The sequence below is a fragment of the Anguilla anguilla genome, chromosome 11 (assembly GCF_013347855.1).
Source record: "Anguilla anguilla isolate fAngAng1 chromosome 11, fAngAng1.pri, whole genome shotgun sequence".
In the NCBI taxonomy this organism is placed as follows: Eukaryota; Metazoa; Chordata; class Actinopteri; order Anguilliformes; family Anguillidae; genus Anguilla; species Anguilla anguilla.
The window spans coordinates 27859343-27969342 of record NC_049211.1 but is presented as its reverse complement, the minus strand read 5'-3'; the positions used below and the strand labels follow the sequence as shown (position 1 = coordinate 27969342).

General features: G+C 47.5%; 2 protein-coding genes across 6 annotated transcripts; one reads left to right on the top strand and one right to left on the bottom strand.

Moving 5' to 3' along the window:
• Positions 1-9029: 9029 nt before the first annotated feature.
• On the bottom strand, positions 9030-98995 carry znf385a (zinc finger protein 385A). 5 transcript variants are annotated; one of them, XM_035382720.1, is made up of 8 exons: positions 98691-98995; positions 54275-54420; positions 40898-41008; positions 32338-32509; positions 21067-21408; positions 15960-16144; positions 15651-15743; positions 9030-13980 (listed from the first exon to the last, which is right to left on the bottom strand). In XM_035382720.1, the coding sequence occupies exons 1-8, from the start codon at positions 98701-98703 to the stop codon at positions 13732-13734; spliced, it is 1311 nt and encodes a 436-aa protein (XP_035238611.1). In that variant the 5' UTR covers positions 98704-98995; the 3' UTR covers positions 9030-13731. The 5 variants fall into 5 exon arrangements, with proteins under 5 accessions (XP_035238611.1, XP_035238614.1, XP_035238613.1 ...); XM_035382723.1 differs by having other exon boundaries at positions 9030-13959; XM_035382722.1 differs by lacking the exon at positions 98691-98995 and adding an exon at positions 89001-89839.
• Positions 98996-105090: 6095 nt separating this feature from the next.
• On the top strand, positions 105091-109933 carry birc5b (baculoviral IAP repeat containing 5b). Its single transcript, XM_035381205.1, has 4 exons — positions 105091-105714; positions 107382-107491; positions 107989-108106; positions 109669-109933. Exons 1-4 carry the CDS (start codon positions 105580-105582, stop codon positions 109777-109779), a joined length of 474 nt encoding a protein of 157 aa, XP_035237096.1. The 5' UTR covers positions 105091-105579; the 3' UTR covers positions 109780-109933.
• The last annotated feature ends 67 nt before the right edge of the window (positions 109934-110000 follow it).

Below are 110000 nucleotides of genomic sequence, written 5' to 3'. Positions count from 1 at the left end.
GAGATTTTATGAGATTCTTTCTTTAAACGGATCCTCAAGTTGGCCTACAAATTCCAATATCAGCTCTAGCATAAATGCAGTTATTAACCACTCGGTCGTGACAAAACAAAACACAAAAAAAAGAAAAACAGTGGCCAGATGTTCATGAGGTTCCAGTTAAACAAACAGTGAGGAGTGCATCAGCGGAAACTCAAAACACACCCTCGGTGCGCCGAAGACAGCGGCCGTACCGCGGGGCTAGCCCCTTGATTATAATCAGTGTAATGAGTGTCATTACGGGCGTGTGACGATGTCTCCTGTCGCGCTCGCGTTAGATAGCGCAGCCACTTCTCAACGCGCGGCGTAATTGCAGGAGTCGGTGAAGAGGGCGCTGCCAGCTGCCAGAGCCAGGATGTGTGTGGTTCTCACCCCTTTGACATCAAACGCTTTTGGCAGCTCTGGTCTCCATCCATTGGAAGTAATGTATGGAACAGACCCAGTGACTACGTATTTCATTTTTTTATTTTTATTTTTTTGCATTTTTAGCTGTTCATAAGTTGATCCTGTTTCTAAGGCAAGTTATATAAAAAAAAGATTAATGCTGTGGCGTGCCATAACCATCTCTGGCCCAAAGTTTATTTTAATGTCAGTGGAGTTACCCAATTTATTTTGTGTCTTGCTTTAAATCACATTCAGCTCAAGGGCTTAATGCCGTTGGTGTGCAGATCGTAAACTGTAAACTCTGCTGGTTAAACTCCAAGTATTGATTGATTCTTCTGTTGTGTTTTGTCAGCTTATCCACACTGAGGGGTGATAAAACAACAGTCAAAGCAATTAAGACAAAGAAATGGACCCATAATCTAATTCAGACTGATTTGCAAATCTCACCTCAAAATGACCCATTTTTTAATTGCAAAAAGGGGTCATGATGAGTCCATTGATCCACTTGTAAATGATTTCAACTGCAGTTCCAAAAAGCAATGCCCCCAGTGTGTTCAATATGGGCAGGACCATAGTAATGTGGGTTGCAGTTGTAGGGTCAGGTTTTGGTGGGTGGGATTTATATAGAGTGGGGTCGTTTGCAGAATGAAGGCCTCAAACATACCCTATGTAAGTATGCAAACGCAAGCACTTCAAGCTACGCAAAGTCAATTTCATGCGTTGTTGCGTTCTAAAATGTGCCATCTGAAATTTTTAACACAGTACAAGTCACGTGTTGCAGCGAGGGGGCGCTATAGCACTTTGCGCGTTGCGTAGGGCATGTTTCAGGCCTAATGCACGTATGCAGCCTGTGTGGGCTTACACTGGAAACAAACTTGATTTAAATTACCCAAACGCGTAAACAAGATTTCTGTCACGTGTATTCTGCAGTCGTTCAGAGCTTTGTGTACATCCTCAAAATGAACGCTCCGTGTCTGCTAAGGGCAATACCCGCGTAAACCGAGGGGCCAGTACACATGCCTAGTGACGTAACAGATGTCAGGAAGCCAAGAAGGACTAGCAGAATCATTTGCAGAGAAGGCCCCCTCCTGTGTAAATACCTTTTAAACCTTCTGTCAGACAAAAAGCAAGCAGACAAGTATGTAAACAATGTCAATCAATCAATGTGAAGCTGGTTTAACTCATTACTCGTGTCGCCTATAAGGGGCAAGTCAATCAATACTTCTTCCAGTGGTCTGAGCAGATTTATCTCAGTTAAGAGCACAGTTGACACCAGACTTGTTTTTGGTTAAGAGTCTTGTGTAAACATACATGAACACACACATACAGGTACACATACAGATACGTACAGATGTGGGCACACACATTCACAGGTATACACAAACACATGTACATTCACACACACGCTCATGGACATGGGAAAGCGAGGTAGGGAATGATGGGTAAGATCATTTCATCCGCTGCTCAGAACTGTGTCGATAAGGGACACGCATCCTTCCACATAAGAGAGTGAAAAACATGCTGCCACACGCTGACTTTGAGCACCGAGATGGTAAATTGCACCAATGGGGGAGGGGGGGGTGGGGTTTAAGGGAGGCTGAGTGCCATGTTCAGCCCATGAGGTGGGGGTGTGGGGCTGCCGTGGGAGTCACAGTCACAGAAGAAGTGGGCGGGGCCTCGGCAGGTCCATGATGTGCCCTCTTACAGGTTGCTTGCGTCAGGCTCCATGGGCAGGGGGGCTGTATATGTGGGGCTCTTATGGAGGAGAGCGGAGATCAAATGGCAACAGATGAGGGAAGAAGTCAGTGTGGGGGTGTGGGGGGGTTTGCGGGTGCTGCGACTCAACAGTTGAGGCCTGGATGACCTGCAGCGGGGCTGTGTTTACTTACAGCGAACCCGCTGTGTGGGGGCGGGGTATCTATATGGCGTGGGGCTCTGGGTTTTGTTCTGCTCCGGCATGTTCCGGCATGCCACGGATCGCTCCATTTGCCAGTTCCCCCGTCTCCTCCCCTCTCTGCGGGAATTTGGGGAGACGGGCTGTTCTGCAGCCTCTCTGTGGGCAGCGTGCCGGACATCTGCGTCCATGTGCATCTCTGCCCCCCCCCCCACAGCTGAAGGAGTAGTGATTAATATTCATCTCTCGGTGGGTGTTGTCTGAGCTGCTGTGTCAGGCCGCTGATGCTGTGAGGAAGTTTCTCTGAGCTCCTCGGGCAATCCTGCAGTTAGCTTGGTAGCCCAGCAGCACTGAAAGCAGGTTTACGCATGTACCGCGGTGCTCAACATCTGAAACGCATTAGCATCATCTCCATGGCAATCCCAGCTAATTGCACAAAATCTTCTGTAAGTGCGCGCAGCCCATGCAGCGTGTGTGTGTGTGTGTGTATGTGTGTGTGCACACGCACACACCTAGACATCTGTGAGTGTAAGAGAAAAAAATCTGTGTTAGTGTGAGTCCGTTTGTATGAGTACGCATGCAACTATGTGTCTGTGAGTGAGGGCATGTATATGTGTGTATGTGTGTGTGCATGAGAGAGTGAGAGAGAGATTGTGTGTGTGTGTGTGTGTGTGTGTGTGCATGAGAGAGTGAGAGAGAGAGTGCGTGTGTATGTGTGTATGCATGAGAGAGTGAGAGAGAGTGTGTGTGTGTGTATGTGTGTGTGTGTGCGTATCTGTGCGTGCCTGAGTGTGTCTGTGTGACCACTTGCTGGTGCAGGGTATACTGACAGGCCTGATGATCAAGTATCCAGCCTGCTTTACAGGGATTCACTCATTTCCTAAGGGAGCCATTTTCTCCTCTTCCGGCAGTAGTTCATTTGAGAGATTCAGGCAATGAGCTGCACAGAGACACAAACAGGAAGTTACACACTCACCTCTCACATTCCTAAAAGAATCCCCCAGGACGGCCAACTTCCTGTGCCCTCCCACTACCTTGATTAAATCTCAAACTACTTACTGTACATTTAGAAGACCAGCCGCCATGGCAAATACAAAAAAAGACAAAAACGTAGATTTAAAGCCCTGCCAAAATAATAATACAGCACCAAAAGGTAAAACAGTAAAATCGAAGGAACCAAAAAATGACTATTTTTAAGAATAACAAAGTCCTCTGATGGGGGTGGTAGAGAGGCTGGGAGGCGCAGTGGCGAGATGGTAATTCTGGGAGTGCGTGGCGTTTCTTCTGCGCGGCGATCGGGCGTCGGTTGGAGAGGTCCCCCGAGACTCTCCGGCAGTGTGACGCACTCCGCCGGCTCCCGCGGGAGGGAGATCGTCCCCATTCTTCGACAAATTGACTCTCTAACGGTTCCATTCGCGCCGCGGCGAAATTGCCGAGATTGCCGCAAGGGCCCTTCTCCCGGCAGCGCCACTGGTGGTCTGCAAAAGGCTGGAGAGAAAAGAATAAGATTTGAGTTGTTTTCTTTTCACCGGTATACCATCCCTTTCGCTCTAAAGAAGTTTCTAGAGAGAAGTGTGATTGTAAGGTACATACAAAGCCCTTCAAAATGAATCATAGCCATGATAGCAAAATAGACAAAAAATAACAGAAATACCTGGCTATGATTTAATTCTCAAAAATGTGGAGATAATCCTACCTTAATAAGGATTCAATAGAAGAATGCATATTTCTGCGCAATTTTTTAACTTTAAATCATTGGATATAATCATGACATCATTTTTTGCAACAACAAAAAAAATTTTTAAACAAAATATTTTCAGCATACAAATCCATAAACCCATATTGTTTATTTTATTCACCCCTCTTTGCTCATCTTTATCAAGGGCGTGAATAATTCAGAAGGATGATGTATTTACACCACTCAGGAGAAATAATACTCACGGCAGACGGAAGTGAAGTTGAAGCTGGAAAGAATGTTTAGTAGCTTTGGGGGATTCTTTCAACTTCACACAGTCTACCAGATAATTGAACTACTAGTTTCAAAATGTGTCACGTATCAATTTGTCACGCATCAGTCATTTATTTTTGGTGCAAGTTGCGCATTTTCAATTAATAAAATTAGCAATATGCATACCTGTTGTGTCCCAGACAGACAGGATATAAAAGATAGCATGTTTTTTTGAAGAACAACATGCAAGTTCATTTAAGAAAAGGTACCTTTAATTTAAAAAGCAAAATCTCCACATTGGGCAGCCAAAGGGCAGCAGGTGCCCATGTACTGGGCAACATGTGTTCAGGAAAGCTCGGGACCTCACACATGGGCTCAGCAGGGCAACATATCACTTCTCGCAAAGCGAGCAGCCTGGTTCTTTGCACAGGTGACAGGGGCGGTTGCCAATGGCGCAATTTGTCTCAGGGAGTACAAAATGAAGGGCAAAAAAAAATCCAACTCCAGCTGTTCTACTGTACCTTACAGTTCCTAGTAGGGTACCACTCCAGTGATGGTTCTTTGTACGTGTTTGGCAGGGAACATACTGCTCTCATGTGCATAGTAAAAAGTCTTACCTCATCAGTACGTCTGTATGATCTCGGTGGGTTTGGGAGAGGAAGCGATGATTTGATCAGGTGGTAGCATTGTAATTTTACCCACACTGGGTGCATCCCAGTACTCTTCACTCCCACTTCCTTTCCTTTCTCCCCCACCACCACTCGTCTCCTACATGGAGGTATGTGGAGGAAAGGAGGGGAGGAGTCGAGTTTGAAGCCGCTCCGCCAATACAGTTCTGAGCACTTCGCTCATCTCCTCTAATATTGGGATGTTGGGAGGACACAAAGATCAGTTTCCAGGGCATGGAGGAGAAGAGGTGGTAATGGAGGAAAGGAGGATACATTTTATGAACATTGGGGCATACCCACTGTGACTCCACAGCCCCGCCATGACGGTCAGCCATTTTGGCTTCATCTTCAGCCTTGGGCTCTCTCAGTCGCAACCTGTCTGTGATGTGCAAACAGCTGCGTGAACGTCTCATTCCGAGGGAGGGGGTCTTATTCTCTGCCTCTGGAGCACGTGTCAAAGGTACAGCCTTCGATTAGATGCGTTTTGTTTCCCTTCAAATTCATCCCTTTCTTCCCACTCGATCCTTTTATTAACACAATACATCTACGGGCCCAGGGCTCCACCACATAAAGCACGGTCCTCCGATGCACGAGTAATCATCGCAACAACAGTGGTGAAAGCACAGGCGGTGAAGAGATGAGTGCGCTGGGGCCACAGATGGGGCCGTTTGTGAGTCCACCCCCCTCCCACCCCCCCAGTACTCCCCCCCCCCCCCCCCCCCCCCCCCCCCCCGCCAAGCGCTGGTGCCTCCGCCCCTCCGCTTTGCCTCGCTCTCCGGACTCCAGGCGGGCCATGTGATGGGCCTAATTACACTTTGCGCCTGGGAAGCACCTGAACCAGCCGCCGCCGATTGTTTCTGATGGGAGAATGAAGAGTAAGACTGGGGCCGTAATTAAAGTCAGGCAGGAGAGAGAGGGATAGAGAGAGAGAGAGAGAGAGAGAGAGAGAGAGAGAGAGAGAGAGAGAGAGACATAAAAAAGGGGGGGGACCTTTCATGCCCTTTCATTAAAATGCTATGAGAAGAACAAAACAAAACCCATTTCATACAGCGCATCAAATAATTCAATCGGAATTTTCTTTCTGAAAGGAAAGGAAAAATACAATAAAGTTGTATAATTGAGAGTGAGAGAGAGAAAGAGAGAGAGAGAAAGATTATCATCTAATTTAATATGATTCCATTTCTCACTCTGGTTTTGTCAGTTATATATGTTTGTACAATTTCATGGAAATGACTGAATTTATTATGGCTGCCACAGTCTGAGGCACTGTGATTGACTGCTTCACACAAGGCGTCTTAAATGCCTCAGGTCTGAAGCAATATTTATTTCCTATATTTGCAATGAAACACAGTAAGTAAGTGTATTGCGGAATTACCACCTCATCATGATGCAAAGCATTTTGTTTTTAAGGAGTTGGTGGCTGTTGCATTGTGGGGCTTCTGCCAGGAGCCTGCTTATTTGGGTTGTTTGTTGTTCTTTTTTGTTTTTATTGAAGTTCTATTGCAATGGCTCGCTGTATTCATAAGTATGGATGCACGTTTTCATTCTGTCATTTGAGAAGTGATGCCTCGCTTTCTCACACTCTCTCTCTTTCTCCTCTCTCACGTAATTACAGTTTTGGTGAATTGTGTTTGTCCAAGCGCAAAATTGTCCCTGTGTTGTTTGTGGCTTCAAACGGGCAAGAAAAAATTAATAAAATAGAATTATGAACCTGTGTGTTGATAAGGAAACATGCCGCTATTTTTCTCTAGCAAACTGCTACTGTAATCTACCGTGGAAACACACAGATATAGCTGGAGGTTCTGACCTCAGGATAGAGGAAAGTGTTAACCCCTCCCCCATGCTGCCAAACCCCAAATAGGGGGGGGTGACCTCAGGGACCGAGGGCCTTTTATTAAAACATCCATGGCGGCAAAACAGTCACTGTTACGTGTCTCTTACGAAACAGTCACTGTTACGTGTCTCTTACGAAACAGTCATTGTGCTGTTTTTTCCCCCATTTACGAACTGTCCACCGTGCTGTGTCCCTCGTTAAACAGCCACAGCAGCGCGCCTGCTAAGTCTCATGAAGCGTGTTCATACAGTCAGCTGCTTAACCACATGTGAAGCGTGTTCATACAGTCAGCTGCTTAACCACATGTGAAGCGTGTTCATACAGTGAGCTGCGTAACCACACGTGAATTGTTCGATTACAGATCTAAAATGGTGGAGTACAGAGCCAAATCATGAAGAAATATGTCTTTGTCCCAAACATTATGGAGCTCCCTCCTTCATGAAATGTGGTTATAAGGCCCAGTGCTGCTGGAGGAGTTATTCAGTGGACCAGCAGACAGCTGCTTGGTGAGGTTAAATGATGGGCGAGATGGAAAGGGTTGGATGTGGAAGATGGTGGCAAGGCGCATATATGTGGAGTCGGGGTGTGAAACCATCCCAGCTATCAAGCACCTACTGGGCCACTGTCAGGAGCCGAGGTGGCATGCCAGCATTTCTCGATTCGGCCCAGCGGCGGCCCTCTATCAGCAGGGCCTTCACCAAATATTTTGCCTTCACTTCACAGCTGATTTCTCTCACACTCTGACAGGTCACCCCTCCTATTTGGGGTTTGGCAGCATGGGGGAGGGGTTAACACTTTCCTCTATCCGGAGGTCAGAACCTCCAGCTATATCTGTGTCTTTCCACGGTAGGTTACAGTAGCAGTTTGCTAGAGAAAAATAGCAGCGTGTTTCCTAAATTTATTTAAGATATATTGGGGGGGGGGGGGGGGCTCCCAATATATTTTGTCCCGGACCTGAGAATTTGTAGCTGCAACCCTAGAACAATGTGTGCTTGCTTGCTGGGACAATTAACACAAAGGTCTGTGATAAACACATTGAATGGATACAGGTACGATAAAGTTTTTATTAACCTGCACCAAACTCTCACAACAGAGATGTGGTTTTCAGACTCCTCTGTTATTAAAGGCTATGGGGTTGGTCTGCCAAGTGCAGCTCAGGAGTTTGAGAAAGGCACTTAGCTCTCAGGAAAAGATTGTTTTTGTAATGGAAAAATGGAAACAAGTGCAATTCACTCGACAGAAACCTAGATACATCAATGACACTAGACCTTATAGCTGGTGTGAGTCCTGCAACGTGCTTTCTTGGGTTGGAGTGCTCTTCCACTTCCATTTGATAATCATGAATTGTTATTTAGGCAGACGTAAATTATGCCCTTGTTTTCCTGGAGTGTGAATTTTAGTTCCTGCACTTGCTCTAATGTGGGCATGTGTATCTCTGAGAATGCGAAGCATTCCATTCCGTATCGGAAAGCACGTTAACGCGCTCTGTTCTTACCACAACTGCTGAGAATTGCTCTTACGCAGCAAACAGGAAGATCCTGCAGAGAAGGGGACGCCAATCTTGTGAATGTGAACAATCAGCATCAAGTTTATTGGTTCTGGATCAAAGCTATGGCACGGGGGGTTCTGTAAGAGTGAGACCCAGGGCGGTGCACAGGTGCTCTTAACACGGTGCTGACGTGTCGCCCACGCCAAATGAGGCTTCACTCTCTCATGTGTCCGCTGAACAGTTTCTTTCTCTCTGTGATCCTGTTACAGTCTTTATAGTGGAGCGCTAGAGACAAGGTTGCAGAGCACCATCTAGTGCGCAGTCAAGGGTATGTGCCTGCATTGCTCTCTCTCCCTCTCTCATACACACACACACACACACACATATATATGTATATATGTTCTGAAATGCAACCACTTTCTACCTCAGGGAAAGTGGTTGCAAAACTGGCCTTGAAGCAGTAACCATACAGTATATCTTCAGGAAGGATATAAAGGGATCTCAGAACATTATGACACACTTTTGTGTTTCCTACCACTGCTTGACCACCACTGTGATTGCTGTGTTCACCCTAAGAAGATCAAAGATCAAAGATCAAAGGTTGCACAAAAAGGGAATGAAAGGCATTTAGCCTGTAGTGGTAGTAACTTGTGGTATTGTTGCTGCTGACCTTCATGTGGTGAAGAAGCATTCAGCCACATTCAGAAGCAACACAAGCTGAATTGAAATCAGATTCTACATAAAGCAATAAAACACAACCTTCCCCCCAAACAGTCATTCCATTTTAAAATTCTTTATTTTCTTTTTTAAATCATCAAGAACAAAGCTCTAGAGGTTTCATATTCTTATAGACATTTACAGATTTGTTTTGTATTCAGTTCCATTATGGTCTCAAGTTGCTCTTGGTAACAACATTTTTAATATTTAAATTACATCTCTTAATTTTTTTAATTCATTTATGTATTTATTGATTGATTTACTTATTGCAATAAACGAGAGTAGCCAGTAGGGGTAAAGTATTGCTACAATTCAGCAAACGTAAGTTACACTTTATTTTTCCAAAATAAAAAATAAAAACAACATCAACAAAAATAAAACACATTAATTGGCATGAGAATTTTGTTGCCAAAGCACTTTCATCTCTCTATGTCCCAGGAGACGTGGGAGGAAGGGGTTAACCCCTGACGGACTACGACTGAGATTCACAAGCACCTCAGGACAAATAAGACAACTGTCCTGGAAATGTGTCTTTTTAATTTTTTGCATTATTTTTATACAATTTCTACTTTTTTCAAGACAAGTCAGCTGCGCATGTATTATCTTTCGGAAGGCTCTGTAACAAACAGATACTTTTAAAATCATGTTTACTATGGTGGAAAACAGCCATGCTAAAGGAACTGCCATCTCTCTCTCTCTCTCTCTATCTCTCTCTCTCTCGAGGACGGAGGGAAATGGTCAGGAAAAGCAGGTGCCTGGGTTTTTGTTTTTTGATGTCAGAACACTCCACACAACCTCACTAATCCTGGGTCCAGCGTGGTTCTGCTGCAGACCTGGGCTAGCTAGAAGCTTACAAGTTCCATCACCACTTACACCACACCAATTAATGACAAAGCGCGTGGCTAAAGTGTTGATGTTACCAGAGTCCCTGTTGCCTGCTGCGATTTGTTTCTTGCTGTGGATTTCCTTGATCCCTCACCCCCAACCCCAACCCCAACCAGCCCTTCCAGTTTCCACCAGCCCACTAGGCTCCTGTCTAAAAGAGAGGTAAGTGATTGGCTGTCTTCGGGCAGATATGATCTTCAGATCCGGTTTCCGATAGGCAAGGTCCCAGAAAGGGTGGGGTCTACAGTACTGTGAAGCCAGTATGTCCAAGAATGATACACGTTTTAAGTATAAATACAGATGTGTACATACATGTATACAGTGAGCTCCATAATGTTTGGGACAAAGACATATTTTATCTTCACTTGGCTCTGTATGCTACAATTTTAGATTTGTAATCTAACAATTGACATGGTTAAAGTTTTGTAGAATTATATGTACACAGATTCTCAGCTTTCATTAAAGGGTATTTTTAATACTGTACATTTTGGTTTCACCATGTAGAAATTACAGAATTTTTTATACTTAGTCCCCTCATTTCAGGGCACCATAATTATTTGGACAAATGACTTCACAAGTCCTTATGATTAGTCAGGTGTGTTCAATTGATTCCTAGTGCAGGTAGAGAGCTTTTAGAATCTAGTCTTGATGCTAAGCTTTTGATTAAGTCTGTTATTGGCAACTGTCAACATGAGGATCAGAGTTGTGCCATAAAAAGTACTGTAATTAATACATGATGAAACCAAAATGTATAAAGATAGCCTTAAATAAAAGCTGAGATTGTTCACTTTAGCCACATTGTAATAGATCAAACTTTAAAATTGTGGAGTGCAGTGCCAAATCAAGAAAAAAAAAATCTTTGTCCCAAAAACTATGGAGTTCACTGTACATACACACACAAGACTTTCCTGATCAAAACAAAGATGAAGGTTCACCATCTTCAGCCTCAATTCATTTCAAATGCCATCAGTCAGCACAGATAAATCAAAACTGAACACAGGATACCATAACTTTTCTGTTCTTACTAATATGTTTTACTAATTTTGTGTTAAGCCTGAACAGATCTCTTCAGCATCACTTCTGACTATGATTACCTCACCCGCTTTATCTGCAGGGCCAGTCCACTTGACCTTTGAACCTGTCCCATCACCTCACACTGGCTGACTAGCCTCAGGAAGGTAGGCTTTGCTTGACCATATACGCTCCTCAGTTAATTTAATTTATTTAACCCTGTACAACACATTTAAACTCAGACAATGATGGTCGATATATAACTTATAACTTACACATCCAAACAGACGTAAGACACTGTAGCACGATGCCCTTCGGCGACACTGATGCATGTAGACCCCCTGTGAGCCGACCCTCTCCCTCAACCACGGTGTGTAACATGTTGTGCGTAACACACAGCAGGCATGCACAGAAACGCACACAACCTGGTCATTCCATCCCAAAAGAGATCAGGCATTCCCCCCAGCCGGTAAGTTATTAAAAAAAGTCAATTTCTTTTATAGCTTGCTGCTTTTATGATTTTCAAATTTGCTAGCTGCTCATAACAATTATTCTAAGTTTTCTAAGGAAATATAAACAGAAAGAAAAAGATAGGCTAACCTGTGATTCTTCTTAAAGGAAAAAAAATAGAAACTATTTTTAAAAAATAAGATGCATTGCATGGCTTTAGACTGGAGAGAGAGGAAGTCCACAACAAACAGGAACAACAACGATTGACCACATTGGTGGGTTAGCGAGGCGGCAACCTGTAGCGGGGGTGGATAAACTGCCTATTTATCCATCATCCACTTGTGTGTGCATATCAGCGATTGGAAAGTGAGGCTTTCGGAACCATGAAAGTGGGCATAGCTACTGTCTGCTGTCAATCATTTGCGTAAACCAATCAGATCATTTTGCTCATTTTGTTTCCTTAATGTGATGAACTTGGTGAGCCATCTGTCTCTCTCTCTCTCACAGTGCAGGGTTGTTTGGCGGTAGACGGTGCTGGAAGGAGTCAGTGGCCTGAGCGCTGCATAACCGCCTCACTGGCCGAGAGGAAGAGGGAATAAAAGGCTGTTGAGGTTGGGTATGGTCGGCTGTGCTTCTGATTTGTTTCAGGACTGCATATATGGACACACAAAATCGCCAAGCCAATCTGTCCCTGTGTCTGACTCACAGTGTAATTACCAGCACGGGCTAATCTCTTCCTGTGTCTCACTCACAGTGTAATTACCAGCACAGGCTAATCTCTCCCTGTGTCTGACTCACAGTGTGTTTAAAAGCACAGACTAATCTCTTCCTGCATTAAACTCACAGTGAGATTAACCGAGTGAACGGGAAAATGAGACTCCCAGTACAGGGAAGTTAGATCCACTCTGGGTTTTTACCAGCATGGCTGTCTCACCAGGGCTACACAGTGTGAAAACTGCTCCTGTAACCAGACTGTTGTTTGTTTAAATCCCAGGCAGAGGCCCTGCCCATTTCTAAAAAGCTCCAGATGCAAAAGGTCTGAAAGCACATGAACCATATCAATGCCATTTTGAAGGACTGAAATCACTGTTCTGCTATGAGACGGGAATCTAATGTTGACCCATTCACTCAGCTCTGGAAGGGAATATTTTCCCCTTTCATTAGACTGTTGGCTTTGCTTACAGCGCCCTCTATTGGCCATGGTACCAAACTGAGGCGAGGAAACTAACCAATTTCCAGCCTTCCCTGGATCTCCCCACCTTTTTCACTAGCCAACATTCCTTTCTCCCTGTCTCAGGCTTCATTTATCATGAATGAAAGACGAGAGTTCTCCTAAGTGGCTCACAGGTCACAAAAAATATAACAGATTATTTACTATCTCTGCTGTTGTCTTCTCTTTCAGGAACATGCTTAATCCGTTGTGTCCGTCTATCCTGCTCTCGCCTCCCCCCTGGTGGCGGGGTGGACATGAGTCCCTTGGGTTAATGATTCAAACAGGCTGCAGGTGTGCAGTTCCGTAGTTCAGCCTCCAGTCTCTAGTGCGTCCCATCACAACTATATTCAGAAAAAGGACTTATTGCTTGTCTATCTGACCCCAGAAACAGGAAGTTAATGTTTTTCTTATATTTAATACAGTGTTTTTTGAGGCCAAAGCTACACAGGGCACAAGTTTTTTACAGCAAAGATCACTTGAAGCGGCTACCCTACAGAAGTAACGTTGTGTCTTAGTGTTGAAGTGCATAGGGGTGTGCGCAAAGACACTGAACCAGGAACAAGGGGGTGCTCTGCTGCGGCCTGCAGTCTGTGTGAGTGTGTGCACCACTGTGTGTGTGTATGTGCGTGTGTCTGTGTACGTGGGTATATGTGTGTGTGTGTTATCACCATGTGTGTGCTGGTGTATGGGAGTGTGTATGTGTATACTGCATCCATAAAGGTGCAGGTTTGCTGACTGATATGACTGTGGTTTGGAAATACAGGCTCCTGTAATGGTCTCACAGTGTAAGGGAGGAGGGGGCTGTGGAAATGTGGGAGGGGTCAGTGTAAATGTAGGAGGGGCCTGGCCAAACAGCTCCACCCGTTTCACCCTGCTGTTCAGACACATAGGAGAGAGTCCTCCAGAGTGTGGGAGTCTGGGAGAAGGGAGGGAAACAGCTGTGAGCTCTCTTCCCTCAGACGTCCTCTCCCCCTCTTTCTCTTCTTCTCCCATTCAGTCGTTCATTGAACTTCTCAGAATTGCTTTGTTTATGGACGACGTTCCAAATTCTTGACGTTCATTTTGTTTATTCCCTTGATTGTTTCTAGGCTGAAACTCTTCACAGTGTGCTTATTCGGAGGTGCTCCTGATTGGCTGAAGCTGGGTGGTGGGAGGGGTGAGATGGGAAGTAGCTGGGGGAAGGGTGGGGGTGTGCTGGTGTGTCAGTACGGGGAGAAGAGGATTGGCCCGTGGGATGTGCGGATGGGCCCCGGAGCAGGCCTCAGGAGGGCGTGGCTGAGGGGCGGGCCCTGCAATAGATGCGCGTGAGGGTGGTGGGCAGGGCCTGCCGCGCGTAGAGCCAGCGGGCTGGAGGAGGCGGCAGCTGCCATCGCCGCGGCGACAGCCAGGGGGCTGGGCAGGAGGCCGGCGCCGAGAGCCTTGGTGAGGTCCTTAGAGAAGGGGAGAGTGGACTGGGGGGTCAAAAAGAAGGCAGGGGACCAAAGAGATGGAGAGGGGTATAGACAAAGAGAAAAACATAAAATAAAATCTAATATTGAGTCATTTTGAAATACAAATGCATACTATATGAGTGCCACTCATTAAGCATGGTCGTCATGGTAACTTAAGGCCATGATACACAGCAGGGTTTGAAAGCAAAAACGTATTTTTGCAGGAGCAAAAACAAAAACCGAAACAAAATCAACATTGCTGTTCATGCGCAAAAACTTAAAGTGGAAAAATAAGGTAACCGATATTAACGTTTCTTTTTCGTTCTGTGCAATTTCTCACATGGTTAAGACAGCACAGCACTGATAAAAGCGATACAGGGTCAGCGTAGGCGCTCTGTCGCTTTTCGTCTGTGAGAGATAGACATGACGTAGAATGATAGTCTGCCCACTGGAAAAACATCCGGCTACGTTGCTTACCGGTGCTCTGCTATAGAACCAGATTTGTGTCAAAAGTATCAACCTAAACTTTGTATCAAGTATTAAAAAAACAGCTTGCACGGACATTGAAAAAATTACTTGCAATATTTTCCCTTTTTCTTTCAAACTGAAAAGTCTTAAGTTTTACTGTTGAAATCAATATTTTTCTGTGCAACATTTATTTATTTGCTCTCAATCAGAAATGCTTTGCTTTAAAATTTTGACACAAATCTTTCCGAATACATACAATTAATTTTTTGAACCAAATGACCGTCACGTGACTACCGATTACAACAAACAATCCTACCAGCGGGGTCCTTTGTTATGATGAAACGGTTTCCTTTGCAATCAATCTGTACCTTTCACATTTCTGACGTCGAGTTAAATAAACATCGTCAATAGCTGATAGAGCGGTAGACCATTCTGTACAAAATAGGGCTATTGTAATTTCATTTCCCAAGTTGAACTTCAAGATTGGAAAACAGTAACAGTTTGATTTGGCAAGATTAACTTTCTGGCTTGCAGGACACAATGAACCGCTATCATCTAAACGAGTATCCAAAGCGAAAATTGAAGAAACATAGGGAGGTTTCACTTGGCGGAAGTTCTGTTGAACACTAACGTAATCCTGCATCAGCTGTTCTATTTTTATTTTTTAAGTCGCTGCTACTACCTGTTGACGCTACTACCAGGAACACTACTTCTGTTAGTAGCTTGGCAACTAGGCCTACACTCCACAATGAGACAGCAACGCCTGAGTGTGCTTTAGCCTACTGATAGCCCCGTGGCTTCTGCTAGTTTGAAGTCGAGGAAGAAGACGTTCAAGGGTAAGACATTTTATCTATATAATGGTGGTGGTGGTATTTTGCATAGCCTAAGACACTATATGACTAAAGGTGTCTAGACACCCCTATGTCTGGGGCTGTTTTTCATGGTTTGGGCTAGGCCCCTTAGTTCCAGCGTGAGTAAATCTTTATGCTACAGCATACAACGAAATTCTAGAAAATGGCTGCCGTACAACTAAAACAACTCTTCACTTTATCCGTGTGTATTATTAATTTTGGAAACAGGGCCACAAAGGTAATCAGTTTTGAGACATTTTTCTAGGCTGGTTTCAATGTTTGGAAGGTGGGAGAAAAGGAACAAAATGAACAGTTTTTTTTATTTGATTCCACCTGGTTCAGGAACATTAAGTTGCAAGGATCAGTCAGTACCGTCAGGTCCGGGGTCCTGTGCTTCTTGTGCCGGCTAAGAAGAGGGTTCGGCTTTCCGGCCACCCCATCCCTGTGCCTCCGACTCGATATGTGCTACAGACAGACAGACAGACAAAAGGCAGGCAGACAAACAGACAGAGAGACAGTCAGAGAAACAAAAAGCAATTTTACAAATCAAATCCAGATGCAGAAGGTCATATACTTGGATTTAGTACTGAGAAAACTACATAGAGATAAAAGTGCTGGGAGGGGCCAGGTGGTGCTGGGCAAAAACAGTGATGGGCAGGGCTTGGCCCCGCCCTTCCTCACCTGTTTGAGCTGCAGCTCAGAGTTGACCCTCACGTTGCAGATCTCACAGTGGAAGGTGCGTTCCTGAGTGTTGGGGTCCCCCGCACCCCCTCCCGGCTCCCCGCTCAGGCTGAGGCCCAGGCGGGGGTACGCCTTAATGGGGCCCAGCCCGCTGCGGGCCTCCAGAATTGTCTTGTGTTTGGTGCCTGGAGAGGGGTAGAGAGGGGTAGAGAGGGGTAAAGAGGGATAGAAAGGGGTAGAGATGGGTAAAGAGGGATAGAGAGGGGTGGAGAGGGGTAAAGAGGGAGCGAAGGAGGGAGAGGGAGGGAGAGAAAGGGGTAAAGAGGGATAGAGAGGGAGAGAAGGTGGGAGAATGAGAAAGGGAGAGGGGTAGAGAGGGAGAGAAGGAGGGAGAGGGAGAGAGAGGGATTGCAACATTAAAATTAGTTCAATCAAGTTTTTTTTAAATAAGTTGAATAATTTTTATTAATTTCTTCATATATGAATTAAAATTATATATACGTGTGCCTTGAACTTGAAATAAGCCCCATTTTATACCCTTGTACTGTGGTATTCTTCTGTGCTAGTCTTTCTAGGGTTAAGCAGATTGCCTGTAATTAGAGGAAACTAGCACCAATGTCCTTCACTCACTCACTCACTCATTCACCCATGAACATGTTTACCAAAGTGACTGAGTGGAGCTTTATCACAAAGTCATGAAACTACTCTGGCCTTACCACTAGATAGAGAAAAAGGACATGAAGGTATGATATATTATTTGGCAGATACTATTATCCAGAGTGATTTACACAGATGTAATTTTTTTCCCACATACAATCCATTTATACAGCTACACATTTTCACTGATGTATTTCAGGATAAGCACTTTGCTCAAGGGCACAATGACAGCACCCCAGCTGTAAACTGAGCCCACAAATTTTGAATTATTAGTCCAGCTGCCTAACCATTACACTAGACTGCCACCCAGCAGTTTTGGTAGCTGTGTAGCTGGATTTCAGTCACAGCAAATCAGATGCAAAACTAGTTCAGTACTGATTTTAAGCTACACTGCTTCTATCACATGGTCACATGGTACAAGCTATAAACATACTTGGTAATGCTTGCACTCCAGACAGTACATTTTGGTAATTAACCGCTTACCAAAGGACAATAATAACAAAAGACACAATAAGCGCTGCATGCTCAAAATGAGGTTTGCAGGTTGACTGATGGTTTCGTTTTGCATTCTTCCTCGGTGTAGCAGGCGCAGTACTGACTGTTGACCACTAGATGGATGCCGTGACATGTCTTAAATCACGGTCTTCAAACCAGCTTGCCCTCTGAGCTGCCTGATGTAACACAGTACCAATGACTCACTGTCCTTGAGGTTTGATAAAACTGAAAAAAAATACAATTCCTTCTCATCCTCTTTTTTCTCTTCCAGCAGTATATTACATTAACGTTTTGCAGGGCTCTTAATAAATTCACTTATTCATTTTATAGAGTCAGTTGGAATGCTCTGTTAATGAAAGTGTGCGTAATAAAGCCAAATGCTCCTTGGTCGTGTGGTGAATTTAAGTATCCGATAATTAGCTGCAGTTGGTCCACACCTGCTGCCTTCTGTCTATAAATACCCTGTTCATAATATTCAGATTGGAGATAATTCATTGATGTCGGTTTCAATGTCTGCTGCTTACTGGAGCCGACAAGCGGGGACTTAATTCTGAGCCCCTACGGCCAAATTCTGAAACAAAGCAGAGCAAATGCCAACGGCTTAAACGACTGGTTAAATGACTAATACCGGTGTGGTGCCCAAAACAGACTGTTGCACATTAACGCACATTATTGTTTTTCTCCTCTCTTTCCTCCCAATGTGGAAAGTTGTTTTGAGTAACAAATAGCCCCTTACACCTGCACACTGAGAGCACTGAAGCTCAATTTTATTTTATTTTTATAGCCAATTTTACAAAAAAATAGTTGTGGCAAAATGCTTCCCAGTATATCGTGGCCTAAACCCCTAAAGTACATGTAATTCTCTAATGCACTTTTTGTGGTCACATGGCGCGAGGAAGAGAGCTGTGAGCCGATTGGAGGACACACCTATCTCTCGGTGAAGCCAGCTGGTAGCCTGCAGGCACCTGGTGTCTCGTTGGGAGGGTCTAATCTAGCGGGAACGTGAGGAACTCAAACTTGCACCCACTGTGCCCATGGTGGGAAAGGGCAAAACGCGATCGTATGACTCCCGGTCAGTTGGCTGGACGTAGCCCGGGGCCGAGACTCAGACCCGCGTGACCCGCTCTGACGCGCCTTTGTTAACAAAGCCACACAAGACCCGCTTCATGTCTTCCAGAACTGTTAACCGCCGTGTTTTGATGGCGGTGCAAATACCTCGTTAGCCACGAGCCGTGACTCAGACGAACACGATGCCGGTGTTTGCGTTGCAGTAATTAAAAACCTGCGCCAAATTCTTCCTTTGCAAGCGATTACATGTTATGCTCTCGGCTGAAAAATTCCAGCATTTTTTTTTTCGGGAAAAAAAGAGAAGAGAAGAAAAGGAGAGGGCAGAAAGCAGGGCTCGCGCTCCCCAGCGCGCCGGCTGTTTTGTTTTGGCAAGCCCGTGGCGACGAGCCGGGCTCGGGCTCCCAGCGGGGGCGGCGAGCGCCTGGCGTCCCGCCGCATCGTGTGGAAGTGATTTAAAAGAACATGCACGCAATCCAAATGTTTTTCGGGTGGTTATTTTGCTGTTATTTTTGTCCTGTTTTGAAAGAAATGAAGCGTGACCTTGGGCTTTCCATCTGGTTCGGGGTTTCGCCTTTCAAGCCTGCATGTTCTAAACTCAGACAAAAGAAAAGTTTAAAAAAAGTTTAAAAGCACAGACACTGGGCACAAGAGAGTGAGACCACCCCGTTACCTCAGCGGATAATGCTTTCACTTCTCTTTGTTTTCTCTCCCTCTCCCTCATTTCTGATTGTCTTTCTGTCTATCCTTCCCTATTCCTATTCTCCCCTTTCCTTTCCATTTTTGTTGTTTCTCTCTTTCATTCTCTCTCACTCTGTCTGTCTCTTCCTCTGTCTCTCCCAGTCACTTTTAATTTGTTTTAATTTAATTCTGTTCGTTCCAAGATGTTTTACTGGCAAGATGTGTAACTAGTACACGTTGCCAAAGCCCAAACAGTCATTAATAAGCATGCGCTGTCTCTCCCTCGCGTCTGGTTTAACTGTACACATGCTTTTGATTTTTGGATCTTAGTTAATTCATATTTTTAATTCTTTTCCCCCCTGTTTTTCCAGGAGGGGTGGGGTGTATGTAGGGGGGGTATTAATTTGTTCCATACGTCCAGAGTTTCCCCTGGCTGGCAGTCTGATAAGGCATCCACATGGCAAAGGTTTCAGAACTGATGGTGTCAATCAAAAGCGAGACAGATCTCGCTGACTGCATATCTGTCTGCGTGTGCAGCGTTTGTGTATGTGTGTGGAGCAAACACACGGGGTCTGTCTACGTTTACGTGGTATGTGTGTGAGCATATGTATGTGTACGTGATGTGCGTGTCTATGTATGTATATGTGTGTGTAAGGCACGCACACAGAGTATATGCACATGGAGTGTGTGTACATGTGTATGTGTGTAGCACACACGTGAGCTCTGTGTATATGGTGCTTTGGGGCATTTGTACGTAATGTGCGTGTTTGTAAATGTGCGTGCACACGTGTAAATGTGTCAGGCCGTCATTGTTGTGATTGGACCCAGATCACTGGGTAATCATGGTTATTTCTCAGTAATCTGTGACTATTATAGCTCCCTAAATACATGTTCAGGCTAGATCTGCAGGAGCTGATTTTTGGAACACGTGGAATGCCATTAAAGAAGCATTTGCACTAAGTACACCATCGCCGAACCCAGTCACCGTTAAGCCTAATTTATACTTCTTCGCACGACACGACTTTTGAAGTGTTGCTTGACAAAAATGATGTATTTTTAACTGAAAGTGTCACAATTTTGTTATGTCCCAAACGCCATCGTACTTTACAAATGTAAACAAATGATCAGGAGTTTGGCATCTCGTTACTGTAGAGACAACAGAACAATCTGCAGGCCTTTGCTGACGTGTAAATGGCAAACGTTGTGCGGCCTTATGTCGAGCAACACTTTTTGAAAGAATAAATGAGCCTTTCCAGTCTGTTCCTGTGACGGAATCTAGCCCTCAAGATTAAGGGAGCCTCCCCAGAACTGTGGAAACGTTAAAAACAATTTGGTGGTCCTGATGACATCACTTCACGTGGGAGTGGCCAGGGCCAACGTCCTGGATTGTTTTTTAGCACGTTAGCGCTACGGCTTGAGAGGACCCTGCAGGGGGTGGGGGGGTTGTGGGGGCGGTCGGGGGTCGATCGGGGTCCGCATGCTCCAGCTGCCCAGGTGCATTCCAGAGGGAGGTGAAGCGGTGGCTGGCCACGCCCGTTTCAGAGGGGCTGCGCACGCTGGGCTGCGCTCTCCCAAACTGACACAGGACGTTACAGTGATCAGACGGTGCCCAAAACCACAGCTTGGCTTTCAGAATCAGGGGAACGAAACCGAGTTTTTGCGCTTTTTAAAAATGGAAAGTATGAAAAACAATGTTTGCAGGTTTATAGTAGCATTCACAGGTCAGTGGAATGGTAAATTAATTCCTCTGTATAGCTGTGAGGGATGAAATTTGGTGCCCGTGTCACTGTAACACGAAGTCATGTGGCAGGAAAGAGAGAGGGAGACCCCTTACCCTCACTATGAAATAAGCCACTCTGCTTTGGCTGATTTAGCACAGAGCTCTGTGGTAGATTTACCCATATTGCACTGGGAGGTGTGCAGCCCAGGGTCATAAATCTTTGAGGGGCGGGTTTCTTTAAATACTTCTTGCCCCTGGTCCACTGCACAGAGGAGCCTGTGGGCTAGTTACAGCAGTCATGCAGAAGAGGGAGGCTCAGTGAGTTTGAATGGGTCTATGTGAGTGTGTGTGCACAAATGTGACTATGTGTCTGTGTGTGTGTGAGTGTGAGTGTATAGTATGAGTGTGAATGTGAGTGTGTGCGCGTGTGAGTGTGTGAGTGTATGTGTGTGTGTGAGTGTATGTGTTTATGCGCACTCGGTAGATTACCTTTGTTGTGAGCCTCCAGCTGTGACAGAGAGTTGACGGCCACTTTGCACAGTGAACAGTACAGCAGCTTCTTGGCTTTGTCCTCCTCAGACTCCGGGGGACTGGGGGCGGGGCTGGAGGTGGGGCCTCCAGCGGGCCCAGGGGTGGGGCCTCCCTGATCAGGGCGGGGGGTAACGCAGCCGGGGGAGGAGGAAGAGGAAGGCAGGATGGGGGCAGTGGGTGGGGCTAGGGCTTGACAAACAGGAAGGAGGGTGGAGTCTGGAATGGGAGGGGCCGCCAGAGGGAGGGATCCAGGGGCCAACTGGGGGCCATTCAGTTGTGGGAGGGGTTGTGACGTTTCATCTGTAATTGAAAAAAGAAAAAAGAAACAGTCAAAAAGCTGACTTTTGGAAGACTGCCGTTTTTTGTTTTGTATACATTTCATAAAGCTTCTCCGACGCTTCTGAAATCCCCGTTTTTCATTGCTGATGGATTTTACGACAGGGAGGAGTTTACATCTCCAGCGTCTCAGCCTGAGGGAGGGTCGCGTCCCCACCTGCTCCTCCTCACCGCAGCTGGAGGAGACGCCCGACGCCCCGCCCGCCGTCTCTGAGTTCCAGACTCTGGAGACGGGCCCGCCTCTCCCGGGGGTAGCGGCTTCAGTCGGCTTTGACGAGGCTGCGGTCTTTCGCGCCGCGCACCCCCAAATTACAACGTGCCCTTTTTAAATTTCAGAAGGGAAGGCGATTAAAAAGAGGGGGCGGAGCCGTCCCACCGGGCGGGTTCGGCGGCTTGGCGCCCTGGCTCTGTGTCTCCTGTGGTTTCTGCGTGTCGGGGAGTTTCTGAGAGCGGGGAACGGAAGTCATCCACCCACTCCTGCAGCCTGCAACATGCACCATAGAATTACGCCGTATACCCCACGCTCTACGCTCTCACCCTCTGACCTTCACTCTGTACCCCATGCACGCACACTAAAGCCATGTCTTGCAACTGACACCCTAAAAATGCAACCCACATCCTGCATCCAAACAATTACTTCCTGCTGTAACATCTGAAATCAAATTTGTTTGTAATAAATACGAATCTTACGAATACTGGTTGAACTCCAAATTTTACACTCCATACCCACAGCCCGTATGCCACTCTCTAATACCTTCTTGGGTAGGAAAGAATTTGTTAAAAATGATAATTTATGAATCTAGGAGTTTTAAAAGTTAACATCGTCCTTTATTGTTTTTTGATTTGATATATTAGTTATTATCAAAGATACAGTACCAAATATCAGTTAAATTGCCTAATTTACTGACAGGCAGAGCAACCTAGTGGATCAAACTTAGTGAATATGTATAACTCAGTCTGATTAAAATTAAGAAAAGGTTTACTAAATAATACAACATATGGACAAAAAGCATTCAGCCACTAATCTAAAGCTGGAGGTTTAACTACTTAAGGAACAATTAATAAACATGAGAACTAAGCGCAGTAAAATCATTCATTAATATTAATGAAAGAAGATACCAGACCACAGCTTGTCTCTCCCATGGCACTCCAACATGCGCAAAGATCAAAGGCCAAGGGTCATAAACAGAAAGCAAAATCAGAGCTTTAGGTTAGGGCCTGGAGCCCCAACAGGCCAAATAGCGTCTCCTCGGACAGGGCAAGCAAATGCATAGCTAAGACAAACACCCTATACCCTACACCCTGTACCTCACAAAACACTTTAAACCCACGTCCTGCAGCCTACCCTATAATGCACCCTTAGGCTTTATACCTGCAGCCTATAGCCAATAATCTACACCTTGTATGCCACCCCCCAATACTTAACCCACACCATGTGCCTCCATAGTACATATACCACAGCCATGCCCAGGCACACCCTATTATATCCAGCACTAAGTACCCTGAAACCCTGTACCACACACTATATGCCCCATGCCCTCTCACACGACACCTACCCTCGTCCGAAGCCTACCGCCCCTCACACCTACTGTGCCACTCAAACCTCAGCCCCCACCCCCTGTCACTCAACCAGGGAATCTGCCTTTGTTTTTCTTTTTGGGGTTATTCTTATCCCAAGGGAAGGAGGGAGGTGGAGAGAGAGAGAGAGAGAGAGAGAGAGGAAGGAGAGAGATGTCACCAGCTTCTAAGAGCTAAGATGACAGATAATAGGTTGTTGCTTTCAAAATTGGAACCTTTAAACCAGAGAAATACCGGGGGGGGGGGGGGGGGGGGGGGGGGGGGGGGGGGGGTGGGGGGGGGGGGTGTAGGCGGCACGCCAATTTGAGTGGGGAGGGTATTATAGGGCTCTGCCTGTTACGGTCAGTGCATCCAGCACAGCTTCCTGAGTGTCTGTGGGATCTGACGGCTGGGGGGGGTGGGGGGTTGGTGGTAGGGGGTGGGGGGTGCTGGGGTCAGGAATATATCCCGGCCGGATTGAAGGTATTAAAGGGATATAGGGGAGTATTTCTGGGAAGAACATAAATATTGACTTTAACTGTTCAATTTCCTTTTTAGGATTACGTTCGCTGTTATCATTTATAGAGTCATGTGGGCAGCTCTTCGTCTTTGTTTTCTGGGTGGAGGGGGGAATCACATGCCTGGAGCCCGATCAGCAAATGAGACTTCCCTGCTTTTCGAGCGCATTTGCAGACGGTCCCCAGCGATGACAGCCGCCCACGGAGGCTCCCCACCGCTCGCGCCTTTCACGCGGCAGGTCTCGGGCCCCAGCTCAGAACGTTGGGTCCCTGGGGCCCCCGCTCTGCACGGGGGCCCACTGGACTCTCAGCCCGACACCCCGGAATTACCGCTTGGCGCCTCTCTCCTCGGCCCCACCACGAACGGAGGGAACGTCTATTGAAAGAGACTGAAAACCACCGCGGTCCATTGCAAAACCGCCCCCACCCTGCAATCACTTATCGTAAACAGGTTTTTAAAATGTGTCTGCAGCTGAGACAGTTTTTCACGTTGTCATGCTCCTGTTTCCTGTTTGCGGTCCCGCATTACTTATCATTATGAGTGGTGCGCTGTACAGATGACTGTGGGGGGAGGGGGGGGGGGGCTTTGAGGCTGAGATTTGGGGAGGGGGGTGGTCAGACCTCTGACTCCCCTGTGCATTTACCAGACACCCCCACTCCATCATGGCCTGTCACGGGACCAAGGCCTCTGCCCCCACTGTCTCCTGTACACACGTCAATCCAACGCGGGCCATGTGGTGTGTGTTAAGCTTCGACGGGTGACAACAGAAGGGGCGGGGCAGAAATGGGGGTGAAGCAGCAAAACAGAGGAAGGTTTGTTTTTGTGTCTGAACATTGCAGGGTGTAAGATATATTGCGTAAGTATAGAGTGTGGGGTACAGGGTGTAGTTTGTACGATATTGTTAAAAAGTGTTGGTATAGTACGTGAACGTTGCAGAGTGAGTTTGTAGTATGTAGTTTGCAGGGCGTGAGTATCTAGTGAGGGGTACAGGGTGTAGTTTGTATGGTGTGAGTATAGAATTTTTGGTACAGGATGTAGTTTGTAGGGTGCCAGTACAGAGTGTGGAGCACAGTGTGTAAATTGTATGGTACAGGGCGTGAGGTTGGTAATAAACAAGCATTACCAAGTAAGACACTCCGCAGACAACAAAAAGCATGACTGAACTCTCCCTGCCTCGATAGTAATTATGCTGTCAACAAATAATCACTGAGCAACTGTGGAATTGCTTTTCATTTTGCATGCTTTGCATCTGGATATCTGACCCCCCCCCCCCCCCCCCCCCCCAAAGAGCATCTAATATCAAAAGAAATTCCTTCCTTATTGGAGCTGAGACCGTCCAGCTGTTCGTTGCATCTGAGGACAGTTTTCCAAATGAAGCCGTGTCTAAATTGGAGGGTGCCATGGGGCCACTGTCCACAATCCAGCTCTTTTAGCGCTGAGCGACCGCTTTCCGGAGCCTCTGGCACCGGGATCGAAGTCATGTCCTTCCGGGGTAGGCCCGGACACGGTAGATAAACATGAGAACATTCAAGACAGCTGCACAGTGACTGCAAAATATCACATGCAAGGGACCATAACATTGAAAAAGGCAGGTCAGTCATCATCGCACAATGCACATACTTTATCTGTGCATCTGCATGTATTCGGTTTCTAAAATTGGATTGCCTGCCATGTCATTCCCATGAAACCCAAGCCAGGTTACGACACACAATCCGATCCGTGTGTGTCACACGAGCTAAACGAGCAGTCCTTTCCTGTGTTCCCCATGGTAAAGCAGAACTTTCCACCTGTAGCTGTAGCTTTTCATCTTACCATCTCGGGGGAATGTGGCTATTTCCAAAGCTAGGTGTCTGATCCAACATATGAAAAGTTGGTGTGTGGTATATTACGCTGTTCGCTTTAAACATTGTTAAGTGGACTCTGTCTCTGCTGAATTTTTCAGGTGACTGTATGTGTTAAAGGATATGGGCAACTGCCAAATAAAGCAATAAGGAGACTCAGTTGGCCATCCAAAAAGTAGCAACTGAATCAACGAATCAACCAGACAAAACTAATCAACCCACTAAACTTCCAGCCAACAAGCAAGCAGCCAAATCAAGGACCAAATCAGGTATGATTGGAACAAATTCATTTTCTTTGATGTGTGTTTCTCGCTGCAGCGCCCCCCGGTGGTTTGGAGTTAATGGTAGCACTGCACCACTCAGAACATATCATTACACCACATTCATACACCCTTATCCGGAGCCACTTACAATGCAGGACCCCAGAACAGCCCTGAGTAAAGCTGAATAAAAAAAAAAGACATTTATAATTTATATCTCATTCATTAAGAGTGCGGGCTCCCGTCTTTCCTTTCTGAAGCTGAATAAAAGCCAGATGCCAGACAGGAGCACCGCCACACGGAGGAAAAATGCAGACAAACTGAAAGCCGCTACGAAGTAAAATGGCAGTTTAATGCAAATGCTACAAACGTCCATTTGACCCCTGAGGCTATAGCGTGACTCTCGAGGCTGATATGGAACAGATACGGACGGGAAATGAGAAAATGCACGGCGCAGGGCAGGCTGTCACTGAACGCTTGAAAGCTGGCTCATTCGATGTGACGCTAATGAAAGACAGCACAGAGGCAAAATCATAAGTGTGCTACACCCGGAGCACTGGGACTGTAGCCTTCAGGGTGACCAGACTGAGCGTACACCGGGATGGCGACCCCATCAACGCTGAGGACATCCGGTGCCTGCTGCCCCTCCGCCTGGCCCGGCACATCGTTAATGATTAACGAGCGGCGAAACGCTACTCCTCCGAGCTCTGGCCCCGAGGAGCAGCTGATTAATAATGGAGAGGAAGGGCGTCGTCTGTCCCGGACCGCGGAATCGCGAATGGCGGATGGCGGACAAAGCTGGCGACTGCAGGCTTTCGTCCAGCAAGCGGACACGTCCAAACCCGGAGGGCCAAAAGTGCAGTGGGCTGCTGCAAAGTCACCCCGCCCATGGGGACAGAGGGAGCAAAAATGTTTCCTTCTTTTCGTACTATCTGAGAAGCCGGGATGGGTCTGATTAGGTCTGAATGCGGATCATTTGGAGCGAGTAAGCACTCAGGAAAACAGATGACTTTAATCTCTCCGTCGCGGGTATTTTGAGCCAGTCCAACGCGCGGAGTGACGCAACGCAAGTTTACCTCATGCTTGACATCACGGCCACTCCACCCTGGCGGGTCACTGTGCCAGCACGCGCCAGCCAATCAGCTTTCAGCAGGGCTCTCAGCAACCCGTTCCGGCTAATAGCAGTCTCCGGTGAGGCCGGCTGGCTCCCGTTCCCCAGCTCTGAGAGAGTGGGTGGGAAGCTTATTGGATCGCAGCCTTGCAGGTGTCAGGGCTGAGCTGTGCATGAAGCGAATGTGAATTCCCTCTGTGCATTCTGTTAGGAAGCAGCAGCCGAACGGCTAGCGGCACTCGCCATGTGCAGGCCGAGCCCTGCAGCCACAGGTTCTAGTGCGCCGCGCCGCCGCCCGCGGTGCTCTTTATGAAGCCGACAGCCGCACCGTGCTCAAAGGCAAAAACAGCGGTTCCAAATGTGTGCAGAAGAAACTGTCAAAAAATGAACAAGGTTCCCGAGCGGAGGGTGTGGTCAACCTATATGCATTCCAGTATTATCTGGCTCAAGCACAACAGGACCACCCACATCTCCCCCTTTAAAAAACAAAATAATACTAACCAGTGTGAAAATAAAAGAAAAGCACTGGATGCAGTATGTGCTGTGTGTGCACGTGTGTGAGAAAGAGAGACAGAGAGAAACAAAGAAAGATAGAGAGCGAAAAAGATAGTGAGAGTGACATACCCATGAGCATTTTTGCAGATGTCTGCGTGTGGTTTGTGCGGGACGCTTCATTACAGGGAGAGAGAGGGCCGAGGCGGGGTTCGGGTTAGGGCCCCGCTGCCCTCAGCCTCACCCCCGAATCGCCCAGCACACCCTGCCAAACCCGCAGCCAGTGAGGGGCCTCAGTCCACAAAGGCAACCAGCCACACCGCAAGTCCACCCCTTCCCGTCAACTGCCCCCGTCAAAACACTTCATCCCCTCCCCTCCAGGAATAACCCTCATTTGGGGGTTCATGAGGCCTCGTTATAAAGGGGTTAGTGAAAAGCAGGCTGAAATAGTATGCAGTGTGTCGGACCAAACCCAGAATCCCGGTTCTGTTTTTGAATCCCAAATTACATGCTGTATGTGCCGTTAAACAGGACCTTCCCTTTGCTACAGCTGGCGGAACGTATTAAAAACAAATTTCAATTTAGATTTTAAAGTCTGCAAAGCAAATAAACTACTATAATTGAGTACTCTGCTTATTCACCATTCCTGTTCAACTCACAAATTCATTAACACAGAGGTAGCTGTTAACTCACATAGTTAGTTACTGTTCACATATTACTAACTACTGCACATTACCTCAGCAAACTACTCAGTGGAGGTTGTGGAGGGGACACACTGTGTATGTTCTGGAAGAGAGCTGTTGTGATTGTTCCGGAAAGGAGACAGATGTCTTGTTTTGTTTCTGAGGAAGCTGACAGCCCCTTGGGGCTGTCCCCGCGTGGTGTCTCTCCGATTCTTCAGAGCGCAATCCCCGACAAACTCGGGGAGCAGAAGGCCTCGGCATCTTTAAACAAACGCGATGGGAGCCGGAAAACAAACAAAGGGCGGGAGAGTGCTCTGCCGCCTCATGTAGAGAATCGTGGGAAATGCTCGGCCCTCTTTCCGCCGCGACGCAGGCCCCTGGACAGCAGCGCAGGAGCTCGTAGGGGGCTAAGCGAGCGACCCACCCTCCTGCACCGACCCAGACTCAGAACCCCCTCCCCCCCCCCCCAAGACGAACCCCTTCCCGCCAGATGGAACCACAGCTGGTCCAACCCAGTCATATCCGCGGCGAGCCTGTTTTGGAATTGGAGCTACAGAATGACATCGTAAAAATAAAGGCCTGTTCCAGCTCACAAACCAACAGCCGAGATATACCGAGGGAGAGAGGGGAGTCGGGGAGGGTGATGGGGGCGGGTAGGGCAGGGTCACGAGAGAAGCTTTTGGACAGGAAAAAGCATTATTTTTCAAGTATCTGGTTTCAGATTTAGATCAACAGCGGCCGGCAAATTTGGCTCTCCCCTTCGGAATTTCTTCAGACTCCCCTGTTGGCGAAGAGGGGCCCTGGGGGTTGGGGCGGAGCTACAGGCGAAGAAGGTCACTGCACATGTGAGAGAGACGTCCCGATACTGACTGGCTACAATAGCACCCTGTGGCCTTCTCCAGCCTGGTAACTAAACCAATCAGGGCTGGGCTTGATTAACGCTGATTAGCACGTGGATGGGAGACTTCGAAGGCAATAGAAGTGATGTTGGTGGGCCAGTAGGAGGCGGTCTTCTCTCAAGAGGAAAACCCATGTCCTAATGCAGCCAGGGGGACACTGTGATGTGGGTAGGAGAGGGGTCTTTCCGAAGAAGCATTAAACCATGGTCCTGACTCAGTAACACTAAAACTGCAGTCATTAAAGATCTAGTTGCGCTTATTGGAAAGAATAGGGTTCCTCGCTAAATTCCCAACTGACCTCTCTTGATTTGTCCATGTAAAGTAATGATTCCGCCTATGCTGGCATGTCTCTTCATCACATAAATCAGGATTCAGTCAGAAACACCAAGCAATCTGAAGGGGAAGTACTACTCCAAAAGAAAAAAAAAACACCCCAAACCCAACCAGACTTGCTGTGTTACAACAAAGTGACTCCTGGATTTTGTCAAAACTAAAGCAGCCTGTCTTAAGAGGGAAAAAACATTCTTATCTACAGTTACACCATGGCAGATTAATCTGATACTTCTGTGCTCTTTCTGAAGAGCACTTTCCCTCAAGATGACTTGATTGAATCCAGAGACCCTCTTTTTCTGCCTCATGGAAGCCTTAACCCTTAACTCTCTGTAACTTATGGATATTGACCCAGGAACCTGTTCTCGTTTCTAGTACTGTGTTGAGACACCCCCTTCCCCCACACCTCCAAATGCCTAGCCCAAATTTGGATTATTTCTGATTCAATTAAGACCGGCTGTGCTGTTTCAATACGAATACGCCCTGGTTTCACTTCCCATTTGCCCTCTCCCCATGAAAAGATTGGTTTCAGCTGGAGTGGTGATAGAGTTTATGTTCTTTAACAAAATTGTCCACATGGAGCTGGAATATAAAAACATTCTTATCATCTTGATCTGTATTGATTTTTTTTACCGTGACAATACAGACAACATCAAAAGTAATCAAAGTCAATCTCCCTCCCTCTCTCTCTAAGGATGGGTCGGTGCAAAGCTCAAAGCACTATGTGGAAGGCTCTGTTTCTACTTTAAGATGCTGTTCAACTCGAACATGCTGGAGTCTGTCTCAAATCAGAATTCAAATTCAAATGAGCTCTCCTCGCAACAAGTACAGGGTATAGTGTTGCCAAACATAAATAATGAAAACCGCAAAATCAATAAAAGGACACACACTAAACGAACTCACTCTCTGTCTGTCCATCTCCTTCTGCCTCACCCTTGCTTGTGATTCTACATTCACTTAATTTCAGTTGGCTTTACAAGCAACGCATTTCCTGCAATAACAAAACAACAAGAGACAGTCAACAAAGAGACCCTGAATATAGCCTGGAAAAGTTACTAAAATAAAATTAAGTCTTCATTTTGCCTCTGAATCATCACTTGCTGTCTCTCAGGCTTTGGTAAGTGGCAATATACTGCTATGCCAAAAGCCACAAATTCCTCTCAAAAACAATAGCAGCCTCTCTCTCTCTGTCTCTTTTGCCCTGTCTCTCTGTCTCTTTGTCTCTCTGGGGTTTTCACCTCATTCAGTCTCTCAACCTGGCAGGTCTGCTGGTCTCCACAGCGAAGCTGTGCTCACTTTCTTGGCGATGTTTTCCCGTGTTTAGAACTGTTCATTACATCGGTCTGCCATGTTTTATCCTTTTTTCCCGGAGTCGGACGGCCTGCAGTTTCCCTTTGTGTGTTTGTTTGGGTGTCGCAGGAAAAGCTTGCGTTGCCTTCAGATCTTCTGTGATTTTCTGAGGCTGTCTGATGTCTGTGTGTTGGGGCTATCAGTCTCAGGACCAGCTGGCAGAGGGAGTTTTCTGGGGAATGATGGACTTTTATTGCTGTTCTTTTGATGCATAAATGAAGGGTAAATATTGCCTTAGATATCTGCCCTGTGTTCTTTATTCGTTATTTTTCTTTGAACTTCTATTATATTTTTCGGAACTTTGAATGCGTTGGTCTCTGTTCTCTTCTTATGTGCTCTCTCCCTCCATCTCTCTATCTTTCACTTAGTACAATTATATTGAGAGAGAGAGAGCAGTATATTTTAATGATTTCTGTCAGAATCTTCCTTTAACAGGCAACTTGTCAGAGATCACGACTGAGTACCCATTTTCTGCTGATCTTATGAGGTCTTTATGAGCACTCAAAAAAGGATGAAAGCTTGATTATGTTCCAATAAAACTTCTTCAGTCCCGGCAATTCATTTTTGTCCTCAGTAGGGGACATGAGTCTTAATCTCAATAACCATATTTTATTATGTTGAAACTGATGGTTTTCACCATCTCTGACAAAGCCCCTCCCTCTGACAGCTCTGTAACCGTGACCACAGGGCGAGCATAAAACTTCAACCAGCCACACCTCTTTTATACCCCGAAATGCACCGCTGCTCGCATCCATGACTATGTCAGGTTAATACTGAATAACGATCATCTAAGACAAGGCTGGGACCTCGTAGTAGTCACCAATCACACTTCACAAGCATTTAAGACCTCCTCCCAAAAAACATAAAAAGGACCAATAAATGTGTGCTTCTGTGCTGTAGATGACCGTGGCAGCACTGTGGAAATTCCCTGGCAGAAGGCTTTGCTATTGTACCTTTGAGAGAGGTACAGTATGCACTCTGAACCTCTTCACTAAATATACTGGGCTATATAAACAGATAAAATGTAAAACAATACAAGCCCTGGCCTCTGGATAAGCTCTCGGTGGGGGGTTTGTTGACCAGAGCCCTGGCCCCTGATCTGGCCACCCATAGCGAGACGGCAGACACAGTGAACTTCAGAATGTTCCAGGCCTTTTCATCCGATCTGACAAGGCTCTGTTATCACGCAGCTGTGTGTTTGTTCACCTATTCCGGTCACAGGAGTATCCGAGTCGCTGCTGTGTGTTTCTGACAATGATGCCAAACTGCCAAAATACAACTGCCACCACCACATCACCTGCTCCAGCCCCGCTCTCCAGGATTCAGGTTTTATGGTGTGTTTCAGGTCACCCCAGACGTGGTGGAACATTCTGGAAAAGCTCTTGCACGTCTGGCAAGAGGAGTTGAACCGACAAGATCTGGGCCCCTCTCTGAGTTCTGAGCCACCAGTAGGCACTCCCACCAAGTACTCAAGCTTCAGGAGTTACCCTAAGACCCCAGAACCACCAGAACATTCTTGAATGACACATCTTTGAGACCGGGTAGGACCTTTGAAGTCTATAGACTGAAAAATGTGTGATATTGTATGCCTGACAAATATCTGTACAGGCTAATATCCAGAGATCCACTGTAGTTGATCAGAGTGACCAGCAGTAGTGGAGAACATCAGTCTTATTCTGAGTAAAGCAGAAATGTGCCATCACCACTGAGAAAGGCCATTTATAGTCTTTAGCTCCTTACAACAGCTGACTACCTGTCCAGCCTTCATACCCTCTGTTTATGTGGAGTGTAGGTGGGGTGTAGATGCAGGAGTGGGGGGGTGAGGGGGGTGTTGGGTGGTGGGAGACTCACCTGGCTTCCCAGGCTCAGCCTCTGGGGCAGATGAGGGGGGTCTGGGCGGGGAGGGCGAGGCGGTGGGGACGGGCGGGGCCTTGTCGCCGTCCTGCGGGCGGCTCTTGGAGGTCTCGATGCCCTTGACCCGCCTGGCGTGTCTGTTTCCCTTGTAGTGCGCCTCGGCCTGGCTCTGCCGGAGAGAGAGGGAGGGCGTGACCTTCAGCCTCGCGGGGTCACGCTCGGCGCGGGGAAGACGGGCACGTTCGATTTGTGGAAAACACACACGGGCTACCGCAGACGCCGTGACGCACGGGGCGCCGAAATACTACACCTGCTGTCTGGCGCGTTGACGCACACACACACACACACACACACAGACGCACGCACACATACACACAGAGACACATACACACCAGAGCAAAGTCAAGCTGTCCAAATAAGGGAGTGTTACTGGAACCAGATATCTGCTGCAGATAGTCTGACTGCGACGAAAAATGTGAGACCAAGACCGCTGAGAAAACAGACCACCTTCAGTTTTACCCTCCATTATGACCTCACTGCCACCATGACAACAGGGCAGTGGAACAAGAGCCCCCGCCACTGATCTGAGATCAGCGCGGAAGCTACTCTTTTTCCGCTGTCCTCCTGGCTGAGGTTGCCCAGCCACTGATCTGGGAACAGCAGGGAAGCACCCTGTCGCGTTCCTCCCTCCCGACACAGCCGGCCTCTGCATTATTAACAGGGGCTGAAAGACACACCAGGCCAGTTGAGCCGGGGCCAGTGGAATGACACTGCATCTGCTGATGTCCCCAGTGCTTAAGCCTTCGCCCCTGGGGACCCCTATATCTCAAGCCTCTCATTGTAAATTTACTATCTGCGAAGTGTCGGGAGGGGGGGGTGGTGGTTTGGGGGATTGGGTAGATGGGTAGGAGATGTGACAGAAATACAGGGGTTACCTTACAGCTGCCGCTTTGAGAGAGAGACCCCAGAGAGCATCATCCAGGACAAACAAGCACTCAATCATTTATACAGTGCACTGTAAACACTGTGCATCCATGAAATGCGTTATAGTTACAAACTACTCTAGAGCATATAGCTCCCTAGCATTATGTGTGCACATAGACAAACAAAAAATATTAAATTATAAGTCCATATGTGTGTACACAGACTATTCCGTACTTACTATTTTGTGTTTGTGCTATCTTTTCGTATTACTTATTTTTGTTGATTTAGATTTTTGATCTTCATTTATGTTAATTAGGATTGTAACAGTTTTCAGTGTTATTATTTCTTGTTTTTATTTAATTTTTTATACATTTTTTCATTTCCTCAGCACCATTGGAAAACCCCGGTGCGCTGAAACGGCAGCTGTCTGCGGTATCGGCGGCGGTTAGCTGGCCGTAGCGGTGACGCCCGGCGCGGTCGGTTTGGTCCCATGAATAATGCACCTGGCTCGCCGACGGTTCACTTGCGGCAGACGAGCAGGAGGATCGGTTTACACCGGCGACAGCCGCTCCCCGAGCTGCGTGCTGAAATTACCGTCATTACGGCTCGTCGCCGCGGCGCTGACCGTAACCACGTAACCACGCACTTAATGCCACGATGAGAAATTTATCTAAATAATTTTGGTCAAATTCTGAAAATTTTGTACGTAATTTTAAAATGATGTTCTTTTCCAGACAGAAAGTTGCTAAGGTGTAGAACAGCTTGCCAAGAAGCAGAGGCCCTTGGGCTGTGTGAGATTAGGCTCGACACCGTTCTGAACACTCTCTGCTCAACAGAAACGGGGACAAGCTGAGATGAGCTGAACGGTTTGTTCTCCTCAGCAAATATTCATGTCTGAATGTTCATTTTCCCTCAGGCAGTGTCCTCCTGCACCCAGGGCTCATAGCTGAGATTCTATGGGGGGGGGGGGGGAACAGCTCTTTGGACGAGGGCGCTGTGAGTTTGTATTCAAAGGGTCTGAGGGGCATAGGGGGCGTGATGGGGGCACGGGGGGGGGGGGGGGGGGGGGGGGGGTGGGTGTTGACACTGGTATTGTGCCGCCGCTTTAATCAGACCCTTGCCTCGCCACACAGACGAGCCAGTCCGCCGGACCGCTCCTTATTGTGTTATTATTGTATTAGGACAACGACCGCAATTAAGTGACTGGATTATCATCTCTCGCTCCTCCTTTTAAATTAGTCTGGTGTGTGGTGGTGGTGGGGGGGGGGAGTGTACTGGTGCTTTGGGGGGGTTGGCTAACAGCTGCTGCGAGCGGGTGGATGGGCGGTTGGCCAGGCAGACGCAATAAAGGAAGAATTCGAGTGCCATCGAACCAAGCTGGCACCGGTGTGGAGGGGGTGGCGGGTGAGGTGCTGGCACACGGACGCTCAGCTTGGCAGGACGTGGGACGGCTTTTAAGTTAGACGGGGGGGGGGGGGTATGGCTGTAATTGGCGATGAGTGACAGAGGCGCGTATAGCCTCCCTTCGGGGTAATTGTACCCGTCTCGAGGCCTAAAGAGGTCGCAGTTCTAAAGCCCGCAGATTAAGGAAAGACAGCAGGGGCGTAGCTTAAAAGGCTGGATGGGGGACAGAGGACAAGGCGGACGGAGGGATCTGTCGGCCGCTGGTTCAGACCGGGGGGGCTTCTTAACCTTGAGCACAACCTCTGTGGAAATCAGAGATAGCAGTGGGCTCATGGCAAGGATTTAGCGGGAAAGGGTAGACGAAGGAGGGGTTGGACTTTGGGAATTAGTCGGAGGAAAGTGGGATGGAGGGAGGAGCAAAGAGAGAGGGATGAACTGTAATAATGTAAAAGAGGCCTGGGGTGCCTCGTGAATACACTGTGGGTCATGGGCTCCACCAGCATGGTGTGTTACACTGACATTGTCAGCACTGACCACGGCCTGGCAGGTCGGCACAGTGGGTGGGCTGCCCAGGTTGGGAGCGGTTCAGACAGCCTAAGTTCTAGCCTCTGCCTGCACTACCTGGACATGGAGCAAATTCCTCTGAACGACGGGTGCATCGTTGGCGGACCATGAAGTAAAAGAACAGATCAGCTGCTTGGTGGATCATTTGGTGAAGGCTCCACGCTGCTGTGCATGGAGGAGCTCCATAGTCTCGGATCGAATCCAGACTGCACCTGTGCCAACTGTGTCCTGCACCTCCACAGGGCGACGTGCATTTGCCCAGGGTACGAGAGGGTTCAGTCGGTTCGGGGTCTGTGTTTCATTATTCTCTAGGAAGCCCCACTGGTCAAACGGGCCCCCATGGACTGCATGCTAAAAAGCTGCATATGAATGGTCTTCCTCCGACCCCACTCTATGCAAGCTTAGCTGTAGTCAAATCGACAGTGGGATTTGCGCATGAATGCAACTGCGGTTGCTGACAATTGGACTTTCCAAATTAGGGTGTTAATTGGATATATACAGCCCTACCAAAATTTCATGTAAACTAATAATAATATAAAGAACCAATGACTGGTTTTTTGGCTGACAGCCTGCAATATTTCAGTCTGCTGCTCTCCCGGATCATGAGATGAGACCGGCTCGGTGATACAATCAGGCATCCCAAGTTGGGAGAAAAAGAATGAACTGGGGATGAGAAATTTTTTTAAGAAATGGAGAGAGCAGTGGGAAGAGAGGTAGAGAAAAGACGGATGCGGGTGGTGTGAGTGCCAAGCGGCGGAAAGAAACGGCTCCGGATTTTTCTCGGAAAAAGTGGGAATCTCAAACAGGATTATACTCCCGCAGAAACTTCATGGTACTGAGTGAGGGATTAGTGGGTGGGGAGACTGAGAGAGAGCGAGAAGAGCAAGAGGTGAGGTGAAGGGGGGAAGGAGGATGGGAAGAGAAGAAAGAGAAGGGTGCATACAGAGAGAGAGGGAAAGAGCCTGCCCCTTCCCCACCCCCACCCCCAGGGGAAAAAAACTGAATCCAGAGAGAACTGGTCAGAGAAAAGAACAGCTGCAGCATCCCAGTGATAGACAGGGATCGGGAAGTAGATAGAGGATAGAGGGAGAGAAGGATGAGAGGGGAGAGAACAAGAGGAAGGAGGAACGAGTGACTGACAGTACGAAAAGAGGAAGAAATGGGAAAATGAGACAACAAAAATGATGATATAGAGAAAGGGAAATAGGGAGCTTTACAGAAAGAGAGGGATGGAGAAGGGGAGAGAGAGGGGGGGAAAGTAACAGAAAGAGGGATGGAGAAGGAGAGAGAGGGGGGGAAAGTAACAGAAAGAGAGAGAGGGGGAAAGAGAGAGAGAGGCTTAGAGGGAGGGAGGCAGCTTGCTTGTGCTGCGGCAATTACGTTGGCTAATGCAGTGGAGAACTGGCTGTGATGTCACCCTCTGCAGAACAACAAGGTCACTTGAACCCCCAAAGGCAGAGTCCCTCCGCCTCCTCACACCCCCCCACCCCCACCCTACTCCCACTCCACCACTCTCCTCAGTCCTGCGGAGAGACCTCGGTTTTGGGCTTAAATGAACCAACCACTTTTAAACCACTGTATAATTCAAAACATGGGAGCCTAGCCACTCATCGACAGAGCGCATGACCCTTCGCTGTGTGTTGTGCAGGGAGATCAGCTGTATCCAATTTGGGGGGGGTCAAACATTATCTCGATTTCTTTATGAGGTAATTCAATCTGTAGGTTCACCCTCCAAGCGCAGTGCCGGGCAGGGTACTTAATCCCAGCGGGGGCTCCAGTAATGAGGAGTGCCCGGCACGGGGGAAGCGGAATCTCCTGGTACTGAACTAACAGCCTTCCGGGAATGGGACCCGCCACTTCGCTTGAACCACAGAGCCACAGATCCTCCTCCAAACAAGGCCTTGCTGCGGTGCGCAGTAACAGAACAAGACCCAGACAGCAATTAAATGGAGATGGAAGTTTAACTGGTTGTTAAATGAGAAATCCCCCCCCCCACCCCAGATGCAAGCTAACATGCTTTCAATGTGCTTTCAGAAAGGCCCTTCATCCTTGATGAACAGCTGCTGATGCAGTACTGTCACATGCACCTAAACCCCCCCCCCCCCACCCCCCTCATGGATGTTACTGGATTTGAAGAGTCAGAATTCCTAGGAAACTTGCATAAAATGTGAAAAACCCTCCATCTAAACAACCTTGAAGTGTGTTTACACGTGCAGCTCCCTTCAGCAGCCCATCTGGGCGAGAACAGCGTTTGATCCCCTGCAATGAAGGAACGCTTTACTTCATAATCCGCAGCTTGCCGCAAAACGCACTTCTGGGAAACAGAAAACTTTTCGGGCTTTACGCTGCCAGATTTTTCCCACACTGGAGGAAATAAAAACACAGGACTCGGTGCAAAACGTTCCTTGTTGAGTTGTACTGGTACTTCCAGGAAGGAAACAAGCTGAGTCTGAGTGCCAGACATGTGCGGAGCAGCATGTCCACAGGTTAAATCAGGCCAGACCCAGGCTTGCATCATCACAACAGTATACCAAAGGCAGACACGAGAAAGAGGAGGTTCGACAGCAGAAACCCCGATGCACTGTGTGGACACTTTCACCTTTCTTTTCAATAATCAATGGGCCTCATTCACAAAATATGCGTACGATCACATTTGATCGTAAACTGTATGTAAGAACGTTTCCACGAACATTTCGGCATTCAGTCATTTTTTTCTCATCTATACTTGTTCTGTACTTGGCTGTTTCATTATGCTAATCACACGAACAGGATTCCAGAACAAAAAGAGTCTACCTTAACAAGTGTTGGTCTCTAATATCGTTATCTCAAGTAGAAAATATGTGTGGCCAAGCCTGCACTATGGGACTCGACCTGCGCTGTGAGGCTCGACCTTCGCTGTGGGGCCCACCCTGTGCTGTGGGGCTCGCCCTGCACTGTGGGGCCCAGCCTGTGCTGTGGGGCTCAGCCTGCACTGTGGGGCCCAGCCTGTGCTATGGGGCCCAGCGTGTGCTGTGGGGCTCAGCCTGCTCTGTGGGGCCCAGCCTGTGCTATGGGGCCCAGCGTGTGCTGTGGGGCTCAGCCTGCTCTGTGGGGCCCAGCGTGTGCTGTGGGGCTCAGCCTGCTCTGTGGGATGGGTGAGGGGGGGTACTGGATTGGGGCTGTGTGGTAGGAAGATAGATGTTTGAGGAGGTGGTGATTTGGGGGTGTGTGGTGGGCAGGTGGGGGGAGGGGTTTGGATCGGGGGTCCGGTTTCAGCAGCTGAGTCGGGCTCTGCTGTCGGGTGAAACCCCAAACCTGGCACGTGCCCCGTCCTCTGGCATGACCCCCCAGGAGAGGCGAGGTTGGGGGGGCGAAGGGAGGAGCGTTGGCGAAATCATTTGGAAACCCAATAAAGCCAACAGCTGTTAAGAGTCATAGAACTCCCTCACCCCTCCACCAGGAGTTAAAGTGCTTAATGGTTTATTGGGTGACCTGCGTCAGTGTTTACAGACATGCTTATGTGTCAAACTTTGCATGGCTTAGGAACGATACTGCAAAAAAAGGTCTGTCTTAACAAGTGGTCTCTAATGTCATTCTCTCAAGTAGAAAATATCTGCTTGTTTTAACTTGACAAGTGAAATTTTCTTACCCTACTGACAAATCCTGAAATGCGTCAAACTGTCACACCTCATTGGCGATCCTTTTGCCTTATTTAGCAAAAAATTTTGGCTTATTTTTTGGCGAGTTGCAGTGGACAACCATGAGCTGTCAAACGAGCTTTGCCACCACCGGATGGGCCCCCGACACGCCTGCAGCGTTCCAGCACGTCCACTCTGCACGTGCGCTCGCTCAGGGTGCGTGCTTCTGCTGAACAGGGCACAAGGACTCCCTTCCAGCATCTCAGCGTGGGGGAGCTGTCCGCGGTTATGATTGATGTTTACTCAGGAAATACTCGCCCTGATATTTTTGGTAAACACCAGTGCGTTTGGATGGTGTGTCGTTTAAAACAGCGGCGACAGATGGTATGTTCCTCTATAAACCAGTGCGTTACACCGTGCATAATTTCAAATGGCCGCGACAAACGGTATGTTCCTCTATAAACTATTAAAACTGCGACGCCGCGGTGAGAAAGAAAATACGCTTTGTTTAACCTGCTTCGCCAAGAAAGAGATTTAGAGAGAAAGGGTTCGAGGCAACAGAACAGCACACCTCAAATTCTGGGAATTATGAATATGGTACCAATGATGCAAATTCTGGAAGGAAACCCAAGAACAGCCTCACAAGCCTCTTGTTTCCGACTGTAACACACTATATTTACCGCAGTATGACATGGTGCTAGGCCGGGGCTCACAGATATCGGGAGCAGCAGCGAATGTCTCTCCGTCTGCAGCTTCCTCTAATCCATCTCATCTTCCTCCTCCTCTCTCTCTGACATGGCTTCTCCCGTCAACGTTAGCATTTGCGTTTATTCCTCTTGGAAGACGGACCAGGCCTGTCCTCTCTACAAGCTCTTCTCCTCTATCTTATCCCTCTTTCTCCCCCTCCATCATTCTCAATATTTTATTTTTCCATTCCTCCTCCTGTTAATTTTTTCCCCCGCTGGTACGAATACACAAACTGTAGTGCGCTTGTCGGCCTGAGGGTGCGTTTCTCTTTCTTCCAGTAATATTTAAAAACCTTTTTCATTTTCACTCATTTTGTTGAAACAGTGAGAGGGGCGATTGCCCTGAACTTTCAAAGCGAAACCTTTCTTATTCTGTGGTGTTTTTCGCGATGTAGCAGAACACACATTTCTGTCTCTACCCCTCCACAGAGTCAACTTTGTCTCAGCAGCCATGGTTTCCTGTGACAGGTTGCTCTCCTTGGTGAGGCTGGGCTATATTTTGCAAGGACCTCTCTCCCTTTTACTCCGTCTTTCTCTCCCTTTCTTTCTCCCAGTCCTGTCAAGGAGAGCGCTCCGAATTTAGCTTTCAGGAAATATTATAACCAACATGAATAATCTGGCACTTGGAAGAAGGGGAGGTGAATGTGTGGATTCCGGAGGGAAGGAGCACTGCGGGGGAATAATCTGAAGGTTTCAGGAAGGGCAGTTCGCCGGGGTTTGCGTAATTGTTTCCACAGCGGGGTTGGGAAGGAGTGTGAGGGACACTGAATTCGGGTTAAAAACACACCCAAGACTCCAATGAGCTCTCTGCTGCACTGACACTAATGTGCGTCTGTAATCCCGGGGGGAAAAAAAAACTCTTATTTTTGTGAGCTGGTTCACGATGACCTAACCTCGGCTCAGCCCCGCCCTTCGAGCTCTGTGAGGCGGCCAATCCATTTCTCCTCTGACGCAAGGGAGGTCAGATGTGCACCTGACTCACAAGAGATGTCATCACTTCCTGGAAACCGTCAGCTCCACCAGAGGCCCTCCTCTCATTGGCCTAAGTGCACACACATGTGCCATTATACCATTACTGCATTATTCAGTTACAGTGCTGCTCTGCTATGCCGCTATTTTGTTACACTGCCTTTGTGTTACGATGTGATTGTGTTACGCCACCACGGTCTCACACACATACGTGCAGGGATTCGCCACTCATGTCGGGTGGGGGTGAGGTTGGGGGTGGGGGTGGGGGGGGGGGAGGGGGCAGGAGAGCGCAGGCGCGTGAGGTAGCCCATACCCTCGACCCTCAGCGCTCACCTCGGAGTTGAAGCGGATCTGGCAGACATTGCAGGAGATGACGGGACGCTTGGTCTTGACCAGCGGGACTCCGAAGGTGTGGTTAATCACGGCCTTCTGAACCGGGTCCATCTGCGGTCAGAGAGGGGGAGAGAGGGGGAGAGAGGGGGAGAGAGAGGGGGGAGAGGGAAGAAACACTTCAGAGAAAGTTTCACTTTGAGCCAGTCGTTGCAGGAATCTTTAGCCATCAGGCTCGATAAAGTCTAATGACTGAATAACTTGACTGTAATTAATATAATCATATTGGAACAGTATTTGCATTCATATTGCATGAATACTTGGCTGATGTGATATGCCATGACTGAGTATGGGCGTAGGGCAGTGCAGAGTGTGTGTTATTGTTGGCTGTGATGGGGCACGCTGATGTACATTACAGGCATTTACATTACATTCCAGGCATTTGGCAGACGCTCTTATCCAGAGCGATACGTAGTGATGTAGTGCGTTTGTAGCCTATAGTGTACAGTACCAAAACTCCACAAGTGAACTGGTTCCATCATTAGAAAATAACACATTAGTTTTACAATAGAAATGGTTAATCCTACTGGGAAATCTAAGCCAGCACACATTATAATAATAATTGCAGTGAATAATACTGGCCTTTATTTGCCACGTGTACTTGCAGAGAATAAGAGCAGTGGGTTTATTCATTAATTGTTCTTGATTTATCTTAGCCAGGATGGTCCACTGGGCAGAAAATACTGCTGTTTTCCAGTAGTTAGTATGATGCACAAAACAAAATTAATGCCTACAGTCTCATCCATACAAAATGCACACCTACAGTCACATCCATACACAATACACATCAACAATTACAGCCTCACAAAATACACATCTAGTCATAAAAACGTAGTACTGGTGGAATCTCATAAGTATTTAAACTTAGAGCACACAATTTTTTATATAATTGTGTAATTCTGCTCATTTGTCTTGTGGGCAGGTCCAAATCATGGCAGCGGTCTATGCTGCTGAAGGCTGGCTTGGTTAGCCAGGGAGGTATTTCATGAAGCAGGGTTACTGAGTTAGCTGCACTGCACTGAGTAAAACCCAGAACAGCTCTTTTTATCCAGTACATGTTTCAGATTTAGGAGGTTCTGGGTTTTACTCAGTTATACAGTTTTACTGCGGGTACCCAGCGGAGATAAGTAATCCTGCTCCGTGAAACAGGGCCCAGATATGCAGCTCCAGGCTGCTTCAGTGAAAAATGGCCCCATTGCCCTGGTCACTCATAAGCCCCAGTTTGCGCTGGTATGAGGACATGCTTTGGACACAGTGTCTGTATCTGTGCTCACTGCCTGCCTCGCGCTAACCGTGCTCAGTGCCTGCCACTAACCGTGCTCAGTGCCTGCCTGGAGCTAATTGCCCCTCCACTGCAGCTGTAGTCGCTCAGGTGCCAAGCCTTCAGTGTAATTTTAACTGGCTAGCGTTAGCGTCCGTGGGTAAGCCCCTGCCTCCCGCCGCCCCCAAGACCCAGTGAAACAAAGACCTCGGGGAGCTATTTCTGGGAATCCATCAGCATGCCGGAGTCTTTCATCTTTGTGGGTTAGGGGCCACGCTTTATTTTGGGGTTCGCAGAATGCGTTGTGTAAGCTCACAGGAACTCTAGCACTATTTGACTAATTATTGGCGTTATTGTCGTGACAGGTCCACTGTCTATATTTGCGTGCATGTGCACGCTGATGTCATGAGCCAAAAACTGCCCATAAGTGGGCTGGCTAAATGAGACAGTTCTGATAGCAACAACAACAAAAACTAGTACTACTACTACTATTATTTTTTATAATTTTTAATATTATTATTATTAATATTATTAAATATTATTATTATGGTTATTATTATTATGGTGATGTTATTGTTATTATTATTATTATTATTATTGTGTTATTATTATTATTATTATTATTGTTATGATCACTGCAGCCCAAGTGTGTGAGCTCCTCTGAATCATTTTCCTCTTCCCTGGATCCAGTGAGTGTACAGTATTACCCCACCCAGTCCATGCTGTACTGGCAGATGTTCACCATGTACTTTTCACTGAGAGAGAGCAGGCCACGGGCCCCAGGGCGTGTCTTCAGGAGAAACTAACATGGAAGTAACCTGAGAAAGCCTGGCTCACTTAACCACACCGCGCCACTGAGGGAGGGCCAAGACCGACTGAGTCTCGCCACCGCGGGCACCCGGCCCCGGCCCCGGCCCCGGCCCCGGCCGGCGGCGCAGCGGGGGACGCGCTCGTGGTCAGCGGCTGTACCGACCGCGCCGCTCGGCAGCCCTGAAATAGCACGCTCTCCGTCGACTCGAAATAATGCGCCATACTTTAGCCTCGCTGAAACTGAAAAGATGACAGGCATGTGTTTCTTTCCCAGAGCAATAAGTACAATAACAGCAGTGGGCAGAAACAGCAATCTAGAGTATCTGGGCGGGGGAAGAGACAATGATGTGAATATTCCCCAAATCAAACCGAAATCAGCAGAGGGAATGGTAACCGAGCAACCACCCCCCTCTTCCCGAAAAAAAGTAAATATACAAATGTCCCCCAGATGGAGAATGAGGGGGAGGGGAGGGGAGGGCGTTGGGCGAGGTCCCACATCAGGGCTGACATACAACATCTGTGGAATATCAGCCCCTAGTCGCCCCCCTGCCTAATCCCCCCCCACACACCCCCCATCTCTCCTTTCCTCCCATTTTAATAACAAATGGAGCCACACCGGGGTGTGCAGTCCGGTGACCGGCTTTCGCTGCTCATTACCACGGCAACGTAAACGACAAACCAGCCGTCGCATGGGATTTTAATTAACCCGACAAAATGAGCCGCGGTCTGAAATCCAGTGTGGGTGTGACAGGGTGGGTGACCGACTCCTCAGGGACCCTGGTGGCAGGAAGGGGAAGGGGAGGAATGGTGGGGTGCGGTTCACCTCCCGGGTAATTGGCGTCTGAGAGGCCGCGGGTCGGTACTGAGTCGGTGCATTCCTTCGGGCCCGTGTTCTGGGTGTCGCCCAGCTCGGCCTTGGCCAGCGCGGACAGAAATAGGGCCGATCGTTAGGGGTTTTTATCGTCCCTTTCATTACCTGAGCTAAACTGTAATCAGCAGCTCCGCCATCGTTTCCGCTCCGAAGCCAAGAAGAACAGAGCGAAGAAATAACAAACTCCGTCTTGGGCTCAGAAGCCAAGAAACACTTTACCTAGTCGCAGATGATTACCGTCAAAAACTAACGTAAAAAACTATGAAAACAAAGACTGATGTTTGCCACCCATGTGTCTCTCAACTCAAAGTTAAAAAATTACCTCATTTCTGATTCTGTCCCAAGAAGTTTGCAATGACATTCACAAACACTTAGAAATATAAACAGTAGTGTGAGATCATAACTCTCATAAACAACATCCAGATAGCCAAGCTAGATAAAATCAAGGACACACACAATGCATGTTTCACACAGATTAAGATATTCACAATCCTCTGCTTCAAGGGCACCATTTTCACCCAGTAGAGTCAGTCACTTTTTATGAACATAGCTGAACCCTCAGTCATAACCAGTACCTGTTCAATAAAGGACAGTGCGTTCTATAAGTGAACAGGGCTACATGAACAGGGTTGATTAACACGGACCAATCAGGCCAGGGGAGCTGCACGGCACAGTTCCCATGACCCCACCCCCTTCCCCCCCCAAACACCTTCCTCCCCCCAGAGCTGGGTTTGACACACCTGGCTCCCTCTGTCTCTGCTCCTACACACCCATTTAGCTTCTCACTCTTTCATCTCCGAGATGTGGAGCTTTTTTTTCAGTCTCCTCTCCTCCTCCTCTCTCCTCTTTTGTTTTTGTCCTCCCTGCTAGTCCCGTGAAGCTTTGCTGTCTCCTATTCCACAGAAGGAAGGAGTCTACCTTCTGGTGCACAGTTCAAAAAGGCTATAGGGCAGTAGAACTCAGGGCAAGTGCTAGGTTGCTAGCATTGCATAAAAATACACACACATACCATAACCAGCACGTAAATGCATGACCTAGCATATAATGAAACAGCTGAATCCACCTCACCCTGAAGTCCCAACTGAATACCAACCCTGGAGTTTAGCGTAAAATTAATATCAAGCCGGTACATTACATGACAGAAGACAGCGGCGAGGCACACTGTGGACGGCAGCGGTTCTGAAAGTTTGCGCTCGAGAGACGGCCGACACCGCAGCGCATCTCTCCCCGTGACACCGGCGTGAACATTCCCTTCTCACCGAAAAAAAAACCCTGGCATTTTCTTTCCCTTTCCGTCTCCGGTAAGATCTCCGGATTAATTTCTGCAGATGAAGAAACATTCCATGGAGTCATCGCTGAATTCCTGCCAGCACGAAAACGGTCTGATCCGCCACAAACTCTGGGAACACCCTGGACGCCGTAGCAACAAAGCGGATTAAAAGATGCCCTTTGCAGCTGAGTTTCACCCCAGAGCACCTTCAGGTTGCCATTGCCTTTAAAAAACAACAGCAACCGGCCCTTAATGGGCTCTGTCTCTGTGCCCCCCCAGCCACCACCCCCCCCCCCCCCCCCCCCCCCAGACCCCTTAGCCTGCGCTTTTTTACTCACTTCTTTTTCATCGGCGTTGCCGGGAGCCTGGAGCTGCATCGGTCCCCTGAGTACGCGCCAGTCCGTGTGAGCGTGTGATAGAGTGAGCGGGAGAGCGCGTGTGTGTGTGTGTCACTGAAACATGCTGCCTCTCTCTCTCTCTCTCCTTTAAATGATAGGTCTGTGTACAGTATAATGCAGTGTGCTGATGGTGGTTCTCTCCTCTGTCAGTCTGTCTCTACTATAAAACTTCTCTGCCTTTGCCGGGACCTCGCTGCCATTCAGTCTCTCTTTCTCACCCCCCCTCTCTTTCTCTGTGTGCTGTGCTTCTCTCTCTCTGCTCTGTTTCTTTCTCCCTCTCTCTGTGCTCTGCTTCTCTCTCTCTCTCTCTCTCTCTCACAAACTCTCTCTCACACACACACACACACACACACACACTGTCCAGCTGCAGTAAGTATGCTGTGTGATACTTCTCTCACTCCCTCTTTCTCCTTTTTTTCTTTTTCTCTCTTCCGCTCATCTCTCACTCTTAATCAGAATTTTGTGATCCTTGGCCAGAACTCCTTCTCCACCCCCTCGACTCCGAAAGTCAGCTCTGACCTTCTCAAGCCCCTCTCTTCCCCCCTCGCCCCTTCTTCCCTCCCTCTGGCTGAGTTACAGGTCTCTGCAGGTGCACTGGGACCCAAAGCAGTGTGGTGGGGGGTGGGGGGTGGGGGGGGAGGCGTGGCAGGAAGCAGGGGGCACACAGGTGCAGCCAGGTGACAGAGCCTTAGCAAAGGTACACAGTGTTAGCATTTGCTCTAAGGCTGTTGCACACTGTACAAGTAGCCATCTGTTTCATTTCTGCTGTTCTTTCTGGTTTATTTGGCAGGCGCCCTGATCCGGGGCAAATTACAGAGCACAGGAGGCTACAGAGCAGAACAAAAATAGCAAGTATGCAAGTATAATAAACAAAACATAAGTTATTGCACTGACACCCATCGAGACCAAGGCGGAGCCATGCTATCCAATTAAAGCAAAAGTCCCTTTAAAGTTCAGCTCCGGCACGAGTTTAACTAAGCGGAACTCCAGCTCTGGTAACTGAACGTCAGATGTCAGTGTGTCGAAAAAGCCCTTGACCAGCTCACCCCCCCCATTCTCTGAAGTCAGTGGGCAGATTGCGTATCATCCGACACACAGTGACCGGCTCAGCCTGAGCGGAGCATGGGAGTTCATTTCCACGTCTTCTCTTTCTCTGAGGACGCCAACCCCCGCCCCGCCAAATCCAACAGAACGCTATAAACGCTGCGCTCTCTCCTCTGGGTGTATTTACAACCCTGATTATGACATTTCCCCTCGGGCTGTTCTCTCCGGGCGCGCGGGTCGTCCGGAAAAAACGTTTTTTTTCATCTTTCGCCGCGAGACTTTGTTAGTGAGGAAACGATACAGGGCGTCTTGCTGAGGCCCCTGCTGTGGTTTTAATTGGGTAAGACTATAAAGAGACCCGGGTGGGCCTTTGATCTTTGAAGCTCCAATGAGACGAGCTCGTTAACGGGGACCGCCAGGCCTGCAGCCGACGGCTTTCTGAGGGAAACGGCCTCGCGCGTCCTTTTAAGGTGGCGGCGCGACACCGTTAGACAATCGCAGGCGACATCGTCGGCGATCGCGGGCCTGCTGGGAGGGGGTGGGGTGTGGCTAGCGAAACAGGAGGCGGGGCTTGGATGAGAACAGGAAGTCAGGGTGAGGTGGATCCACAGATAAGGTTAGCAGAGCAGGGCTAGTTTGATACAGATACAGTCACTGACTAAAGGGACTGGAGGCAGATTGCTTACCTGAGCAGTCCTGACCGCTGATCTACTGCTAGCATCTCTGGATCCAGACATGAGTTAGGGCTCAGTGTGGGACTGGATAGAGGGGTTAGGTCAAGGAGAAACTTCCTTTCTCATGTTTTCCTCTTGAATTTGTAAGTCCCTTGGGAAAGGAAAGGTTGCACTACCAGTTATGTTTGGTGTGACTCCAGCAGAAAGGTCTGTTTTGTTTGGTTGTTTCTCCAATAAAGGGATACCATTAGGCCCTGTTGGGACTCTTGTGTTTGGCTTGTTCACTGTTCTATTTCTGTCCTCTTCATTTGGGCTTAGATTTAAGGGCTAGGGTTCAACCTGTGATTCAGGTTCAAAGTACGAACGGGTCAGACCTCCCATAGAGATCTCCAACGTCCAGCAAGCTGTATCAATACCAGGCTTAACTTCAAGATTGCATGGGGATTAGCCGGTCTGGGTCAAGTGATCTGTGGGGGGGGAGGGGGGTGAAGACTGTGTATTGCTACATTCAGAGAGATCCATTTCAAAAAGAAAAAATGAAATCTAATTTCAGTGACCTTGAGAAGGAATAAGAGTACTTAAGAAATTACAGTAATCATAATATGACCCAGGACAACTGAAGTCTAAAATTTGTCATTAATGAAATACGGAAATATTTTTTTTAAATCATAAAACCTAATTTCACTGAGCCCATGGCATTCTCTAGTTTTGGAGCCCCAGGATGTACACAGGAGAGCTCTAGGCCCGAATGGCATAAATCCCATGATGCCTGAGGAAGGATCCTGTTCACCCACTGCCTGAGACAGCCAAGTGCTCAGCTATAAAACCCAGATCCAGAAGCGTTAAAACCCAACTCAGACCAGCGCAGCCTGCTCTCAATGGGCAGCGTGTCATCCAACGACAGTCGTGTTTCTCTTTCTCACTCTCTCTCTGTCTCTTCTGCCCTTGCCCTCTTACTCAATTTCTCCACCTCTCTTTCTCAATCAAACCCATCCCTGGCTGGCTAAACCCATCCCGTCTCACGTTTACAGATCTCCTCTGCGGGGAGGAGTCGGGACCTGTAGAAATGTCACCAAAGCTAAGAATACTGCCCGGCGAGCGGGCCTTCGGAGAGGGGGGTTGTGGGTGTTTACAGAGTTAAGCCGCCAGGGCAGAGATCCACCCCAGCTTAAGGGTCCCACGCTGGGTCTCCGCCGCGACGGGCCCAAATGCCGCGCGTTCCGTTCCGGGGTCGTCATGACAACCTACGCAATCGACGTGGCTTCCACGCACCCTAACCCCCCCCACACACAACTCTGGAACAACTAACCCTCTTTAACTGACTTAAAACTGAGATCCAAACTTCACCATTCATCAAGGGGTGAGGAGGTCTTTAGAGAACAGGGGTACGCCAAAAGCCTCATTGCAAATTTTTTGGTAAAATTTTCATCAAACTCCCACTGGATTTGAGTGTTTTGTCTCTGTCATGGTTGTTGTTTTTACCGTTGGCGTTTTCTAAGCTTTGCATTAGAGAACTGCTTACTGGGAGTTTGGTGTCTTGGCTTTTCCTCTTTGCACTGATTAGCACACGCATTTTGACTTATCGTGATGTCATCGCTTTGAATGCACGCGTGTCCCTCTGCTTATAGGCACGTCATGGTCAAGGTTGTGCAAGACGGTGTCTTTGCTCGTCACGCACGGCTGACGACCTCATCAGACATTGACTGCATATACCAGGGGTGGACCTGTTCAAACGGCAGCCAATCTCAACAAGCTCACTTATCCTTAGGGGTTAGTACATAATGTGGAATGGATTGTATAGGTGGAGATGATCTTTCTTGGGCAGATACACACGTGCATGCAGCATCACCTCTGCCTGAAAACTGCTTTAACATCCCCACCTGGTGGAGATGTGGGTAACTACACCAGTTGTTCTGGCTGCTCTAAAGATAATGCAGAATGATAACAGTGTTGCAAGATCAATATTTGGCCTCTCTTTACTGGAACGAGAGGTTTAAGGAGCCTTACCTAATGCCTTCATAAGCACTACGTAAGGCTACGTACCCAAATTCATAACTGCTCATGACAGAATACATAATGTTCAATAGAAACATGAAAAAGGGCCTGGTCAGGCCGTAAATCAAACGTAAACTGAGAACCTCAAAAACAAAAATTAAAGACTGGGAAAATATGCTTGTTTTTGTTCAGACATGTGCAAATGCATGCAGTTGCAAAGTGATTTAAAAGGAAGAAACAGCATCAAGCGGTTCAGTCAGGAATGACCTTCTGCTATGCTTCTGAAGGCAGTTTCAATAATCACATTCTCTTCCAGCGCATTTAATAATAATTCATAAACATTTACAGCCACGTATCGCCACTGACGCCAAATCAATGGATCATAATTTTCTGTCTTCGCTGTGAGATTTTATGTGGGCTGTAATAAGCACGGATGAATTAAAAACACGTGCATTGTGCAAGCCCTGGCTGCAGCTCTGACGCTATGGTCTCAGGCCAACGCGGATAAATTCTGCCGTTATTTTTGCAAATTTATCCGAGACGTTAACGCTCAATGTGTAGTGTGTTAGAGGCAGACCTGGGTCAAATACTTGTATTTTAATATTTAATAATAAAACACAATTTCTTTAAAAGTTTTCAAATGCTAACAAAAACTAAATATCCTGTTCTTACGTATTTGTGTTTGTATTTGAAGTATTTCATTTTATTTTATTTCATCCTTTATTACAACCAGTTTTTTTCCTATAATACATTTCAAGTACCCTGCAAGGACAATGAATTATGTTATACATGATTACCATATATAACATGATGCTTGAAGTACAAATTTTCCAAGACTGTACACCAGAGTAAAATTAAGCCAATGAATGGTATTAGTTATAATTCCAGATATGGTCACTGATAATATTTAAAAGTATTTTCACACACGCTAAAACTCTTTAATTGACAGCAATGGTTTTCAAATATTTACAAATATGAAAAAGTTTATGTATTTTATACATTGAAATACCTCTTAATGCCATTTCCAGATACATTTCTGCTTTTAAGTACAAGAGGCATGACACTCGCTCTATATCATGAAATAACCATTATTACGGTACTAAAATTATGAAGGTTCGGTCATAGCCTTCACCTGATAAAGGCTAAAACCGTAACACCATGTTTTTAGTACTATAATAAAGTTTATTTTTATACTGCAGAGTGAATTTCATGCCTCTTTGGCTTCCTCTGTGCGGCTTATTTGAGGGCAGAACCCTGACTCTGGCCGTCGGAGCACAACTGATTCGTTTCCAGTGCATTTAAATTCTATACATTTTTAAATAGCACACGAAAAATACTTCCCATGATATTTAAAATTGACTAAAATTCATTGCATACATATTCAACCTAGGTTTCATAGAAGTTAGCAACTTCTCTATCAAGAGTAATTATAACTAAGGAAACCATTGTATTATACAAACCACCATGAGCTTCATACTACTTGTCTCACAATTTCTTATCCCTTTGACCCCCCTTAACCTTTCACCTCTTCTCTGAAGCAGCCTCTAAACTCACATATCGCCCCCTAAAGGCCACTGCTGTAATACCCTACAGACCACAATGGCACAGTGAAACGCCATGTTTTTATAGTCTCATTTTATCCCTGTTCTGTGATGGGACATAGATGTCTACATGCAACTGAGGAGCAATGTAGACCTCTGTCAGTGTGTCAGTGTGATGAAACCACCTCAACGAAACGAGACAAACAGCCTGTGTAAACAATCCATGACCTCATCAATAATGGACAAGCGTGCAACCTCATCAATAAGAACCAAAAGGATCTATCGCCCCGTTTGTACAGCCCACCGGGTTACGCAAGGCCTTGCCTCACGAGACTGACTCAGAGTTCGTTCAAAATTTCAGCCAGGCCGAAAAGACGCTTGAGAACCTGAGGGCTCGGGCCTCCCAGCACACGAGCGCCCCATGGCCTGAGCTCACTGACTGAAAAAATGCAGTGATCATTCCCCAGTTTCATTGGCTAAAATCTTTCTCTCCCTCTCCACCTCAGCTAATGTGCGGTGAGTGTTCAGGCTCAAAATGGCTGCTGTGCATCACTCAGGTGGGTGCTTACACATTGGTGGTGGTTGAGGTTGAGTTTTCTTCCTTTTCACTTTAAACTGCTTTGAGTTTGTGAAAAGTGCTCTATAAATGCAAGCCATTATTATCAGTTCACAAGGAAGGCTGTTGGCAATAACTCCCCTGGCTAAAGTATGGCAGATGGTGTCACCATCCATCTTGGAAGTGGAATCAACAAACGTTTTGAAGAGAAAGCACCTGAAGTACTGATCCAGGACCGTCCTTCTGTATTACGGCACAGCGATCTACAAACATGTCTTCTCAACGTACATTTATGTATTTGACCTCTTTAATTGTTGATGTAGGAACGGGGAAACAACAGTCAAGTGTCCATGGCATGATTAAAATCATTAACAAAATGTTATTGAATCAGCGATAACTTTCAAAATAAACGTTCTGATGGTTAGAAAAACCACACGCAATGCTTTTGGAATGCTGTGACATGCATTTGGAATGCTGTCATAGTTTGTCACAGATTTGTTTATAACCGTGGCATTCATTCATCTTGAATACCATTCATTATTCAAGTGATGTCACTCTCGATTACATCGGTCTTTTAAAAAGTGCAGCAGACTCACAAACTCCGCCTACTTTCTAAAGATGTCTGAGAGAAGAAACCATAAAATCTCTGCCAACTTTAATAGCCGGTAACCTGGTTATCTGAGTCTACCTGGAGGGCAGGTGAAGCACGGGCAGAATGGTCGCCCCATATAGGCACTCAAGCATGTGACTTCATCAACGGGGGACAAACGGCGTCCATTAACGCACAAGCACACATGACTTCATCAATAAAGGTCAGACTGCACCCATAAATAATTGGGCACGTGACCTCATCAATAAGGGCCAAGCTGCATCTATAAATAATCGGGGCAAGTGACCTCATCAATAAGGGGCGCACTTTGTCTGTGGACGCTGGAGCGCATGACCTCATTAGCGAGGGACAGACCGCCTCTCTAAGCACTCGGGCAGGTTGCCTCCTTCCGCTCGGCCCCTTCCTGACCCGCGCGTGCAGCGCAGTGCAATCTGGAAATGCATGAAGGAAACGCTGACCGTGCGAAATGCTAAACGCGCCCCTAATCAAAATGCTGAGCCATAGCTCATGGTGACGTGTGCTAGCAAACGGGGCATATTTGTTATGGGCAGGACATGAGGGCCACCGATTGACCCAAGCAAACAAATGCCATGGAGGCGTTTCAGAGGCCAACGGTGGAACTGCAGGGTGTGTTACAGTGAGCTGTACTGATCTAGGATCAGTGGAGCTGCAGGGTGTGTTACAGTGAGCTGTACTGATCTAGGATCAGTGGAGCTGCAGGGTGTGTTACAGTGAGCTGTACTGATCTAGGATCAGTGGAGCTGCAGGGTGTGTTACAGTGAGCTGTACTGATCTAGGATCAGTGGAGCTGCAGTGTGTGTTACAGTGAGCTGTACTGATCTAGGATCAGTGGAACTGCAGGGTGTGTTGCAGTGAGCTGTACTGATCTAGGATCAGTGGAGCTGCAGTGTGTGTTACAGTGAGCTGTACTGACCTGGGATCAGTGGAGCTGCAGGGTGTGTTACAGTGAGCTGTACTGATCTAGGATCAGTGGAGCTGCAGGTCGTGTTACAGTTAGCTGTACTGATCTAGGATCAGTGGCGCTGCAGGGTGTGTTACAGAGAGCTGTACTGATCTAGGATCAGTGGAGCTGCAGGGTATGTTACAGTGAGCTGTACTGATCTAGGATCAGTGGAGCTGCAGGGTGTGTTACAGTGAGCTGTACTGATCTGGGATCAGTGGAGCTGCAGGGTGTGTTACAGTGAGCTGTACTGATCTAGGATCAGTGGAGCTGCAAGGTGTGTTACAGTGAGCTGTACTGATCTAGGATCAGTGGAGCTGCAGGGTGTGTTACAGTGAGCTGTACTGATCTAGGATCAGTGGAGCTGCAGGGTGTGTTACAGTGAGCTGTACTGAACTAGGATCAGTGGAGCTGCAAGGTGTGTTACAGTGAGCTGTACTGATCTAGGATCAGTGGAGCTGCAGGGTATGTTACAGTGAGCTGTACTGATCTAGGATCAGTACAGTACAGCTCCTACAACAACTCCAAACAATAACTCCACCACACTATAGATTAACCTCACTACTCTAAACAGTAAACCCCACCACTCTATAGATTAACCTCTCAACTCCAAACAGTGAACTCCACCACACTACTAACCCCTCAATTCCAAACAATAAACTCCACCTCTCTATAGATTAACCTCACAAATCAAAACAGTAAACCCCATCTCTCTATAGATTAACCTCACTACTCTAAACAGTAAACCCCAGCACCCTATAGATTAACCTCACTACTCTAAACAGGAAACCCCACCACTCTATAGATTAACCTCACTACTCTAAACAGGAAACCCCACCACCCTATAGATTAACCTCACTACTCTAAACAGGAAACCCCACCACCCTATAGATTAACCTCACTACTCTAAACAGGAAACCCCACCACTCTATAGATTAACCTCACTACTCTAAACAGGAAACCCCACCACCCTATAGATTAACCTCACTACTCTAAACAGGAAACCCCACCACTCCATAGATTAACCTCACTACTCTAAACAGTAAACCCCACCACCCTATAGATTAACCTCACTACTCTAAACAGGAAACCCCACCACCCTATAGATTAACCTCACTACTCTAAACAGGAAACCTCACCACTCTATAGATTAACCTCTCAACTCCAAACAGTGAACTCCACCACACTACTAACCCCTCAATTCCAAACAATAAACTCCACCTCTCTGTAGATTAACCCACCCCAGCTCTAAACTTCGGTCGCTCAGTGTGAAGGGAAAATGGCGGCACCCTGTCAGGCGGTCTAAAGGCTGGTGGTTGTGTGACTCACAGCGCTGAAGTTGTGGAAAAGGCCGATGCTGGGTGGGGGCGCGGTCTCCATGGGGAACTGCAGGTAGGACTTCATGTCCAGGTGGGGCTGTATCATGGCTGGGGTCCGCAGGAAGGCTGGGACGGGCCCTGCCCGGTTAATGCCACCTGTTACCACAGAGAGAGAGAGAGGACAGGGATGATGAGTTTATATTAAAATGCATTACAAAATTACCTGTAAGATGCGTTTGGTGTAGTATGTACAGTAAACACAGTGTCGGCCCTAGCATTTGAGGGACCCTAAGCAGGATTTGATTTGGGCCCCCTCAACCCAGTATTTTAAATAATATATATACTGTATGTTTCAGAATAATTATGGGGCCACCTGGTGGTCACAGGGCCCTCTGCAGCCACTTATGTCATTTATTGGGTCGGGCTGTAAATACATGCACACACATACACACACACACACATACCAACATACATGCATGCAGGCGCACGCACACGGACACAGTGATTCTTGCATCCCAGAATCCCTTGCACATCAATAACTCAACTCAACTCAACGTCCCCAATCCATCATGGTGAAATACTTCCCTCACAGGTCCTGTAGGCCAGCCCGATTTACAGTCCTTTAAAAGATGCAATACGTCTTATTTTTTTTCTCTACATCAATACCTCCGCGCACAGTCTGAAGTATATTGCGAAGGTGAAAATCTTATACCGGGTGACATTAACGTTTAGCCGGTTTGTTAGTCCTTGGACAACTGTGAATTCTTAGGCACCGCACGTTTTCTCCGCAGCGCGAATAGGGAGTGGGCGGAAACCACGAGAGCACAGGTGCGTCTGACGGGCACGGCGAGCCTGACGATACGGCGCGTCGAACTGCCGCGCTGTCACGGCTGCCGAAAGGAAATTACAGCGTCCGCATTTAAACGCAATTATTCTGACTGAGCGGCGCATTGAGCATGCTGATCCCCTCTTCCAAGTTTTAAAAAAGTGCCCACTTCCTGCGTAATCCTCTTTTCCGTAAAACCGCAGCCGAACGCCGTCTTCAAAAGAGCGGCGCTGGAAAATACGCGGCTAACGCGTTCTGTCAGAGCCCAATCATCCTCTGAAAAGGAAGCTGAGAGTTTCATTTTATTTTCTGTGCCTCTCAGTCTCTCTTCCTCACTCTCAGGCAAACACATATGCACACGCACGCACGCACACCGCACGCACACCGCACGCACACCGCACGCCAACTCCTCTGCCTCCCAAACGTCGGTGTATTCCGGTTAAGTCTAAGCAGGGAGCAGCAGACGCTTTAAGGTTCCGCTGTGCTGAGGCAGGAAGACTTAAGCTTCTTAAGTTTCTGTCATTTTGAAGATTTCAGCTTCATCGCTCTCTCTCTCAGCTCATCATTTTCCCCTGCTATTTCACGCCCTTGCTCTGATCTTTCCCTTTTTCAGCTTTCCCCCTCAGTTTTCTGTTCATTTCTGGCTTTTCTCCGTGCGTGTGGGACACTTTTGTTTGAATTTACAGTAACCACACATACACACATGCACACATGCACACACACACACACACACTCGTGTGTGCACACAAACACACAAACGCAGACATTACACACACACAAACAACACAGCCACACAAGCACACGCATGCATGCACACACACAAACAAGCACAAGCGCGCACACACAAACACATTCACACTCAAACAGGCACGCACACACAAACAGATTTTGCTGAAGCAGTGATGTACAGCTGCTTGTGTGCTGCTGGAAAATGACAGGCCATCTGACCAAGACTGCTGTCTCAGCTGAAGGCCAGCTGCTTGGAGCATGTGCAAATCGCAGGACCTGAACGGACTTTGGCCTCGCTAACTCTTATGAAATATATATGCTGAGACATAGGGAGAGAGGGATGTACAGAGAGAGAAGAGAGGGAGAGGTAGTGAGAGGGAGTCTTTGTCATGTACGTGCATGTCCTTGCTAAAATGCTTTGGCAGCACTGAATAATGCCTGTCATGCTTGTAAAACCATGAGTGTTAATCATAGAGAGAGAGAGAGTTTAGGTTTTAAAGATTTTATTGTACAAAACGCAGACATAAATAAGACTAACATATTTACATATTACAAGCAAAACAAAAAGTATCCACCCACTCACACTCTGAGAAAGTGAGAGAGAGAGGGGGGATAGTAAGGCTGTTATAGATGCTATAATGCCAGACCGCTAACTGTCACTGGACCCCCAGTCTCTGTTTGTGGCATCACTCTGTAGCCCACTTCCAGTCTGCTCTCCATCTCCACTCTACTTCCTGTTTCTGCTCTCTATAGTTTACTTCCAGTCTCTGTAGCTCCGCTGCATCACACTTCCTCTCTGCTGTCTCTTTCTAGCTTACTTCCTGTCTCTTTTGTCCATTTCCACTCTACTTCTTGTCTCTGCTCTCTCCCTATAGTCTACTTTCTGCCTGCGCTGTTCCTCTCCACTCCATTTCCTGCCTCTGCACAGTCGACACCCACGCTCTCTGCAATCACTCCATCTCCACTCTCATTCTCCCACTGCTGTTCCCAAACTCTGTAAGCTAACTCGGCTGGAATTTCCCCCTGCTCTTCACCAGCTCCATACGCTAACTCGGCTCTAATATTCCCCCTGCTCTTCACCAGCTCCATACGCTAACTCGGCTCTAATATTCCCCCTGCTCTTCACCAGCTCCATACGCTAACTCTGCTCTAATATTCCCCCTGCTCTTCACCAGCTCCATACGCTGACTCTGCTCTAATATTCCCCCTGCTCTTCACCTGCTCCATACGCTAACTCTGCTCTAATATTCCCCCTGCTCTTCACCAGCTCCATACGCTAACTCTGCTCTAATATTCCCCCTGCTCTTCACCAGCTCCATACGCTAACTCTGCTCTAATATTCCCCCTGCCCTTCACCAGCTCCATACGCTAACTCTGCTCTAATATTCCCCCTGCTCTTCACCAGCTCCATACGCTAACTCGGCTGGAATTTCCCCTGCCCTCTGGGTGCCCTCCACGCTCAGTCCGTTAGCATGTTTTGCCGTGCAAGGGGTGGGGGACGTACTTTGGAGCATTTTTAATGCAGATGGGGAGCAAAGGGTCTGCCAAAGACACCTGGAGAGACGGTGTTGTTTTTTTGGCATGGCAGAGTCGAGGGCCACCGTGATGGGACGACCTTTGCTCGCGCTTCGTAGTCGGTCAGCTCGCGTAAATCAGCCGACTGCTGCTCGCTGCCTCCGATGTATAATTAGCTCATTAAATGAAAGCTTGCTTTGGGGGGCGCGCTCGCACAGTAAATCTGCCCTGCCTCAACACGCTCATGCACTCAGTGCCTGCGTGTCTGCGCGAGCGTGTGTGTTCTTGAGCCATACACAGACATTCCTCGGATTTAATTACTATGCCTCAAATAATTAAGAACAGCTTTTTAAAAGAGCGCTCAGTAAACCACTGAGACAAATGCATTCATCTTATACTTATTATTACTTTTGTTAGCCATGCAGTAATATTAATAATATATAGCATTGTTATCAATCACAATTATACTACTGCTTCCATCACTAGTATTACTTGAAGAAAAAGAAGAATGTTTTTACTAGATTTCAGTATCTGTCAGTGCCTCAAACATAAATACTATTTGGCTGAATCAGCTTCAATGGCTAGATGAAAAAGGGTGGTGGCAGCCAATCTGACCAGATAACAGAGCAAAGCTCAATATTTTGAGGACTGTCAAAACAAAAATACCCCCCCCCCCCCAGAAAGTCTGTAACAGACAGAGCAAGCCTGGGGGAGAGCACAGGAGAGTGGACGAGCAGAGACTGGGCTGCCGTTATTTGACACGAAAGGAATGCCACCGTGCACAAGCCGGCCATAATCACACGGCTCTAACAGAGGGCTGACACCTCGCTGTAACAGCCAAGTACATCTAAATTTACAGCCAGATACAGCTAGAGCTACAGCCCGATACAGATATACAGCTAGAGCTACAGCCCGATACAGATATACAGCTAGAGCTACAGCCCGATACAGATATACAGCTAGAGCTACAGCCAGATACAGATATACAGCTAGAGCTACAGCCCGATACAGATATACAGCTAGAGCTACAGCCCGATACAGATATACAGCTAGAGCTACAGCCAGATAGAGCTAGAGCTAAAGCCAGATACAGCTAGAGCTACAGCCAGATAGAGCTAGAGCTAAAGCCAGATACAGCTAGAGCTACAGCCAGATACAGATATACAGCTAGAGCTGCGGCCAGATACAGATATACAGCTAGAGCTACAGCCAGACACAGCTAGAGCTACAGCCAGATACAGCTAGAGCTATAGCCAGATACAGCTAGAGCTGTAGCCAGATACAGATATACAGCTAGAGCTACAGCCAGATACAGCTAGAGCTACAGCCAGATAGTGCTAGAGCTACAGCCAAATACAGCTAGAGCTGCAGCCAGATACAGCTAGAGCTACAGCCAGATAGTGCTAGAGCTACAGCCAAATACAGCTAGAGCTGCAGCCAGATACAGCTAGAGCTGCAGCCAGATACAGCTAGAGCTACAGCCAGATAGTGCTAGAGCTACAGCCAGATAGTGCTAGAGCTACTGCCAAATACAGCTAGAGCTGCAGCCAGATACAGCTAGAGCTACAGCCAGATACAGCTAGAGCTACAGCCAGATACAGCTAGAGCTACAGCTAGATATAGTACAGCCAAAACCTTGAACCAAAACTTTCACCAGAGACAGAGGGAGAGAGAGACAGAATGAGGGAGGGGGAGAGAGGGGTGGAGGGAGACAGAGAGGAGAGGGAGGAATAGATTATGCCCATTACTGACTGTTGATACAATTATTTATGTGCTTTGATGTTTGTCACACTATTAAAGCTGAACTGAATTTGATTTGGATTTGAGAGAGAAAGACGCCAAAATGTGTGTGTGTGTGTGTGTGTGTGTGTGTGTACAGAAGTCATTACAGAGATAAGAATCTTTCCATCCCAGGATGGTTGTCATGGTGAGGAGCTGGGACAGGTTTCCACAGAAACCGCAGCACATGGCCATAAAAGATGGACACCCCCCACCCTTACCCCCTCACCCCCTCACCCCCAACCCCCTCCTCGCCCCCACCGCACCTGCACCTCATTTCATCTGGTCCTCGTTTCAGCACCCTCGGCCCCTTCCCCAGTCCCCGCGGTCCAGCCCTGACCCAACGCCGCGCACGCAGATCAGATTACAATGGGAGTCTACAGGTATTTATAAACGGGGCGTGCGCCGGGGGCAGAATTCCCCCGATCTAAAGCCGTGTCAGAGAGCAGTGCATTCTCCCATTACTACCCCGCGTTCACACCAACGGCCAACAGACGGGAAACACAGCCACCCGTCACGGGGCTCCATAAATCCTGCCCCCTCTCTCTTTTATTCTCCCTCTGCAGCACATCCCTCACTCATTTCATCACTTTTCCTTTTAATGCAAATGTTTGGCGAGGGGCAGATCGATGGCGGCTGAATGGCGTATTGGATTGTGCGAAGATGGCGGGGGGAGAAGACAGGACCGTATTGACCTTGAGTGTAATCTACTGCACCGCCCCCTCGCTCTACACCAGCGGCAGCCCCTCTGAACTGTGAATTACTCCTCTATCATTACACTGCAGCCGGACCACGCGCTGGATATACGCATGCACACACGTTCACACACACACACACACACACACACACGCGAGCGCGCTCGCGCACATACGCACATATGCACATACACACACACACGCGCACGCACGCGCACATACACACACGCACATACACACAAACACAAACACACACGCACATACACACACACACACGTGCGCGCACACATGCACATACACAAGCACACATGCACCGAGACGCACATTAACACACACACACACCGTACAACCATACACAAATACAGCCCACAAATAAGCACACAAAAACCAAAACACAAAAACACACACGATCATCGATCCCATGTGTTTTTCTGTCCCATGCGGGCTGCTGTCCAGCCTGCCACTGCCCAGCCCCTTGAGAGAAGCCTTTGTCCTCGGGGAGGGCCGTTCTGTCAGGGTTTGTCACCGTAGTCACAGTTGCACGGTTACACAAGCCCAGGCCAATCCATGCCTGCTATCCTGCAAGCTTCAGCCTCACAGCCAGAGAACAGGGTTCTAACTGCTGCACCACCGCAACGCTACAGCAAGTCACACGCATACAGAGGACTGCAGCAATATAGATATGAGTGAGTGAGTGTATGTGTAAGCATCCAAGTATGTATATATGCATATGTGTGTGTGTGTGCGCGTCTGGGCGTATATGTGCATGCGTGTTGAATGTGTATGTGTGTGTTTCTCTCTATCTGTCCAAGTCCAGTGTACCTCTCCTATCAGCCACACCCCTGTCTGTGCAGCCGCAGCCTAGGAAAATTAAGAAAAACTGAAACAAGTCTGAACATTATTTTTATGGACAGATAGTCACTAACCAACACAAAGCACACTAGATAGACATACTCAGGAAACAGCACCTGGGCTACCTCACCCATGATTAACATTCAGAATCCCTGACACTTGAAATAATGATTGACTGGCATTTTTTGGCGTTTGTGAGACACTGAGCGACTGATTAACTGAGTGCCTGAGATGTCACACTTTGACTGAGATTCACTGAAAAATACACTGTGACTGATGCTGCTGAGTGACTGGAGCGCTTAGTGCACGACAAGCTGACAGACAAATGCACTGATTGGCTGAAAGTGAGTGACTCGTTCACTTTGTCGCTGACACACAGAGGCCCATACACTAGAGGCTGACAGTGCGATTGCCCTCATTCTTCGGCACGGTGGCTTGTGCTGTATCACCTAATGGACCCAACCCCGTCCGCCTCTCCCACTCTCTCACTCTCTCTCTCTTTCGCTCTGCCTCTCTCTCAATTCAATTTCATTTTGGTTTAATAGCAAACGTACATTCACATTTCCACAATGCACACACACAGATATAAAAATAAACCAGCATAATATAATAAAAAGAAGAAAGCAGTTTACAATTATGAGATAATAAAATAAAACTGAATAAGAACTCTCTCCCTCCCTCTCTCTCTCTCCCTCTCTCTCTCTCTCCCTCCCTCTTTCTCTCTGCGGACGTGAAACTGCAGGAACAGGAGATTAGTTTCCTCTAGCCGCAGCTGAATTTCCGCAGGGGGGCCGGATCACCTGACCCCAGCCCCCCGCCCCCTCTCCCCGGCCCCGAGGCGCCCGCGTTCTGCACCGCACGCTGGCAGACACGACCGCGTCTCACAGACCAGGTGCGCTCAGGCAGACAGGAACGCGACCGCGTCTCACAGACCAGGTGCGCTCAGGCAGACAGGAACAAAGAAACCGCCGGCTTCGTTTCACTTGGGGCTGCGCACAGGGGTACTCCGTGTGTCCAAACACGTCACTCTTCCCACCGAGCGCAAGGAGAGGAGACCCTCTTTCCCCGCGGCTGTGGGGGCGTCGCACGTGCGCTCACTGGTCTGCATCGAACCCGCTCAGCGGCGCACCTTCACCGCTGCCCTAACCCGCGGAGACAGATGTAAAATTCGGACACGTGCCGCGCTTATGCTCCCAACGATGCCGTGGCATCTGATGCCTCTGGCCGATGCCTCTGGCGTAGGGACAGGTTTCCTCGTTCAGACGGCGGTGTCTGCCTGCCGGCGCACGTCGGGACCTCATACCCACCAGCTCGCCGCAGAGCCAGGAGGGAGCTACGTTCGGTCAGGGGGGGGGGGGCGAGATGCCGTTTCTAACGTAATTACCGTCTCCGAGGCCCACCTTTCAAAACGACTCTAACGTCACTGTGCGGTTCTCCAAGTTGCGCTCTCTCACGCGCACGCACACGCAAATGGCAGTTTCACTTATGTCCACAAGGGGGAGCCGGCAAGGCCCCTGGATCCTTATTTAAAGACAAGCTTCCCCCGGAGGATGAGCTGAACAGGCTGGTAATCGGGGCTGCGTGCGGGGAATGCACCGGGCTCTCCGTGCCTCTGTCAGCTCGCTGGGCCCTGCCGAGCCGCATCCATTCACTGCCGTAATAAATAGCGCGATTATTATTTATTTATATGGTTGAATGCACTTAATAAAACAGGCAATTCACAATGCCTGCGCGGCGAGATACCTACCGTGCCTGCCATAAGAGCTGCAAGAGCAAGACCGTGCGCAGAATAGCAAATAACACATCCCTGATAGATTGAGCGCCAAGCTAAAAAAAAAACACATTTTATAAACACACAGCGCCCAGATGAACTCACACAGTCTCCAGCACACTTTTAAGTGAGCATGCGTGAAGAGAAGTGAAAAGCCCCCGGTACGGTCCAGAACCTTCGAAGCCACGCATGGTTGAAAGTGTAAAAGCGGTCGGATGCAGGTGGGTAAAATGACCGTGAACCGTGAGAAGAGCCCGGAGTGGTCGCGCTGGGACAGTCTGGTCCCCAGGACCCGCGCCGCACCTGCTGTGGGGTTTTAGGCTGGGATGAGCTAGCCAGGACCACACACAGAGCAGGGTGGGATTCTGAACACTGACCGATAACACTCACCCCTACGCGGATGCTGTGCTGTTCAATGTAATGTAAAACCCTGGGGCTGCAGCTACACAGACCCAACGTACACACGCATTCCCAAAAAATGCAGGTTCCTCCTCACCCTTTCTCCCTCTTTCTCATTCTCATAATAATGATGATGATCATCATCATCACCATTATCATCCTCATCATCATCATCTCCCAGGAATGTGTCTCTGACAGAGAAGAGAAACTCAGCTAAAGAGCTAATGTGTCGCCTCTATTTAAGATCTAATATCAATCGCGTCTGTTTGGTGTTTTGGCTGCATCATTTAAATTATTCCAGATGAGGTTATATTTGTTTCATAATTCATTTCTCTTTCTCTCGCTCTAAAGTGTTCTTTTGGCATGACAATTTAGCACATTTCCACTTTACGCTGTTGCCAAAGCATTTGAAAATAAATAAGATTGAAATGGAACAGGGAAAATGAAAAGAAGAAATACAATATAAGATATAGTACATATAAATGCATATGTATCATCATTATTATCCTCTCTCCATCTTTCTCTCTATCTCTTTCTCTCTCTCTCTTTTCCTTTCCCTCTGTTCTTACATCTGACCTTGCTGCTGAATTAGCTGATCTCTGTCAGAGATAAGTTTCTGAAAGCTGGGTAGTTTGAGGCTGCAGAGCTGCTGGAAGAAGTCACAGCATGTCTGTCTGTAATTCAAACACACACACACACACACACACCGCAGGAGCCACAAAAGTACAGACCGTTTTCTAAAATGATCTGCAACCATGATGTGTATAAGCACGCCTGAATGCGTCTGTGTGTGCGAGAAAGGTTTAAGTTGATGTGTGTCTGCATGTGCGCATGAGCCTGTGTGCTTTCTTGTATGTATGTGACTATGTGTGTTTGAGTGTGAGAGAGAGAGTTACGTATGCGCATCTGTCTGTATGTCTGTCTGTAGGCAGCGGTGCAGTACAATGAACTGCTTTGTAGCTCAGAGGTTGTGGGTTTGATTCCGAGCTGCTATGGGAAGGCAATGATCAAGACAAACCAAAGACCTTGAGAACACATTCCGCACCCTGCCCTTACCAGGGTCTCCAACCAAACCAAACTGAAGGGACCGGAGCGTAAATACTCCAGCGCACATCTTCTCCCGACGCTGATATTCTACCGGCGAGTAACATCCCATAATAAGCCTGCAGGAGTCATGAGACACCGTGTCGTTGAGCCGGGCACCGGAGAGGGTGAAACACTGAGTCCAGCGACTCAGGGAAGTCCGTTTAGTCTAAGCACACGGAAAAAGATACGCAGCACATTACAAACTAAGTGCAAACACACAGTCACATATCTGTCTCGTAGAAATATAATTTATGGACTTCATGGGATATGAGTGCAAACAAGGGCAATGAGTGCAGGGAACATCCCCTGTCTGAGCACGCTTTCATGAGCTTGAAGGGTTTATGAAGACCTGCAGACTGAATCCCTCCTTCCATTAAGCTGTAATGTAGCTAATTACATGTAATCCCGGAGTCAGCGTTGGCAGGTACAGGACTGAATCTGGGCCCTTGGGCTCATCACAGTATTCCATCGACTCAATCGCTCATTTTCCCCCATACAAAATCTTTATAGAATTCTTTCCTTTCTTCCAAACTAACTCCTCATTCGCTCTCTCAAGTTCCAGTAATTCTTTCCCCACTGATTGCTATAATCGTCTGAATCTCGTTCCATTCCACCATCTCATTAAAGCCATTCTTCACACGCATTCCTCTTCACCCCTAGCTAATGCGTCTCTTTCTCCACACTCCCTTAATCCCCTCAGTTTACCTGCCTGCTCCTGCCATGCCAGTAACCAGCACAATCTTTCATTTTAAAATCTCATCTAATTCATTTGCTAACCCCCTGCCCCCCCGACTCCCCAACCTACCCCACGGCAAATAACATTCAGCATGTTATGAACCAGAACGTATTTCAAATTTCTAGCTCTCCGTTCTTTATTGTGAGTATATTTTAACCTTTATTTTTATGTTATCTTTACTGCAAACAGTTTTTGATGTTGCAGTTAATTATGATTAACTTCGCTATTTGTAACATTCCACAATACGGGAACTTGTTAAATCATTAAAGTAGTTACTGTCCCATAGATTTCCATCAGGAAACAGCAGCTCAGGATTCATATACAATAGGCGTAACATGAGATATAAACACTCCTAAAATTTGCATTTTTTTTTAAAGCTCCCGCTCTTATACCACACAGATGCAAAATAAAAACTTAAAGCATCTAATATACTGTAACCTCTTTCAGTAAACAAGACCAATACACAGCTAAGGAAATAAATGGATATGTTGACATGTATACACTTCTGAATTCCAACCATGGTCAGAACATGGAACCAAACCCCACAGACTCCCTCCATGCAAACATCCTGGCCCACCCTCCACCCCCATGCTGGGACGCTTGAATTTCAACTGTCTGAAACTGGATCAGGCTAGAACACCCATGCATTACATCTGTCGGATTGATTTCAGGGCTAAGAGGTAAGCTTCCACATTTTGTCGCTCGCTCTCTCACACACACAAATAGAGACCGGGATGCTCGGTTTTCAGGGTCTGGGCCCTTCACGCTCCTAAACGCTGCGCTGTGTAATGACAGCGTCTGCGGTTCTAATTACCCCCCTCGGGGATAACACCACCCTGCAAGCTGAACAGCCCCCAAAATGGACAGGCCTTGATCTCGTAAGCAGGTGAGTCGAGGCTATGAGAGCCTAATTACCCCACCGTCTCCCTGACCAGCGCTGACGCCAACTCCAGGGTATTAGTGAGAGAGCAGACAGAGAGGGAGGCAGGTTTCAGAAGATTGCAGGTTTGCTGGGTGCAAGCTCGGTTTGGCAGAGGTAAACAGCGCCTTCCCCCTTCCGCCTCCCCCCCGGGTGCCCCATCCCTGCCTCGTGCACGTGTTCCGAACACGGAGGCAGATGCGTGCGCTAATCCTCAGCTAAACCTGCTCCTGGCACCTCAGACTGAACAAGAAAACCTAGCCCATGCTGGGCTTTTGTTACTGTCAGCAAGCAGGAGCAGGATGGGTGGGAAAGGGGGGGTTGAGAGTGGGGCTGGGGGTACAGGGGAGAAGCCCAGGCCTGGTGGAACCCCCGGGGCATTCGTGATAGCAGCTGAACCCCAGATCTCTGCTGCTCGGTCAGGCTAGGGCAGGACCCCCCAGGGGCCGATATGAAAGGTGTGGGGAGATTAACCAGGACGCCGGTAACAAGAGCTCATGTCCCGTACCCTGGAGGGGAAGGGGGGCGCACCGCGACTCCCAAAAAACCAGCCCTTACCCTTCCTGAATGGGAATTTGCTCATCGTACACATTTGCGTTAAACCTGTCTGTTTTAAAATGGTTATAGTTCTCTGAGTGTGTATTTGTGCTTGCTTTTTTAAATGCTTTGAAATGTTTTTTTTTTTTCTTAATTACACGTTTGTCGTCTTAAATTTTTCTTTGTTTTGTATTCATGGCCTTATTGGGGCTGTTATTATTTGTTATTAACATAAATCTGTGAGGCAGACAGTGCTCCAGTGTGGCTTACACTACAAAAGCTTTCTATTCTTTTAAATTACTCAAGGCACTCACAAAATCTTTACTTCTTTTACATTTTATTACCATGGGAGTGTGGAGGCATGGGAGTTATGGGGAATGCTGTGTACTTCAGGCTTGTAGCCAGAAGGTTGCGTGACCAAACCCTAGAAGGAGACTGCTGTTGTGCCTCTGAGAACGGTACCAAACCCTTCAGTAGGTATCCGGCTGTGCAAACGCACACTGTGCAAGCTGTGTGCAGTATGGTTAGGGACTCGGTAATGAGCCCTAGCCAAAAAGTGCTTCCATCAGCAGGTGAGCTCTGGTAAAAGCTGGTCTTTTTTTAAGCCCACCGTTATTAAAAGTAATGATGGCAATTATGACAGAAATATGGCTTATCGTGACGAGAACGCGAACCGGTTGTTGCGATAATAGCAGGGAACCGGAGCGACAAGAGGCACCTGGTCAGTTTCCTCTGGCATTGGTTGTGAACGCCCCCAACTTGTTCGCACGCGCTCAAAAAACCCGAGCGCGCGAGCGGCACCAGCTCCATCGCCGACGGAAACCGCGCTGCTCCGCGCCGGATGAGCGGGACCTCGTCTCAACCAATTAGGAGTGATGAGGGGAGAGGGGATGAAGCATGGGAGGGGTTTCGAGCACTTAATGATAGAGAGAGCACTGTTATTACATTATTGTATTACTATAATTGTATATTATTATAGTGCATTAGATGGTGGAGGGCAGGTAACCGCACAGGAAGAGGTAAAACTGGTCTAACGGCACCTGGCATGTAATACCTGGAGTACTGACACAGGTAGACGCCCAGTACGGTCACATGTGACCCTCTGCTCAGGTTAGGGACACAATGGGACATTGAGACACTGTCACACACACCCTACATTGTTCTGTTGCATAGACATATATGGTGGCCATAATGCCCAAAGAGATCTTTGTCCCGCACAAACGGGAAGCCAAACATGATGTCAGCGGCCCAGAGTTTACCTTCCTTTATTTGCTCTCATCCTCCACCATTATTTTCCTCCCCATCGCTCTCTCACGCTCCATCTCTCTCTCTTTCATCTCCTCTCTTTTCATCCAGCCTGTACGGGGCGATCTCGGGTTTCTGCCGTCTCTGTAATTCGACGGTAATAAGCGACGCCTGCCCGCGGGCCGGGGTGCGCTCGGCTCGGCTCGTAAGGAGATACGCCCGCCGCCCGCTTGCGATGCGCCTGATGGGCGGGCCGCCGTGGGCCGCTTCGGACTGAGCCGCGGGTGGGTGGGCGGCCCGGCGGCGGAAAGCACACTTTGCCCCATTTTCAAGCGTGAAAAGGCTCTGGGGTCGCCACGGGGGGAGAACCAATCGGAGGAGCCGCAGAGCCCGCGGCGTCAGTGCTGAAAACTCTCCTTCAGTATTGAGAGAGATGGGGAGAGAGAGAGACGAGGGGGGGTGGAGAGGGAAAGGGAGTGAAAGAGAGTTATAAAAAAAGGAAAGACAGAGCAAGAAAGATGAGAATAGAAGGAGGAAGAGTGAAAAGAAAGGAGGAGAGAAAGATTAAGAGCTAGAGAAGCGAGAGAGAGAAAGAAGGAGGAAGTTAGGCTGGGAGGGAGATAGATATAAAGGAGAGAACAAGCCTACCTTTTTACTTGAGGCATTTTTCCCAAGCTTTGATTCTCTACCACTGCATCACACCATCCCGTTCTTTTTGCTTTTCGTTCCCTTCCCCCATCCCTCTATTTAGAGTTAAAAGAGAGAGACACACCCCTGTGTCGGTACCCTTTGCTCTCCACCCCCTCCCTCCCTGTTTTCAGTGTGCGCACCATCTAAAGAACTCTGCCCCCCAGGTATGAAATTCTATCACTCAACACAAAATGGGTGGATTAACCCAGTTCAGGCTGAAAGGAGAGAAGAACAGCCCTCATTCCGCCTGGAGGGTGTGAACAGAAAGAGGGTGGGGCAGCGAGGGAGGGGAGGTCAGGTGATGTGTACTGGCTGGCCTTTGTGCCAAAATGGCTTCAGATTTATGTTTAATGTGCATAGCCTTTCCAAGGAAGAGCTAAAATCAGGCTGGCTCGTTATGCCCCTTTCCCACTTTAGAGCTGGAACCAGACTGGCTCATTATACCCGTTTCTCACTGTAGAGCTGAAACAAGCTGACTCATTGTACCCCCTTCCTACTTTAGAGCTGGAACCAGACTGGCTCATTATACCCCTTTCCCATGGTAGAGCTGGAACCAGGCTGCCTCATTATACCCCTTTCCCACTTTAGAGCTGGAACCAGGATAGAATGAGTTAGAACCCACCCAGGCTGGTTTCCCCCTCGACTGGCTAAGTAATTAGAACAGGAAGCAATTCTAATATGAACACATCTGAGCCTCCGGGAGGAAGTCTCAGGTATCTATGAGCAGCGTGGTGCTGTAGCACCCAGGAAACTCCTACCATTATAGGATTTCAGACACTGACCCCGGCTGTTCCCGCCGAGCGAATCAGAAAGTCATATAAATTCTATTCATATCACAATAGCGCACTAATAGCACACCAGTGTGGACTCAGGGCACAATCAGGCCGCACGCTTTGGTTTAAAACGCAGCAGGGCGGGTCGTCCGTCCTCACAAACAGCAGGACTTTGTCTGACTTTGTTTGCAGGAAAGACCGACAGCTTGGTCGCCACGCTCAAATGAATCGATGTCCATATGATATCAAAATACCCGAAGCCGGGACGAGGTCAGGACGAGGGCGAGGGCCACCTGGAGAGGGACAAACAGCGTGCCTCCGTAGCTCAGCTCCTGCAGCCAGCATTCACGACTCGCTCTCAAACATTTCGTCAAAGCGGCAATTTCTCAGCGAAATAAATGACCCGGAAAGTCGATTATCGGAAACTCTGCTGAGAATTTTCGCCCATAAAGTGCAAACTGCAACGTTTCCTCAAACTGTTTCTTACCTCATTTACCATCTGTAGTTCAAGGACTCCTCAAGATTAAAGATTAGCGCTACAAAAATAGGCCAGACTTATTAACGAACATTTTTCTGCCTTAGATTCCACTAAGTACTTAAAGGGAAAACACCATCTTTAAAAATGATCAAAAATATAATTCTGCTGATTCAGGATTCAGATTTTGCCCATTTATCCCTCAAGGTTATTTTAATTCAGAAATGAACCCTCCCTCTGAAGAAGTGCACCGACAAAGACAGAAGAATAACCAGCAGAATGAGTCCAGCTCCTCGAACTCTCTCAGCTGTCCCCCAGTCCCCTCTGTCCTCAGTGGGTAAACTGTCGGTCAAATCACGCAGCTTCTTCAGTCCACCGGCTGGCAGTGTCACCCATAAAATCACGCCACTTTTTGATTCGTCCCCGTCTATGGTCGCGTTCTGAAGTGCAGGCAGATGGGAGCTGAGCTGTAAAGGCTCCGTATCCAGGCGGGAGGTATCAGAGACGCGCGTCCCGAAGGGGGTTTTCTATCTCAGAACGCGTGAATCGCAGCCTACGCTTCATCGGTGATGTAAGAACCAAGGTTCCGCGATTCACAGAGAGGGAGGGAGGTGTGGAGCGATGAAGAGATGCGATCCGACAGGCGGGCGGACGAATAGGAAAAGTTGACGTGGGTGTGTGTCATAGCGTTCGGGCGATTGTGTGCGTGTGTGTGCGCGAGTGACCGTGTGTACGTACATGCGTGTGTGTGCGCGAGTGACCGTGTGTACGTACATGCGTGTGTGTGCGCGAGTGACCGTGTGTACATACATGCGTGTGTGCGGGGGTGGAGGCGCGCATGTGCGCATAAGCGTCCCCAAGATGGTGGTCGGGGGTCCTGCAGCAGCCGAAAGCTTTAACAGAGCGTGTCAGTCATCGTTATTATGACTCATTTCCTGTTGACTGTGTTCGCCTCCCCCTTCCTTCCTCCTGGAGGGCCGGCAGGATCTGGTGCGCGTGCCATGGCGACGAGGCCCCCGCACAGCGCCGCTGACTGACGGCTGATAAAATTTGAGCAATTACCCCCCTCCCCACCCGCCCCCCGCCTGTGCCTAAGCTGGAGCGCCGGACCTGGGCGGGGGGTGCGCACTGTTCAAAGAGATGGTGGGAAGGGGCCGTTACGGACATTGGGCCGTGGCCGTGGTGCTGAGAGAGAGTCTGTGCTGTGACGAGGCAGCGTCCTGCCGTGCGGACGGCGTGCTCGCGCGGAGCTGTGTGCACGTGGAGCCGAAGTGCCCTCGCAACGTTTCAAGCCATGATTCATCTCCTCGCTCCTGCGTCACCGCTCCCCCCCCCCCACCACCACCACCACTTCGTTCTCCTGTTCACTGTGCAGGTCGCTCGCTCCTCTCCCCCTCCCCACCCCCGCCCTCACCACCGCTCGCTGCAGTAGGGGATGATTGAGCAAACAGCACTTCGGAGAACCGCAGAAAAAGATGGTTATCCCCAATCTGCGTGCCGTGCATCCCAAATCAGACCTCCCTCTCTTTCTCTCCTTCCATTCATCGTTTTTTTTCTTTCTCTGCTGCTGCTTCTGTGCTACAACACACACACACACACACACACACACACACCTATATACTGTCTGCACATGTGGGTGAAGATAGACTGCATGACTTCCTCTTGCTGGACCATTTCAAAACAGTACCACTCCCTTCCCTTATAAACTGAAATGCATTTATAAATGCCCAGGCACAAACACTCTGCAAAGAAAAGACTTCCAGGCAATGACTGATAATATAAACACAACACAACATTCTAAACAACAGATTCTAAACCTGTTACAGACAGTAAGAATGCTAAAGACACTATAAACACTGCAGATGTTAAACCTTCTACAGATAGTAAGAATAGTACAGATGCTAAGAATTCTACAAATACAAACACAACAGCCAGTAAGAATGCTTCAGATGCTGAGACGTTAGCGGTTGGCTCGGATTAATTGGGGAGTATTAGGATTTGTGCGTCTGTTTTTATCAACACACCTTTAAACAATCTCGCTGATGGCTGTTTGACAGGTAATGCTCCCATAGCTGCTTATTACATTGTTTGTCTGAGGAGATGGTAATAGATTGTCAGTTCAGCTAATATGAGGTACAACTATCGCATCACTGCCACGTTCCTCTGATAGCAGCTGTCTTGCTACAGGTAGCGAAGAGAAAATGGAAAAACAGTGAATGAAGGACAACAAGCAAGTGCAAGGCAGAGGTGCCACATAGGTGCGGTTCATCCATGACATCCCAGCATGCATTTGGCTGTGTGTATAAAAATGCAAAGGGGTCTGGTTTTTTTGAGCTTCAGTAGCATGGCTGCAGTTGACCAGTAACAGGCCGTCTGTTGGAGTGCGTGCGCGTGCGTGCTAGGAGCACGGGCGTGTTTCACAAGCTGCGGCGTCTAATGTGATGTAATGTGATGAGAAAGACAGCGTCAGCAAAGGGCAGCAGTGGGCGGAAACGGGCGCTCCAGAACCGTGATGTTCCAGCGTGGTGCGGCGATCGATGACTGCTATATTTCTGCCCGTCATGAAAAAAAAAGTTTTCATCAAAAACAGTGGGGGCCCAACACCATAAGGCCATGGTCAACGGGGGGGATCACAGGTAGCTTCTTATAAAAATACTGAAGTTAGCGGCCATGGGTGTATGACGTTAGCACTGAGGTGGCATCATTTGGGAGGGATTTAGAGAACTACTGACAACTCCAAAGCCTGACCCTGGAAAAGCCAGGGGTCTGAGGCCTGTATTGCAATGGCATTTGTCAACAACAAATTGCGAATGAGTTTTGGTGACTATTTAACTTGCCAATTGTGTTCATGAAGAATAAAGTATTGCTTTTAATTATTAGTCAAAGTTAAGAACAAATATTGATTGAATCTCAGCCAGAGTCTTTGGTACAAGGTTTTATGCACCCTAACTTACTCAAGCTTTTGGACTCCAGACATTTTGCAGCTTTTAGGAAATTTCACTGTCATAACTGCCATGTTTGTTGAAGCACACCAGGTAAAGTACAGTACTTAAGGTTGGGTACAGCAGGGGCTACCCCACCTCCCAGATTTTATCCTGCAACCTTCTGGTTACAGGTGAGTTTTTGCCTCAACCGCAACCCAGTCATTTAGCTCTCAAAGACTTCAACAGACACCTCCACTCTGATCATGCTAACTGATTGCTTTACTTCGTTGGACTTTCCCGATTGGTAGCTTATGACTCCACTACAAGTGATGCCATCACTGCTTTGGTAAATACAGATCTAAGTGCTCGTTCTGATGATGTAGCGCCCGAGTATTTTTCTCTTGAGGGAACCTATGCCTGCCCATCAGCTCTTTGGGATTTGTAGTTCTGGCAGAAAACGTTTGTCTGTAGGCCTTTCGGACTGGGAGATGAAGCGCAGGGTTACGTCTGTCTGCTCAGTGCTCTGCTTCAGTGCAAACATTTACAGGGCAGATTAGCCAGCCAGTAATCCCGCCCCCTCACCCGCTGCGGTTATTGTAAGTCGCCGCACAGCAGTGAGCGACGTGCGCTGTTCGTCATGCTGCGATGTCGCAGGGTTGCCGGGCGTGTGGAATTTGGCAGGGTGCGTTAATGCCAAGTAGCAGTGTTGCCAGGTTACGGTGTTGCAGGCTGTGGTGTTGTCAGGTTGTGGTGTTGCAGGCTGTTGTGTTGTCTGGTTGCGGTGTTGCAGGCTGTTGTGTTCTCAGGTTGCGGTGTTGCAGGCTGTTGTGTTGTCTGGTTGCGGTGTTGCAGGCTGTTGTGTTCTCAGGTTGTGGTGTTGCAGGTTGTTGTGTTCTCAGGTTGTGGTATTGCAGGCTGTTGTGTTGTCTGGTTGCGGTGTTGCAGGCTGTGGTGTTGTCTGGTTGCGGTGTTGCAGGTTGTGGTGTTGTCTGGTTGCGGTGTTGCAGGCTGTGGTGTTGTCTGGTTGCGGTGTTGCAGGCTGTGGTGTTGTCTGGTTGCGGTGTTGCAGGCTGTGGTGTTGTCTGGTTGCGGTGTTGCAGGCTGTTGTGTTCTCAGGTTGCGGTGTTGCAGGCTGTGGTGTTGCTGGATTGTGGTGTTGGCGGACAGTGATGTAGCAGCGTTGCGGTTTGTGTGTTCTCTGGCGGGTTGCGCTCATGCAGGGACGTGCTGCTGCTGGGTGCTGCGGCGTGACCGGCCCGCGGCGTTTCGGGGCACGGCGGTGAAAAGACCGCGCTGTGCTGAGCAGCGCTGCAAGGTAGCGCTGCGGTCATGCAAATTCACCAGGGGCGGCAGAGGAGACAGAGATGATGTCATTACAATTATGCTGGGGGGGGGGGGGGCTGAGGGGGTTGGGGAAAATTTGAATGTACTTTTTTCCTCTTTCAACATCTTCTATTCTCTTGTTCTTAAGTAGTGATTAAAGATCTTAAGATCTGTGCCTCTCTACCTTCACCCTCCATTACCTCACTTCATGCATCCCAAATCAGTTCTCCCTGCCTCTCCCCCTTCCATGTCCATCTCTCTTTCTTTCTCTCCTCCCCTCTCTCACCCCCCTCCACTCTCCTTCTCTCTCTTCCCCCTCATTCTCTCGCTCCCTCCTGTCCCCCCCATCTCTCTGGCTGCGGCAGTGCTGGGCAGCCAGTCGGAAAATCCACTGATTGTTTCTGACAAAAATAGAGAGGCAGAGAGAGAGAGAAAGAGAGAGAAAGAAGGGGGTGAATGCAACTGCTGTGTGATCGTGTGCGTGCTTGTGCACATGTGTGCGTGTGTGTGTGAGCACTTGTGCGTGTGTGTGTGCACGTGTGCGCGTGTGTGTTTGTGTGTGTGTGTGTGTGTGTGTGTGTGTGTGTGTGTGCGTGTGGATTGCTGGGTTGGGGGTTGTTTGTACAAAGTCTCGTTTCTGTCGTTTTTTTCCCCTCCGCATTGTACACCGCATTGTTTTAACATTTATTTCCAGCACTGGACAGTCCACTTACGTCTATCAGCCTGTTGGAGAGCGAGGAACAGCCAGAGAGAGGCTGATGACGAGGGAGCAGTGGAGCGAGGAGGGCACAAACGAGAGCGGGAGGGATGGGGGAAAGAGAGAGGGAGGGAGGGAGGGAGGGAGGGAGGAATGGGGAAAGGCGGAGAGAGGGAGAGACAGCAGTTTTAGAGGTCATAGGCTTGGTTGGGCCAAGGTGACAGCTGAGGTAGAGAAGCTTGTTGGGACTCTTCTGAGCGAAGGGGACAGAGTCCGCTGACGGCGGATTGGCCAAGAGGTCACTTCCTATGCAGGGTTACCTCTGCGTCCTCTCCCCCAAAGTCACCTTCAAATCACATCCTACCACCATTAAACCCCCCATCAATCACCCTCCAAACCCGTCTTGCCAACATTAAATCTGCCAATCATATCCTACAAATCTTAGCCACCTCCCCCCCCCCATCCTACCTTGTCAGACCTCCATAATTACCCTCTACAAAGGCAGGGACCCCTGCACCCCCTAAACACCTTTGATTTTATGCCAACTATATTAGACACCCATCCCCCCCAAAATACCCCCGACTGCTACCAATCAAGGCTTACTGCACCCTCCTCCAACCACCCCCAATCACATCCTATAGAATCTGGGTCAGTGGCAACAGTTAGCCACCTACCCACCCCTTTTACTGCCATAATTACAATCTGAAACAGGCAGCATTTCATCGGGGGGGGGGGCTGTGAGTTCTCATCAGCAGGTCCACTTCCTCAGCTGGAACTTGGCTGGGCGCATGTTTGGAAGCCCGGAATGTTCTAGAAACCAGTGTCTTTGTCGGGTGTGTGTGTTTTGACCGTTGTTTTGATAGACCTCAGGGGCCCAGGACTGGTCCAAATCTCTGCACCTGCTACAAAGAGTCCCTGGGTGAATGTGTGAATGTGACCCCTCCCCCCCTTGTCACCTCACGGACTTTGCTCACACACGCAGAATCGGATACTTGACCTTCAGGTGATGACCGGCGCGTTAGTGTGTGTTTGTGTGTATGGCAGAGGGGGAGGGGGGTGCAGATAGAGCCAAATTTATGAGTAACACAATATCAGAACCTTTATCCCCAAATATTCTGCAGAACTGTTATCAGGCTGTGTCACAGAAAAGAAAGGTTACAAAAAGGTTTCCTCAGCTGCATGCCTTGCATAAATCCTTACGGCCAGCTTTATAGCAAGGTCATTTTGCTTGCTGGCTGTGTGCCCACTTCCTTGCTCTTAAGATCTTAAGACACAAGCTGGCTTGGTAACTTTGCAGTGAACATGCACCATAATTGAATGCATACAAAAGTATTATGGCCAGTACGAACAATTGTCTTGTAACTGCAGTACATCTCTTGTCACCAGTCATTAGGACCAACTCCTCTCTGGCAAGAAAAGGTAAGAAAATTTTCAGAGCACTAATTAAATTTAGCTTTGTTCATATTTGATCTACCTTCACTTGCACCTTTATGTCTGGTTAAATATTTCAGTTTTCTTAACTGCATTCTTCCAGATTTGTAGGTCTGTTAAGTGTGAGCCTTTGGTTGCTTATTCTATGGACACGTATTGACATGTGAAGCCTAAGATGACTGAAAAGGCCTGAGCACATTCGAGGAGTTAAGAGCAAACCCATTACAGCCCAGGTTTGGTACCCGGGCTCCAACCCTCCTTTGGTTGGGCACTGTTCAGGGGAACTGGGTCCATAATGTAAAGCTTGGCGATTCAAATCCCAGAAATGGCACAGCAGTTTTATTCTTGCGAAAAAAAGTCTGTGAAGCGGCACAATGCTGATGAGCTCAGCGGTTGCGTGCGAGGACGTGCGAGGACGTGCGAGGTGCGGACAGTCAGCCCATCTGGCGCGCGCGGGGGGGGGGGCGGTGCTGTAACCGACGCTGGCGTCTCTGGTGGCATCGCGGGTACGGCGGGGACGAGGGGCCGTCAGCGCTGTGGACCCAGCGCCTCGGTCCGCTTCTGACCTTAATTTGTTGTGTCTCGTGTCCGTGTGCCCGCGGTGGCGCTGACGCTCCCGGGGAAGGGGGGGGGGGGGGGGGGGGTGGGGGAACCCACGGCCAGGCCTTTGCTGTGATCTGACATGGAGGGGAGGGGTCAGGGGTGACGGAGTCGAACGTAAACAGAAGCGACACGAAGAGGAGGGCTGCAGTGAGTCACAGAGACTCAAAGGATGGAAGAGGAAAGGAACAAAATCAGAAGCTATCAAGCTTCTGTATTTCTGAAGAAAGAGGCGGGGGGTTGGGGAGGAGGGGAGGAGGGGTGGGGGGGTGGAGTGATTCAGGTTTAGGCAAGCCCGCACAGGGAGAGGGAAAGTGTGCTACAGATGGGGAAGGTGGGGGAGGGGGTGGGGGGTAGGGTTCTTGTACAGCATTTCATATTAGATGGACAGTCTTGAGACCCAGCTGTGCATTCGCACTGAAGAGATGTCATGCGCAGGTTTAAATTTATAGAGAGGAGGCTCCATAAGCAGGCTGACAGAGCAGAGATTCCACGCACACGTTTATGTTGACAGTGAGTGGATTCCATGCGGAGGTCTAAGCGTATTAGAAAAAAATAATGCAGAGATCTGCCACGTTCGGGCTGCGGCTACATTCCCACTCAATTCAGGAGGGCGCCCACGTCACCTCGCATCACGTCACATCAAAGCACATCGGAACCCGACTTGGGTGCGATTGCTTCTGTCTTTCTGCACCCTTTGGCCCAGCTGACTGGATGGAAGTCGTTCTCTTTCTTCACTTGATTTGCTGTCTCCGCAGCATCGCTTCACGCACCTGCCTGACTTACTGTGCAGCAGACATTAAAAAAACGAGTGTGTGTGTGGGGGGAGAGAAAGAGTGAGGGAGGGAGAGAGAGAGAGACGGAGACTAGGCACAGAAAACCTACATTACAGCTTCTGTTCTACGACAAGTGTATCTATCAAAAGGGGGCACCTCCTACAGCGCTGTGTCCCTGTCTCAGCGCTAAGAGAGGAAAGAGCGCCTCCTGCTGGACCAGCAGCTGTCTGCATGCGCAGTGCAGGGCCTCAGAGAAAGGGATGCAGAACCGCATAGCGACCTGCGGGGGACCAGAACAGCCTCTGACTGCGTTTGTGGGAGCGTAACCAGGCCCGCCCGCCAGGCTCCATAGAAACCGCGGCCGCTTGAAAGAGAAGCCGCTCCCGCGTCGTGATTAACTAGCAGTGACTCGGCAAGTTTACTGCCAGACAAGCAACTCGCAGCGCTATGGTGATGATGATGATGATGATGATGGCATTTATGGCGATCGATGATGATGATGAAGAACGGGACTTAACCTTGGATCAGCAGCTGTGCGGCAGCCGAGTGTTCGATCGAGGAACGCAGGCGCCAGATCACCTTTGTCTCCCTGATAGCCTTCCCACTCGTGGCCCAAAAGCCCTGCCCCCCCTCTCCCCCCCTCCCCTTTACCCCCCAGGCAGGGGCAAAGTCAGCAGTGCTACGGCAGGCCAGGGCACAGCCCCAGCTAATTTTCCTTAACAGCCCTGCCCCCCCCCCGCCCCCGTCCCCCCTACTTATCCCGCTCTGGCTCACAGAACACAGAGGGCAGGTGTGCATTCCACACGCTCCGCACAGCCACCCCCACCTGCACCATTAACACTACCTGCCGGCCAAGATTTCCCGGCCCACCTCCAAACTCAGCGAGGGTGTGGCTAATGGGAGCAGGGTGGTGGAGTGGGGGCTTTGGTGGGGGGGGCAGGTGTGGCTAAAGGGAGCAGAGTGGGGGGTTTTTTGGGGGGGGGGGTGGGGGCAGGTGTGAGTCTTTCTTCTTCTTTTATATTCATTTCGAATCATGCAGAAGGTGCTCAAGAACATCTGTGATTTTTGTTCTGTGGTTTTGATCCGTTTTTTTTCTATTTCATTAAAAGATGCAGCTGTTCAAACTCGTATTCAAAGAACATTTCTCTAGAAATTTAACTCACAAGTGAATGCAAGCTTTACACTTTTCCCTCATGAATTTCAAAAAAGTTAGATTTTGGGATTGCTGAACTCACCAAACTGTATTTGTGAAGAAGAAATAAAAAATGCTTTTAATTGTCAAAGACAAAAGTTGATCGACTCCCAGCCTTAGTTTCAGTAGCCAAAGTTATTCGTTACATCACGTCACATTACTTAATTGAGTTCTCAGATTCGGTCCAGGGGGACACCTGTGTATGCTGGTTTTGGTCGCAGCCAATATCTTGCTCGATTAAGGTTGCTGAACATATGCGTTTACGTTCTTTCATAATTTTCTTCCTTAAAGTTGTTAACCCAATGCAAGTTTGACTCATTATCATTGGCTTTGTCAAATTCTTCATGATCTACATAGTGGATAATTTTAGTGTCCCGATGTCCACATTTCACTTATTAGGAGCCTATTGAGTCACCTCAGTCTTTAATTAGATCAGTTAAAAGTTTTACCTCTTTATATGTAATCGTTACATTTGCAATATAGCAGTGTGAATATGGGGCTTTCATACTTCATGACATGCATTGCTACTTCTGACATAACAGGCTATTAATGAAAAGTTCAAGAAAATAAAGAGAAATTAAGAGCTTGTTAAAATTCTGGGATTGCAGTTGTGGTTGGAATGAAACCCAGGATACGCAGGGGTCCCCCAGGACCGAGCTGGAGAACCGCTGACTTTATTAGCTTTGCGCCCGGTGCACTGGCTCGCTCAAACGGGCTGGGATGCAGCCGATGACTCAGACGGCCGAGAGGTCGCTAACGCAGAGCAGGGCCGCATTGATCCCCTCGCTCGGGCCCTTGATTACAGCCAATCGTCTCGGCCCTGCGAAACCGCGTCTGTAACCTTTTAGGCTGCATTCCCAGTTCTGCTAAACGCTACGCCGCTACGCTAGCTCCCATCCGTGCAGATCGTTCCATTAAAATAACCGCTGGCGGTGTTTTGCACAGAGACCGGTCATTTGTAGCCGACCGCGCTTGTGTCTGTAAACCGCCATCATCCAATTCAGTGCTACCCACAAATCTTACCCGGGCGGTGGACGATGATGAGGAATCCCCTTAAGCGTGAATCAGCTGCCAGCGTGGGGATTTTAGTGCGTTATTTGAGGTTTTCTGCTAAATGACTGAGCTGTACATGCATCTTTGTGTGTGTGTGTGTGTGTGTTGGGAATGTATGGGTGTGTTTATATGTGTTTGTGAGAGTGTGCTGTGCGGGTAAATATGAGTGTGTGTGTGTCATTTATGAGTATATTTGTCTGTGAGTGTGTGTGTATGTGTGTATGTGCGTCCGAGTGCTGCATGGGATGTGAGATGTGAGATGTGGTGCGTATGTGAGAGCGTGTGTGTGTGTGAGAGAGAGAGAGAGACATCCGTGTGCATGCCAGGGTGTAATGAGGTAAGGTCTATCACGGTCTTGTCCATGGACTCTAAGCATAGTGAAACAATCTCTCCCAGGGGCATTTTCCATATCGCCCTACACACACACACACACACACACACACAGACACTAACACATACATGTCCACACATGCACGCACACACACACACGTGCACACGTGTACGTACATACACACATGCGCACGCACACACACACACACACACACACACACACACTTGGCTTCCTGTAGCCCCCTCCGACCTTGCTGTTGCTCCAAGGAGAATCGATGGTGCCTTTCTGAAGTGAAACCTTAGCTGAATGACAGCAGAGCTCACAGGAATGCACTCCTGCAAATCTCTGCAGAGCAGTAACCCCTGGGATAAGAGCTGTCCTCTCCCTCCCCGAGAACAGGAGGCATCTCTCTCTCTCTCTCTCCCTCCCTCCCTTCCTGTCTCTCACTCTCTCAGCAGACACAACTGTAGTTCAGACTAAATCAACCCTTCAATTAAGGATTCAGTCATTTTACAGGTTCTGTCTGTGTGTTTGTGGGTGATTGTGTGTGTGTGTGTGTGTGTGTGTGAGAGGGCACATGCAGGATAAATGAGCCTGCACTGCTCGCCTTGGCACTGGTAATATGGAGAATATGAATATGTGCTCAGTCTTAGCCTGAGCAGTGACCTTCATGGGTCACAGCGTTGAGTAGTGGGACATTTGAGCCTCCAGAAACACGTCTGTGATTTAAATCATTATGCGGCTCCAGCACAGTAAGCACAATGCAGCAGTCAAGCTTCCCTGTCCTTCCCTTTTTAAACCTTTTAATCCGGGATTTTCTTTATACCCCTCATTTGTTCCCCAAACGTCCCGTGGTTTCCTACACCAGTCTCACTGCTGTCTCATCGCTTCCGTTCTTTTTGCGAGAGCATGTCAGGGACCTATCAGTATGCCGCCGGGGCCAGCTACCGGCATGGCAGCGTTTTGCAAGCTGGCACCACAGCGGTCCGATAGCAGCCGGACCATCTCTTAACAGCTGAAACTCATCTCCGCTGCCATGTATCGGCAGTCTGCCGGTGGGCCGCCGCTGTGCCGACCTGCAAAACGTTGGCAGACCGTCGGCTGTGCCGACGGCGGGCCGCTGCATGCTCGCTAGCTCGATAGAGCAAGAGTGTAATCTGGAATCAAGCGCTTAGCGAGAAAAGAATTAGCCGCAGACTGCAGGTGAAGCCGAGGCAGTCATCTCGGCTGGACAGATGCCAGTGTTTATGGCTGAAGGTGATGCAAAAGAAAAGCTATCCAGCTCTACAGTGAGATAGGGGTATAATGAGCCAGCCTGGTTCCAGCTCTACAGTGGGAAAGGGCTATAATGAGCCAGGCTGGTTCCAGCTCGACAGTGGGAAAGGGCTATAATGAGCCAGCCTGGCTCTAGCTCTACAGTGGGAAAGGGGTGTAATGAGCCAGCCTGGTTCCAGCTCCACAGTGGGAAAGGGCTATATTCAGGGAGTCTGATTCCAGGTCGAAAGCAAGGTGAATATTTATGAGCACAGCACAGAACGGCCTGATCATATGGTAGATTAACCAACTAATGGCAAGAATTAATCATCTAAATAAAAACCTGTACCATCTGACAGCTCGTGGCAGAGACTGCAGAATAAGGTACGAGCAAGCCAAAACAGTAACAATGACAGAATGAAAGAGATTCACCAAGATCCAAAGTCTGAATATGTGTGCGTGTGTGTTTTTATGTGCATGCATGTGTGTGTATGTGTGTGAGGGTGTATATGTGTATGTGCGCACGTGTGAGTGTGTGCACGTGTGTGTGTGTGTGTGTGTGTGTGTGCTTGTTTGCATGTGCATGTGTGTGTATTAGGGTGTAAATGTGTGTGTGTGTGTGTGTGTGTGTGCTTGTTTGTGTGTGCATGTGTGTATATTAGGGTATAAATGTGTGTGTTTGTGTCTTGCATGTCTGCATGTGAGTGTGGGTGTGTTAGTGTGTGTGTGTGTGTGTGAGTGTATGGGCGTATGCGTGTGTCTCTGGGTGTGTTCGTATGTAAATCTCCGGTGACATCACTGTGCTCCAGTGAAAAGCCCGCTGAAGCTCTTAGCGCCATTGAGCCGCGAACAGAGACAGAGACAGAGCTGTAAATCAGCATCCTGGTACATTCACCCTGATTAGCCCAGTTGAGCTGCAGGCCCGGTCAGCCTCCGACACAATACAGCCCCCCCCTCACGCGCCCCCCACCCCCGTCACAGCGCGGGAGTTATAGCCAATCCATTACTGTGAGATACGCCTGCTACTGACAATCCACTGACACCCAGTCACACTAACATGGACAGATGGGAGGCAGGGGGGACATTAGCCAAAGTGCCTGAGGACCGCAATTAAGATCGACAACACCCCACCCCCCCCAAACACTCATGCACACACACATACACACACATGCGCACACACATACACGCGCGCGCACGCACAGACGCACACACCCTCCCCCATCTCCTGCCTGTACGAGACCAGGTTCCGCAATTGATGGTGGTGGCTCTGGTTTCAAAGGTCAAAGGTCACACTGGGGAGGGAACTCCAGTTACAGTAATGGGGTATGTGCCTTAGCCCCAGTGCTGCTTACGGCGAAACTGCTAGGAGCAGGGGAGGAGGGGTGTAAACAGCGGGTGGGGGGGGCGTGGGGGGCAACAGTGACCCGGCCAGGTGTGCAACCTCCCACAACAGGGGGCGTCAGACTACAGCCCTGGAGGGTCGCAGCATCCGCTGGCTTTCAGCACTTAAGAGGGTCGTTTTAGTCACTGATTGGTTAAAGGAACTACACACTCGGTTTTCAAGGCCTAACCCGGCTGCTGATTGGAAATAAATGACAAAAGCCAGTATTCACACTGGCCCTCCAGGACTGGAGTCGAACACCCCTGTCCTACGACGAAGCTAAAAATGCACGCACGCACGAACTTCGGCTGACTTCTCTGTGACGTCAACAAGCAATCATGCAGGACCAGAACCGCGCTGTAAAAAAATCCAGAAAAAAAACAAATTCTTCACTTATTTATGTGTGTGTGTGTGTGTGTATTTGCAGACGGGCTAACGTGAATATCTGAGCACTGGGCAGAGCAGAGAGTCCTTACTGTACGCGCATTAAAAATGCATCCAAGGTCACGAAGCGTGTTTCGGCGCGGGGAGGTGAGCCTAATGGGATTCCGCTCAGCGAGAGGTCTTTGGGAAAAGTGCGGAGGAAGCAGGGAACGCTCCAAACCTCTTTAACAGCGAAAGAGTCGCTCTTTTTTTGCTGAACGGGATTGGAAAGGATAAGGGGGTATTTATAAAAGGAGTCAAGCTGAGGGGAGCGGGGACAAGTACAGCGCCAATCTGGAAGCGCTGGATAGATAGATAGATAGACGGCCGGATGGATGGATGAACGGATGTGTGGAGAAAAGCAGGATGGAAAAAAAGATATAAATGCTGAGCTGTTTCTATAAAGGATCCTTTTAGTTTCTCTTTCACCTGACCTACAAGGATGGGTGAGCATACCGAATGACAAAAGCAATGGGAGGGAGGGAGGGAGGGAGGAAGGGATGGGGGGAGGAGGAGAGAGGAAGGAGGGAAGGTGGGGGAAAGCGAAGAGAGAAATTGGGGGAGGGAAAGGGGGAGAGGAGAAAGAAAACATATCAGGAGAAAGATATAAAACAGGCAGACGGTCACTGGGGATCAGGGTAGAAAGACAGAGAATCAGACAGACAGACAGACAGACAGACAGACAGAGCCTGGGTAGATAATGCTGTAAATGACTCGGTGCGAGTGAGAACACGGCGAAGGCGGAGCTGGCAGTTTGGACAGGTCACGCAAACAGAGCCGATCCGGAGCGGCGGCTCGCGCGCTCCAACACGCACGTCCTGCCACCGCGCATCAGCCGCGGCCGCCACGGGAACGGCGGCTTCTCTGGGCCCGCCGCTTCCTCCTGTCCTCACCAGCTGCGAGGGCACGGGGGGGGGGGGGGGAGGGTGGGCGGGGTTACAGCTGGGGTGCTGCAGCCCGGTCCGGGGCTCCGCGCCAGGCGAGCAGCGATCGGATTACCCAGAGTGCCGCAGTTCTCCGCTCTCTCCCTCTCTCCATTTTCTGTTTTTCCCTCTCCGTGCGACGCCGGCGACTGCAGAGCAGGAGACGCGTCTCCGTGGTGATCGCGGGCTTGGTGCAGAACGGCACGCAGCGGTGTGGGGCGGGGGGATGGTGTAAGCACCCCTACGGCTGTTTCTGTGGTTTCGCTAAAGGGGGGGCGGAGTTCTGTTGACACCCCTCAATCAGCAGCAGGACGAAGGGAGGTGGGCTGCTCAAGGTCATTTGGAGGTTGTGGGGATTAATATGTGCACACCCTCACATGATTATCAAAAATCACTCTAATAAAACATGCACACATACACACACACACACACACACACACACACACACACAAAGGCACAAGACTCACTGAGCCCTGCACTTACACTTAAAACATCCATTTTTTTTTAAAGAATAGTTTCATTCAGGTGACACAGAGTATATGATAGTAAAACAGAAAAGGAGACACCACATACATATTGTGAACAACGGTCCTATTTATCAGAAACATACAATAACATTATTTAAAAAAAAGATAACATTTAGATTGAGAAGAATCACTATGGTTAATAAGCAGTGCCCCACACTGCATCAAATGTTCAGGGTCCTTAATCAAACACAGCTATTACAGTAAACATGCAAATGACACATATCAAATGAGGACAGAAGAATCTAAGGTTTGTCTGTCCTGATTGACACCATAAGGAACTTTAGAGGGCACATGCGTCAAAAACCTAAAGCAGGAACCCAGAGAAAGGCAGATTTCTAATGGAGAATCGGAGGAACCACGGACAGAAATAACATTGTACAGAGCGTGTCCGGTTTTTTGTCCCTCGTCCTGTCTGTTTTCTGCTTGTGAGGGTAATTATTTCACAGCCAGTGGAGGGAGGCAGACTGTGAGATGGCTGCATCACACTGATATCAGCCCCCTTAGGGCTGTCAGCATCAAGCTAAGGATAACCTTCACATAACGCTAATCCGGAGCGAATGCCAACCCCCAGCCAACACCACAACTAACGCTAACCCACAGCTAACACTAACCCAAAGCTAACGTTAAGCTTTTGATGAAGCTATCCCAATGACACGATGCAGCTATGTTAACCCACAGCTAATGCTAACCCAAACCTGATGTGAAACAGCCAATGCTAACCCAAAACGAATGCACACTGTCAATTAACACTAAAATGCCAATAATGATAAAAAAATGATTAGCTACTTCTAATTAGCAGCTAATGCTAACCTCCAAACACAGGTCCTCACATGATCAACCACTTCAATGACAAATCTAAGCCCTGCATTGAAAACGTACTTAAAACAAATGCTAATTATTATTATTATTATTATTATGTATTAGCTTAGTGCACACTCCTACCCAAGGTAAGTCATGTGACTTATTTTGCCGTTTTTACTACGTAAAATGCATTTCTACAGCTGTATATTTTACTGCAGCCGTTACGATCAGGGGCATAGTGGCAATGCGAAACCTTGGATATGAAACTGCAACCTTTACTGGCATTTAGTAGATCCTGTAATCCGGGAGGTTGAGACATGGTGACAATTCTAGCGTCCCATAATGTTCTATAGATACTGCAAAAAGGCATTTGATACTTCAGAATAAAAATAAACCCTCTAATTATGCAACATGTGATGAAAGTAGTTTTCATTTTCCAATCCACACCCCCCTCCTCCTCCAACAAATTGGTTTGGTTCTCTGCTACAGCTTCTTATACTTAACTGCAAGCAAATAGTAAGATAGAGGCCATGAGTCGGGTTCATTGTAAGCTTCATGATGTCAGGCAAAAAAAATAAAAAATCAGGCAGCCAGAAAAGAAAAGAGAGGAAGGAGAAGGAGGCCAAGAGCAGTGCAGGGGCACAGTTAGTGAATGCATTCTTTTCTATGAAAGGTGAGTTTATCAAGAAATATTGGCAAACAATTCAGTTAGCTAAGACAGGCTGGCTAGGCTGGCTGCTAATGTTAGCTATGTAACTTTGTTAGCCAACTTGTTAGCTAATTACCGTTAATTACAGTACACAGTGAAAATTCTATAAAAATAAATGCCTATTCCCCATTGCCATTCCATTAAACTCTATCTTTCAAATTTGAATGATAAACTCTGATAAAAAGGGTAACACACTCAATAAAGGTGCTGAAATTAAAGAGTAATTGCACTTACTGTTTCAGCCTGGCTCCGCCTGTTACACAATTTAGAAAAATTTGTGGGCAGCATCAATTTGCTGAATATCCTGATTGGCATTTATATGATGCTGTAGTACCTCTGGCAGGGCCAGAGTGGAATACAGAAAGCATTTTCAAACGTTTTCTACAAGTTTTTTCTGCCAAATGATGCTATTTCAGAAATGTTGAAATAATGGCATTGATTAAAATCTTTCAGCAAAAAGTAGTCATGCAAACACGTTTACAGCTAAAATAAATTTTAAAAAGTGATACGCAATTACCCTTTTGGCACTAGCCTTAGGCTAATATTGACGTACTTGCTGGCTTGCCAGTGTGTGGGGGTTCTACCCGGCTCTCCTACAATGCAGACAGGCAGGGGCTAACACGCTCCATGCCCAACGCAAAGTCTAAGTGCATTTATTTCTTAATTACAGCGTATTTTGGAGCGTTATCGTGTTTGTGCCACACTTGCCAGAAATTAAACAGTACACATTTCAAAGAAAAGAAATAGCACGTTAGCCTTTTCTGTTAGCTTATTCTGTAAAGTTTTCATAATGAAATGATGACACTCAGGTTCCTATTTTCATTTGAGTGTTTTTTAAAGCTATATAAATAGTATAAATGCATGCACAGTGAAGCGTGTATTTCATGTACACTCATAAACAGTGATGTTGTGGCCTTTCGCAATTATCGGCTAGCAATGGCATTGATAAGGCAATGTGAACTACCTTGACACTTAATATCAACATTAATAGGCACTTCTTGTACGTCGCTTTTGATAAAGCATCTGCCAAATAAATGTAATGTAATGTAGGCAGTTGTAGATAAATTGTATAAAAATGCATTTGAGTTTTGAGCCCACATGCAAAAGCATAATTCAGTTGAAAAATATTTGTATTAAATATACCCTTTATATATTTTTAAAAATGTTTTATTAAAAAAAAGGGGGGCCCAGAGCAATATTCTTTCAGGGGGCCTAGAATCCATAGCTACACCCATGCTCTAATCCAGAAGGATTTACAATGCAAACACAGGTGCAAATATGTGGGATTACTGTAATGTTTTACAGGAGGTAACTGTAAGCTCTTAACCTACAGGCAACTGTAACTGTAACTGCTACCACAAATTAAACAACAATCTCCCATCCAAGTACCACCCAGGGCCGACCCAAACCCAGAAGAAATAGAGTTCATGGTGCAGACATGGTATGGCTGCAAGGCCATTATCTAACTAAGGAAGCAAATTATCCCTGTGTTGCTGAACTGTAATTCAGTGGCCAAACTTTTTTCAGTTTTTATCCCTTCCAAAAGGTAGACTGTCTTCCTTTGTCCACTCATGGAAAAGTTCTGAATCAGGGAAGCCCCCCTTCTCCCCCTCCACAGACACACACACACACACACACATAGCACTGAGTGAGAACCCTAATTGCGCAGATTCACAACAATAACTGCTACAGTGATGCGTGTACGTAACACACAGGCTCCCAGGTCACTCTCAGACCCTCGCTCAAAACTGCAGTTCTATGGACACTAAAGTGCGCTCCCCTGAGTATCTGCCCTGTGGAAACAGGGAGCACGGCGGAAGGTTCCCACCGAGTTTGTATTCTTATTATGTTTCCTTTCTTTGGCAGATGGCCCATACCGAGGGTTACTTACATAGCTTACATATCGTCCTTAAGCAGCTGACTGCAGACGAAAGCCATAGGGGCCTTACTCAAGGGTACAGTAAAACTGTAGTGCCCCCACTTAGCAGTCAAACCCGCAGGCACGTGGATTAGCAAACCAGCTCCTTCCCACCGGAGTTGGTGAGCAAAAAATATCCCCTTCCAAACCAGAGGTCATACAAGTTCTCTGACCAGTGGTCTCCTGCAATACATTTACAAATCATTCCTCCAACGTTTATCTTAGCTTCTCAGCATTTTTACAGTGCCCCTCAATGTTTACTCAATGTTCCTTTAGCATTTATCTATTGCTACCCTAACTTTAGCTTAATACTCCAGCGCCACAAACCCAGAATTTGCTCAACATTTACCTATCACTTCCTCATCATTGTCCTGACACCCTGCAGCATGTTCCTAGAGCTTCCTCGAAGAGCTACCTAACACTCCCACAATGTAACCCTACCATTCTCCAAGCATGTACTCAATGCTTTTTCAATGTCTACCTAACGCTCCAGCAACATTAGCCAAAAGCTCCCACAGCCCAATGTACCCAATGCTTCCTGAACATCTACCTAATGCTCCCACAACGTTAGCCCAATGCTCCGTCAGTACTTAACCTGACATTTCCTCAACATGTACCAAGTGCTTACCTAACACTCCCTCAGCTTCAACAAAACATCCCCTAACCCTGCAGGGTTCATTTGCTGATGAGGCAATTTGGCCACAGCCCCCCCCCCCCCCCCCCCCCCCAACTGGTCACTGACTCCCCATGAGGAGAGAGTCTGAAATAGCAAGAGAACACCGGTGGCGCATTTATATGGCCGCGGCACTTCCACGCAGGAGCAAAATGCTCTATGGCTCAGCACAGGGAAGCCAGCAGCTCTTCCTTTTGCCTCCGTTACATAGGAACAGAAAACACCGCAGACGATTCTGAAACACCTGTGAGACCCTTCCTAACGGTCACCTGTGCCATCTTTCCAAGCAATCACCTGTGCCACCCTTCCTAATAGTCACCTGTGCCGTCTTTCCAAGCGGTCACATGTGCCACCCTTCCTAACAGTCACCTGTGCCATCTTCCCTAATGATCACCTGAGCCATTTTTCCAAGCGATCACCTGTGTCACCTTCCCAACAATCACCTGTGTCATCTTTCCTAATGATCACTTTGCCACCTGTCTTAATAGTCACCTGTGCTTTACCGGGTTCAGGCAGACCCACGAAATCTCCTGCCTACTTTTTGCTACCTGCAAATTAAAGTGCGTGAGAGCATCCCACAGACTTGCACCACACTCAGTTGCACTTCTTCATTCATACGCCTCCGTGAGTTTAACTTGAGAGAAAGAATGCACAGGCATGTTCATCTGACTTTCAGGGCCCAAAGTCGGGCGAACTGACGGCGAACGCTCTTGTTGTTTTTAATGAAGTGAGACGCGATGCGACGCCCGGACTCGACGTGTGCAAAAACTCACCCAGAATCATCCCACAACTTCTCCTCTCCTCTCCGGGCCTTTTCCTCGCTGCCGCGTTCCTTCGTTCCTCCTCCTTTCACTACTTCTCGGCTGCCCCCCCACCCCAAAAACAAGAGCTCCGAATCCTCTTCAATGCAACTCCTTGCTCAAAGGAAGGTCATTTTTTTTTAAAAGAAAAAGAAAGAAGCAAGTAAAGTCGAACACTTGTAAGACTGCCTCTAACCCCCTCCCCCCTCTTCAGCCGGTTTCTGTGCACGGTGGGAGAGCTGGTGAATTTTGGAGAGCTGGTGAATTCCTGCAGTTGCGCTGTTTTACGAAGGGGGGGTTTGGGAGAACAGGTAAGGAGTTAGTCCCGCGGGGATAAAGAATAGCAATAATAATAACTGTAAAAAAAGAACACAGAGGAGCCCCAGAATATTTAGGGAAAGGATTAAATCCGCATCAGGAAAAGCAGGATGTGCGGTGGTCCCCTGTTAAAGCTCGGCAGGCAGGGTCTCCCTCTCAGCTGGAGCATTTCGGAGAAGTACAGGAGAAACGACAGAGGCACACTGTCAAGCTGGTGTCTGCTTCTTTCCTTGCAGTCTCTCTCTCTCTCTCTCCTCTCTCTCTGATTCTGTTTTTTTTTTTGTAGGGTTGGGTATAACCTAAAGGCACCTTACATGCCTGTGCTCTGATTGGTGGCAGCCCCGGCCAATCGGAAAGCCAGCAGCCGCTTGTCATCCTGCAGAGTTTAAGTCATGAAAGCAGACAGTGCGGGACTAATAATGCCACTGTCCCTCGCTCCCTCCCTCTCTCTCTCTCTCTTTCTCTCTCTCTCTCTCTCTCCCTCTCTCTCTGCCCCTATTTCCCTTGCTCTCTTCTCAGCTTGTCAGAACGGCTTGCCTGCGTGTGGGTTTAACACCCCTCCCTCCCCTCCATTCTTTTATTGTTTGTGCCTCGCTCCCTTCCCCTCTCTCTCTCTTCCCTTCATCCCTGTGACTCTGAACTTGCTGAGTGTCTAATCTGTTCACATCGTCTCTCCTCCTCGTCTGTCAATGCAAGACTCTGCGCTCCTTCAACCTCTTCTGTGTCTGCCTTGGGGGTGCGGGGGGGGGGGGGGGGCTAAGCAGGGGAGCATGGGAGGAGGAAAAGAGTGATGAAATGGAAAATGACAGAGCTGGGGGGACTGAGAGAAATGAGGAGGGGGAGAGATTAAACTCAGACTGACAGAGAGATGGAGAGGTATAGAGTGATGGAGTGACGGAGGGGAGAGAAGAGAGCAAGAAGGAAAGAATGAGAGAGAGAGAGAGAGAGAGAGAGAGAGAGAATGTGAAGGAGAGGCTGAAAGAAATAAATAGGCTGGGGGGTGATTAATTGTGCCATAGAGCTTTTTCAGTACTTAGCTCGGGACAAAAACACGACTGCTGGCGGACTAAAATTGAAGGAATAAAACAAACAGGCCCAGGGTGTGTAATGGCAGCGTGTGCTCGGCCATGCGGGAGGGCTCTGAAGCTCTGCAGCTACTGTGTGCTCAGAAATGTGTGTGTGCAGGATCAGAGGGCCTGAGCGCTATGGAGAATCCTTCTGACAGAGACTAAGCAGAGCTATTACAGCCTCAGCTGTAAGTATGAATACGCACACACACATACACACACACACACACATTGCACAAGAACACACACACACACACACACAAGCCTGGGATAGAGAAGATTATTTTGCCTCACCTCTCTGATGGTCCTATCATCCATCCCTCCCTTCCTCCTTCTTTCTCTCCCTCTATCTCAGGCTAGTGCAGTGAGTCAGAGAGAGGGAAGAGAATACTAAAGAGCCCCACTGCACACACACACACACACACACACACACACATACACACACTCACACTTACACGCACACACACTTGCACGCACACACATACACACACACACTCACTCACTCAGTCACACACACACACACACACACACTCACTCACACACACACACACACACACTCACTCACTCACACACACACACACTCACACACACACACACACTCACGCTTACACAGACACAAACATACACACACTCACACTTACACACACACACACTCGCATGCACACACATACACACACACACACATTTACTAGTACATATACTTGCATATATTTCACTAACTGTACGTGTGTAGTGTCACACATTGTCAACTAAACTATGAAATGTGATTGGATGACTGGAAAAATATTTGTGTGTCATCCATATACAACCAGTACCCCCACAGTACAGGATACCTGTGGTCCACATCTGGTACAGTACAGTCAGTACAATAGAGTTTGTGGTGCAGTAAGGTTTATGATGAAGTACCACACTATTGGGGATAAAGTGGGATTAAATGGTTCTGGTGCGGAACAGTCGATTTTGGGTTCCAGTCCAGGCGTAAAGGTTCTGGTGTGGAACAGTCGATTTTGGGTTCTAGTCCAGGCGCAAAGGTACTGGTGCGGAACAGTCGATTTTGGGTTCTAGTCCAGGCACAAAGGTACTGGTGCGGAACAGTCGATTTTGGGTTCTAGTCCAGGCGCAAAGGTTCTGGTGCGGAACAGTCGATTTTGGGTTCCAGTCCAGGTGTAAAGGTTCTGACGCAGAAGACAGCGGCGTTTGGGGCCCGGGCCGGGTCCCTGTCCGTATGACCATGTGTGGCAGAGGCACAGGCAATGGCGGTGCTCGGGTTTCCTCATTAGTACTGCGGCTATCAATAATTCAGGGCGGGGTCGTGTCACGCTCAATGGGCCGAGTGCTAATGTGCTGTCCCTCAGGGCGGGGCCCCGGGGCCTGCAGGACTTTAATAGATGTCACCGTGAGAGGGGGAAATCCGAGCCGGGGGATCAGATCTCGGCCCTCGGGGGGGTGGGGTGGGGGGGGTGAGGATTGGGAGGGTGATTTCAGCCAGGGCCTGGGACGAGTACATGGGTGGAGGGAGGGGGGGAAGGGGGGGGACAGGAACATAATAATGGGAACAAGAAGGCTGAGGACAGTGGCTTCGGTTATTGATTGTTTCCGCCATTGAGCGACCGCTAGCCGGCTTCCTGGCACGGTGGAAGACTCCGGTTGATTCCGCGAACCACGCGAACGCCCCGTTCTGCAGGGTGCTGCAGGACCGCGGGAATAGACGGGAGGGGCAGGAAAGCACGGGGGGGCGGGGGGGGTTCTGTTAACGACAGCGAAGGCCGGCGTGGCTTTGGGGACGAAGGCGGTGACAGTAAGGATGCTGACTGGCGCCTAGGTGGCAGGGTAGCATGACGGCTAAGGAACTGAGCTTGTAATTCAGAGGTTGCAGGTTCAAATTCCGACTTCTTCAGTCTATATCCAGCTGTACTGTATAAAGTGATTTATATATCCAAAAAAGGTAAGCTTTTCCAAGTGGCTCAGTATGACAGCATTTATTTAATGGGAAAACGTAACTGTAAATGTCTTACAAATGACCGTCTGGCCAATCGAGACTCAGATTTAAAGCTTTGCTTTGGCACCTCCGCCAGGGAAATCAGTTTATACAAGGCGTCTGAAAACACAACAGCACAGCAGTGACCTGACAAAACGAGACAGCACGGAGGCCTTCCCTACTGTGTGTAGTTTAACAGATTCATGACCTACAATCAATTCCTGCACAATTTGCTTGCATCCAATCAATGTTATTTTAGTTTATAGGCCAATGTTTTTTAAATACTGACAGACTGCAGTAGTGTCTGAGACACACAAACACACACACACACACACACACACACAAACCAAAAAAAGAAAACCTGCAACACATTGTTCTCTAAAGATCAAGGGAAAAAATCCACATTGCAGTTAGACTGAACAGAGCCCTCCCTGAGACCACAGAGGCTGTGATGGAAGAAGGTTGCATTATGGTGTGATCCACTGAGTAACATGAAACTTATCCTTTTCTTGTCAGTTTTTCTGATCTTTTAGATGAAGAAACAACTTTGGAGTCAGGAAAAGGTTCTCTGGCGTGGGGGCACATTATGGAATGAATAACTTGGGGGGGGGGGGGGGGGGGGAGTGGAGTCCTTAAAGTGGAATGCCTCAGGGAAGACGCAGCAAAGGCTTACACACAAACACTTCTGCAGAGAAGGATATTAATATGAATTTGCTTAGTGCCCTTTGCCAAAGTGACTCACGCATAGTACCGGCATACTGACATACTTATTATTCATGAATGCTGGAATTTCACTGCATATATACATTTGTGAGCGTGTTCAGTTCAAAGGCATTACATTACGTTCATTTGGCAGTTGTGTTTATCCAAAGCGGCGTACAATAAGCGCATACCAAATGTCATCGGAGCAAACACAAACACAAGTCAGATGAAGTACAATTCAATAAAGTAGCAGGCGTCCATAGCCATGAACATCAAGTCTAGTTCACGCAGTAAAGTTATGGCTAAGCCTTCAGGCTAAGTCAGTAAATCTGTGACACCTGGCTACAGGGAACAGCAGGCCCTGACTGGACCCGCTCCCCCGGGTCACGAGGGCCCCTCGAACCGTAGCACCCATCGCTGTTACTACAGCGAGGCGGGGCAGGAGGATGAACCGGTCACATGATTTAGGGCACGACCAGGTGAAAGCCCTCATCCCGTCTATCTCCGCCCATTCGCATAGGTTTAGGGGAGACAGGAAGAGACATCACCCCCAGTGTTTTCATACTAATCATTTACTAGACTAGCTAGTGCGCTTGAGAGACTTGGTGTTTAACTACGTGAGTCTAGGGGGTCCAGCAGTGTATCTCCCCCAAAGTTCAAATTAAACCTGCCTCCACCCCCCCAGCTACTAGCACCCCAATGTGCGGCCCACCGCTACATTTTTAAAACAACAATATCCAGACAAAGTGTCTGGTGGGATGAAGAGCCGCAAAGATTTTTGAATAGAGTCCTTTTCAGAGCCTTTGGTATGGTGCATGCTGGTACAGTCCCTTAAGGCCCACCACTGTGGCCCTGATTTCCCATTTCAAAAGCTCTTTGCTTTTATTTCCTAGCACAGTCAAGATATAACTGAAGCTCCAAATGAGTACACAGGTTTTATTAAAACTGTGGAAAGGACGCAGACCATGGAGGCCTTTATACCTCGAAGTCCACAAATGGAGCTTCCTACCACAGCCAAAGGCAACACTGGAAAATGGAGTCTTCTAGAACCATCTAACAGCAACCATGAGCTGTCAACCCCCGACTTGTGTGAACCAATCAAAAGACTTTAGAATTCTGCGGCTAAGCATCATGATTGGCTGGAGCCAGTGGGAAAGTAACAACACATGACAAGACAGCCAAACAGGGAGGGGATGTTATCCACAGCAGAAAATAATGACTCCATTCTGGCTCTAATTTCTCTACTTAGCCTCTAATAAGTCCAGGTCAATGACAATGCGACACTGCGATTCTCTACCTTGCTGCTGAAGTCAGGTCCATTTCCATAGGGTTTGTCACCCCCTGGTGGTGCAGCAGAGGCAGCACAGCACCACACACCCTGTTTGCGCCATGATTTTCACCAGCACCCACTTTTTTACAGCAGGATGTGAAAGTTCTGAAGTAAACTGTAGAAGAGAACATGCTACACGCACAAATTCAGACTGCGACAGTGGGGCTGTGTGCAGGAATAAGGAACACTGCCAAGGTAACGGTGCTTATAGTGCATGCAAAGCGATGTGCTGCTCAAACACTGACTGTGGAATCCAAACACACGTTTTGTTTTTTTGTTACTCTATTAAACACAATAAGAGCAGTAATGCAGCTGAATGCAGGATTCAGTGGGGACACTTCAAGGAGAAACCTCACAAAAAAACACTACAGCTCAAATAAGACAAACAGACTATATGCAGAGAGCAATGCAGAATAGCACACGTTTACGCATTACTACTACACACACACACATACACACATTCAGACACATTCACAGAATCTTGCACACTGTACATGTGTATTTCTGTGTGTGCTCACATATAGTGATGCACACACAGATTCACACCCACATACATACTATACACACAGTGAAACGCACACAGGCACACACATACACACACGGGCAAAAATTCAGTGGAATCCGCATGAGCAATGTAGATTAATCCCTTAGCCGATGTTCCAAAAATAATTCTAAATCCCCTTAAACTGAAGAGGCCCAGAGCCAGGACTCCCATTGATGGTTTGTCCTCCACCGTGGCAGAAATCTCAGGGTTAGGATCTATTTCTCCTCTGACAGTCACAGAATGAAGCTTCAGTAATCTCTACTCAGCTAGAAAAAGAGGAAATTACTGCAAACTGCTGTGTGTGACTGTTCCTTTTTTTTTTTTTACAAAATCAGGTCACCAGACCAAACCTGCAGTACGATGAAATATTTAATGTGAAAAGACCAGGGTCTCCGCTGCAGAAAGGATAGCCTAGCGTTTATGAGCTTCAATCAGCTCGCAAGTCCTGAGCCAGTCACTCCAGAAACACGGATGATAGGGAGAATCTGAAAGGACAGTTGAACAGTCTCTGTTGTGGTCAACTGGAGATTTAACCACATAACCCTCCTGCCATTGGCCAGGGGATGTGGCCCCTGCTCTCCAATCATGAGAGAATGTTGTCCCTATAGAAAATAAGAAAGGCCCTTATGTCCCCACAGTAAATTGCCTTCACAGAGGGAACGCCCCATGCAGCTCTACTCAAACAAGCGCTTTCCTTGGCCTACTTAAGTCGCACATTTATTCAGCTTAATCTCTTCTGAAACTCTTTCATCCCCTTATTCTTTGCTCTTTCGCTCCATGCCATTATGTTTTGCCTGGGCACACATCATACATCAGACCTTGTGTTGCCTGCAGCACCCTGCTGGTGAATTTAGAGGCCACGCAGAAAGGTCAAAGTTGAAGTGGGCCGGCCTTATCGCTAAAGAGGTTCCTTCCTTTGCACTTGGCCAATCAGAGAGCCGGGAAATAGCAAAACAGTTTCTGAATAAATAAAAAACGTTCAAGTGGAAATCAGTGTCAGTCAGACATAAGCATCAGTTTGAAGGTTAGTGAGTGGAAAAAAAGGGATTTATGAATATGAACTGCTTATTAATGAGCATGGAGCAGTCATCTTTATATATATGCACACGTGCGCTTTCTAAAACTTAAACATTTGTTTAATTGACATTTTCCACATGGCGCTGAATTTGTTATCTGTTAACATCTGTGATTCTTTTTGTTAAAAGATGCTTGTGAGTATGTGTGCCCAGGTGCTTTTGTCAGCGTGTCTGTGAGAGATGTGAGTGTGTTGATGTATGTGTTTGAGAGAGTGAGTGTGGGTGTGTCTTTGTGTGTGAGATGTGAGTGCATTCATTTGTGTGTGTGTGTGCGTGTGTGTGTGAATATGTGTGTGTATGTGAGTGTAAGTGTGAGTGAATATGTGTGTAAGTGTGTGTGAATATATGTGTGCGTGTGTGTGTGTGAATCTGTGTGTGTGCATGCATGCATGCGTGTGAGTGTAAGTGTCTGTGTGTATGTGAGTGTAAGTGTGAGTGAATATATGTGTGTGTGTGTGTGTGTGTGTGTGTGTGAATATGTGTGTGTGTGTGTATCTCCGTAGTCTGCATAGGGGAATGTCGATGTTGTCTGTTACTCTCTCACACGCCGATGGCAGTTTTACACTCACGGTCAAAGACAAACGTCTCTTTCCGTACTCTAGCTAACCTTCTCCTTCTGCCCACCCAATCCACAGCACACAAACGTAGGAACGACCAGGCCAATCTGCCCGCAGCCACGCTGCCACGTCTCCGTCCGCGCCCGCGGTTTACCAGCTGGATGGCGGACGTCCCGGGCGCCATGCTCCAGCTCGGGCTTCAGCTCGCGGTCGAAACGGAAACCTTCCGGCTTCAAGTCAAATCGCATAACGCGTGCACAACAAGTACAATGGCAAACTCTGTATGAGTGACTTAGCCAGGAGGGCTGCGACTTCACAGCAGAGGGGGGTGCTGATTGATGAACAGAGGGGGGCAGAGGGTCCCTTATTTTGGGGATGGTGGGTGGGGGGGTGGTCTCAGAGGCCTTGCGCTGTAGACAGGCCCTTCTGCTTCTTTGTAAATGATAAATGATGCAACTTCTTTTTCTTTCAATGAAGAGCCTGCTGGGAGTTTTTTTTTTTTTTTTTTTTTTTTACTGTTTGGCACTACCAATTGGCAGCGGCTGATTATGAGCCTATCGTTTGGCATAATGTTAATTTGTCTACCAATAACCGAAACTGGAAAAGGCTACATTAACATCTAACACAGCAGCTGGGTATGCTGTTGGGAATTTTATTTAAAATTTTTATATCACATCGGTAGTCACCACGTCCAGAGCAAATTGTTTTTTTACATTATCCATTTTGCGCAACTGGGTCTCTCAGGTTGAGTATCCTGCTCATAGGTGTAATGGGACCTGACTCCAAATCCAGCTTGGAAGTTCTCTTATGGCTCAAACGTATAACTTCGGTGCTTTGACACTTGCGTCAAATTAAATTAGCGCTCCCTTATAATTGAGAACAGGCATATGGCTCCCAAACAGAGTCAATTTCTAAAAATTAGAACTTGGTTCCCATCATTTCCCAACAGCAGAAAAAGACAGACGCAGTTGCCAGTATTTCCAGAACATTCATCAGTCTACCCCCAGATGTTTTTGGTTATCTTGTGTAACAGTGTGGTTTGAGGCGCTTACACCACATGTCATATCTCTGATTGGCTCAGGGACTTTCCCATGAGTCCGCAGGATTCTATGGGAAGAATCTTGTGTAAACGGTTTACCTCCTTACAGCACGGACCAATCAGGTACAGCTGACCGCTATGTCATTGACCATTGGGTAGATGTCCACTCCTTTTATGGCTAGCCCATAGAACAGCAAAATTCCACTAAATGAAACAGGTACGACGGCTAGCTAGCTGACTAATGTGAGGAAAAACGTGCAAACTTTCTCCTCGGCTCGCTAAAGGGCAAAAGGGCAGCATCATTAAGCAAATCCAGCTTTACTTCTCGTACATTTGAGACCGAAACGGTCCAAAAGTTATGGTTTTAAAGAAGCACGAACAGCCTGGTGTTAAAGTACCGTTCGAGCGCAGGGTCTATGAATCGGGATAGAGAAAGAGCACAGCGCCTACTCCTGCATTTAGCACAGGCCATGAGACGGGCTTGAGCCTCATCCACGACAACAACCACGATAACAACCAAGCGAGTCATACGCATTCTCTCTCTCCCCACAACGGTTATTCTCGCCCAAACAAAACGCCTACATCAGTCATGAACAATTGACTATCAATACCTGGAGAGCAATTTTCTGCGAGTGTATTTTCAATTCAAATGGTTATAATATCAAGGTTTTTAAAAGCTTCAGGTGACCAACTTGCCTCATTAATCTACTAATCTGTGTGGCCGTGCTTCAGACAGAGCTCCAAACAAGCAGGTAGCCAGTCAGGTTTTAAGACCAACAACTCCCTCAGTGCATCTTCCAATGATTTTACACTGATTAAAATAGATGGATAAAACAGTTTAAAGTTACTGGCTAAAAGCAATTGCTTCATCAATGAAATATTTCACATCTTCGTCATCAAAATTGTTATCTCCTGACTGCATCTGAATCGCTGACTGCATGGTTTTTGGGAGAAATCGTTGTTGGTCACAGCAGGTCCATGGGATTCTCTCCCCAAAAAAAGAAAAAAGACAGACATACGTAAGAGGAGTAGAGATAGACCCACAGCCTTACCTGAGCCCCACATTAACAGCCTCTGTCCTCTCTTCGTCCTCCTCTCTTTTCTTTTCCTCCAGCTCTATCCGATTGCTTAGCACTGTAGATTTTTTCTCCAGGGGTTGAGTCTTGGCCTGTGGGTTAGGGAGCACCCGAAGAACTCTGGGAGACCTGGCCTCCGCTGAGAAGCAAACTGGGAAGAGTTCCACGAGACGGGAAGATCCCAAGTGCTTTTCCTCCAAAGACCCGATGAGAACTTCTACACAACAACAGCAACATGCAGTGTCCGGAGAGGCTCTGCCAGGGGGGGGGGAGGGGGGGAGAGAGAGAGTGAGAGAGAAAGAGAGAGGGAGAGAGGGAGGGAGAGAGAGCAGGAGAGCAAACATGCTGCACTGTCACCCTTCTCTCCCTCTACCCTCTCAAGCTTTTCACCCCTGTGAGAAATCGCAACAAGTGCAAAGAGATTCCAGCAGCCAATCAGGTTAGGGCTTGAGTAATTGGGGACAACTGTCAAGGAAAGTTGAGGGGGGTGGGGGATAGAGAGAGGGTCAAGTGTCAATGGGAACTCATAGGGGAGGGTGAGTGGGGGGACGTTCTGACTTACAGTAGGACTACAGGAGAGGAGAGCAGGGAGATGACCAGACAGAGAGAGAAAGGTCTCATTCCTCGTCCATCTGAGGATTTTAGCACACTTGCTTTGAGGCCCACTCCCATGCACTTCCTGTCATAATGATTTAATCATATTCCTATCATACAGAAACCCTTAACCAGACAGAGTTGCACATCTTACATTTTACAATTATACATATTTACTGCTGGATATTAACTGGACCGGTTCAAGTAGATTAACTATATAGATTAAGTAAGAGTGCAAGGACGCCATCGTAACTTAGGAATCTAACTTTCAACCTTTTGGCTACCCAAGACTCATTCAACAGGCACTGCAATGTGTTGCTGCCCTCTACCCGAAGAGATTTTAAAAAGGTTCAGTAACTCAGCTCATAACCTGAAGGTTGCAGGTTAAATTACTAGGAAGGAAGCTGCCATTGCACCATTGAGCAAGCCGGGAACCGGACCAGAATGACTCGGGTAAATATTTCAGCGAGCGCCAGTCCTTAAAACCACAACGCAGACAGCATGCGAGGCATGCTGGGTAAAACGCCGAAGCCAAGGAGACTTTACGCACAAAACCCACCAGGCCACTGCCTGCGCACTGCAAGGTACTGGAGCTGTACACTGACCACAGCACTGACCACAGTCACAACTGAGAGAGCGCAGCTGTCCTTATCATCCCAGGGTTCATTCCTCATCACATGCTCATTGGTTCACAGGCAGACAGACAGATGTACACACAAGAAAACACTGACACGACAGCGCGCACGGACACGCACACATGCGTGCATTTGCACGCACAGACACACGCACACACACGCACACACACACTATAGTTGTGGGTACATTTAATGTCCAAAGTGATTATTTTTTGCTGCCTTATTCAAATATAAGTATTGTCCATGATTTGAGTAAGTTCTTATTAAAGTATTTTACTTTCATCGAACACAAGGTCACATTAGATCATCACTTTTCTTGCCACCACATTGCATGACAAGTCTACTTTTCATGGTTATGGATCATAATTTAGTTGATGCGGTTCCTTACTGGGGGAGTAAATAAGATAGAGGATGTCAGGGAAAGTTGAAATAGGATTATTAAGAGGCAAAAAAATGACCTGTTATGTCAATTCTGTTACAAAGGTCAACTCTGTTTATGGTGTATTTTCACACAAAACGGATGGAAATCATTCGTTTAGTTTCATGAAAATTACTGAAGTACTTGTGCACTCTCAGAATATTAACGACCATTTTGTTTTTTATTGAATTTTGCTGAAAAATGTCCTACTTTAATGGAGTTCTGTAAAGATGTGCAAGTTTTTTTTCATGCATGCTCACTTGAAATATTACACAAGTTTTAACTACTGATAGGTTAGGACTGTTGATATATATATTCTTTTGTCTATGTAAGGACAATTTATCTATTTTTAAATATAGGACTTACGGAAAATTAAGCAACTTTTTCCCCCATTTCTTTTGAAATGCTAAATCTGCCTAAAATTATAGAATCACCCACCCACACACACACACACACCCACAAACACACACACACACACACACGTTTTGCGCTGACTGAGTAGAGAAGAGTACAGGGAGGAAGGCAGTGATTTGGAGCAGTAAGCACATTTCACCAGCTCAAGGCCTTCATATTGGGTTACAGGGAGACTGTGTACTTCCCTCCCTCCGATAAACAGATCTTCCCATTAAAGTTATCCTCAACAACTCTGGGTAATCCTTGAAAGGATATATTTTTATGATGGTACATTTACAGAAGTGTGTGTGTGTGAGTGTGTGTGGGTGGGTGTGTGTGAGCACTATGAACACAAATAAATACACATACTCATGTACAATTTTGCCAGTCATTTAGGTATTGGTCCATGTTCATTATCAATAGCTACTTTTCAGCCTTTCTGAACCAAATTCTTGCTAAAGAACATACAAGTGTTATTACTTTGTGCAGTTCAATATCACTGCAATAAATGCATGAAATGCAATAAAACTATTGTAGTCTAAGATGTATATACATTAAATGCGGGCAGGCAGTTTCTACTATGTCAAACATGGCTTATCGTTTAAGCATTTGATTGTAACATTAGACTATTATATAATGAGCTCCATAATGTTTGGGACAAAGATATATATTTTTTTGATTTGGCTCTGTACTCCACAATTTTTGATTTGTAATCAAACAAGTGCACATTCTCAGCTTTTATTAAGGGCATTTTTGTACACTTCAGTTTCACCATGTATAAATTACGGTGCCTTTTTTAAATAGTCCCCTCCATTTCAAGGCACCGTAATGTTTGGGACATATCAATGTTATGAAAATGAAAGTAGATATGTTTAGTAGTTTGTGGCATATACTTTGCATACAATGACTGCTTGAAGTCTGTGACCCACAGACATCAGCAGGTGCTGAGTATCTTCTCTGGTGATGCTCTGCCAGGTCTGCACTGCAGCCATCTTCAGATCCTGCTTGTTTCGGGGGCTAGTTGCCTTAAGTTTTCTCTTCAGAATATGAAAAGCATGTTCAGTTGGATTCAGATCGGGTGAATGACTTGGTCAGCCAAGAAATTTCCCTATTTTAGCTTTGAAAAACTCCTTTGTTGCTTTAGCAGTATTTATGGGATCATTGTGTTGCTGTAGGATGAAGCATTTCCTTTAACTTGAGCCGGTAAGATGCTTCTTTACACATCATAATTAATTCTGCAGCTAACAGCAGTTACATCATCAATAAAGACGAGTGAGCCAGTACATGCAGCAGCCATACATGCCAAAACCATAACACTCCCACCACCGTGTTTCACAGATGAGGGGGATGCTTTGGATCTTGGACAGTTCATTTTGGCCTCTGCACGTGGTCTTGGTCTCTTCTGTCCACAAGACTTTTTTACAGAACTCTGCACAGCTCCTTTAGGTACTTCTTCACAAACTGTAACCTGGCCATCCTGTCTTGTGGCTAACTAGTGGTTTGCATCACGCAGTGTAGCCTCTGTAGTTCTGTTTGTGAAGTCTTGCGCAGGCAGTAGTCACTGTCGCATCCATGCCTGCTTCCTGAAGAGTGTTTATGATCTGTCAGACGGGTGTTTGGGGGTTTCCTTCATTATGGTGAGAATTTTGTGATCATCAAATTCAGTCTGCTTTGCCCTACCAGGCCCTTTGCAATTACTTACCTCACCAGTGCTCTCTTTCTTCTTAGTCAAGTTCCAAATAGTTGATTTTGGTAAGTCTCCAATTGTTTATTTTTTTCCAGCCTCATAATGGGTTCGCTGACTTCCATTGGCACAGTTCTGGTCCTCATGTTGACAAATGGCAATAACTCCAAAGGCAATCGAAAGCCTAGAATCAAGACTAGACACAGAAAGCTCCCTAATACCTGCACTAAAGAAGCAATTGAACGCACCTGACTTATCAAAAACACCTGTGACCCCATTTGTACCAAACATTTTAGTGCCCTGAAATGGGGTGACTGTATATAGAAGTGTTGTAATTTGTACATTATGAAACCAGATTGTATAAAAATTCCCTTTGATAAAAACTGAGAACCAGGACATTAACCACATGTGCATTGCTTTATTACAAATCTAAAATTGTGGAGTACTGTCAGTGGCAAATCAAGAAAGCAAATACGTATTTGTCCCATACATTATGTAGCTAATTATGTTACACCATTATTTAACACTAACTATCATTGTCAGTGTGTTAGCCATACACATACTGTACATCTGCAAAGTGTTATATAAATACGTCTAACTTTAAAAATAGCCTACCTTAAAAAATATATATATCTTGACATTTTTAACATGACATTTTGACATTAGACGAGCAAGTTCGGTGCAACCAGGCACAGATTACAGGAACCTCTTGACCCATCAAGGCCTTTCAACAAAAATATGACACTGATATTCCGCTATAGTTTGTCAAAACTACGTCGTTATGCGTGTACGATTCTGGTCTTAATATTTGATTAAAAAGAAAAGATCGATTTATTGCCAAAATTGCGTGGCATTTAATTTTCTTCTGTTACAGTATACTTCCATCTAGCGGTAAGACTAATGAATTACATTCTTGAATATCCCAGCTCGTGAGCGCGCACGCGTGCCCAGGTGCGCTCAGCATGTTCTCTTTGCAGCACAAGCTAAGTTCTCTAAGCTAATTGAAACCCAGGAATACAGTCAACTACCCAAGTAGCAACAGTTGACAAAACTCTTCTTACTTTCAATCGCTCAGACAGGGTAGGCTGTGCTATATTTTGCATTTATGACCGTACACCAACGAGGGAAAGAAAGGTTGGAACTGACAACAACCAGATAATTCAGGAATAAATCAGTTGCCTACTGAAAGCCTGATTTGAAACCTCTCTGATGTTTTTACGTTGGACTAAAACAAAAACTTTCTCCCGCATGGGCCCTTTTCGGATAAGACTGGACACTCCTGCTCAAAATACTTGTTTCCTGCAAGATGACCGTAAAATTCCATATCTGGCTGTTGCAGATCATTTCTGGCTTTGGCGTCGACTGACCACGAAATAAAATCAGGTGTCTCAATCAGTTTAACTGGCTCCTTTGGAGCTGAGAAGGGAGAAGCTTTCCCTGCCATACTGGATCCGGTTGAGGGGCTGTGGAGAGGAAAATCCTGCTAAGAGGACCTTAAATGACTGTTGGGAGTATTCTAAATTTCAAAGTAATGGATTTGGATGGAGGATTGGTGATAGAGCAAAGGAGTATGAAATGGATGCCCTAAAATTTGGCCTGTCCACTCCGATTAGTAATGTCCCCCCTTGGTTGTTTCCAGAAATTAAAATTGACATGGGTATTCTAGAGAAGAAAAGAGATTGGGGTGAAAATGAAATGGGTACTTTGACAAGTAAATATGTGAGGAATAATTATTATAATTATCTCAGTATTCATACAGATGGGTCCAAGGATAAAGACGATCATGTGGGGATTGGGATTTATGTACCTGAATTTCAAGTTGCTATTTCCAAAAGACTGTCTGACAAGTTGTCGGTGTATACAGCGGGATTATTGACAATCATTATTGGTTTACAGTGGGTGGAGGAGGTCAGACCAGACAGGGTGGTGGTGTGTTCTCATTCAGCAGCGGTACCAACAAGCTTACAGTCAACAAAATCGGTAAGGGAGGACCTGGTAATAGAACGTTTCTAATTTTGTCGAGACTTCACAGAATAGGGATAGATGTGCAGGGATAGATTTCCAGCACGTGAGGGAGTGAATGAGTGAAATGAGTGAGCCGATAAACTGGCTAAAAGGGCCTTACATCTTCGGGTAACTTTACCAATATCATTTGGCAGAGGGGAAGGGAAAGCCATGGTTAAGAGGAAGGGGTTGGAGATGTGGCAGAAAAAGTGGGAGGAAGATAGGAAGGGAAGAAGGTATTTCAATATTCAAAGGTCAGTCACAATAATGACAGACAGTAATAAAGTACTACAAAGAGAAGATCAGGAAGGAAGAAATGATCTTGTTATGACCAGCTAATGCAGGTCACAACAATTAAAGGGAGGTCCACACGGTAAGCCTTAGTTAAATCAACATTTTAATTCAGTAAATTATCAGAATGGTGCAAGAACAAAGGAAAAACAAAACAAGCAAGCCAGAGGGTGCCAGGGGTCCATCTGTCCAGGGAGAGAGCAAGAGCTCACTGAGGAAGCCTGGCTTTTAGCCCTTCCTCATAGGTGTAGACGATCACCAATCAAGGGCAGGCGGAGCCCCACAACAAACAGGAAGCCAGGCAAGCAAATGGGCGGGCCCAGCACCTACACAGAAACCAGAGAGACAAACAGCCTGGGAAGAACAGACAGCTGGGGCCGTCACAATCTCAAGTTTAAATGGCACAGTGTTTATGTTGGGGAAAAGGGACAGTCACGACTGTGAAATTTGTGGAGTAAAAGAAAATGTTGAACAAGTTTTATTGCACTGCACCAAGTTTGAGGTAGAGAGGGAAAGATTGTGTAATAGGGTAAGAGAGGTTGGACGGGGATGGGATCTGGGAGTGATATTGGGCAGAAGAGGGAAGGGATAAGGGACGTTAGGAGGGCACTTTTTTGTTTTCTAAATAACACAGGGTTTACTGATGTGACGCTGCACACTCCGCTACGGTAGGTGGCGGTATGCACCTTTAAAGCTGTGTTAAATCCGCCAACAAATCCCAGAGAAGAAGAAGCTTAATTGGCTACTTGTTGAACAGCGTTGGTATAGTAAAAGCAACACCCGGCTTATATTTATCTATTGTCAGAGAACCCCCAGGATTCATCTTGTCGTCGATTGCAGGAAAGCATGGGTGAAGAGGTTAATTTCAAACCGTTCGTGGACAAACTGTACGCCTACGACCAAATGTACAATTATGAGAAGCGGCTGCAAACCTTCATCGATTGGCCTTTTCTGGAAGACTGCAAATGCACTCCTGAACAGGCAAGTACTCAGTGTAAGAGTCGATGGTGGTTTGGAAGGCGCTTGAAAGTATGGTGCGAGTCGTGCTAAGGAGTCGCGATGACCAACAAGCCGCGATGGTGGTCTTTTCTCTCGCATAGGCCTACTTGGCATAACACACTATATGTCGTATGGTTTTAGTTCATTTCCACCCGTAAGTTTTAAGATTCAAGTGGAGGAGCAACCGATCGAAACATGAAATTAATCGATCGTTTTTTTTAAAATTTTTTAAGCATTCCACCCACCGTGTCTAAATCATTTTATTCGCCAGCGTCCACTGTATGTGAAAAGGGACGTTAGTGCCATTTTCTTATGATTGAATTGTAGGCCTATTTGACATAGGCTAATGCTCTGGGGCTGCACCATTTTTTTACATTCTATGGGCTGCACGCGTTGGTCCTTTTTAAACCACGGTCTCTTGGCGTTGAAATGGTCGTTGAGACACTTAGTTGATTAATGTGGTAACAGGTGTAGCATTCTGCTGCGTTTGTCCGCCGTCTCATTTTCACTCTGCTGCAAGGTGAAGTGCCTGTTGACAGGACTCTAAAAGTGACACGCTTCAAGTGATTTGCTAATGAGACCGAATGTTTTCATTGGTTCGACACAGTTGTGTGCTTTGGACTAAAATTACTGGTACAAGACTCCAATGCATGTCGCACATACTTTCTATACAAGTTCCAGGCTCATTTGCAAGTTATGCGAGTGAATTGTATTTCAACTTATAAATGGACAATAACTTATTATATTCGAATTTCTCCCAATAACCGTTATTGTCTTTTATTGGGTCTAGCCGTTACTAAGTTTGTTGGCTTGCGCTGATGAACCAACCTATTGCCTTCTCGAGCTGAGCGACTAAAGCTGGGCTTCGTTAGTGCTAGGATGGGAGTTGACTTAGGAAAAACTGAAGTGCTACTGGAAGAGGACTTGTCCTTCTGGACCAACTAAGCAAAATACTGTGGTGGGGACATTGAGCACTAGGAGACTTCTAGATGAGGTTATTTCTCTAGTCACGTTCCATGGCACTTAGAAATGGTTGGAGTTACTCTATTGACCCATATTTAACTATACAGGTAAACACGCCTTCAAATTCCATTAAAGTGAATGGGGAATATCAAACTTTTGAAGGAAAAATAAAACGTCCCTGATGGTATTTTTAAACTCGATTAACGACCATTACGTTTTGTATGAAAAGCAGATTGCACAAACATGTATTGGGCAATAAAATATGCACATTTTAATAAAGATTTTGCAAAGAATTTTGGACCAAAATACCTGTTGCACATAATTAAATTTCACACACAAAAATTTGACCAATGAGGTTTTTTTGGGTTGTTAAATCACATTTGGTTTTCTACATTGGATTCAGTGGGCAGCAAGCACTTTTGCCCTCAAGCACACGTAGAAGAGTCTAATTCCTAATGCTTTCTAGGCTCCACCGCCTAGCCCCTCCTACCCTCTCCAGGTCCTATGGGGTACGATCCTGATAATCCCCCTCGGTTGATTGGCTGTGCTGTGTCTTGCATGATCCACCCATCCTATTTCCCCAGGCCATAGCTGTACATGAGGACTGGTTCGATCTGCATCAATAAAGGGAAACTGATTGTGGACAGCTGTGGCAAATATTGTGCATGGTGGCTGTCTCCCCTTAGATGGCAAAGGCTGGGTTTGTCCACTGCCCCAGCGAGAATGAGCCAGACGTGGTCTGCTGCTTCTTCTGTCTAAAGGAACTGGAGGGATGGGAGCCCACAGACGACCCCTGGTAATCTCCCGCCTTTTCCCTGCCCCCCAAAACCTTATTTCTGTCAAACTCATGCAGATGTAGGCTAGATGTGTGTCTTGGTGCTTCTAAGTGAATTGCATCAAAGAAGAGGGAAGAAAAGATCTGAATCTGAATAATATTAGCCAAATTTGGGAGGAGAAAGCATTCGGACAGAATGCATTATTCAAGTGTTGCCGAATATGGTATTTGCATTTGGCATCATCCCTAGTAGGCACCCTGTGGTCTGGTATAGAATCCAGACCATGCCAGTGCTAATTGTTCATTGGCTCGGCAGTGTGGCGCGTGATTGGCCAGAGCATCTCCCGGAGGGAGGATTTCAGCCAGTGGGATCATCACACAGTTTAAAAACCCAACATGGCCTCACCGTATTCTCCCAGAAGTCTGTTGGAAATGTACAGTTAGTCTAGTTGCCCAGTTGAGGTGGTTGGTGGTTGGTTTGCAGGATTCTTGCACTCCTCCCGCTTCTCGCTCTGCAGGTCTGAACATGCCAAGCGCTCCCAAAACTGCGGTTTCCTGGCCCTGAAGAAAGATATGGGAGACCTCACCGTAAAGGAGTACTTCAAACTTGAGCAGGAGAGACTGTGCATTTGTATTGTGAGTTTTCCCTGTATAACCTACCAAATGAGCAAATTCATTATACTTCTATTTTAGAAGCATTAAACCAGTAGTAACCAACCTTGTTCCCGGAGATCTACCATCCCGGTGGTAACCAACCCCTTCAACTGTAATTTGGCACAGCTGACTACTAACTGTGAGCTCAAGATCTCTAGATGATGAATGAGGTGTGCTTTATTAGGGTTGGAGTGAAAACCTACAGGATGGTAGATATCCAGGTACAACGTTGGTTACCACTGTATAAAACTTACCATTTAAAGGGCATTTTTACTCTCGTGTTCTCCTAATTGCAATAAGAATGCAATGTTTTTTACATGTTGTGGAGATGTATTTGAGTGAAAATGAGTTGATTTCTCTGCAATTTCATCTTGGGGCATTTGCTTACTGAGACTGTACAGTCTTATGGACACTGAGACTGCAGTATCCATTATCTGTAGGCTCCAGCAGGGAGCCTATCCCTGCGTGCATTGGGCGAGGGGCTGGAATACGCTCTGGACAGGTCGCCAATCTATCGCAGGGCACACATACCATTCACTCACACACTCATTGACACTCAATTTAGAGTCTCCAATTGGCCTACTTGTATGTCTTTGGACTGTGGGAGGAAACCAGAGTACCCGGAGGAAACTCCACACGGAAAGGCCAAGGCTGGCATTCAAACGCAAGATTCTACCCATTGCACCAGCGTGCTACCCGAGCAGGTGCGAGGTACCCCTCGTATAGCCTACATCTAATTTCTGCAATATGAAATCGTTGCATTGCAGTGTGGTTAAATTAAGCAGTGGGAATAATCAATTGGCATCTTGTGTAAAATGTAGTTACACGAGTTTCCTGGTGATGTCAATTATGTAATGCATCCCGGGCAACCCCACATGCATGCCATGTTGCACGCTGGCGCTCTGAACTTACTGCCGAAATTAATCGTTTTAAAGCTTAAACTACGGAGGATAATAGGTCGATAAATCAGAGTACTAACGTCATAAGGTCCGAAGTTGTTTGAATGTCTTGTCTATTTTCGATGCTTTATAGGTCAATAAAAGAAAAAGATCCAGGAATAGTTGTTATTTTAACGTAGCGATGTATCCTTGAGCACGATAACGTATTCACATGGGCGCGTGCATTAAAAAAAAAAAAAAAAAAAAAAAAAAATTCGAACTACGGATTTCTTTATTTCTATGCTGTTTGCAACATAATTTATCTATTTAGGTACAGCTAACCTAAACCTGAAAACAGCATTTCAGCTCGAAAAACCTCAAACTTTATGACGTTAGTACTCTCTTTTATCAACCTATTACCCCCGTAGTTAGTCTGTGTTTTGAAATGATTAAATTTGGCGAGGTCGCTAAAATGAATGGGAGTGAATGGAAACCGGAAAACCGAGAGAAACGCTACTGCCCTTAACGGTCAACAGGCCAGGACATTTGATGTTGCTAGTATTCACGCTACGCAAATACAATAGGGTAAGTTCCACAGAATTGTGCAAACTTGCCATTTATGTTGCGTGCGTGTTTATTTATTTATTCACTTTTTGGTCTTTCCAGAGGAAAGCTTCCAACCAGAAGATCGCTCATTTCCGTGATGAGGTGGATCGCACAAACAGGGAACTTGAGCTGCTGATTAATATCAAGCCTGGACAGTTGGCAGAAAACTAGTCACCCTTCACAAAATCAGTTTATCTGCTTGTTGAAGTACCCTCCTGGAAAAAAATTGACTCCTGTGGTTTGCCATACTTTTTAATGTTCGTATTGTCTGTCCATTTCTTATTCAACCCGTTTCTTTTTAAATAAATGTACTAATTTTAACCGACAAGTGGTCTTTCATGAGTTTGTTGCAATGCATAATAATGGCCACCAGATGGAACTGTAGTATCAAG

Coding starts and splice junctions, on each gene's coding strand:
- znf385a (XM_035382720.1), bottom strand. Junction 41,009..54,274: donor TTTTCCACAACTTCAGCGCT/GTGAGTCACACA, acceptor CTCTGACCGCAG/ATGGACCCGGTTCAGAAGGC. Junction 16,145..21,066: donor GCTGGAGGCTCACAACAAAG/GTAATCTACCGA, acceptor ACCCCTCTCCAG/GCACCAAACACAAGACAATT.
- birc5b (XM_035381205.1), top strand. CDS start 105,580: ATGGGTGAAGAGGTTAATTTCAAACCGTTCGTGGACAAACTGTACGCC. Junction 105,715..107,381: donor GCAAATGCACTCCTGAACAG/GCAAGTACTCAG, acceptor GTCTCCCCTTAG/ATGGCAAAGGCTGGGTTTGT. Junction 108,107..109,668: donor AGAGACTGTGCATTTGTATT/GTGAGTTTTCCC, acceptor TGGTCTTTCCAG/AGGAAAGCTTCCAACCAGAA.